This window comes from Dermacentor silvarum, chromosome 1 (genome assembly GCF_013339745.2).
Source record: "Dermacentor silvarum isolate Dsil-2018 chromosome 1, BIME_Dsil_1.4, whole genome shotgun sequence".
NCBI classification, from domain to species: Eukaryota; Metazoa; Arthropoda; class Arachnida; order Ixodida; family Ixodidae; genus Dermacentor; species Dermacentor silvarum.
The window spans coordinates 142,283,729-142,394,028 of NC_051154.1; the positions used below are offsets into that span (position 1 = coordinate 142,283,729).

The 110,300-nt window shown below is 46.8% G+C and overlaps 1 protein-coding gene and 1 pseudogene across 1 annotated transcript; both read left to right on the forward strand.

The window, feature by feature from the left end:
- The first annotated feature begins 28,529 nt into the window (after positions 1 to 28,529).
- Positions 28,530 to 89,869, forward strand: LOC119436159 (cyclic nucleotide-gated cation channel beta-3). Its single transcript, XM_037702924.2, has 19 exons — positions 28,530 to 28,690; positions 48,700 to 48,823; positions 50,965 to 51,057; positions 53,576 to 53,822; positions 69,585 to 69,712; positions 73,287 to 73,460; positions 74,072 to 74,280; positions 75,001 to 75,051; positions 76,621 to 76,707; positions 76,829 to 76,893; positions 77,353 to 77,478; positions 78,955 to 79,256; positions 82,020 to 82,117; positions 82,207 to 82,290; positions 82,400 to 82,518; positions 83,158 to 83,304; positions 83,865 to 84,000; positions 84,773 to 85,058; positions 88,791 to 89,869. The coding sequence occupies exons 1-19, from the start codon at positions 28,649 to 28,651 to the stop codon at positions 89,192 to 89,194; spliced, it is 2,922 nt and encodes a 973-aa protein (XP_037558852.1). The 5' UTR covers positions 28,530 to 28,648; the 3' UTR covers positions 89,195 to 89,869.
- Positions 60,081 to 60,250, forward strand: LOC119437853 (U2 spliceosomal RNA; annotated as a pseudogene).
- Positions 89,870 to 110,300: the final 20,431 nt, after the last annotated feature.

The window sequence follows — 110,300 nt, forward strand, 5'->3', positions numbered from 1 at the left end:
TTTCTTTCTTTTTTTTTTTTTTTTTTTTTTCTCGCTACTGGTTATTTGGGACTAAAGAACGCAGTGCTACTTCTGGGGAGAGCGGCTGTTGTGTACGTGGCAAGCAAAGCATTGTGATTTTATCTGATTTATCAGCAGATATCTTGCGGATCTCGGGTTGTTACGTTATATAGCTGATATTTTTTAGACGAATATATTTGTAGCGTGGTGCTCGTAAGCCGATGGTAATTCGTGCTCATTCCCGATCGTAATGGGTACTGTGACGGTCTTTAAATGCCTGTGCACGGTATGCCCAGGTGTAGTAGAGTTAAGGGGCATCATGGGACCAAAATGTTCCGGTGCTTTCTGGCATGGTGTCTGTTGTAGCCTGTGCATTCTTCTTCGAAACGTGTGAAGCGAGGTAATACAGCATTATACTTCTGCGAAAATTTATTTTTAAGCAATGTAATGGGTTCTCTGTATTTACAAGGCAACTTTTCATATCAATAATCACTTTTGTTGTTTTACTTGTACTTAGAAACACTTTGAAGAGGACCAGTACGAGGGAAATCGACAGGATGATCGCCGTCTGTTGAAGTCAACAGCCCTACATCATCATGGCCAACTATATTTTCGAAGTGAAAAACATTGCTAATCTGTATTTGACTGTCTTAGTTTCATTTACGGTTTTTGTACGCGATATGTATGCAGTGTTGTTTATTTTTTCAATGTAGTTATCAGTGTTCTAATGGTTATTTATAAAATGTTCTGTACTCGCCATCGATGTGTTTGGCTGATGCGACGTATTCGATGGTAGCTGATTATTCTGGCTGGATATCTTGATTAATATTACCCGCGGTTGCGTTTTCTTGTTTGTATTCTTGTTTTCGATTTATATTGTGTGTAATAAGGTTGATGTACTCACTTGAACCCCCCCCCCCCCCTCCATGTAATGAATAAATTTAAAAAAACTCTCCCTATCCCGAATTGTGTGTGTCGAGCCTACCTAGCGAATTTTTTTTTCTCTTGTCTTTCAACATAACCTTCAGGTGCCACACAGCACATATAATTTTTCATGTACATATCTCTTTCATGATTGACTGTACTAGACATTACTAAGTAAATGTATTTTGTGCATCGTTTGGTTTCTTGTGTGTACTACGCAAGATTGACACAGACAAGTTAGGTTACATTTTTCTCTACAGCACTAACTAAACCTTATTTTCACATCGCAGTTATTTTTACACCAGCTTAATCCTGTCAGCACACAGTTTTGTGGGCAAAAAAAAGCAATATTGCGCGTAGATATCGTCAAATAATTGCAACGAACGCGAAGAGCACGCGCAACGCAAGGGAAACTAACCGCCGTGCGCCAGTGGCTGGCTACGGTAAAGGAGGCGTGACGTGTAAACCAAAATACAACAGCGAAAAAGAAAAACTTCCACACGCAGGGGGTCGCAAACCTTATATACCAAGCATCGAAGCGCAAAAAAAAAAACAAAAAAAAAACAGTGCGTATTTCGAACATACACACGGCATAATAAATGTGATTGAATTAGGCAACTTGGGGCATGTTTCCGGCGCCATACATTTACGTCTTTGACCTTCGACGAGTTAAAGACTATTGGTTATAAAGATGTGCAGATGCGATACCGATAAAAAAATCCTCATCAAGGCAAAGCACTTGGAAGTGCGCCGCGAGTTAACTATTTATGAACGCAAGCGTAGCTGAGTCTGAGCTAGAGTGTACTAGAATATGGTCTAGTACACTCTAGTCTGAGCTCGTGTGATTCAATATGGCGGCGCCAGCGTGGTTGTCTCCACCCTGAACGGCGGCGCTGGCATCGAGGCCCCTACCTAGGGTTCCTCGATGCGTGCGCCCCCCTGAGGGGGGCGCACGCATTGAGGAACCCTACCCCTACCATGGAGGTAAAAAATACCGCTTTAGGCTATGGGACCAAGTATCTTTGTACGCATTTTTTATATTGTCTAATAAAATTCACCTTTGATTTGATTTAATTAACTAAAACCGTTTTCGGCGCTCGAGGTCCGACTGCAATAAATGACCTCGTACCAATTACTCCGCATTCTGTTACGCGAGAAAGGCAGAAATTTGAATGAAATGTTGCGCTGCAGCTTTTTTTTTTTTCTATAACAATACTTCCCGTAAATCTGACGACAAGGCGCCGGATGGGGCAGCTATGTTTTATTTGTTTGAAGCGGCAAGCAGGAAGGTTGCATATGTTTCTCCTATTGCGTTTCGCAGGACCTACTGATGAAAAACTTTATGCGCACCAATACACACGAGAGATACATGCTGCTTGAAGAACGAGAAAAATATTTTTTCTCCGAAGGGAACCGTGCAATAACATAGAATGAAAGCCGACACTGCGGCCGCAATGCACGCGCAGTGACCGAGCGGTATTAAAAAATAATAAAACATAAATAAAGAAGAGAAAGAAAGTAGTTTATTCTTAAGGCATAAATACATGTCATATGCAATTGTGAACCCCATTTGAGCGGTCTAAACGCAAATACCAGCGCGCGAAGTAGTACGAATGGCCCTGCCGAGCAGTATCGTCAGCAGTTTCCAACGGCGCGACCTTGATGCGGCCCAATCCACTTCGACCGCAGCACCGCCCCAGTATTTTTCCACGTCGGGCGCCTCACTGCAAAGCATGCGCCGCCCCAGCCGCTCGTCCCACTCGACCATATTCTAGCCCACTCTACCTGCAACAGAGGTGCACTCAAGGAGGTTATAAAAAAACTTCCGGAGTGGAGATCCCCTATGCGCGCCCATTCGACCGGCTGAAGCCTGGAAAACCGGTTGGCGGCCATCTTGCTCCAGGCAAGAACGAGCGCTGCTGGCGCGCTGGTAGCGTAACCAGTGCGATTTCGTGGTGGCGTTTTATGATGAAAGCGGGAGAATTACTATGATTTATTTAGCGCAGATGTTTTTTTTTTTTTTTTTTTTTTTTTTTTTTTTAATGCGACAGCCTTTTATGCATACCTCATGGTGGGGTGTCCGTCTCAAGGCCGTTTCAAAACCGTGCTGTTGACACGAAATGATCCTCTTAGGATAAGGGGATCATTAGGCTACGTTCACACTTGGTCTCGGAGCTGTCGGAAGCGGCAAAATCTTGCAAAAATCCACCCGCCTAGGCGGCAAAACAGGCAGAAACACAAGCGGCGAGCCAAATCGGTCTCGGACCGATTTTTTCGCTATGGCGAAGCGGAAACGCGGCGGAAAGTCGTTCTGCTCGACCGGAAGCTACACTAGCATGTAAACAACCGGTCGTAAAATTGAACATGGCACCAGAAGTGTAGGCTGCAATGCTGATCGACGCGATCAAGAACCACCCCTTGCTCTACGACAAGAGTGGTACTAAAACGTACTGTCAGTAATACTCGCGACAGTATTCAATGTCGCGCGACCGGAGGTGCGGCAACGAAGCCTTGGCGTGACCCAACTTCTCACTCTTTTGCAAAGCCAGGCGAACCCACCACCACCGTTTCCAAGGTGTCCGCGTCTTCCGTTTATTCATTGTCCATTTCTAGAAAACAAGCAGGTAGAAGTATAAAAGCCATTTCTTCTTCCACTTCCATGGCAGACAATAGTTGGGCAGATTCCTCGTTGGCGCTCCATAATTCGTGCACGTGCACGGTATGTTGCAGAAGTCGCGGGGTGCTTTTCTCGTCGCGACGATAGATTGGGAGCGTAGGTCTCACGTAGGACTCGTGAACGTAGCCTAATGATCCCCTTATCCTAAGAGGATCATTTCGTGTCAACAGCACGGTTTTGAAACGGCCTTGAGACGGACACCCCACCATGAGGTATGCATAAAAGGCTGTCGCATTAAAAAAAAACATCTGCGCTAAATAAATCATAGTAATTCCCGCTTTCATCATAAAACGCCACCACGAAATCGCACTGGTTACGCTACCAGCGCGCCAGCAGCGCTCGTTCTTGCCTGGAGCAAGATGGCCGCCAACCGGTTTTCCAGGCTTCAGCCGGTCGAATGGGCGCGCATAGGGGATCTCCACTCCGGAAGTTTTTTTATAACCTCCTTGGGTGCACTCTACCGGCGTTCCTAATCACCCCAGTGTTATGAAACACACTAGCCGTATTTGCCAGGGCGCCGTTTCTGCTGCTCAGCACCAGTTAATTGCCTCGCGTGCTGCATCGCCCTGACGTGTCGGCCCCATTGTTTGAACGATATCCGAGAAGCTCGAACTCAATATGTTAAACCTTGCTATCACTTTCAATGCTTCACGTACCCTTCGCGCAGAACTGCCAAAATTATTTGTGAAAAAACACTGTCCGCAGTTGGGATACGAACCCACGTCTTCGCATTACGCATGCTATTCTCTTACCAATTGAGCTACCGCGGCACCGTTTTCCCATCCACTTTCTGGGGTACTTATGTTTATCTTCTAGAACTAACCCTCCACTCCTAACACTGCAAGGGTTAGTTGCTCAGTTGTTGCTCAGAAAAAAACATGCATAAATTTATTTTTTCATCCACTTGCATTTCCATTTATTTCTCGTTTCTTTAATTCCAATAAGAACTCTAATAGATAATTTCCCCTATGCTGACTTTGGTGTCATTGTTTGCTGGCTTCGCATGACGTGCGCACACACACACACACACACACACACACACACACACACACACACACACACACACACACACACACACACACACACACACACACACACACACACACACACACACACACGCACGCACACGCACACGCGCACGCGCACACACACACACACACACACACACACACACACACACACACACACACACACACACACACACACACGCACGCACACGCGCACGCACGCACACACACACACACACACACACACACACACACGCACACGCACCTACGCGCGCACACACACACACACACACATATATATATATATATATATATATATATATATATATATATATAGTGTATAAGGAAATCACGCTGGCCCCGGCTAGTCCGCCTAGCTTTGACTGGTCAAAGCGAAGGTCAAAGCTAGGAAGGAAAGAAGGCTGGTGCGCCTTTGACCAGCCTTTGACGAAGGCTGGTCAAAGGTCCACCAGCCGAAACGTTAGCGAAATATACTGTGCAAATACAACGTACGTCGTACTCTCTCTTCTTCATGGTGGTATCTTGGTGCATGATAGTTCGGACAGGGTGTCCGAACTATCATGCACCAAGATTTAGAAATATGCAAATGCCACGTAGTTGAACAGACCCAAGGTAATGTTGTTTGCCGTCGCTTGGAGGTACTCAGAATATTTATTGCACTCCGCCTAATTACATAATTAGTCTTAATTAATGAACTTCTCAAATATTATAATTAGATGAAAAGTGTCAATGATAAAATTGTAGAACAACATGAACTACCGATACAGCTTTCTGTTGTTCAATACGTGCTACATGAAAGTGTTTTTCCGAGCGTGAAAGAAAGCCGCGAATACACGCAAAGTGCCTCGAGCGGCCAGTACCGCGGCCATTTTGCATGTATTCGCAGGCTTCGTCATCAAGCCGTGATGACGTCGCCAAAGTTGAAACAGCTCATAGGCGGAAAGTTTTCAATTTTCCGGGGGGGGGGGGGGGGGGGGACTGACCAGCTTTCCGAACCCTATCCATGTATGCATATATATACAGGGTGTCCCAGCTATCACGCAGCACGATTTAAAAACAGAGGAACGGCGTTACGCGAAGCAAACCTAGTGCGCATTGTTTCCAGTACAGTGGAGTAGCCGCCAGTACTTTTTCGTTACTGAGAGTTAATTAATTAACTTGTAATCATTTATCTAACTCGAGCAGTACTGTCCTAATTATGAAAGTATCAATGAGAAAGTTGTAGAGCAACATGAAAAACTAGATCCCGATACAGCTTTCTGTTGCTCAATACGTGCTACATAAAGTGTTTTTCCGAGCGTGAAAGAAGCCTGCGAATATATATTCGCACCTCTGTATACATGTAGAACTGGATTTTTCAATGAGCCAAGCATATTTAGTAAAATGAGAAGCACAACTTCGCGATTATCTTAGGTTTATTTACCCAACAGTTCCGGCCGGTGGACCGGCCTTTTTCAAGGGATACTTGAAAATATCGGTCCACTGGCTGAAACTGTTGGGTAAATAAACTTACTTAACCGCGAAGTTGTGCTTCTCATATATATATATATATATATATATATATATAACCTTTAATAAATATTACACTGGAAACTTCGTGTGGCCTCGAAAGATTGTTCATTGAAGTGACGAGCTTATATGAGTATTTGCAGGACCTCAGATTAGGAGACAATTCAGTTTTACAGCCCGAGTCCCCTCGTACCACCAAGAGAGTGGCATCTCTCTGATGAGCCATGCGACTAGCGGATTCAGTTAAACACGTTAAGGAGTTATATTTGTTTTGTGCGAATTACGTCGCACAAATACACATTAATGAAAAAAGCCATGTAATGCCTTGTAAATGTTTTAATACAAAAGATACAATCAAGAAATATTTTCCTGACGAAAGGTCAGTTATTGAGAAGGTAAGACATAACATATAGAAAAATTAAACGATATATAACAATTTCTGAACACAGGTTATGACAAATTATTAGCATAAGTATAATGTGATTCCGTAACGCAATAGTTTCATTACTTGTCAGAGCATGCCTTATACCACTGGTTTCGTTTATTTTCCGGAGGCAGAATAAAGGATTATAGAGTAAAAATCATCAGGTGCCCAAATAAATAAACATATTAACAAATAAATAAGAAAGCGATATCTCAAAAGCGCGAAAGGACTCGATAGCAAATATAGGAACAGCGTGTATTGTGTTATTGAGCGGCACATGCATCATATGACGAATAAAAATTAATAAGGAAAATGCACAGCATGGACTCGGGAGTTTTACAAATAGCGCAACCACGCGTCTTTTCTTACCCAATTGGCCTCACTCTGCTTGCGCTGTTATGTACCCCATTTTCGTTCTTTTGTATAACTTTTTTGCGTTGTTTTCTAAGCCAGGTGGTTTGCTTTGACTTGTAAGTGGGTGCCTTTCTCTCTCCTATTAAATACCTCAGTTCGTTGTCTGATGCGATGATTTCACCATCATTGAAAAAGTGTTCGTTCGGTCACTTGATCTGGAAATGAAGTCGTCAGAAATCTTATTCAAATTGATTTTGCGGGAGAGTTCTTTGTGGGCGTGCAAAATTGCCAGATGGTTCAAACGGTCTCGTCCAGTCGTCGACCGCAAGTACATTTTCAGTCGCCGAAGGCAAGAAAGGGACCTCTCGGATGTGGTTGACGAGACCGGTATGGCCAACGCAATTTTTTTAGCTTGGCCATTTCCGGCAAAAGGTTTCGCAGGTGTTCGCCCTGTTCGTCACCGTAGAACTTCCCTATGGCAAGCTGCTCAATGTGGGACTTATGCTGCCACATATCAGGGCACATATCAAGTATGTTATGTGGCACATAACATACCTATTGTTAAACGAAGACAGCACTGTGTCAAGTACTTCATAGAACCTCTGGTGGTACATGTCACTCGCTGATGGAAACACGTGAGCTGAGGAACCTTCTTGATAGCGGCGTGGAGTCTTTCGCCTAGCGGCTAGAACACACGGGTCCTCAACTTCTCCTTTTCCTGCCTCTGCCAAACGTATGTGGGTCACGCTCTTTATTTTGGAGTTAATCTGCGCCGAGTTCAAGCTTGGGCCATCCGAGATGGTTGGTCCCTTCGCGTGCGCTGTCTCCCCGCGCGCCTAGTGCTATGTTTCCGCTGGTGCTTATACGGTGGAAAATACGATTCCTTTTCAGCGTCAGACGGGTTCTGGCGAAGTACCGATAAGCGAGGTGACTACAGTTGGTTTTGTCGTTGGTGCTCATGCTGTGTTTGTAGCCTGTGCGCATTGCAACGTCCGCAGCCACGGTAGAAGCGAGCTCGCCGCCCGTTTTCTATTTCTCCTTTTCTATTTCTATTTCTCCACTGAGCCGAAAAGGATGGTGGCTTGATCGACATTATCTTCCTACGCGGTCAATATTCGGGTTAGTTGGAGGTCACGTGATCAAATGCGCGCATGGGGAGGAGAGCACGCGTCTTCTCATCTAGCCCTGCCGCAGCTGCGATTGACTGTGCGCGGTTGACGCTTACGCGGCCCGCGTGCCGTATCCAATTGTTGGTAATCATTGGGGATGCAATGATCAAGCGTGAGCAGGGGTAGCTGCTAACTTCATGCGCGCTGGCTTCCTTCTTAGGCTGTTTTTCCGCTCCCCAAGTGTTGCAGATCGCATAGCCTAAGTTAAGAGACAGGGGTAATTGGAGATCGCTGACAGAGGCCGTCCTGTAGTGGACATAAAAGTGTGCAGATAATGATGGTCAGTCTAATTTTCGGAGTCGCGGTGAATCGCATGGCTGTACGAACCGTTCGTCACCGCTGCCGACGTTCTTCATAATGCCAGCGTTGTGATAGCGACTGCTCGTAGTCATCCAGCGAGATATTTACAGGCTTACATGGTCGGTGCATTGCGCGATGTTTGTTATCTAATATGAATACAGGACAAGAGAACAGCAGGAAGCGTGTCTCAACCAGAGCAGCTCAGGCAATCTCGAGCTCGCGCCTCCCGGACGACTGGCGATCTGGCTGCAGCGCCGGTCATTCCTCTTGACTACAATCGCGCCCCATCGAAAAAGGAGCCATCCTGGCGACTCATGGTGAACATAGAATCATTGGGTCGTAGTACGGCTTCAGGCGTTGTACGTGGACGGTTTCACGCCCACGACAGCGTTGGTCCGTAGGTGGCGTGACAGGCTCGACAATATAGTTCACAGGCGATGTCTGCGCGACAATACGGTAGCGTCCTTGATATTTGGAAACAAGCTTGGATGAGAGTCCAGTAGGAACGGCAGGAACCAAAAGCCACACAAGGGAGTCCGTAAGAAAGTGACAATGCGGGTGATCATCGTCACGTCGAGATTTTTGTTGCCATTGGTCGACGGCGCCTGTAAAGGAACGGGCGAGCTGACGGCATTCCTCGGCACGGCGGGCAGCTTCAGAGATGGGCGTACATTCGGATGAGTCGGGTCTGTACGGAAGAATGGTGTCGAGGATAGTCGAAGGTTCGCGGCCATACAAGAGGAAGAATGGGGAGAAGTTTGTGGTCGCCTGTGGTGCAGTGTTGTAGGCGAACGTGATAAATGGCAAAATGAGGTCCCAATCAGTGTGATCAGAGGCGACGTATTTGGAGAGCATGCCGCCAAGTGTGCGGTTAAATCTTTCCGTCAGACCATTAGTTTGAGGATGGTAGGCGGTGGTGGTGCGATGAACGATGCGACATTCAGCAAGGAGCGCGTTTACGACTTCGGAGAGGAAGACACGTCCTCTATCACTCAAAAGTTCGCGAGGTGCACCATGACGGAGAATAAAGTTTTTCAGGAGGAAGGATGCTATATCACGAGTGGTGGCAGCAGGCAGAGCGGCTGTTTCTGCGTATCGCGTCAAATGGTCGATGGCGACGACTATCCAGCGGTTTCCGGAAGCCGTGCTCGGCAGGGGTCCATACAGGTCAATGCCAATGCGATCGAAGGGCCTGGCCGGACATGGGATTGGCGGGAGTGGACCAGAGACATGCTGAGCAGGAATCTTGCAGCGTTGGCACTGAGGGCACGACCGAATGTACTTGCACACAAAGGTGTACATGCCACGCCAATAAAACCTGGAGCGAAGCCGGGTGTACGTCTTGAAGACACCCGCATGTGCACACTGCGGGTCAGTATGGAAGGCAGAACATATTTCACCACGAAGATGTCGAGGTATGACCAGCAATCACTTGCCGACGTCAGAGACGTAATTCCGGCTTTAGAGAAGTCCATCCGGAATTTCGAAGTGAGATGCTTGGCGGCGCAAAGCTCGAGAAGGTGGCGGAACAGTCGAAGGGTTTGAAAGGAAGCGGATAAGAGCACTAATCCAGGCATCCTTGCGTTGCTCCGAAGCCATGTCGCAGCCTGCTGGGAACGAAAGTACCTGGTCAACGGCAGAGAGGCAAGCAGCGCTTTCCGTTGACATGGGCGAACGGGAAAGCGCGTCGGCATCGGTGTGGCGGCGGCCAGACCTGTAGACAACGCGCACGTCGAAATCTTGCAACCCCAAAGCACAGCGAGCTAATCGACCTGAGGGGTCCTTCGACGTGGACAGCCAACAAAGTGCATGGTGATCTGTAATGACGTCGAAGGGGCGGCCATAGAGGTAGGGTCGAAATTTACCAAGTGCCCAGATTATGGCCAAACATTCCTTCTCCGTAACGGAATAATTCTTCTCGGCTTTGGTGAGGGTGCGGCTTGCGTATGCAACGACGTACTCGTCGAATCCAAATTTGCGCTGCGCGAGCACAGCGCCGAGTCCGACACCGCTGGCGTCGGTGTGTACTTCGGTCGGAGCTGTCGGGTCGAAGTGACGCAGTATAGGCGGCGAGGTCAGTAGACGACGCAACTCTTGGAAGGCATCGTCACAAGCGGACGACCAGGCGTAATCGTTCAAGTCGCTCCGTAGAAGCTGATTCAAGGGAGCGGTGATGGACGCAAAATTCCGAATGAAGTGGCGAAAGTAAGAACACAGGCAAAGGAAGCTGCGAAGTTCTCTTACGGAAGAAGGTTTTGGAAAATCAGCAACCGCACAGAGCTTGGCGGCGTCAGGAAGAATACCGTGTTTAGATACTACATGGCCAAGGATGGTGAGCTGACTTGCGCCAAAGTGGCATTTCTTCAGGTTGAGCTGAAGACCGGCGGCAGTTAGGCACTGTGACACTTCCTCCAGCCTACAGAGATGGGTGGGGAAATCGGGCGAAAAAAATAACCACATCATCTAAGTAGCACAGACACGTTTTCCACTTGAGACCACGCAAAAGGTTGTCCATCATACGCTCAAATGTTGCTGGGGCGCTGCAAAGCCCGAAAGGCGTGACACGAAATTCATATAGGCCATCTGGTGTTACAAAGGTCGTTTTAGGTTGGTCTTCGGGTGCCATGGGGACTTGCCAATAGCCGCTACGTAAGTCGATAGAAGAGAAGAACTCCGCGCCTTGGAGACAGTCAAGGGCGTCGTCAATTCTCGGATGAGGGTAAACACCTTTGCGAGTTATTTTGTTAAGACGACGGTAATCGACACAGATCGAATCGAATCGATCCGTCCTTCTTCTTAACAACAACAACGGGAGATGCCCAGGGGCTATCCGAAGGCTGAATGACGCCGCGCTTGAGCATGTCAGCTACTTGATCATCGATAACACGGCGCTCTGTCGCGGATACACGATATGGTCTTTGTCGTAGTGGCGCACTGGTACCCGTGTCGATGCGATGACAAACAGTTGACGTGCGGCCCAAGGGAACATGCTGGCAGTCGAAAGATGAACGGAACTTGTCGAGAAGGCGTAGAAGCTGGGCGCGTTGGGAAACAGTCAACGTGTTGGCGATGGAGCCATGTAAAACATCGGGCGAAGTCGGCTCCTGCGCGGTGTTACAGGTCACTCCGGCGACCTCATGAGTGGTGATGGAACCAGTTGGCATGTCAATGATGGCAGCAGGGTCGACACACTGGACGCGGCCAACGCACTTCCCATGAAGTAAAGTGAGAGGACAGGACAATCGGTTGGCGACTAGCAGTCTGCTGACACCGGCATGAACGGCCAAAATAGCGAAAGGCAGCGGGGAACATTTGCGACGAGCGAAAATTGCAGATGGCGTAAGAAGGGCGCTGGCACCATCAACAATGTTGCACGACACCGTGGCAAGGGCAGATGAGTGCGGTGGAACTGTAACGTCTTCGGCAACAAATACTTTATCTTCAGGTTCACGAGCGTCAAGGAGTGGGGCAGGACACAGCGTTTGAAAAGCTCGCGCCTCCCGGACGAGTGCGATGTGGCTGCAGCGCCGGTCATTCCTCTTCACTAGTTATTTTAATTAGTAAGTAAATGTTACAACAATTCATGTAGGCGATATAACCAACGTACATACTCGTGTGAGGGCCGCACTTTTTTGCCACAATTTTGACAAGCCTTACATGGGACCAGGCCATTTTATCTATTTTTTCCAACTATATATATGAGTATGAAATCCGCCGTAAACCTCCGCGATCGCCTCCTCTCGCCATCTATAGTCGCGTACAACTTTAGAAGGCAGCGACATTTGCCCCTCAAAGGCGGATGCACACGAGCATCTACCAATGGGCGTGCACTTTAGACTGACATCATTAGCCGGACGGCCGGTGACCCCCCCAACAGAGGACATGGCAGCCCGCGCTTCGAGCTGGGCCGAGTCGCGTCAGCGGGACTATTTCTTTAGTCGCGGTGGCAATCGGCTGCTGCGCTTCAGTGATCAGGGCGGGGCGCCTCTCCTGTCTTCTCAAGTTGTAACCGACTGTTTACAGCGAAAGCTGTATATGGCTAGGCGAAACGAAAAACCGTTCGTCCCATGTTTCTTTAAACGTCTCCATTGGCTGTGCCGTCAGTTACGTCGTTCTCTACGTCACACCCAAGTGCGCGTGCCATTGGCAGCGCCGTTAGTGACGCCGTTCTCTGCGTCAGTAAGGTCTTGATGAGGGCTAGTTGGTTCATGATATTAAACTGAGGTTTGAACAGCGCGAATAAAACAAGGACACGAAGAAACAAATACCACAAACAAGCGCTGTTTGTGGTATTTGTTTCTTCGTGTCCTTGTTTTATTCGCGCTGTTCAAACCTCAGTTCAAGTTCTCTGCGTCGTACCTGCTCTGTCCGCAACGCCGGCTCCTCGGTTCGCCGTTGTCGCATGCGTTCGATATCTCGAGTTAGCTCGGCGTCGTGATTCGCAGCGTCCGCCCGCCATTGGCGCTTGCGTTCCACTTCGCGATTTCAACGTGGACGTTTCGTCGGAGCCGAAGCCAAAGTGCCGCTCGAGAAACTCCCGCCGAAAGCGGGCGTTGGCCCCGGCGAACGCGAATTCCCGCCATTGCCACGTTGACGCTGCTCTGCCCGCAACGCCTCCTCCTCGGCTCGCCGTTGTCGCATGCGTTCGATATCTCTAGTTAGCTCGGCGTCATGGTTAGCAGCATTCGCCCGCCATTGGCGCTTGCGTTCCACTAGAAACACAAACATCTAACCAATATTTTAACCGCCAAGAAGCCGACGGTTCAAGGGAAGGGGGAGAAGGAAAAAAAAAAACTAGACGAAAAAGTAAATCAGGGTAACGTTTATGTTAATTTGGAAAGAGATTTACAGGGAACAGACAAAATTACAATAAAAGCGGGTGCACACCAGAAAGCCACACCGTCGTCGTCATCGTCCAAGCACCGACCACAGGATCGCCGCTCGTGACATTATATATATATATATATATATATATATATATATATATATATATATATATAGTGCGATTTCGAGGATACAATGGGCTCAGCGTTACGTCCATCATGTGTCTTCGATGAACTATGCTGTCTAAGAAAAACGTACAAAGGTACGACATCTTCATTGAGCGAAATCAAATATCAAACACCATGTGATATCGAATCAAAGTCGGTCGTAGAACTCATTTACTGTATGCCCCAAAACAATATCGCATCTTTGCGACCGACGGAACGTTCTGTGCTCTATCGGTTTTCCTAAATATCGAGGACGACAGTTCACAAAAAACACAAGCCCTTGTAATGCCGCCAAGTTTCAACGGGCAACTTTTCAAGGCGTAAGTTGTAGAAAAAGTCGCAGTTTCGCCCGAAAGGCGAACATCTCGTCTCATCTCGTCATTGATAGTGATGACAAAGTATTAGACAATTACACGAAGTAAGGTTGGTAGTTTAACGGCCGTATAAACTTCAGTAAACATTCACTTACTAACTAAAGAAGCACGATGTCACGTGCGCACAGAAAAACATGAACAGATATCGCTCGATGAGTGCGAGCACTCAATACCACAACGCTGGCGTGATGAGGAGTGGCGGGGAGTGAACGCTTCGTGCTGCCCACTCGCTTCACCGCGTCTCGGAAACTTACACGACCTCCAACAGTGGGTGCGTAGGAAGACGGCACGCATCAAGCCACCAGCCATCTTGGCTCGCCCTCGCACCAGCAGCATACAGCGCGTGGGCTGCACTTTCTTATGGCACTTGGGCTTCATACGTAACATCCCGACGACTGCGAAAATTGGTCTGGAAGGTTCATATTATTGCTACCGCAATAAAATGCCTTAAAGGACAAGAAGCATCTTGCGGGCCCACTGCACTACGCCACGCCCTGATAAACGAGAAAAAGCAGCGTGGTAAAGGGGATGGAGCGGGGGCAAGAGAGGAAGTGCGGCAACAGCTCGGATATTAAATCTTTGTGCAGTCGTTTTCTCGACGATGTGTAAAGGTGTTTGGCAAAAAAGGCGAACCAAAAGAAAATAAATAGCAAAATATACTTCATACATAAAACGCCACAAGCGAGGATGTTCAGAACAGTGACGAAACTGCTAGACAGGGCAGACCATCGAATAAATAAACTTGCACGAATGATAGCATTATTGTGTGAAAATTATCGAAGACACATAAGGAACGACAAAATATTTGTCCAACATGAAGATACAACAAGCCAATGCCGTTAGCATGTATACCGACATAAAAAAGGACACCTCGTCTCATCTCGTCTGATTTAGGACCACACAAAAGTAGCAAATATTATGCGAAAACCTTGTATATGTGTCTTTGTACAGTGAAGAATATGCAGTGTGTACATAAGTATCTTAGCACGTAAGAAACGAGGTATACAGGCCGCTGCCCTATCAAGTATATCTATATAGAAAGACGCCACGAAATTATTGGCAAAGCGCGACCGCTGAAAGCATCAATAACTAACAGAGCACCCGCTGTAGCACGCCCCACAGTGCACGAGGGTCTTAAAGCAGCTAGCAGCATGGTAAAAGGGAAGTGTAGCCGGGAAGTGTAGGGAAGTGTAGAAGTAGCCGCGGTTCGCAAGGCCCTCGCCGTCTGTATTGAAACGAAGAGCCCTGCAGAAACTGACACAATCCATTTCCCGATGACTGTCGGCGTTAATACGATTAGCATTTAAGCAGTGTAGTGACAAACCGTATAGCTGAAAAAAACTTTTATTTACAATTTGTAGCGGATGAAGTGGGCTAAGAATGTTAATTGCATTAATACATCCATGCACCATATATAGCGCCTACACCTTCGGACGCTACAAAGAAAACTTCACTAAACGCGGCCTCCCAACCGCAGCCAGTTCTGTTACGCTGGCACTCTAGAACAGCGGGCGTTTTCACTTTTATCAGTCGGACATGCACTTGTACATTTGGAGTGCGCTCTGAGTAATTGAAGAGCACCGTGAAAGAAGTTAAACACTGGCAGACCGAAAAGTGCCTAATTTATCCAAATATTGCTAATCGCATTAAAAAGAAGACTGGTCGCGCCGCACCACTATGCAAGAGACATTCGGAAAGAGCTGGTAGAAGCAGCGCCGTTTATTGCCTGTAATGCATAGCTGCCGAAAGTTGCGCAGATATCCTAAATTCTTTAGTGGCGTTGCCACGTTAGTGGAGTTACTCGGCATCTTAGCGAGAACCTTTAAAAAATGTGGTTGATCCCTCTTATATAGGAATCGGTATAGAACACGAAAGTGAAACGTGTCTTCACAGAAGTAGTGTAATGTTTATTGCACATTGATATATAATGTCTATTGGTGTTTTGTGGCTAAAGCGCCCTTAGGCGTTGATGCACCCACGCTGACGCCTGGTGGCACGTCTCCTCCATCACGACTACCAACGTCGATGACCATGAGCAACCGTCGTGCATATGGAAGCTGCACTACGCTGCACACGCTAGCACAACGCGAAAGACGAAGCACGTAACTGACACACTAATACAACGCGCAAGACAAAGCACGTAACTGAATCGTCACCGAGTCAAATCAGCGCGTACAGCGCGTCGTAATTGCAGCCTCCGCGATCAACTTCAGAAACATTTTCAGAGCTAATTGCGGAGGCCACGCTCCGCTGTGCTGAGTACGGTGAACGCCACCTAGGTGGCGTTGGTAGTGCTTCTTGATGCCAGCGTCCCTTCGAATGCTGGCATCGAGGCGTCGTAGTGCTGAGACCACCGAAGCGTTCACTGTCGGTGCGCGTTAGTGTCATAATGCAGTACTTCTCTTTTCTGCTCGTAGGCAGCGGCACCGCCCCGAGCAAGAGCGCGGGTACACGGAGGAGTGTTAGATATATAAGGCGCGTCTGTGTAGCTCTCTGCAAATGCGTTTGTGGCGCAATGGGTTAAACGCTCGGCGATCTATCGTCGCGGACCGAGAGGTCGTGGGTTCGATTTCCAAATTTTGCATGTTTGTGGAACTTTTTCTTCTGGTTTCTTTGTATTATGTTCTATGACGTATTTCCGTGACGGAAATACGTCAGTGAAGTCTTGGTGGACCCCGGCATAAAACACTTTCGTGTTAAAAAGGAAAAAAAACTTAATTGCATCGTTGAATAAGCACACCCAATAGCACGGGCAATGCTACAAGATAATAAACATGGTCAGCCGTGCAAAAATGCGCTGCCACTAAAGGGTTTTCATACTCGCTTAGTGGATAAAAAGCTGACAGCGACAACGAGTTTCAGCGTTGCTCCTCAACTCCTCGGACGGTGTTCTAACCAAACGCAGGGGCGACATGGTGGCGCGACGCAGCACACGAGACAACGTCTGCTGCAACGTTGGTCTGCTGGGCATAAGGAACGGTACCCTGGCGACCAGGCGTCTCAGAACTCTAGCGTGTTGAGCGGCGCCAGGGAAGTTGCAGGTGTCTCATCTCGACGCAGCACTACATGAGACCGACGGAAAACTGTTTGCATTAGTCAGCGCTTAGTGAAATATTACATAACGCTAGCTTGAAATTTACTGCTCAGCAGAGCATATACACACAGTAGCTCAGCAGGAACGCGAATGTGCTTATATTGTGCGTGCGCTCATCCCTGCAGCAGAAGGCAGAACGAAGCACTTGCTCTGCCACCGAGGCGACTGAGCGCAGCGTTTTTGCGGTGAAAGGCACCACGCGTATCAACGCGCAAGCTACGGTGGCAGCGACTTCGATGTGTGCCCGGCTAACATGTTTGGACAGAGCCAACTATTGGTCAACGAACCTTGGGTGGATGAAGGCCGTGTCTACGATGTACAAAAGGCGGACTGGATCAGTGCATCAACGGGGCGTGAGGCCGGCACCAGCATGATTGTGCCACTCACGCATTTTCTTCTGCTAACGCAGGTTATCTACTGCACCGACGCACAGCCTCCTCATCGCAATGGCAGCGCAGACGCAGAGTGTCGCACATCAATGGCTACGGCATCCAGGGTAGAGCACGCAAGCTACGGTGGCAGCGACTTCGATGTGTGCCCGGCTAACATGTTTGGACAGAGCCAACTATTGGTCAACGAACCTTGGGTGGATGAAGGCCGTGTCTACGATGTACAAAAGGCGGACTGGATCAGTGCATCAACGGGGCGTGAGGCCGGCACCAGCATGATTGTGCCACTCACGCATTTTCTTCTGCTAACGCAGGTTATCTACTGCACCGACGCACAGCCTCCTCATCGCAATGGCAGCGCAGACGCAGAGTGTCGCACATCAATGGCTACGGCATCCAGGGTAGAGCACGCAAGCTACGGTGGCAGCGACTTCGATGTGTGCCCGGCTAACATGTTTGGACAGAGCCAACTATTGGTCAACGAACCTTGGGTGGATGAAGGCCGTGTCTACGATGTACAAAAGGCGGACTGGATCAGTGCATCAACGGGGCGTGAGGCCGGCACCAGCATGATTGTGCCACTCACGCATTTTCTTCTGCTAACGCAGGTTGGTGATCATTCGAATGAGACTTTCACCTTTCACGTATTCATGGTGCCGGTTACGCCCCGTAGTTCAAGTTTGCATTCAGAGTACCGTGCTGTGCGTTGTCATGCCAAACGTCGTTTCTTTTTACTGCGAAGATATGCATTCTATTTTTTGCTTTTATTCCTGTGCGGTGACGTAGAGCTAAATCCTGGCCCAACTACTGCTGAAACACTGAATCTAATTTTGGATGGCCAAAAAGAAATAAAGGCCAAATTACAGGCTATCGAAACATCGCAGAACCAAGGTCAAATAGCTATAGAAGAGCTGAAGTCGCGAATAGATTCTGTGGAAAGTGCAATAACACAGCTCGCAAACCTAAGAGGAGCCGTTACTGAATGTAGGAAGAAAACTGAAGATACTCACAGCACGGTGAAGGACTTATCCCGTAAAATAGACGACTTGGAAAACCGCAGCAGGCGATGTAACCTGATATTTTATGGTGTCCCTGACAGCGAAAGTCGTGAACTGCCCGCTGTCTCCGAGAAAAAAGTACAAGAAATCGTGTCACGTTTAGGACTAACGCCAGTGCAGATTGAAAGGGCACACAGACTTGGCCGGTCCCAGGCCAATAAACCTCGGCCGCTCATTGCAATGTTTTCGATGTTTAAAGATAAACAGGCAATTCTAGCCAACGCAAGGAAACTAAAAGGATCCAATATTAGTATATCAGAAGATTTTTCAGAGGCAGTGCGCAGAAAAAGAAAGTTTCTTTGGGAATTCGGCAAAAGGAATGCTCTTGATGGTGCTCGCGTGAACCTAAAATATGATAAGCTGTTTTTAAACGGGCAAGCATATGTATATGACGAAGGTAGTGGCCAAGTTGTGCAAACGACATGACGCATGCGCAGCTCTGTAGCAGATGTAACTTTGCTTGTTGTCAACTGCCGTAGTATCAAGAACAAAGTAGATGATTTCGACAACCTACTACGCATGACCAAACCAAGTGTAGTGCTTGGAACGGAGTCATGGCTAGATGATGAAATAACAAGCAATGAAGTCTTTCCAAACGGCTACACATGCTTTAGGAACGATAGAAACCGTCATGGCGGTGGAGTCTTTATACTTGTTGACACTTTGCTATCTTGTTCCGCCCTCGATATCGGCAGCGGAAATTGCGAGGATATATGGTGTAAGATTCGATTACCAAACGGGAAAACATTATCAGTATGTTCATTTTATAGGGCTCCTTCAAGTTCTCTTACTGTCTTGTCTGATTTTTCAAAGACAATAGAAACGGTCAATACAGATTACCTTGTCATTGGCGGGGACTTTAACATTCCAGAGCTTTCTTGGAATAAGCAAACTTCAAATATTAGGGCTACGTCTACAGTGGCAAAGGAATTGTTGACGATACTAAGCAGTTTTTCCTTAACCCAGGTTGTAACAGAAGGTACGAGACAAAATAACGTCTTAGACCTAATTTTAACTAATCAGCCAAATTGTGTTAGGACAGTTTTGGTGGTGCCAGGTATTAGCGACCATAAAGCTGTGGTTTGTGAAATGAATCTGACGTATGAAAAGACGCAAAGCTCGACAGCCAGAAGGATGTATAATTACAGCCAAGCCAACGTGAATGAAATAGGACTTGCATTACAGGAATTCCTTCCGGAATTCGAAATACTTTCTGAGACAGTCGGCGTTCATGAGTTATGGGTCCTTTTTAAAACAAGAATGCTTGAGATACAAGAAAAATATGTGCCGTCGTGGGTGCAGACGAAACAGCGTACTAAATCTAAGCCATGGTTTAATGGTGAGCTACGACGCCTTACTAGTAAAAGGAATAGGATATACAGGAAATATAAAAGAAACTCCATTTCCAGAACTTGCGATCAACTTGCGACTATAACCAAAATCATGCAAACAAAAATCCGCCAGACAAAAAAAGAATTCTTTGACGCTTTACCTTCTAGGCTTCAAACAACGAAAAAGCTGTTCTGGAACCTTGTCAAATGTAATAGAAAAGACAAAGTATGTATTCCATCACTTCAGCATGACGGAGTGGAAATAGAAAATAGCTTAGAAAAAGCCAACTGCTTCAATAAGTTTTTCGCTTCCATTTTCGTGCACAGTGCCTCGAGCGCAATTCCGCATCCGTCTGCTAATGAGGTTATTGAAAACATGGATGATATAGTTATTGATGAAGGTGGAATACGGTCTCTTCTTGAACGTTTAGATTCCAGCAAAGCCGGGGGGCCGGATGGATTGACGGGCGCTTTTCTCAAATTGTGTGCGTCGTTCATCCCACCCTTTCTAAAGGTACTGTACTCGAAGTCATTGAGCACCGGGGTCCTACCACACGAATGGAAGATGGCGTGCGTTGTGCCAGTGTATAAATCGGGGCCTCGCGAGCTAGTCAACAATTACAGACCGATATCTCTAACAAGTATTGTCTGCAAGGTATTAGAGCACGTCTTGTGCAGTCACATAATGGCACACATTACCAATCATAACCTCCTAAATCCAAAACAGCATGGTTTCAGGCAAGGGCTTTCCTGTACAACTCAATTAACAGAATTCGTTCATGAAGTTTGTGGTGCACTGGATGCTCGTTCTTGTGTTGATTCGGTGTTTGTAGATTTTAGAAAAGCTTTCGACCTGGTGGATCACACATTACTTGTATGTAAACTACGTTGGTTTAATATCAATGAACAAGTAATTGCATGGATTCAGGAATACCTTTCTTTGCGGTTTCAGCATGTATTGGTAAATGGCGCGAAATCTAGTGCGGCCCGCGTAACGTCTGGCGTCCCCCAGGGCTCGGTATTGGGCCCATTACTTTTCTTAATATTTATAAATGATCTTCCCAACACTATTGTTTCTTCGGTAAGATTGTTTGCTGATGATCTGATAATATATAGAGAAATTACAAGCATTGCCGATACTGTTATTTTGCAAAATGATTTAGTTAAAATACAAAACTGGTGCAGAGAGTCACACATGCAAATAAACACACAGAAAACTGTCCACATGCGCTTTACTAAAAAGTGTATGCCAGAAGCAGTATATTATCTATCCGGTTACCCATTGCAGACTGTTTCCGAGTACAAGTACTTGGGTGTATTTCTCACACCGTCCATATGTTGGCACAGGCACGTTGATTTCATTACAGCAAAGGCATGCAAAGTGTTAGGATTTCTACGGCGTAATACGAAACTCTTTCCCCAGCAGGCTCGTGATCTTCTGTACAAAAGCTATATTAGACCAATTTTAGAATATGGATGCACCGTATGGGACCCTCCTACGCGTACCGACCGAGATAAACTTGAGAGAGTTCAGAATATAGCAGCACGGTATGTAATGGGCAACTATGAGAGAAACTTTAGCGTTACTACTGCAAAACAAACATTAAAATGGGACACTTTAGAAAAAAGAAGGCAGACATTACGCTTGAAACTTTTTCACAATATATTTTATGGCCAAATCGGAATAGACCGCAATAAATATATTCTACCGCCACATTATATATCCAGACGAACAGATCACGAGCTCAAGGTTAGGGAATACAGTTGTAGAACTAAGCTTTTCAAGAGCACTTTTTTCCCCAAAACCATTTTAGAATGGAATCGACTGCCTGCTGCCGTGGTTGGTATACTTAATAATGAACTTTTTGCAAATGCTCTTTGAAATTTTGTTCATTATTTTACAGTATATAGTTAATGTATAGTTTGCTATCATTACATAGTGCTTTATTATTTAGCTGTATGATGCCCTTTCTTGCCTTTTTTGTATTGTATAGTATAGTGCTGTTTGTTGTATGCCATAAACTGTTTACATTGTTGTATGTAACCCCCCCACTGTAATGCCTAAATAAAGGCGCTGTGGGTATGAGAGTAAATAAATAAATAAATAAATAAAGAAGACGCTGTAATCCTCCGCGCACAATCTGCGCATGTGCCCTCAGCGGGACAGCGCTACACAACGCCGGCGGGGGCAACGACTGTTTGATTGCACCTCCAGCGTCTGTATTGTTGCTATTGCATTCAATCGGGTAATGTGCCAATTTCTACTGGCATAAAGAGTTGAAGCGCCAAAATTTGTGGCACCCTTCAAAGGTTCAGCACGCCGTGTAGGGTCTGTAATGGCATCGCGCAAGCTTCTCCGCGTTTGCCGTAATGATCACTGGCGCCGGTGCTAGTGAAATTACATTCCTTTTAGATTGCGAGCCAATATAGCTTTGTAATTTTTGCCTCAGAATATTTAAGATAAAAGGCATGCGCTGTGAATGAAATGTTTCATGACTGTTCTTTGCTGATGCACTTTTAAAAGTTCTGAGGAAAAATTCACTCAAGAACATGAAACTGGTCAGAGCAACTTTGGCATTTGAATAATATAGCATCTATTCTAGCATACCGAATCGTTCATACGGACCACCACGGCGACGACGACGGCAAAAATTTGCTTGGAGTGCCCATATAATTTCTATCGCAATAAAAAGGCGCAAACCCAGGTCCAGACAAACTAGCCGTTCCGATAGGCTGCATGGTCCTGTTTTCTCCAGAACCGTCCGTGCGTGCGTACGTGTTACAAGCATCAATAGGCAAAAAAAAAAAAACATTTCGGAATTCAGTTCAAAGTTCTGAGACCAGCAAATGTCACCCGAAGGCGAAGCATTGAAAAAGATCACAAGGTTTAACGTTGCGCTGAAGGCGTCTCAGAACGCTGGCGTGATCAGGAGCATGACGCAGTGGCGTTGCAGACGTCGCACCTCGATGATACTCGATATGGCATCGAAAGAAAAAACAGTAGGCGTTTGTCAGCGTCTAACCAAAGCATTACATAAATTCTGCTCAGGCCGGTGTATGCACCACCGTGTGCATGGTAAGCACGCAGCTGCTCAGCAGGAACGCTAGTGCGTGTGCGCCCAACTCTCATGCCAGCAGTGGAAGCCAGAACGCAGTCCTGGTTCCAGCAGAGCCAACTGAATGGAGCGTGACGGTGCGTCCACTCCGTTTCGTCGCTTTTAGAGTCAAACGCACTGCGCCTCTCTGATGAAGGCCTTCTATTTCTCCACGCGCGGGCAGCGCATGCGCCGTTGATAGCAGGACAGCACGACAACGCCAATGGTAGCGCCGTCGACGGCGCAAATTCGCCTCGAGCGTCTGTATAAATGCTATCACAATAAAACAAAATTTACACTACCCGGTTATACGTGATGGGACAAAATCAAAACACGTAATACAGGAAGCAATGAGAAAAACACTCAGAACACTGGGAAGATGATTGAATTTGATATGATAGACAGGCTTGCCGAACAATGTGCGAGCTTCCGCTACAACCCTGTGCTTGACAATGGAAAAATATTTTCGTCACATGGCGTGAACTCTTGCCACACCAATTTTTTTAGAACTGTTTATGCCGCAAGCATTCTATTTCTGTAGTTTCTATTACCCTCCTGCAGCAGTGGGTTTTTTCCATGTCGGTATATCGACCCTATTGCTCTGGCAAGCTGCATTAGAAAAGTGATGTAAACGATGGTTCTCGCATGTCTAGAATGGTTCTTCGAACGCTACGACGCCTACCCAGCCTCTATAGCAGGCTTTCGTAGAGGCCGTTCCTCTATCGACAGTGTTATTGACCTCGCAACATTTGTTCAAAAAGAGAAAAGTTGCAAGAGCATATCAGTTGCGCGCTTTCTCGGCGTTGCAGCACGCATCTCGGCGTGCTGCTATACAACACGTCCTACCAGAGCGGCATCGCACATGGGTCATTTGTTGCGATTCGAAGGCAGCCCTTCCGAGTTTGCAGTTTGCCCTGCGACACAGGACTCACGAGCAATTGGTACATAAGATAAGAAATGATCACCATCAAGCTCTTGAGAAAGGACACGACATCATATTTCAGGGGCTACCAGAATATACCGATGCAACTGGTAATGACTTCGCCGACGAGGTGGCCTGCTCCACCCGTGAAGTAACCCGAGTGGTTCCGGTTCCGCTATCAAGAACTGACGCTGCAAGGAAGGTTTATATCCTGGCTCGGACTATCACGCACACTTATTGGTCATCTCCTAGTTCCTCGAAGTGTCGGCTACATAAACTCGATCCTTCTTTAAAGCTGCAACTGCCATCACGAATTTCCCGCTCCAATGCAACACAAATACCGCCTTTGGATCGGGATGGCATTCACGAAAGCTTACTCGTTCTGCATTGGAATGGCTGCCATGCCTGCGTGCGACTGCTGTGGGACCGAAGATACTGAACACGTCTCGGGCTTTTGTTCTTGTTACGACATCTAGCGCTGCCCTCTCCAGACAGCATTAAACCGGCTGGACTCAATACCGTTTACAGAAGCCAAGATTCTTGGACTATAGTCGTGCGTGTCGCTGGCACAGGAAGCAACTAGGTCGTTACTACAGTACTTGGAGTCGACAGGTCTCCGCGACCGTTTAAACGTATAGACTTGGTGAGCACCTTGAAGGGTGCGCGCAACTATTGCTCCCTCTATTCCCGTCTTACTCTCTTTTCGCCCCTTAATTCCCTTGCCCCAGTGCAGGGTAGCAAACCGGAGGTGCGTCTGGTTAACCTCCCTGCCTTTCCTTAATTCTCTCTCTCTCCTATGAAACTCAACCAAATGGAAGTCAGCTAATGTCTCTCTTATCTCCGTTATTTCCTTTCTATTTATTATAATTTCTTGCTCGTTTTTTTAAACACAAATGGTCAACGTGGCTCCATCCACTGATGAAATCTAACAGTTTGTATACGCATGTGCGTTTACCCTTAAAACGGAAATAGGGCGGGGCTTTGTTATTTGTGAAGCAGGTCACTGACCAAGGTCAAAATGAAAATAAAATGACGTTTCGGGATCCGTACGGATCCCTTGTTCACAATGGAATGGCGGCTGAGCAAAAGGTTCTTAAGTAGTGTTGAGCGCATGACGCAAAGTCCGGGAGTACACGTGATTTAAAGTGCCAGATGATCTGTTAATAGTATTACTTGTCGTTTGAATTATTAGCGATTCAAGATTGAGCCTTGTTGTCACGTTCTTCTCTGTGGCCACGATGCGCGCGTTGTCCCAGTTTACCTCGTGGCCCGTCTTCTCTGCGAGGGCATTTGTCACTGTGTGGCCTTTGGCGACATCATTCTTGTGCTGCTTGAGGCGCCTGCAGAAATTTCCGCTTTCACCGATATACACAGATTCACAATCGGCGCACGGAATCTTGTAAACCATGCCAGGGAAACGTTCCCGAGGGAGAGGATCCTTCACGTTCATCAAGTCACCTTTGAGTTTGCTCGCTGGCACATGCGCGATCTGTACACCATGTTTTCGAAAGACACGCGCTAGAGCTTCGCTCACCCCTCGAATGTACGGGACAGCGGCGCGCTTTTTTCTTGATGCTTCAGCATCCATGGCTTGCGTTTCTGTAGGCTTCAGGGATTTCGCCGTCTTCCGAATAAAATGCCTGAGGTACCCATTCCTCGTTAGTTCGGCTTCAATGATCTCAAGCTCTTCTTGCAGGCTACTTGTATCGGAACAGGTGCGACAGGCCCGTTCAACTAAAGAACGGACCACTGAGCGTTTGTGGACCATCGGATGAACCGACTCGAAGCCGAGGTATCTGCCAGAGTGAGTTGGCTTTCGGTACACGCTGAAGCTGAGGCCGGTGGGAGCACGTTTTACCAGTGCGTCCAAGAAAGGCAGGCAACCGTCTTTTTCTTCTTCCACCGTAAACTTGATGGACGGCTCGATGCCATTTAGGCAGTCAAGGAAACGTTGCATGTCCTTCTTGTCTATGACGCAGAAGCAATCATCAACGTATTTCAAGAGGAGGAGGAGGAGGAGGAGGAGGAGGAAAAACATTTATTAAGAAAAATAAAAAAAAAACAAGCAGGCGATTTCAAGAAGACTTTTGGTCTGGGCTGAAATGACTCCAAGGGCGGGGCTGTAAGACGACGTAACCGTCAAATGCGCTTCTGCCAAGACGCAGTGATGATGATGATTATGATGATGATTTAATGGCCTCCCCTTTGAAACGGGGCGGTGACAAATAGTCACCTAGCCTGCTTGATTTAATCAGGTACGCTATACAAGTTTTTCATCTAGCATTTTTGTATACATTTCGTTAATCTTTTTTTTTTCTTCTTCAATATCTACCTTGTACCTCTACCTATGACTAAGCGATCAAATCAGGTCGTATCAATCTCTTCCCTACTTTTTTTTCCACCAATACTCTAAACGTCTCTTGCTTATCTCGACTGCTGACCGGTTGATGTTTCCGTCCACTTTAAACCCAAGCCGCCAAGCGCTTCTGGAAGGTGTACGTTACCTACTGTTCTCACTGGGTGAATCCCTTCACATTCCATCAGGATTTGTTGAGTGATCTCTTGATCTTTGCTGCAGTGTACACATGCCTCAGGTAGTTCTGAATATTTGCTCCGGTATGTTTTGGTCCTTAGGCAACCGGCTCGAGCCTCAAATAGCAAGGCACTGCCCTTTGTGTTATCGTACAGATTTTCCTTTCAAATTTCTTTCTTCTCATACTTGTAGATATCCATTGTCCTTTTTGTTTCCATTCTTTGCATCCAATTCACTGTCTCTATTTATCGCACTTTCTTTCTGATGGCTCCTGGTTTTCTATTCACAGTTTGAAGTAGCGTGTACTTGGTTGCCAACTTCCTTGACCTCTTCCTCCTTTGTGTGTCCACGCTTTTCAGGTACAGATACTTGTGCACTTTAGCCGCCCATTTATTTTCATCCATGTTCCTGAGCCTTTCTTCAAAACTAATTTTGCTCTGAGCTTCTTTGACTTCAAAAGAGGCCCAACCCATGCCACCTTGCACTGCCTCATTTGTGGTTTTACCGAGGACTCCCAAAGCCAACCGGCCTGCTGATCTTTGGTTAACTTCCAACCCCGACAAGATATCCATATTTAAGCATAGAATGACATTTGCGAACGTTAGCGCTGGCACCGTTACTCCTTTCCAGATTCCACGCACCACCTCATACACTCTAAAAACAGTTGCACCCTTTGGGGCGTATTTTTGCCACAGAACAATAATCGTCATCTGACTTGCGTGGCTTTCCTTTCTTTAACGCTGTGCGCCCGGCACTTCTCGGTCACGAACGACAAGAGCGTTATCAGCGTGACACAGCGTTCTCGACAGGAAAGTAGCAAGTGCAGAGTTTTCAAGATAGGAAACGCAAGCAAGACAGATGACGATTATTGTTGTGTGGCAAAAATGCACCCCAAAGGGTGCAACTGTTTTTAGAGTGTACTTATTGTGGCCCCACAGTGCTCTGTGCTTCATTATTGCTGCATTCCGCTTCCCCTTTATTTTCAGATTATCTTGGTGAGTGCTTGAGTAAGTCTTTCCTTCGTTTATGTATGCGCCGAGGTATTTATATTGCTTGACTATGGGTAGGACTTGTTGAATTGACATCACGTAATTACTCGTCTCCTCATTAAAGATCATAATTCCTGTTTTCTCTTTGCTAAACTGAAGGCCTAGGTTTGTCGCTGCGTTGCCGCAGATATTCGCAAGTGCCTGTAAATCTCTTGGATTCTCCACTAGTATCACTATGTCGTCTGCATACATCAATCTAGGAACCTTCTGTTGCACCATTTGTCCATTACACATGTAGGATAAATCAAACTCTAATTCGCTGTTTTCCAGTCATCTTTCTATGCCCTTAACATAAAGCATGAACAACAAGGAGACAGAGGACATCCTTGCTTCAGTCCTTGGTGAATTCCCACCACTTCATTACCTTTTCGACCTTCCCATACAACTTCCTCAGCAACTCCACGAAATCGTCGTATATGCCTTCGTGCTTAAGAATATCCCGTAACAATTCCCTGTCTACGTTGTCATAGGCTCCTTTAATATCTAGAAATGCTATCGATAAAGCTTTATTCTGAGCCACTGAAATCTCTATGCACTGAGTTAGTACAAGCATATTATCCTCTAAGCGCCTGCCCGGCCTGAACACATTCTGTAGTTCCCCCAGTACATCATTTTTCTCCACCCACTTCGACAGTTCTAATTTTATGGATTGATTGCCATTCTATATATCACCGACGTTACTGTAACTGGCCTGTACGAACTCGTCTTATCCCTATCTCCTTTGCCTTTGCAGATGAGGTTCATCTTGCTTTCGCGCCATCCAACTTCTTCGTTCTAATCACTTGCTCTATGGCATCAGTGAGAAGTGCCTTGCTCTTTGGAGCGAGGTTTTTGATTAGCTGTATTGGGATTTTATTGGGCCCTGCTGCCGTGTTATTCGGGACATTTTCTGCTGCATTTTTCCAATAAAAGCTTTCTATGCTAAATTTTTATTTCTCAGGCTTCTCTGTTGTTGCTGGATCTGTTGTCTGAGCTACACTTTCTTTCGTGCCGAAGTTATCCCTAATAACGTCTGTGATGTACCGCAGCGCATCGTCTCCTTCGTAGATGTTACCGTCTTCATCCCTTATAGGCGTTTGAGAGTTTTTAGTTGGAGCTCCGAGTGTTTTTATATGGTTCCGGAATCTTTTTTCGGCGCCCCTGTTTCTTTTGAGAATGTTATGTACCCAACGTTCACTTGCGCATTTAATTTTCTCTTGCACCAGCTCACTCTCTGTGCCAGCGCTCACGCGCGCCCTCTTTAAAACTTGGCGCCACGCCGGGCACGCTGCAACGGCTCCTGCAAGATGGCTCCACCGGTCGCGGGTCGGGAACGCACCTATTGTCTAGCGCGCACTCGTCGGGCACGGGTCAGCTGTGGCCGGGAAAGCACTTATGAAAATCGACCATGATTACGTGATAACGGCCGGCCAGCGCTCAGTCCAGCCATGCTGGACTACATACTGCCGGACTTCTTCGTCGAAGAAAAGGTGCGTACACGGGCTTCGCGTTCGCCAACGGAGAACGCATGCGGAGGCGACAGGGTGACGTTCCAAGCTCCGTCCTCGGTAGTCTGCTCGCTTTCTCTGCGACGCGGTCTCTGCTGGAGGAACTAGCTGCACCCATCTGCGGCTGCGCTTGCCTCCGGCGCGAATTTCCCTGCGAGCGAACAATAAGAGTCGTGTGGTTGTACTGCGACGTGGCACCGCGAAAAAGCGTCTGCTTTCGCCAAAGCAGTGTACGAAGACTCGCGAGGTGCATTATGCGGCTAGGCCTAATAAGCGAATGATTCGCGGAGGCGGACGTGCAAATTGTGATCCATGAGCGCAGCTCCTTTTGAAAGCGCTGGCGCGGCAGTCCTTTCGGCGGCAACTGCTGACAATGACTGTTGACGACTACAAAGCGTCCCTCGCGACGGCCGTTTAGCTTTCCCGCCGTACCGCAGTGCAAATAATAAAGTGTGCTTTACGGGTGGAGAACTGTGTTAGTTCTTCACGTGCATCTCGAGTGAGAGTGCAGAGACTGAGCAGGGTTTATTGGTACGTAGTAATCGCGTCTGTGATTCCAGAACTTGCCCGTGCTTCTGGGGCGGATGTTACCACGTACTCGTATTTTGGCTCAAGGTCCTTCTGGTGAGAGTTCTTTCGGGTCGACAACACGAAAGCCATCCTTGTGATTTCACCACACTTGTTTCCGTCAGTGGCGCAACGCACACAAGAGAACGAAACTTAAAGTTTTGCGAAACTAAAGGTTTTGTTTGCTAGAAGTGACACTATACACGATTTGCCGCAACGCAAGATTGCAGTTCACTGCCGATTACATTGTATCTATGCAATTCGTCACATACACTGTTCTTCTCATTGATGCGTGCCCATTTAGATACTGTGTATGTGTGTGCACGAGGGTGCGTACGTGTGCGCGTGCGTGTGTGTTATGCAGCTGTTATCTGCAAGAGCTTGAGCTCCATTTATGCTTGCGTCGTCAACAAAAGATGTAGAGGAGCATTTGTCCACTATAATATTTTTATGTTACACCTGCGAGCAAATTAAATATGTTTCGAAAGGACCTGTGTAGCAATTTCTGTAAGAGCTAGCGTTGTTTCATCTGCAGTTCTGTAAATAATATGCATCCTTGCTTTTAGGTGTTAAAAAGGTAGTATTTCTTAGCATATTTTTGTTCCTATTGTTTTTGAATTTGGGTGAGAAATATCTGGAACATAATTATTCGACACGAAATCAATCTTCTCATAAATACTGACGATATAATGAGCGCGAAATAGTATTTGATGTACCCCCTTACGAAGGACAGTGAATCGGGACCCGGGCACACCTTGACAACAATGCTGATAAATGTCAGTGGTTTCGTTTTTTTTTAAATTGTTGCTACATTAGTGCGACTTGCACTCAGTTGAATGCGAATCTAGCAACAATATTTACTTGAGACTTACCGATGATAACGGTAGGGTTGTCTGAAGCGGGTTATAGTCTAGCAAGCTGGTTTTCCAACTGCTCCGCCTGAGCTCTCTCTCTCTCTGACGGGCATAGAGGTGACTCACAAAAGTATCCAGCAAAACGGTGCTACGCAAGAATGAAAACAGAAGGCGTAGCTTTTCATCCTCTGGCCACTTTGATTCCTCCCGGCAATATTGCGTGGCTTTCGAGAGCAGGTGTGGAGAAAGCCTTTTCTTCACTAGCTGCCAAGCAAAGTCTTTCTCTCCGTTTGATAACTGAATAAAGTTCTCCACGTCACTCGACCCATCGCATGGGCTACAGAAGGGAGAATCGAGCTACCGATTTTACAACGCCTTCACATGAGTCCTGTGGCAATTGGGGCTATAGTTGTCAAGATGGAGGCGCGCTTCTTTATAGCACCAGAAGTGCAAGAAACGGATCTCATTATACGTGGATGCGTGGTTGTTGAAAGCAGAGTCGCTAGATCAGCGCCCTGTCCTATGTAGTTCTCCGGCACTGAGTGCGTGTGTGTGTGTGTGTGTGTGTGTGTGTGTGTGTGTGTGTGTGTGTGTGTGTGTGTGTGTGTGTGTGTGTGTGTGTGTGTGTGTGTGTGTGTGTGTGTGTGTGTGTGTGTGTGTGTGTGTGTGTGTGTGTGTGCGTGCGTGCGTGTGCGTGCGTGCGTGCGTGCGTGTGTGCGAGCGTGTTTTAAGGTGTTTTTTTTCTTTTCCTTTGCGATGTCTACGTGTTCCTCACAATGAAGTTCAACAAACTTCCCTAATTCATCATCTTGAAATGTGATTATTATGGAATCACGCAGCAAAGTGTACTGATTATTCAATAGATCTATTGAATTTTGGCCGCAGTATACTGAATCACTCAAAAATATCAATTGGGGGGGGGGGGAAGCGTACACAGTATACTGTGTACGCTCCCCCCCCCCCCCCATCAATGCTTTAATATGCAAGTGTGTAAGCACTATGCATGCTAAAAGGCTTGAACCTACATTGTTCTGTAAGTAAAACAAAATATGTGACAGATGGTTCAAGAAGTGCTCTTTTTTTCACCTGTGCTCACCTAATTGTACTTCATGTACTTCATTCATCTGCTCATGCGTCCGAAGTCTACGATTTTCATGGCGACACAGGCACTACCACACGCTATGTAATTAATTTGTTAATTAGGCCAGCGTGTAGGATTTTTTTTCCTTACAGGCACAAAAACACGGTTTTATTTGGATTGGCCTTGTTTGACCTACACACAGAAATGAGGTCGGGTGATGCAGGTAGCGAAGGCGCCAGTTCTTCGCCAGTCAGTGTAGGCGCCACACAACCGGTTTCTATTGTCTGGGGCATTATGGCAATGACAGTAATGAAACAAGGGAGCAGCACGTTACTAGATCCAAGTACAGTGTTGTGTTCGCTGTAGTGGGATACTATACCGGGTGTTCAAAATGAATCTTTACGAAATTTTTAGAAATCGCCTGTGGCAGGTAGCATAGTTCTTATCATTGAGCTGCGTTATTCGATGAGGCGGACATTAGTAGCACAAGAAATCGAAACACATATTCAAGTAATTACCAAAAATTCACTAATTAACTTCTTAGTTAATTACTTTACGAGACATATTACAATTTATGAATTGTAGCCGGTGAGCTTGTCAGGCGTATGTACTTGGAATGAATTTCCAGGATGACACCAGTTTGGAGATACTCGCCGTTAAAATGCACTGTTACCCGCCGGGGTGGCTCAGTTAGCTAAGGCGTTGCGCTGCTGAGCACCAGATCGCGCGATCGAATCCCGGCCGCGGCGGCCGCATTTCGATGGAGGCGAAATGCAAAAACGCCCCTGTGTTTGCGTTCTAGTGCACGTTAAAGAACCCCAGGTGGTCAAAATTAATCCGGAGCCCCCACTACGGCGTGCCTCATAATCAGAACTGGTTTTGGCACGTAAAACCCCAGAAAGAAGAAACTGCACTGTTGTTCCACTTAATGTTTTACCAGAATGCTGTTTTATACATTGAAGCGCAAAAGTAGCTAGAACGCCCAAGTATTTCGTCCCACACTTTGGGAAATAATATCTCGAAACTGGTGTCATCCTTGAACTTCCTTTCAAGTGCATGCGTCTTGCAAAGCTCACCGGCTACAATGCATAAATTTCAATATATGTCGTAAAATAATTAACTAAGAAGTTAATTAGTGCATTTTGTTAATTAGTTGAATATGTGTTTCGATTTCTCGTGCTACTAATGTCTGCCACATCGAATAACACAGCTCAATAATAAGAATTGTGCTACCTGCCACGGGCGATTTCTAAAAATTCCGTAAAGCTTAATTTTGAACACCTGATATACAGGGTGTCTCAGCTATCACGAAGCACGATTTAAAAAAAGAGGAACGGCGTTACGCGAAGCAAACCTAGTGCGTACTGTTTCCAGTACAGTCGAGGAGCCACCAGTAATTTCTTTGTTACTGATATTTATTTAGGTAATTGTAATAATCTAACTGAGGAAGTACTGTCCTAATTATCAAAGTGTGAATGAGAAAATTGTAGAGCAACATGAAAAACTCCAGATACAGCTTTCTGCTGCTCAATATGTGCTACGTAAAAGTGTTTTACCGAGCGTGAAAGCAGCCCGCGAATACACTCAAAGTGCCTCGAGCGGCCAGTCGCGTGGCAATTCTGCGTGTATGCGCGGGCTTCTTTTACACTCGGAAAAACACATTTATGTAGCACGTATTGAACAACAGAAAGCTGTATCGGGAGTTTTTCATGTTGCTCTCCATTTTTCTCATTGACACTTTGATAATTAGGACAGTACTTCTCGAGTTAGATAAATAATTACTATTAGCTAATTAAATCTCAGTAACGAAAAAAATACTGGCGACTCCTCTGCTGTACTGGAAACAATACGCAATAGGTTTGCTTCGCGTAACGCCGTTCCTCTTTTTTTTTTTTTTTAATCGTGCGGCGTGATAGCTGGGACACCCTGTATAGTGAAGACTGCAGAAGTGTGATACTACACCACCGCACATTGTTTCAAAGGGATGCAAACGTGGTGAGACTGGCCAAATAACATATCGGAACAAATTCGTATAGCGGCCGCCTAAAAGCTGGCCATTATTATTGACTTACTGGAAAGTATTGGACAGAGGTTATGTGCTCCGTGCGTTCGCTCAAAAAGTGATGCCTCTGGGCGAGAACCGCAGCTATCCAGCAGCAGAATCATTCGGAACATGTCCTCACCAGCATTATCATGTCTCCCTCGAGACTGCAATAAGTGTTTTTATCCCTCATATATTCGAAATAAACAAATGTTCGACAACTTCAAAAAGTTAATTCTCTAATCGAATACGAATAAAATAGTGCGGACTACTAAATTCGTATTCGTCATTTCGAATATTCACAAACACGTACTGATTAGGCAACCATGTATTATGGCTATATGAGTACCACAAAAGTAAAAATGCTGAACCTTTATCCGGACTAAAATAATATTGCATCTGTAAATATAAGTTAATTTACATACTGATAGTTTTGAAGATATTCTGATGTTTAGAATCAGTCCACCGACATTTAGATTTCCTCGTTTGAAGCTTATTTCCCAATTTTATCGGTTCACCAGTCATTCGATAGTTTTAACACGTATATAGTGCAGTTAGACTGATGAGAAATTGTTCAACTGACTAGTTCATTTGGCTAGCTATTTTAAACCTAGAAGTATTCTCTGACATGCACTTCTAGCTAGGTTGCAACGCTTGGCATACCCTTACCTAACAGTATACTCATTGTCACATACCCAGATGCCAGGTGCTACAGCTGCGTCCAAGTTTGCAATATAGAAAGTGCATGTGAAGTCAGTGCCTCTGAGCAACGATAGCTGTATTAGCTGCGGATGTGATATCATGTTGTCGCTTGCGCCCACTTCGGTCCGTATTTACGAAACTTAGCAAAGCGCTGATTCGGACTTTTTAGATTTCCTTGCTGGTCACTGTGGGATTGCCATCTTTTCCAGTAATGCGCAGCCTCTTCGTCAGACGTAGTATTAAACGAGGAAGAACTGCACAATACTTATGCGATTGACTTGCGTGATACTCAGAACAGCCCAAAGGTTTTGTTTTGGTTGCGGTTAAGGCAGCTATTGAAAATGCATTCAGCGCCCTAACTCGTCGCAATATCACTGAAGGCAAGGTTTCTCGATTAAACTCCTGGCGATGAATAAAGGATCCGCATTGGAGAAAATGCTTTCAAAAGATAACAACACGAGTCCAAGGGCGCCCACAAAGATTGCGTGCAGTGGAGGCGAAGAAAAAGAAAGTAACATACAGGAAGGTAAGCCTGTGTAAAACCGGCTGACTATACTCTGTACCGGGATAAGAGATGTAGGGGATTAAAGATGATAGAAGTACAATCGAAATCAACTAACAGAGCGAGAGGGAGGGAGAACTGCGCACATGCGATGCACCTAGCGAACAATCGAAGTATGTCACAAAGTCCGCATGTCCTCAAAAAGCGGGGCAACACGTTCATTGCTTTCGGTGCTTAAGACGGCCTGGGCCAGTGTCCCAGGATTCTCTCCTCCGGCAAGGGGCGGTCGTCCATAGCATGGGTAGCGTAGATGTGCACGTATATATATATATATATATATATATATATATATATATATATATATATATATATATATATATTATATATATATGTGTGTGTGTGTGTGTGTGTGTGTGTGTGTGTGTGTGTGTGTGTGTGTGTGTGTGTGTGTGTGTGTGTGTGTGTGTGTGTGTGTGTGTTCAGTATATATAGTTGTGACCAGTTTAGCCGTACGTTGTAGATATGTACGGTAGAACCCATGGATGCGTTCTATTATATCTCGGCAGGGGCGAAGCCTGAAGGTATCGGTCTCTCGTGGCGTAATACATCCGATGAGAAACTGCACTCAGGATTGTCGTTAGCGACGACGAGGAATAGTGAGAGTGTTGGGTGAGCGTTCGTAGGTAGACGCGATGAGGTCCACATGACAGATAATCTATTGATTTTCGTACCGTTGGTTGCCGCGCTGCGTGGCAAGCATCTACGCAGTGCTCTTGCGTGAAGACTTTCATGTGTACGCAGGCAAGAACGACGCATACTTGTGAGCCCCGGCAAGCAGTAGCTGATGCATACAACAGACAAAGAGCACCTGCTTCAAATGCAGGAGTGACTATTCAGAGGGCCTCCATCTAGTGCCTGCAATGACACACAATTATGTACAGTAACGATATGAGCGAAACAGCTTTTATTGTTACACGTTGTGTTCATTTCGTACTTAGCACGGATGTAAGAAATTGCCGGAAGAATTCATCAAACGCATTGCGCGATGCGGACGTGACTTTCATCGTGCCTGCGTGCCCACACAGGAGGAACGCGGTGCGAGTGGACGCCCTGCAGTAGTGTGTGCTTGCTTATAGTGCTCGCACTCTGCGCATCGTCCGCGTCATAAATACCGGGCTCCTTACGCCCGCGAGCTCGCGCAATTTCCTGATTTGCTGTGCGTTGTACGGGCGCAAAGCGACGCCGAATCTTCCCTCCCGGCGACAAGAAGAGAACGATGAGTTGCGCTGGGCGGCGGGAAACGTTTCCCCGCGCCAGCCACTCTATAGAGGCATCGACGAGGTTCACGGCCTTTCCTTGGCGACAGCCTCTTTGGTGACGTACTCCACTGTAAGACTTGCCTTGCGTCGTTAAGTTGAAACATGTCAATGACATTCCCTCACCCTGCTTCCTCCCGTCACACAACCCTCCCCCATGAATACTGGCTGGAGTAACGAAACGAGCGCGGGAAAGCGGCATACTGATGGAAGGGACAACTTACGTGTGCCCACTGGTGTATGTATACTTTCTTTAGTCCGTGCACGCCAACGCCCATGATGATTCAAAGAGCACGACCACATATAGCTGTGTCGAGTACGTTCTGTCTGTTCGCTTTCCCTCACAAATGTCGTGCGTGCATGAAATGTTAATTGCAGGCGGTGTTGTCATAAGTAAAGTGGGTAAAGCGCGCTATTGAGGAGTGCTGTAAAACGGCCGGCCGCCGCCGTCGTTACTAAATCATCAACTGCGTTGAACGACTTCAGGTGTTAGCAGATGACGGGCTTGATCATAGTGCCATTAGAGAAGTTCTTACATGGCAGTCATGTCGAATTTGGGCATGGATTTGCGTCATATATGCGTAGCAGCCCGTCGTAAAGGTGTTGACCACTGGTGGTGACATCCTTCAAAAGTTATCAGAACGGGCAGCACGTAGACGCTAAAGCGACACAATCCAATGCACATACTTCTCCTCCATTCGAAATTAAATGTAATGGCACTTTTTTTTCTGTGGTGGTTGTTCTTGTTTTTTTTTGTTTTTTTTAGGCCACTGACCTCTTCTTAAGACACGAGGGCACGCCTGGAGTATAGTTTGTTGGTACTGCAATGCGTCCTCGCCTTCTAATTAACTATGCCCTGCTGCGGCCTGTAGTATATATCGTACTTCCTTACGGTCTGTCGTCTTCTGAAGTGTCGATGGACGCAAACACCCGAAAAGAAGAGGAGATATAATTTATTAGAAAGGCAGAGAGGTCGGCCTGAGCAAGCATGCTCGGGCTTGCTACTTTGCACAGGGGAAAAAGGAAAGGGGACAAAAAAAGAGTGATGAAAGATGATGATGAGGACAGGAAGAAGGGATACACTAACACAGTGGTTTCCTTAACCCTTGAACTGGCAGCTCAACAATATTGTTGACCTAACAAAAGTATCTGCAAAAACTAGACAAATCCAATTATTAGTCTGTGCCTTTCAATTTACCTTTATTTATGTACTTACTCAACAGCGGTACTCAATAAAATGCCGATTGTGTATCAGCAGATGTATTGGTCACAAAACCTGAAGGCTTCGTCGTTATCTTCTTAGCGCTCGTGGGGGTCATATTCTCGCCAGTGAGATTTTTTTTTCCTTTTTTAAGCACGCTCCTATTTATTAACTTCAGAAAGGTACATCTCAAGAACACACATTAACCTTGCCAAAGCCAGTGTCAGAGACCAATTTTGGGCTATATATTTACCTGTCACCACCTGGTCAACAATAATTTTGACCTACTGTATCTCGCTTAGTATTTAGAGAAATCGTTTAATATTTCCATTGTTATGTATTTGAGCACAGTAAAGAACTTAATCAATAAAACCATTCTGGGTCAAGTCTTTCTTATCTTGCCAGTTAAAGTCTTGCGTCTAGTCCGGTGATCTTCAAATAGTCCAGAGCAGCCCTTGTAGCTATTGATGTTACTGTACGGTCACACATCGCGGACAAATATTACTTTCGGACAATGTTATCCTGCCAATGCCTGCACCCGAAAAAGCTCATGAGTCATGCATAATTTTCTTATGCATTCAGCGCTAATGTCGATGCCACATTGCTCTTGCTCCAGGCCATGACGTCATACAGATAGCTGCCTACCATTGCTTACCGCGAACCTACTGGTTCTGGTAGGCGCACCTGATTACATGAAGTCACAGATTATTGTGGCCACGAATTGAAGTGGTTCAACAAGAAATAGCGAAAAGTGTTTCTTTTTTATTCTGTCGATGCGACTCCGCGCTAGCGATGTCATAGGTTTCTTGTTTACAAACATTTTACAAACTAAATACTAACAAGTTTGCAAACTAAATACTAACAAATGTAAAGTGCCGCGTGTTTCCCGCGTTTTTCGCCAACAAGCCACTTACCAATTAAACAACGTTCCTTTAGAAACGGTCAACTCTTACAAGTACTTAGGTGTCCATATAACTACAAACCTGTCATGGGCAATTCACACCGAATACGTTATTAACAACGCTAACCGCATGTTAGGCTACTTGCGCCGTAACTTCTCTAGCTCACCATCTAACCTAAAACATCTACTCTATAAAACTCTAATACGTCTTAAATTAGAATATGCTACTTCTGTATGGGATCCCTGCCAGGATAACCTGAAAACTCGCTTAGAACTTGTCCAAAATAACTCAGTTCGATTTATCTTTTGTAATTATAATAGAACTGCAAGCATTTCTTCTATGAAATCTAATCTTAATCTTCCCTTGTTGTCTGTTCGACGTAGAATGGCACGTCTAGCGCTCTTTTATAGGCTTTATCATCGTACACTGCACACGCAATTCTTTACAAGACCCCATTATGTATCACACCGTGTTGATCATTGTCATAAAGTCGGGACCCATCTATGCACCACAAAGCATTTTTTCCAGACTTTTTCCCTCGAACATGCATAGATTGGAACCACCTTCCCGCTGATATTGTAAATATTACTGATAACAGCCTTTTTAGTGAAACTTTAGCTAACATTGGATAACCAGGAATTTCTTCCTTTTTTGTGACACAGCTAACACTATATTGAAAAAAACCTTTTGTATTCTAGCATTGTGTTTGTTCATATTAATCACTGCGTTTTGTTTACTTCCGATGTACCACATTTGCTTTTGTATCACTCCCCTTTATAATGTCTCTGGCCCTGAGGGTATTATAAATAAATAAATAAATAAATAAATAAATAAATAAATAAATAAATAAATAAATAAATAAATAAATAAATAAATAAATAAATAAAGCTTGTCTATACTGTCACCTGACAGCGCACTGCTCGTCGACTTCACAGTAAAGCAATTGGTTGGTAGTGACACTATTCACGATGTGATAGCCAATTGTCGTTGTCACAACGGGATATCAAAATTTGATTTATTGTGGATCAACCAGTTCACAAAGTAAAGCAAAGGTACGTGTCTAAGGCGAATTTAAGGTCACTGTGGTGAGCAGGTGGGCATCATGTTGTCCTGTGTAGCTATGGTAGAGCCATCACGACGGTGGCGAAGCCATCACTCTTACACATACCGGGCTAACGTTAGCCAAGCCATTCAACGAAAAAAAAAATTATTTAAAAACACGATGCAACATGCAAGATACGATTTTAAAACCTACGGGGTTCGGTTGCCAGAACGCTAACGGTCGAACACCGTCAGAATTCTGACAACCGAACACCGTTGGCCTTAAAATCGTATCTTGCACTGTGGTTTTTAAGTATTTTGTTTTCGTTGAGCAGCACGGCTAACGTTATCTGGGACATCCTATATAAGATATAGGAATTGTTATGATACTTCACGCACTTACCGGTGTCTGTCTGTCTGTCTGTCTGTCTGTCTGTCTGTCTGTCTGTCTGTCTGTCTGTCTGTCTGTCTGTCTGTCTGTCTGTCTGTCTGTCTGTCTGTCTGTCTGTCTGTCTGTCTGTCTGTCTGTCTGTCTGTCTGTCTGTCTGTCTGTCTGTCTGTCTGTCTGTCTGTCTGTCTGTCTGTCTGTCTGTCTGTCTGTCTGTCTGTCTGTCTGTCTGTCTGTCTGTCTGTCTGTCTGTCTGTCTGTCTGTCTGTCTGTCTGTCTGTCTGTCTGTCTGTCTGTCTGTCTGTCTGTCTGTCTGTCTGTCTGTCTGTCTGTCTGTCTGTCTGTCTGTCTGTCTGTCTGTCTGTCTGTCTGTCTGTCTGTCTGTCTGTCTGTCTGTCTGTCTGTCTGTCTGTCTGTCTGTCTGTCTGTCTGTCTGTCTGTCTGTCTGTCTGTCTGTCTGTCTGTCTGTCTGTCTGTCTGTCTGTCTGTCTGTCTGTCTGTCTGTCTGTCTGTCTGTCTGTCTGTCTGTCTGTCTGTCTGTCTGTCTGTCTGTCTGTCTGTCTGTCTGTCTGTCTGTCTGTCTGTCTGTCTGTCTGTCTGTCTGTCTGTCTGTCTGTCTGTCTGTCTGTCTGTCTGTCTGTCTGTCTGTCTGTCTGTCTGTCTGTGTATGTGCCGCTCTTCAGTGACAAAAATAAATCCTTTAAAATTTCTCCGTTGTTGTGCGGAATCGAACCCCCGTCATATATATTCAGACAATCTTGTCTGAATATATATTAACACATGCGGCACGCACGGGATTCGCGGCGACGCTGCTAAATGGCGGAGCGTGTCCAGGGGGAAGCGCGAGAGAGGAGCCTGGATGAGCGCACGCCTCATGCACGACGCGTTTCGGCGGTGGCAATACGGTGTGTCGCTACATTGCTTCAATGCTAATCGCATTACCGTCGACCTTCATCGTGGGATGCTTTTTGTCCTCAGTCATTGGCTCGCACGAACCCGCGCTCCCGCTATCACTGGAACTTCAAAAACTCCAGAATTTAGTTTCTGTAAACTCTAGAATCCAGTTCTGCAAAGTTCGGGCTCATTTGGATTGAAGACCTCAAGATCGTCTTTGAAATCACACTGGTCCAAAACTCGTTCGTGTTCAAACCACCCTTGAAGGCTCAAAATCACAACTTTCTTCGGACTGGTAGTCTTAGTACTAGCAGGTACAATTGCGACACAATTCAATGAATCTAAATGAGTGGGCCTTCATATGTGGCAAGCTCAATGTTCGCCGAAGTGCGTGGCGCTGTATTTAACACGCGAGTGTATAATGTCAGATAGAGAAGGTTCACGTCGCTTCGCGTCATTCTTTCCTCGCGACGCGTCAGGAATGTTGTAAGGGGAAATGGCGCTTAGCAACACAGAGCGAACACAGTGCCGACCGATCAATAGGGGTCTGTCATGTACCAATCTTAGCAGCGTACCCAGAGAAGCGGCAAAACGGCAAAGAGAAAATAAATCCGACGGGTCACGACAACTCGTCTGTCTGAAGCGCCGCCCTTGAGACGAGAGCCTGCAGGTACCACCAGGTCGTGTCCGTCCGCCGAACTAATGAGCCCTCACCGACAAAAGGAAGCGCGCGGAGTGGAGTGCAGCTGGTTCGAGGCAGAACAGTTTCAGTAGCTAAGGCGTTTGTTGCGTCGTTTAGAACTGGACACAGTCTTGCGCTGCAGTTTTCCATCGGCGGATTGCCCTTTGAGGTGAGAAGGCATTGGTTATGTCTTCGGAGGAGGACACGGGCGGGTGCCGCGTGTTTATTGAAAGCAGCAGATGTGTCTTGAATGTGACTTTTGAACGATAAGCAAAGCTGCTGCTTGTTTTGGATGTTACCGCGCATTTGCGCCTAAATTCGCGCTGTTAATACGAGGTGAATGCACGCGACGATGCATCGGGCACTTGGGGATTTTTTTTTCTTCCTCGCTCATGTTCTTTGTACGCCCAGGGCTCTGAAAAGGAAACTTTTGGTTGTTATTTTGTCTACAGGCTGATTGTCATTCATGGTAGCCTTGTTGTAATGGTACTCAGTAGCGCACCCCCCAGGATCTCTGCCAGGGGGGGGGGGGGGGGGTTGTGGTGCGGGGGGAGGGAAGGAAGCACTTTGCATAAAATGCAATTTCCTAGCTTTAGCCAGAGGAATCCAACAGCAAATAAAAGGCCTATTAATTATAATGATAATGACACCAAGAATGTTGACTATGTTTATTTCTTCAGCGTTTTACTCAAAGTAACTTAAGAGTGATTGATGAAATACAAGACAATGATAGAGAGTGTTGGTTAATCAGGAAAATTCGACCTCAAGCCACCTCCTGAGTTGTAATGACAATGTGAACAGAGCACTGAAGGTAGACGTTGGATTGGTGGGGCTGGACGCGTGGAGCGGGAGGGGGTTAACTCGGCCTCAGGGGGGGGGGGGGGGTTACACCCCCCCCCCCCCTGTCGGTGCGCCACTGATGGTACTTGAGTCAGTACCTTCGTCATGCGATTATCGTGTGTGGAATGACTTCTGTCGATTTGAAATTGAGAAAACCTGCCTCTATTCCATGTACAATGGTCTGGCATCTTAACTCATTATCATATGTCGAGCATAACTGCATATTATCAGAAAATGACTTGTCATTGTAAAGTATACTGCTGCATGTAAAGCAATCAGTATACTTTCACACTTGTAAGCTTGCTGGTATTTATAAGTTATCAATAGCTGCGAGCCTACATTATTACGGTCATTATTATCTGTATATCGATGGCTAAATAGCAGGCACTACACGGTAATGCAAGAGAATTTACAAAAAAAAGATATGTTTTCAGCGAAAACTTTCGATCATATGTTTCGGGGAGAATACAGAACATATTAGTTATCCCGGTAGTGCCAATTGGAATCGATCAGTGTGTGCCAGTTTGACCATCAGTGTTTATGGCAGTAAGACAGTCGTACTGAATTTAAAGGCAAAATTTGTATAACGTGATAATGCCGAGTGCATCGGTAGTATCCTGCTAACTTTTAAATGTAAAACGGTCTCTTTTCCACGCATGTACCCCGCTATGTCAACATTCTTGCTTCCCTTAGGCATTTAAAGATTATTTCAAATCAATGCCCATTTCGCCAAATTTTTTTTCTTCTACCTCTACAAAAACGGCTGAGCTATGCAACGAAATGCAATAGATTTGATTGTAATACTTGCTTAGGTGAACCTCGTAAATATTCTGCGTATCTTCTATGCCTGTTTAACGCTAAAGAATAATCGCAGTGTGTACGTGCAGTTCGCAATATGTCTCTTGATGTTTGTCGGCTCCTCAGTGCTACATTAACTTTGTTGTACCTTGGTTGTATGGCTAAGTGTAAAATGAAACAAACACACACACCCACACCCACACATGCGCGCGCGCGCGCGCGAAAATGTTTTCGCGCGAACGTTGACCGAGCCAGTAACTGCGCGCCATCAGAGCCCCCCCCCCCCCCCCCCCCCCTCGCCCCCATTACTCGTCCTGCTTTTTCTGCGTTTGTTGCTTGGAGCGATCGCAACTTCCGATGGCGCACTGAGCCCCTTCATTTACGCATTATGATTTTGTCAATTGTCGTCGTCTTATTTGTGTTTCGTTCACAACTGTGTATTCATGAATTGTATTGGGAGGTGTACCATTTCCGAGTAATGGTGTCATCGTCATAGGAAACAATCGCGAATGGAACATATGAGCAGCAAGAACAAAGAAAAGAAACACGCACGGGGACATGATAAATGCTTCGCTGTGGTAGCGACGATTGCAATACATGAAAGCAAACACTGGAAAGAAGAGTCAATAATCTTGGTCTCGGCCACGTCGAAAGTGCCTTTCTACGGAGCCATAACTGTTTCGCTCGACGCTCGAGAGTCGACCTTCATATCGCATACACTGTACGTGTCATTGGGCGATGGGTGACGTCACCCAAGGTGTAAAAGGAATCGTGCGCACTCATAACTCTTTTGAATACAGGCACGGCAAATAGTTCTTTATTTTAATTATTTTGGAGAGTGCTGCATTATGGCTGAGTAAAAAAGAAATATTGCGATGTTTCTTGAGCAATGTAAGCGAATGCTGTGGAAGGTAGTCTTCGCGGTCACCTAAGCGCATTTATATTCGAGCTAACAGACAAAGAAACACTGCTGTGCTGGGAGCAACTGAAAAGCCTCTCATCTTTGCTTCAAACATTTGAATCGTTTCGTGCACATTCATACAGTCAGAAAAGAGGGGTAGCCGGCACCACCTACAGGAGGCATCACCTCCATACACATAGATAAATAAAAATATAAAAACAGACTCAGAAGTCAATGGAGCTGCTTAGCTCAGTTGTTGAGTCGGGGCTGTCTATGTGATGGAAACTTAGCGAGTAATTGGCCAAGAAGCCGGTGACTAAAAGTAGTTGAGTAGGTAAAAGCTTAAGAGAGCAAGTAAGCGAAAAAGTGAGAACTGTACAAATAATAATAAAAGCAAGAAAATTATAAAAAAGACTGATATTTGTGATGAAGTTGTGTGGTTTACTAGAGAAAAAACAATTTGCTGGTATCAAACGATTTCGAATACAATAAGCAAGTTTGAGAGGTCCGGATCTAATTTCATGTGTGGTGCGCCTTTCTTAATCTGCCTCGCTGATCTGGTGGTCACGCAACCTTGGGCTCTAGAGATTACCGGACGGGAGGAGAAGACGAGGCTCACAGTTCATTGTTTAATCTGCTCTTGTGTACTTTTAAAATACAATGTATATATATATAAAAGCGGCACTTCATATTTATGCGCTAACTTTAATGTGACCCGTTAAAAACATTTTGTAGAGCGCATTAAATTTATGAAGCAACTTCCTTTGAGAGATGGGCGAAGACGACGATGAGTACGCTTGCTCGGTTGGCCATTGGGTGCGTTTAAGGCTTAGTTTCAACCACGCAAGAAGAAATTTTATATTTTCAAATGCTGTCTTTAATGTGACCGTTGAAAACCATTTTGTGAACTCGGCAAGTAAATTTGTAACATGATTTCTTTTTCATTTAAATGCAATGCAGTTGTTAATAACGTAAAATCAAGAAAAGACCTGCCGATCACGTCGTATAGTGTCCGGTTCTTCCCATCGGAGAAGAATAGCAATAGCGTGCCTCACGATTTGTTTACGCTATTATTCGTAATGGAGGAGCCGTATGATCGACAGACACGCTGAGCCACCTCGGCCAACAAGACCAGGGGCCAGATTCACAAAGCTTTTCTTTCGTAAGTGCTCATTGCCATTGGCAGGCCGCCTTAGATAATATGTCTTGCATCCGGATTGGCTGAAATTCTTTCTTACTTTTACAACGCTGGGAACAAGGTGGAAGAAGGAGGGCACGAGCTGGTGCCGGAAGACAACGGCGTTTGGGACTTGCCTGCGCTGCCTGTATTTTGTATATAAGCTGTAAATAGACTTCACTGTTACTTTAATCCCTGTGTCGCATTTTGGTGGAGGTGCGGAGTATACATCCCAGTACCTCTTTACCAGCTACCTTACCCGACGTTCCCAAGATGATTTCTCCTGATCGCGCGCCTCAGCACGCCGACCAGTTACGTCGTTTGCTCGCCTCATTCAGCGACATTTTTTACTTGAATGGTTGCCCTTTAGGTCAGACTTCCATTGTGAAACACATCATTGACACTGGCGACGCCCATCCGATTCACCGGAGAACATATCGGGTGTCCTTGCATGAGCGACAAGTTATTCAAACGGAAGTCGAAAAGATTCTTTCTAGGGGAACAATTGAGCCGTCTTCCAAGCCTGTGGGCGTCCCCTGTAGTACTAGTTAAAAAGAAGGACAACACCTGGCGTTTCTGTGTGGACTACCGGCACCTGAACAAGATAACTAAAAAAGATGTTTACCCTCTCCCACGCATCGATGACGCGCTGGACTGCCTTCACGGTGCGAAATATTTTTCTTCCATCGACCTTCGGTCCGGCTACTGGCAGATTGCTGTAGACGACATGGCCCGCGAGAAGGCAGCCTCTGTAACAACGAATGGCCTGTACCAGTTCAAAGTTATGCCTTTCGGCTTGTGTAATGCCTCAGCCACGTTCTAACGTATGATGGACGCACTTCATGGACTCAAGTGGTCTGTTTTGTTACCTAGATGACGTCATCGTTTTCGCTCCTACGTTTGCCACACACCTCGAGCGCCTTTCATTAGTTCTTTCTGTATTTCGAAATGCCGGCCTCCAGCTTAATTCGTCTAAGTGTCACTTCGGTCACCGCCAAATCACTATCCTCGGCCATCTTGTTGACTCATCCGGTGTGCGCCCAGACTCAGATAAAGTGCGGGCTGTGCAGAATTTTCCCGTACCGACCAGCGCCAAGGATGTACGGAGCTTTGTGGGCCTGTGTTCTTACTTCCGCCGCTTTTTAGGGGCGAAGCTCCTTAGGGTGTGGGTCGTTCCCTCCTCTGTAGTAGTAGTAGTAGTAGTAGTAGTAGTAGTAGGATGTAGCCACCTGTAGTTTTCATGAAGTGTTCACTAGATGGCGTTCCGGTTACGCTTCCACTTGCGGTTCCACTTGCGGTTCCACTTGCGGTTCCGGTTCCACTTTGCGCGCGTTCGGTGCGAACGCGGGCAAAACGCCGACGGCGTCGACAACAGTTCTGCGCTTTGCTGGTGCTGCTGCATGACCAAGTTTATAAAGCTGATAAAACAACCTTGAGTCGACCCCATGGCTGCTTCGCATACTACTCAGGGTTCCCCTACGGGAAGATGGTGTAATTTTCTCTCTCGTTCCCGACGCGCGCTCTCTTTATCTCTCGTCCGTAGCTGTGGTTTACCCGAATGATCCCCCGGTGCTTTGCCCACTCATCATCATTCACTTCGTGGATATGCTGTGATTTTTTTCTTACTGCGCTTCTGAAAGCTGATGCTTCATTTTCCTGGGGCCTAGAGCAAGCAACCACCTTCTCGAAGCTTATCTCCCTGTTGACATCTCCACCTATTTTGGCGCACTTCGACCCGTCTGCGCCTACTGAAGTCCGCACTGACGCCAGTGGTCATGGAATCGGCGCCGGCAACAAGTGGATTGCTGTCGCTACCGACTATGCAACTCGGTACGTTATCACCAAAGCTCTTCCGACATCCTGCGCAACCGACGTCGCCGAGTTTCTTTTGCACGACATCATCCTTCATCACGGCGCTCCTCGTCAACTTCTTACAGACCGCGGCCGGTATTTCCTCTCCCGAGTTGTGGACGACCTACTCCGTTCCTGCGCCACCAAGCACAAGCTCGCTACTTCCTACCATCCGCAGACGAACGGCCTTACTGAGCGCCTTAATCGCACCATCACAAGACATGCTATCAATGTACGCTTCCGATGACCACCGTGACTGGGACAATGCTCTCCCCTTCGTCACATTCGCGCACATTCCTCGAGTCACGACACAGCGGGTTACTCACCATTTTATCTATTGTACGGCCACGACCCCGTAGTTGCATTTCGACACCGTCCTGCCCATCGCTCAGGATTCTACGTCGGATTACGCCCGAGACGTCATTGCCACAGCCGAACAGGCACGTCAAGTTGCTCATCGTCGCCTTTCTATTTCCCAGAACAAGCAGAAGAGCACATATGACAGTCGCCACCGGGACGCATATTTCCTTCCCGGGGACCTTGTCCTTCTATGGTCTCCTAGCCGCCGCGTTAGAAAAGCTAATGTCGCGCTACGCTGGTCCTTACCGGGTCCTCCGCCAGGTGACAGCTGTAACATACGACTCCCGCTTGCTACGCCCAGCCTCCCCGTGACGTCATGCATGTTGGCCGCCTTAAACGCTACCAGTCTTCGTCCACATAAGACTCACCGGGACGGTGCTTCCACGCCGGAGGGCCATATGTTACAACGCTGGGAACAAGGTGGAAGAAGGAGGGCACGAGCTGGTGTCGGAAGACAACGACGTTAGGGACTTGCCTGCGCTGCCTGTCTTTTGTATATCAGCTGTATATAGATTTCACTGTTACTTTAATCCCTTTGTCACATTACGAACAATTCTAGCGTAAGAAGTTTTTGTGAATTCGGGCCCTGTTTTCCGAGAAGAGGCTAATCAAATCCATTCCTGAACGGTTTCCGCTGCTAAGTGCTTGCGTGCGTTTGCTGGAATTTTCATTTTCCTCTCGGCTATTCAGTATAGTGTGTGTCTAGCATGTCATTTTTTACTCAAGTGCTATTGTAGGTAACATTCGCCCTACGTTTATGGCAATATTTCCACTCAATAAAATAAGATGCGGTTGGGGTGTAGCGGTAAAGCACCCGCTTCAAGTGCGTAGCACACTTGGTTCGAACCCACGTAAATTCATTATTGTTTCTTATATTCGTTTCTGAGTCTTCGAGGATCCCCCGTTATACGAATATTCAGGGCCCGAATTCAAAAAAAAAAAAAAACTTCTTACGCAAGAATTTTTCGTAAGAAAGAATTTTAACCGTTCCGCATGCCAGACATATCAATTAGCGAAGGCGGCCAGCCAATGGCAAAGCGAACTTACGAAAGAAAAGCTTTGTGAATCTGGCCCCAGATACCTAGCTCTTAGCTGCTGAGCGCAAGAAAACACGCACGCACGCACGCACGCACGCACGCACACACGCACGCGCACGCACACACACACACACACGCACGCACGCACACACACACACACACCACGCACGCACACACACACACACACACAAAGAGCGGGCTGCTGGCGAAACACGAATTAGTAATTGTTCTGCAGAATTAACTATATATAAGCACCTTATTTCCCCTAAGCATTGCGTTACTCTTTGATAGAATGAAAAAATAATAGAAAACGCCTGGTCATGTCACCGTTCGTGTAAAGTGGCCACAGTCTGCCAATGGAGATTCGATGATTATTCAGACCCCAGTCACAGATGGCTTTGATTTTTAATCGTAGGCCGGAAAACATGCATTCTTGAAGAAATGCATTTTCTGTGACCAATGATGAGGATCAAATGGTGATGAAAAACACAAGGCGGTAAAGTAGACGTTGGCCTTCAAGGTTATAATCAGTGCATGCGCCAAGAAATTTCAGGAGACCAATATGGCAGTTTAGAAAGAGAAGAGCCAATGAATCGCAGTGCGATTAACCAGAGGACTATTCCAGCCGGCTCTATTCCTTGGTACAAGAGAAGGGTGTGTGGAATTACTCAGGGCCAAAGGGCCAAAGTGCGTGTACTTTGGGATAGACGATACAGCCAGCTTCCATCCCACGTATTTCATTTAGAACTGGCAGAATTCTATAACGCACACACGCGCAGACGTGTGGCGTAGTTCTAGCACAAGAAAAGGTTATGTTTGCCTTTTTATTAATTCGCTGTTTCGCTTTTGTGTGCAGGCTCGAATGTCCTTAGAGCCTTTGGTTCAGGAAGGAGCCCAGAACGGAGCCCTATGCCACAGCCGGAGCTGCAGCCCTACGACGGGTTTCCAGAACCCAGCATTCCGAACGGACGTCGTGCGAGGTAAAATATACCTAGGGTCCTTTGTTTTCGCGTTTTATATTTTTTGACATTCGGGCGTTAAAATCGAGTGTTGTTTTTAAAGCGGAAAACCGGGGAAGAAATGGCGATTTTTGTTGGCTGGTAGCCCAAAGTTTGGGATTTTTCTGGTGACTATCAGAAACTATTAACACAGGCAATGATCTCCTTATGGACACAAACATTTTATTTAAACAAGCGAGATCACTCGCATGAACATATACTGACAAAGAGGGCTGCTCTTAAGTCATGTGACGAACTTATGCAAACCTTCGTTGGCAGGCATTATTATCACTTTTTAAACAAACCGTATAAACAAAAATAAATGGAGGTGTGCTTGGCGATCCCAGGCTTAATTCTTTCTCCGCACTTTTTTTAACAAAGAAAAAAGATCAACCAAACGATTCCTTAATCCCCGAGCAAAATAACTACGCTTAGCTAGCTACGCAAATGCGACTTGTACAGATGTTTTATGCACCTTACAGCACACACTCTGAATTGGAAATTAAAAAAAATGTGTATAGTGATCTAAAATTCATTAATCAATATTTTTTATGTTTAAGTTTAGCACCTTCATTTGTATTGGAAACTTGAAGACTGTCGTAGTCTAAGGCAACTTCAATTAATTTTATTATTCTGCAATGCTCGTGTGGTTAAAGAGACTGGTTGTCGTGTAGTACAGATGTATCCAAAGCAGTTGGTTATTTTATACTTATCAGTTACTCCCGGCGTGAGAAGTCATACGCACCTCGGCTGTCACCACAGTATTTGACAGTAGAAGCACATGTGCGAAATTGCAGAAACAACGCGCGGTTGTTTTAGTGGTCAGGTTTATTAGGACGCTAGGCCAAGCTTGCATGTGATGCGAAAAAAAAAGGCAGAGGCGCAGCAAAAAAAGCTTTCCCTCTGTTTTACCACTTGCACATGTGACGATGTAGTCATGAGTGATCTAACTTATGTAATAAATTTAATTAAAATTAAAATTACGGCATATTACGTGCCAGAGCCACGATCTGATTATGAGGCACGCCGTAGTGGGGGATTCCGGAATAATTTGGACCAGCTGGGGTTCTTTAACGTGCACCTAAATCTAAGTACACGGGTGTTTTCGCATTTAGCCCCCATGGAAATGCAGCAGCCGTGACCAGGATTTGATCCCGCGACCTCGTCCTTAGCAGCCCAACACCATAGCCACTAAGCAACCAAGGCGGGCCCTAATGAATTTCATTGCGCAATATTTTTAAAGCAAAACTAAAGAAAACTACCCTCTGAGATTCTCCTTGTACTACACTCGTTCGTATTAACTGTGAATCAAGCGTGACAAATGTGTAATTGTGTCTCTACGCGAGCTAACTTCTACTCACAAAAGATGAGTATTCTACTAGCAAAAAAATAGTATCCGTCATCGTTAATACAAATTGCGTAAAATACGCAGATATGAATAAGCCCGAGCTTACCGCGTCCTTCTAACATTTTAGTAGTATACTTATAGCCTCGCACGTGCGCAAACACACACACACACACACACACACACACACACACACACACACACACACACACACACACACGCACACGCACACGCACACGCACACACACACGCACACACACACACACACACACACACACACACACACACCACACACACACACACACACACACACACACACACACACACACACACCACAACACACACACACACACACACACACACACACACACACACACACACACACACACACACACACACACACACACACACACACGCACAGCACGCACACCACACACACACACACGCACGCACGCACGCACGCACGCACGCACGCACGCCACGCACGCACGCACACACACACACACACACGCACGCACGCACGCACGCACGCACGCACGCACGCACGCACGCACGCACGCACGCACACACGCACACACACACACACACAGTTTATGCGTTCACAGTTCTTGCTAACGAGGCCTGAAAACGTGGTCCACTTAACAAGGTGACCCCAAGCTTGAACATTGGCTACGTTTACTCGTCATTAGCCATAGGATTACACCACGATAAAAGGAGGAGACGCGTCAAGACATATCCTCACCGATAATCCCGAACATTTCGCTGTGTCAATGCGCAGAGCCCTGCAAGGTGCCAGCCACTACACGGAATGCCGTTTCACAACAAGAACGGCCCCCTGTGCAAGTAGTAAACGACAACGCTTCAACAAAAGGTCAGCTTCAGTACACGTTGTCATGTACAGGGTCGTCCACTTTTAGGGAAACGGCTCCTCATTAGTATTCAAGCAGTATAACTTGAACATTTTTTTCTACTTCACGGGATAAATCTGCGTTATACACACATCATGTCGATAAATGAAAAAAGTAGTATTCTGGATTTTATGGTTAAACATTAGCCGATACTAGCGCTTAAATACTGATGAGGTGTTTGCCCTAAAAGTGACCGACCCTGTACGTTCAACAACTGCATATTACTTGTTACGGCAGTAACCGCGCTGCATCTGCACCATTTCTGGAATCTTGCAGCAATGAAAGCGAAAAGAGAAACTTAGTGGTTTGGAAATCGATGTACCCTACCTTTCGAACAGGCATCTATAAGGATGTCGTTTGACATCGGAATGGAGAGAAGGAAAACACATATCTAGAACACATTTTTTGACAGGGATAACAGAGCTGGCCTTCACTATAAGTATTGTTCGAATGACTGCAAGTTCAAATCCATCAGTGGTGTAGATGCTCATTGTGCGTGTGTTTTTAATGTTTTGTGCATTCGGTATCATGACATGTGCCCGTCACCTATATGTTGTCTGTTGCTTCTTGGTGAGACAAATTAATTCAGTTATCGTGGGTTCTTTCTCTGACAACTCAGAACAAAAGAGCAAACATAAAATTGTATGTAATGTTAAGTCTAACTAATGTATCTAACAATCTGCTCAATATGTTATGTATATCGATCATATGAATATGAATATCATATAAATATGTTATGTATATTGGTCAGAAGAGTTATAGGAAATGTTTCAAGTACTGGAGACATTACATATTACCCTGCCCCGTACGCCCTCGTCCGCTTTTGATTTAAAAAAAAATGATTTGTTTTGTTTTACTAGCCAGCAAACAAAGTAGTCATAGGCATTGCTGTCGTACCCTAGAGCTTAAGTACGGAAAAGGTCAATAAAAGCAAGATCGGTGGCTCCAGAATTTTAGCAGCCTCATAGTTGCCTACAACGCGGTGGCGTTCCACCGAGCCTTATCGAGCCGTTCGGTCAACCGGAAATCAGCACGCTGAAAATAAACTGCGGGTGGTTTCGTTCCAAAAATAAAAATGCTGTGCAGCAGTAAAGGCGAAGAAATTTACTTCGATGTATGAGCGCGATGACGACCTCTTCCGCGCTCAGTTTACCGCACAAAGAAAACGGGGCAGAGGGAGCGTAGTTTTCCACCGTAATATCAGAAAGTGGACGTGATGCTCTATGAACGAGGGACAGAAAAGAAAACAACGAATAGTTCGAGGCTTGCGCAGTCCCGCTGTCCCAAGGCGCACATCGCAGTGTGTCCGCTCTCATCACTTCATGCATCAGCCATGGGCAGCGCTCATTTCGTACCGGGACTTGTCAATGTTGCACGACGCGCGGCGACAGCGGCCGTGCAGCCGGGGCCCTGAAGAGCCCCGCGCCCGGCAACGCCCCGGCTGCAGCAGGCATGCGGGCGGACAGCTGCTCGACGCGGTCCCGCGCTTGCTGCGCAGTCTCGCCTGCATCGCGGTCACCCCCTCGTGCACTGCGGCTGGGTTTCACCGACCAACTCCGCCGTCGTTCACGTAGGCCGGCGACCTGGCAGTTGCTATCGCATCGTCCGGCAACGCTCTGAGTCAGCTGCGTGCCTTAGCGTTTTTCCGATGACTGTGCATTTATGAAGCTCCAGTCTGGACCTCTTCCTGTACTTGCTGTCACCTGAACAGTCGGATGCTTCGGAAGGACCTCGTGCGACTTCAGTCTGCCTCACGGATAACTAGCCCTAGGACGTGCATCAACGTGCTGGCGCTTTTCTTCGTAACGTCGTAAGCGGTGGAAAGACTGCCTTTTCACCTAAGCAAATTGTTTCCATTACTGAGCGCTAGGCTTCACAAAGGAAAAAAAAATAGCCATGCAGTTTCTACATAACCGATTTTCTCGCTATAGCTCGTCTGGGAAGTGGTAAAGGCTACAGCTTAAAGGTGACCCAAATAAGGAGGCAGATCAGTAACTTAAAATGACGCTCTCGGATTGATTGAACACTACGCTGGCACAATTGACTGCTGCGAGATTTGTACATACTGCAAAGAGTAGTGTTCCGGATGTGGAGCAAACGATAGAACATTATATATATATATATATATATATATATATATATATATTCTGGAAGTGATAATATTTCTCGAAGGTGAGGTGTCTCGAGGCTCAAAGCTTCGGGAACGTGACGTGTCTTGTCGGTGACCGCAGCGCTGTGTTCGTACGCTGACTAGACCTACTCGACACAATGGACGGTAACATAGCCGATGATGAGAGTGAACGCGAGCCATTCGCGTCCTACGTGAGTCGACGAGCAAGCAGACGTCTGCTGTTGGGTAAGACTTATAAATTATTTTAAAAAGATACATAAGAAAACTAAAGCACTGTTGCTTGCATTGAGAACGAGCGCGCAGTCGCGGAAAGCAGTAGAAAAGGCTGAGCAAGTGCGCGGCGCCCGCAGCTCGCAGGCGAGACGAGCGCTGCTGCTGCGTGGAGGCGGCCGACCAGCGCAGCGGCCTGTCGGCGCCAGCAGCGACGGCCGCAGGTTCTCCGGAGAAGCCCTCGACCAGGTCCAGCACGCCGTCACCTTCGACGTCGTCGGCCGTGGCGGCGTCCTCTTCTCGCAGGGCTGGCGGCGACGGCGGCGCCGACGGACGTACCCAGACACGCATTGGCGCCGACCTTACGCCCTTCCACACGGCCGTCATGTGAGCGACATGCGTTTTTCGAAGCGCGCTGTTTGCCCTGCTTGATGGCGGCAGAAAGGAAGAGCGCAGTTATAAGGCGCTGCATTTTTCCTTTCTACCTTACCCCCTGAAAAAAAAAAAAAAAAAAATCAGGGCCCGAATTCACAAAGGCTTGCGTTCGTAAGTGGTCTTTGCCATTGGCCGGTGGCCTTTTCTAATAATATGCCCAGCATCAAGATTGGCTAGGATTTGCTCTTACGAACATTTCTATCGTAAGAACATTTTGTGAATACGGGCCCAAATCCCACGCAGTGTAGAAATCAATGTTATGAGAAGCATCTTGCGCGTAGCTGGTTATCTAGCATTGTTTAGAGTTACGCAAAGTGTTCTCAGTGTAGGGCGAGCACACATATCCGTGTAGGGCGAGCAATTGTGTGTGTTGTGTGTGTGTGTGTGTGTGTGTGGTGTGTGTGTGTGTGTGTGTGTGTGTGTGGTGTGTGTGTGGGTGTGGTGTGTGGTGTGTGTGTGTGTGTGTGTGTGTGTGTGTGTGTGTGTGTGTGTGTGTGTGTGTGTGTGTGTGTGGTGTGCGTGTGCGTGTGCGTGTGCGTGTGTGTGTGTGTGCAACGACAAGGCGGCGGCACGACGACGACGATGGCACGATGACATATTTATTGTGCTCCCGCAAAGAAGCGTTACAGCTTGTTCCATTACGACTTGGGAGAATCCCGAATACGGTGCAAGGTCACATATAGCGTCTCCAAGTGGAAAACTGCCATGAAGGAAAATGGGGGAACTGGCGGGATCTCGCTTTTATAAACAAATTGTTGCTCTGTAACGTGATGCACGCGCCAACGGTTTGAAAGCGCGAGCTTACACGAGGGAAGGAGAGTAGTAGGGCTGTAATCTTACGTGTCATACATGCGCCCGTGGCCTAATGCGCCGAAAGTGGGGCTGCTGCGCTGAGGAACCCTGGTTAAATCTTAACATCGGACACGTAATGTTTCTTCTTTTTTTCCGTCTTGAGGACTGAAACGAGGAGAGAAATGAACCTACCTACCTATTTACCGCAAATTGTCTGGTAAGAGACGAAGAATGCTTCGCAATAAACGTGTTACACCACCTAGCCAACTTCGGGGCTTCCTGGTGCGTGCGCGCACGACTTCGCGCAAGGAAATTCGTGTCCCCAATAGCACGGCGGTGAAGACACGGGCTGAACATTGTCGTGGCTAAGTGAGTGCCGTATGCGCTAGTTTACAGCATGTGAGCGCTGTGACTGCGTGGAAGAGTGCGTGTTCTCACACATGCGATCGCGCAGAAGTCACTGCAGAGGGGCGCATGTGCGTCGCTCGTGCTCACGCAAACATGTCCTGAGATTAGCTGGTGCACGTCTGCAAATATGACCCTTGTCTTTTGGCCGGCTTCGTACTTGCAGGCATAGAACCTGACATTGAATTTTAAAAAAGGAAGTGTTTAAAATGCTGAAGTATTACTTGCCAAACCGCGATCTGATTATGAGAGACGCCGTAGTGGAACACGCCGTGACTTAATTTGGCTATTTACAATGTGCTCTCGCGCTTTGGCTTAAACATGGTGCGTAGGAAGGCATTCGAGTGTATACGTACGATTGTACGTATTCAAGTGTACGTTAGGTTCGTCTTAAATAAGCAGCTCGGCCTGGTTCGTGAATTGGGTACACATATATAGGCTGTTGTTGCCAGAGTTTGATAATGGGTACAATTGTGCTTAGGGTACTTAGCCGGCTGCATTTTGCGTAGCGCTGAATTGCTTGTAAAGTTGCTCGTTTATAATCATGTTAGTGTGACCTCGTAGAGGCGGTAGTTTTTGGTGGTGAAGCGTCGTGTTTCGTGGCTTCCTGTAAGGTATCTTTTAGTATTCGCCTTTTTCTATATGTGTGTGCATTTTTCCTATCTTTCTGTCTTCCCTTACCCCTTCCTCAGTACAGGGTATAGCCGGTTAACCTCCCTGCCTTTCGTATCTCATTTATCTCTCTCTTTCGCCTGCGCTGTGGGTTAGCTTTGCATGAACTGTCCCCAATACGCTAAAACTTGGAGGGATGCATGGGGGGAACGTCATCCTGTTTCCAACGCGTTTGTGATCATGGATGGCGGTACGGCAGGCAATAGCTGCTCGGTGTGTCTAAGAAACACGATCATCACGCATTGCCGACCTTACTGGCGAGCAGCTACGTCGCCGATGTGTGCGGAATCACCGCAGATATGCTCGAACATTGGTATGACAAGCGATAAAACCGAGAAGAGTAAAGAGAACCGAGGGACTCGGTTTTTACTATCAGCCCTACAGCGATAAAAGCGTTTCTGACAGCCGTTTGCTTTTTTTTTTTTTTTTTTTGGGCAACTGTTCAGCTGTAAGTAACAGCAGTTTCGTATTATAGGAAATATAAAAAAAAAATATTTTAAAAAGGCCGACAAGAAACTAAGGCGTGGTGCGTACGTTTACAGAAGTTCACAAGTTCATACGACCAGCGGCAGCGTGCTGCCAAAATCTCCATTACTCTCATTACTCTAAATTACCATTATTACCATTACTCTAAAGCAATAAAGCATTGCATACCCCTCTAAGCAGTTGTAGTGGTGGTTTTCAACTGCTTCGCTGGACATCCACTTTCTCAGGGCCGGGATGGCAAGCCATTTTTAATGACAGAAGTCCACTAGTCACCAATCGGTTTTCAGGTCAACGCGTTACGCCTACGTAACGGCATGTGTCTCATTAAAATATGTGAACGTTGACTGAAATGTATGGGGCGACATGTATAGGGTCGATAGCCTCATTATGTAAGTAGCAGAAGCAGAAAGTACGGAAGACAGGAGTAATAAAAATCAGTATTTTATTTGGAAACATAAGGCTCCAAATAGCCTTAGGGACAGTTGCAGAATCAACAGCGAAATTACAAGGATGGGAGTTGTAGATGTTCACGCGGGGTATACGTATATAACATGGCATGCTTCATTCTGATTGTATACAGATATCTCGAGATAAAGGCTGCAAGCAGTTCAAGAGATAAAGTGCTGCGATACAAGGCGCATAAAGACAGATTAAGCCTAGTGCGCTTTCTTAACGTTTCCTTCCATCCTTGATATTGGGTGCAAAGCACCGGTATTCGGACATTCTGTTACCACGACAGCTCGATAAAAACACACAAAGTCTGTTTTCACTGAGCGGTCGTGCTATTACATGTAAGTGAACATTGTTTAGATGTGTCGCCGCCGTGATATGCTGTAAATTTCATCAAGCATGTAGGTCGGCAGATTACGCGAATACTCACTCATGCTCACTGACCAATGTTGTTCCGGGCTATATACTCACTCATGTCTACTCACACTTAACGGCACCCATGCATACTCACCAACACTCGTTTATACTCCATTCCAGTCACACGTACTGGCACCTATTTATGCCCTTGCTCCAATCACACTCACCAGCTATTACCTACATACTCACGTCCGATCAAACTATCGCTGACTTTCTCTGAAGCTCTCATTAATAGGCACTCATTCCTCTTCATGCGCACGTCCACTCAAACTCACTGATATAATCAGCGGAACTCATTCTCATTCATACCGACGTCCAATCACACTCTTCGTCACTCACTCGCTCTCTACAGACCACGTCTGTGAAATCAGTGTGGAGCGAATATGAGTCAGTGTACTCATGAGTTATAGTATGCCGACATATGCGCCAAGCTGACCTTTAACTGTTATGGATTACTTAATGCCTAACTCCATGTGGCTGACTTGTTCGGCTGGCTGAATGACACTCTGAGAGTAGAACTTCTTGACGGCCTACTTGAAACGAGTTCCTCCTGAAAGAGTGGCACAAGTTTAATTTTGCTCCCCTGGACGCTGAAGCAGATTCAAAAGCAACGAAAGTTATTATGCGATCGGCACACCTCGTCCGCGTTCTCTTGCATCAAATAACTTTGATAGTGACAATGAGCACGATAAAGAACACCTCTCCTTGTGAAGATTATTGCGGTCAGTTATTCAGTGCACTGCAGGGCTCTAGAAAAGCACAGGCAGGCCTAACGTTCTCACGCTTACCCAGAGAGAGTCTAAGGTTGCGACGAAGAACACTGCTGTAGCATTTAAGCGATCACTCGACCAGTGCAACATGACCATGTCATCGCTACATCGATTGACCAGTGTGGCACTGCCGCATTATGTAAAGTGCTGCTTTTGTTAAAGTACGAAGCAGGGGGCGGGATAAACGAAGGGGAGGGGGGCAGGAATGCTATAAATGGCAGAGAGTGATGCGCCTGACAGGACGTTGTGGTGAAAACGTCCTTATTTAAACAGGGGTGATCGCAGGCTTATTAAAGGATGGGAGAAAGTATCGCACGTCTCGTATCATATCAAGGAGTGTAAGTTGACTTCCCGAATGCAGGAAAGGGGCCGGGGCGGCGTTGTCGACCCCAAGCAACGGTTGTTGCCTGGCATGAATACAGGGTGTTTCATTTTAGCTGCACCAATTATTTAAAAATTACCTGTGGCAGATAGCACAATTACAATCCTTGAACTACTCGATGAGGTGGCAATTACTTCCACGAGAAATCAAAACGCCTAATTGCATAATTAACATAATTATCCTAATGAATTTTAATTAATTATTTTACGGCACATCTTTAAATCTACGAATTATAGCCAGTGAATTCGCAATGCGTATCCACTTGGAACGAATTCTCAGGACTGAACCAGTTTCGAGATATTAATTTTCAAAGTGTCCGACGATATGCATGGGCGTTCCAGTTAACTTTTTGAAGAAAACGCTGTTTTATGCATTGAAGCAATAAGTTAACTGGAACGCCCATGCATTTCGTCGGACATTTTGAAAATTAGTATCTCGAAACTGGTTCAGTCCTGAGAATTCGTTCCATGTGGATACGACTTACGAACTCAGCGGCTATAATGTGTAGATTGCCGTAAAATAATTAATTAAAAGCTAATTAGCGTAATTATGTTAATTAATCAATTAGCGTTTTGATTTCTCGTGGATGTTATGACCGCCTCATCGAGTAGTCTAGATCAAGGATTACAATTGTGCTATCTGCCACAGGCAATTTTTTAAAATTTGGTGCAGCTAAAATAAAACACCCTGTATATATAGCAGGTGTAGTGCGTCCACCGGCTCATCAAACCGATGGCAAAAGGGACAAGTGCTGTTCGGTTGGTTTGGTTCATCGGGGTTTCTTCGGTGTCTCCAACTGTCCCTAATATGAGGCGTTAGTGCGATATCCAAATGCAGCCTGCGCAAAGTCACCTCCCCCTTTCTGATCAAGCCACTAAGCTTGGATGACCACAGATCGCGGGTGAATGAACAAACGTGTCTGAAGACGAAGGCGCTTTTAGCAGGCTAAAGGGCATAGCCTAGGGGTCGGCGTTATTGGTGAGATGCTCGGCGGTCTCAATTTCAGGTAGAGTCGAATGGCCAAGATCCCATTCGACAGTGACCCTGTGCTGGTGCGTCCTGTCGAGTGAAACTTTGTTTCTTTAGGCAAAGAAGTAACTTTCCTCCAATCCACAGTTGCGTGCGTGTATGCATGGGAGCGAGAGGATATAGCAAAAGCACACTGCAGGCATTTGCCTTGTGGGGCGGGTTTTTTAGGTTTCGCCGTTTAAGTTGCATTGTTTCCGCTTGCTTCACTGAAAATGAACCATGCAACTAGCCCTCGCTAAGGTATGGTGTGACACAAATCAGGTCAAAGCACCGTTACGCTGAAATCACAGTCCTTCCATGCTCACTGACGTACAACTCAACCTTTGTTTTTTGCTGTTTAGTATCAGAATACGATTTAGAGCGTGAAGGCCACATAAAAAATTCAGTGCCATTCCAGTCTGTGAAGGTGGATGACCAGCTATGCTCTGTATTTGGTGATTGACCGTTGCTCCGGTGAAACGTTCCAAGTTTGCGGGATCGGGGCCACATGGACGGTTCGCATTTCTTTCCGCCTCGCGGTCCTGGCGGGTAGCACGCTTATGCTTGTGTCCGTGGCCCGCTCATCGTCGGTCTCCTTCCGCCGCCGCCGCGCCCACTCCTTTTTCAGTTGACGCCGTCGCTCTTGCTAGGCACGCTGTTTTTCTTCAGATCGTACAACACGTGGCCTACCCCATTTCACACACGAGCTGAAGTGAGGAAAGGAGCCTACGTATAGCATGACGTCAGGAGACCGAAGACACTCAGATTGGTAGGCACTATAGTTTGAATTCGTGGTATGGCGTACACGTGTATGGTGCGAACGTAGACATGGCCGACGCGGGTCAAAGTGTAGTATCTGTTCTTATCAGCTTAATATCTGCTACGGGTTGTATTGGGACCCAAAATATTAAACTTATTTTTGCAAATTGGCGGAGTGCTTGAAGCCTGCTTCACCTCCGCCGCGGCTAATGCACTTTCTTCGGGATAGGCCCACTGTTTTTGGTCTACGGACATCGATCCGCTGGAAACTAGCCATATACAGCTTCTCTGTAAAACTCAGCTGACCTATGCGGCGTTGCACGATCATTCATCAAGACCAGCAAAGCTGCATGTCATACTTTCCCGCCGAAATGGATCGTGCTGCTGTAATTCACCGTGCCCTCTGGGCGTCATTTCGTCCCGGCGACACGCGTTGTTCACGTGATGTCTCAGCCTTGTTTCGGACCTCTTCAGTAAAAGGAAATGTGTGGCCGCCGGTGGGATCGAACAACTGGCTTCCAGCAAAGCAGCCCGGTGCAACAACCCTTAGGGCACGATCACAGGCGCACTTGTCTCGAACCAAAGCCAACCAGCTTTTTCAGACGTTTGTTTTTGAGACGTGCCAGTTTCTAGCGTATTTTTTCCCCGTGACAGCTAGCGATCTTACATGTCATCTTGTACTGCAACCCCACCTTCGGAATCGACCCACATTCCCCAGTCCTTTTCCACGTAGCAGCCAACGATACATAGGAGCCGTGCGACATTGTGCTGCCTTCATGATCGGCCCAGGTCGAGCAGGTTTTGACGTTTCTTCAACAGAGTACAAATGCCATCGTCGTTTTAACATATAAACCTTTTACAGCGAGCAGTCTGCGCACCGGGCACCAGGGGCCGCCATTGAACGCCGTCTGAACCGAGAGCAAGCAGGCATCAGCCACCGCCCGCCGGTATACAGCAACGTTTCACCGACAGAATCGCTTAGTACTATTTATTTAAAATGTGGAAGAGCAGAGGGAAGACGCGATCTGTCGTGAACTGCAAGAATTGCGACAAAGACTTGAAATTGTGAGACTGTGTGCGAGCTTCGTCCGCCTAACCTGCACAAGGAGTGCCCGGATTTACGACCGTTCGTCGTAAATCGGGGCACTTCGCTGCCAATTGCCGGCAATCAATGCCAGGATAACGCCATGTATGGCAACACAGCGTTACGCGTTACCGCCACCGCTGGCCCAAATACACGGAATGTGGAAATTCGAAAAGCATTGCAGCGAATTCAAACGGGGAATAACAGGCGGGCACCGCGAGTTTTCGTTCTGCGCCGGGAATCCAACAGCAGGCGAGCCATCACTCGGCCACTTGCAGCATGTTTGTCCACGCGTATGCGAGTACATTTTAATCTGCGCTGTAAGTAATCAGAATATCATTCCCAAGTTACCTGATCAGCGCTGGCGAAAAGAATGAGGCGGTTGAAATTCACCACCGTGGTCGGAGCAGAACGACAACAGGCATTTTCAGCACGCACACACACGCCTATTCCCGAACGAAGTTGTTGCACCGTATACATGCAGTAAACGACGAAAACAGGCGCGCGGCCGGAACAGCCCTACAAACGGTACTGCTGTAAAGACTAGATTATATTAAAATTAAATTCTGGTGTTTAACGTGCCAAACCCACGATATGAGATTACGAGGCACGCCGTAGTGGGGCACTCCGGATTAATTTCGACCACCTGGGGTTCTTCAACGTGCACTCAATGCACGGCATACACGGGCGCTATTTCGCCACCATCGAAATGCTGCCGCCGCCGCCGGGATTTTATCACGCGCCCTCGATGATGATGATTTATTGGCATCCCCTTTGAAACGGGGCGGCGACAAATAGTCACCTAGCCTGCTTGATTTAATCAGGTATACTATACATGTTCTTTATCTAGCATTTTTGTATACCTCTCATTATTTTTCTTTCTCAAAAATTTACCTTGTACCGCTGCCTATGATTTTAAGAGATCAGGTCGTATCCATCTTTTCCCTGCTTTTTTTCCCACCAGTACTCTAATCGTCTATTGTTGATCTCTACGGCTGATCTGTTTATGTTTCCTTCCACTTTAAACCCAAGCACTTCTGGGAGTTGCACGTTACCTACGGTTCTCGCTGGGTGGATCCCTTCGCATTCCATTAGGATGTGCTGAGTGGTATCTGGATCTTTACTGCAGCATGCAAATGTCTCATCTAGTTCCGAATATTTGTTCCGTCCTTAGGCAACCGGCTTAGGCCGGGGTACGCTTGTACCCTTTTGAACCAGTGGGTGCCCGGCGGCGGTGGGAATCGAACCCACAGCCTCCCGCAGCCGAGGCGGGCGTTCTACCACTAGGCCACGGCTGCGGTAGAACGGAATTTTCGTCCTTAGGCAACCGGCTCGAGCCTCAAATAGCAAGGCACTGCCCTTTGTGTTATCGTACAGATTTTCCCTTCTAATTTCTTTCTTCTCATTCTTGTAAATCTCCATTGTCCTTTTCGTTTCCATTCTTTGCAGCCAATTCACGGTCTCTATTTCTCTCACTTTCTTTCTGATGACCCCTGGTTGTCTATTTACAGTTTCGATTATCGTGTACTTGGTTGCCAACTTCCTTGACCTCTTCCTCCATTCTGTGTCCACGCTTTTCATGTAGAGATACTTGTGCACTTTAGCCGCCCATTTATTTTCATCTATGTTCCTGAGCCTTTCTTCAAAACTAATTTTGCTTTGTGCTTCTCTGACTTCAAAAGAGGCCCAACCCATGTCACCATGCACTGCCTCATTTGTCGTATTACCGTGTGCTCCCAAAGCCAACCGGCCTACTGATCTTTGGTTAACTTCCAAACCCGCCAATATATCCGATTTTAAGCATATAATGGCATTTGCGAATGTAAGCGCTGGCACCATTACTCCTTTCCAGATTCCACGCACCACCTCATACTTATTGTGGCCCCACAGTGCTCTGTGTTTCATTATTGCTGCATTCCGCTTCCCCTTTATTTTCAGATTATCTTAGTGGTTGCTTGAGTAATTCTTTCCTTCGTTTATGTGTACGCCGAGGTACTTATATTGCTTCACTATGGGTATTACTTGCTGTTGAATTAGCAGGGCTCGGTCTTAGCAGGGCCACGCCACAGCCACTACTCCACCACGGCGGTTACAAAGAGAACATAAAGGGTAAAAGCAAATATCAGGCTGCTACATTTGTCGCTTTCAGCCGGTAATATTGCACACTATTAAGTTTACAGCCCGGACACAATGTATAGCGGCTATTTGAGTCGTGTCTGCGGCCGCCGTGGTCATTGTAAACAGGCGAGCAAACGCCGATCAGACGGTGATCAATGGCGAGCGCTGTAACATGCGTAAATATGGCGGCGTCCATGGGTATGGTGCTGTAAGTGGTCTATATCGCATGTAATAGACATAGGCACGTACCAATGTATAATACTTAGTCACAGATGACGTCACAATCCGTGTATCGCTTACGTCCGTCCAGCAGTACCTAAGTAGAACCGAACAATCGGCATGTCGTAAACTCGCGTCGAACGTCCAGAGTAGAAATCATGCCGTCGCCTTCATACGATTGTCGTCTCCGTCGTTGTCGTCTTGCTGTTTTCGTCACACACACGTACAACCGCACGCCTTGCACAAACATGTTGGTCGACCTGGTAACGCTTCGTTAAACCGGATGCTGGACTGCGAAATGCTTCGCATATCATCGATTCCAGCCCACAGTGCATGGGATCTGAGGCTCTGTAACGTACAGCTATACCAATCTGTTTTATGGCGATAGCAATTATATGGACACTCCAAGCGGATTTCTGCCGTCGGCGTCGCCGTCGCCATAAGGTTCCGTATGAACTCCAACGGCGATGAAATCGTCGCCGCGCGCCGTATGCTGTATGTGCGAGTGAAGGCGCGCGAGAGACACGGGCTCCCCCCCCCCCCTCCCATCCCCCCACGGCCTTTCGTGCGACGGTCGCGTTTGCTCTCCGCCCTGCGTTCACTCTCCGTGAAAGCGCGCGTCTGTCGCGCGCTTTCACTCGCACATACAGCATACGGCGCGCGGCGACGATTTTATCGCCCTTGGACTTTATACGGAACCTCACTCGCGCGCTTTAACTCGCACATACAGCATACGGCGCGCGGCGACGAATTTATCGCTCTTGGACTTCATACGGAGCCTCACGGCGACGATGACGACGACGGCGATGGCGACGCCGACGGCAGAAATCCGCTTGAAGTGTCTATATAATTGCTATCGCAATAAAATCAAAATTTCGGCATAAAGGCAAAACAATGAATGTGATAGCAATGTGTTAGAATATTACATGCAGTAAGGCTCGTAGCTTTAGTGACAGTGTGAATTGCAGTAAATATAGGCTGGTTAAGTAAACACACGTGGCGTGACGTGCGCAGATACACAGGGACAGAAAGAACTCGATGACCGCGAGCATGCAGCTTCGGCTAGAACTTTAGCGTCTTGTCAGCGTTGTCGCCTTGCGTCGGCCTCGCGTTCTGTATACAGCGGCATGCTCACGGCGGGCACGATGTGTGCGTCCGCTTCGAGCATTCGAACTGCAGGTTTTTGATGGCGTTGTCTTCAGTCAACACTTGACTTCAGTCAACCAAGAGAACAGGCTGGCTTCAGGAAGGGATATTCTACGATGGATCATGTCCATGCCATCAATCAGGTAATCGAGAAATCTGCGGAGTACAATCAACCTCTCTATATGGCTTTCATAGATTATGAAAAGGCATTCGATTCAGTAGAGATATTAGCAGTCATAGAGGCATTGCGTAATCAAGGAGTGGAGGAGGCATACGTGAATATCTTGGCAAATATCTACAAGGATTCCACAGCTACCTTGGTTCTCCACAGGAAAAGTAGAAAGATACCTATCAAGAAAGGGGTCAGGCAAGGAGACACAATCTCTCCAATGCTATTCACTGCATGCTTAGAAGAAGTATTCAAGCTCTTAGACTGGGAAGAATTAGGAGTGAGGATCGATGGCGAATATCTCAGCAACCTTCGGTTTGCAGATGACATTGTCCTATTGAGCAACAATGGAGAGGAATTACAACAAATGATTGAGGACCTTCATCGAAAAAGTGCAAGAACTGGGTTGAAGATGAATATGCAGAAGACAAAGATAATGTTCAATAGCCTGGCAAGGGAACAAGAATTCAGGATCGCCAGTCAGCCTCTAGAATCTGTAAAGGAATATGTTTATCTAGGTCAATTACTCGCAGGGGACCCTGGTCATGAGAAAGAAATTTACAGAAGAATAAAATTAGGTTGGAGTGCATACGGCAGGCATTGCCAAATCCTGACTGGGAGCTTACCACTGTCGTTGAAAAGAAAAGTATACAATCATTGCATTCTACCGGTGCTAACATACGGGGCAGAAACTTGGAGGTTAACAAAGAAGCTCGAGAACAAGTTAAGGACCGCACAAAGAGCAATGGAACGAAAAATCTTAGGACTAACGTCAAGAGACAGGAAGAGAGCGGTGTGGATCAGAGAACAAACGGGGGTAGACGATATTCTAGTTGACATTAAACGGAAGAAATGGAGCTGGGCAGGCCATGTAATGCGTAGGATGGATAACCGGTGGACCATTAGGGTTACAGAATGGATACCAAGAGAAGAGAAGCGCAGTCGAGGACGGCAGAAAGTCAGGTGGGATGATGAGGTTAGGAAATTCGCAGGCGCAAGTTGGAATACGCTAGCGCAAGACAGGGGTAATTGGAGATCGCAGGGAGAGGCCTTCGTCCTGCAGTGGACATAAATATAGGCTGATGATGATGATGATGATGATGATGATGATGATGATGATGATGATGATGATGATGATGATGATGATGCATATCCTCTGCCTCCTGTTTCCGCAGCGCCGCACCTGGGCGCCCCGGCGTTGAGCTGCACGCAGCGTGCGCAGCACATGCAGCAGCATGTAGTTCCTTTGTCTGGACCATGTCCATGTTCCTTTGTCTTGGCGCGCATTCGGGACCTCCTTGCTTCAGTGCGCTTAGCGTTTCACAGCAGCTTCTCGGCTGGCGTTTTGACAATTAACATGCGGAGGCATGTTTGCGCAATGTGAGGGACGCGTTGCTTCGCTGCAGAAACCCCTCATCGACAGGTACTACCATGCTACTACGTGTGGGAAAGCGATGGCACAAGCTGGCCAGATCTGCATAGCTGTGATGTATAATTCGTTACTGCGAGCAAGGCTGCCTAACCTGAAGTCTTAAGCCCGTTTCACATGGTGCGATTTTGCCTGCGAATTCGCACGTGCGAATTCGCAGCTGCGTAAAACAGGCCGCCGGACCCTTCGTGCGTGCGTTTTTTCGATGTTCGGCGTGCTGAACTTCCCTGCGAAAAACGCAGATGCGGTGGTAGCCACTGCAGCGGTGGAAACAGACGACCAATAGGAGGCTCGCTCATATGTCTTCGCCAGTCCGAATGCTTAACGAGTATGCGAAAAACGCAGCTGCCGTAGATCCATGTGAAACGGGATTGTGAATTTCGCATCTGCGGAAATCGTAGCTGCGAAAAACGCACTGCAAAATCGCACCATGTGAAACGGGCTTTATACCACTATCACACGGGCAAATTTCAGCTGCTTCTGTGCACCAGTCTGCGATTGGAACACGAACACGCCAATACATATTTCACCACCTGGCGTTCAAATTCTGACGCAAATCGAAAGTGTACAGATAATGTGAGTGACGTTCTTCAGAAACCTTAATAAAACAAAAGAAATCAGTTTTTTATGAGTGATTATCGACTACGGCGAAAGATCGAATGGAGTGCTCACATAATTGATATTGCAATAAAACGTGCCAAGTGTCTGAACGCGCTGGCTTGCACGCTGGAAACGCTTAAGGAAGTTCTATTCCGCCTACTAGGGCACGCGCCCGTGGTCCAATGGTTAGAGCAGGCTAGGGGTCCTCTGTTTGAATCCGGCCGTCGGACAATTTTATTTATGTTTATTTATTAAACATAATGTATAGAGGAGAGGAGAAGAAGAGAAATAGAAGGCAGGGATGTTAACCAAAAATGCGTCTGGTTGGCTACCCTACTCTGGGGCACGGGAAAGAGGGAATAGAAAGATGAGATGGAGAGAGGAGAGGGGGGGGGGGAGGAAGGACACGGTGAGCTCGCGCACGCACGCGGAGGGCCTGAGCAATTCAAAGGCGTTCACATAGGCCAGTCGTCCCTCAAGAAAGCACAACAGTGCCTTCACAGCTTTGTGGGCCGACGAGCGATGGGGACGGTCTTCAGGAGCACCTGCACGGACAATGGTCGATCGTCAATTCGTCGCAATGCGTTCGATAAAGTTTGTCTTTCCGACTCAAATCGATCGCAGTGACACAATAAATGTTCTATGTTCTCTTCGCTGCCGCAGACGTCGCACGTAGCACTTTCGGTCATTCCAATCAAAGCACAGTACGCCTTCGTGAAAGCCACTCCCAACCACAGCCGGTATAGAAGCGATGCCTCACGTCGGTGAATCCCGGGTGGAGGTCGGAGTTGAAGCGAAGGGTTCAGTTCGCGTAGCCTGGTGCGCCTTATATTTGGGGTGTTCCACTCTGTTAAAGAGAGCTTGCGTGCCAGGTGACGAAGCTGCCTTACAGCGTCTGTCCTGGAAAGAGGAATGGGAACGCTGTATTGTTCTTGATGTGACTCTCGGGCAGCTTTGTCAGCGAGATCGTTTCCACTGATCCCGCAATGGCCAGGTTTAGATTCGTAACAATGTATAGATTCGTAACATCACGGCGACCAGTGGTCCCAGGGGCACATACCAAGTTGCACATAGCGGACCACATTTTTAGGCTGTACTATCGCTGGGATTGGCCCACGGTAAGAGGCTATACAGACATACCCCATACGGAAAAGTGATGGTTACTCGCTAAGAAAATCTTTGTCTTAAAAAATATTTGTCATTCTACGCCTTTTTCGCCATTAGCCCTCCGCTATAGGTAAATATTTTTCGGGCTACGCTCATTTCACCTGTCCGACACATGCTTGGCTGCTCCGACCTTCAGGCCCAAGAGGCCTTGGTCGGACGAGCCCAAGCAGCGGCCGACGCCAATGGGGTCCCGTACTAGGGATCCCCACCTAGTATCTGTAGGGGCCGGGCCGTCCCCTTAAGAGGCGGTCCCTGCACACCTCTATATGTATTCTCATTAATAGATCCACTAAATGTTTTTACCACCACCACCACGCGACCTCACAAAACAGCGATATCTCACCACGTCAAAGTGACGTGTACTCAGTAAAGATGCATTACTATGCCGAACAAAGCTGAATTTTCTTCGGAATAGCCAGATAATGCCCCGTTCAAAAATTAATAAAAGATGGCTGCCCACCGATCGCTCGGGCACTGGATACTAGGAGTTGCGGGGAGAATGGATTTCTCTGCTTATAATAAAAATATTTGGGTGGCAGTATAACATTGTCGAGCCCTTCGACACGTATGACATCACCCTGCCAACTCTTCTTCGCTGAGGATTCATTTTACCGAAATCTTTAACCTTCCGTTGCACGCCGCCGCAATTATCGACCATCCATCTCAAGCTAAACGAGGGGAAGCAGACCAATTGCAAACGCCGACACCGCCCTAACCATCCGGTTATCTACTTTCACTGCGTTAGCTCGGACTCGGCCACCGAAAACCTCTCCCCTTGTGCGCGGTCCTCGCCTCTTGTCAGCCAAATAGATATGAAAAACCTCTCGATGTAGGCAATGCTATTTGCTTTCAAAGAAAATAAACGTGAGCTCGTATAAGCGAGGAGTGTGTTTTATTGGGCTGTTGAAACAATGCGTTGGGTCACTTATTGGGACAAAAGTGGGATAAAATCAGAATGGAATAGTTTTTCCGTCATACGGTCCCTGCATAACTTTTTTGTTAAATTTTTCAGTGGACTCCCAGTTATCGTTTTTTTTATTATTATTATTTACTGGTGTCTCTCTTAACTTTCGCCATTTGTTCTGCCCAATGTCTGCCACATTGTTGCCAACTTTAATTTTGACCAGACTTTTAATTTGTACACCGCTATCATTTTAGCCTCCTCGTGATCTCTGCGTCGTCTTCAAACTCTAGTACGAATTTGATAGTTTTTTATGGCTTTTCTCAATACCACAATTTCTGTAACTTGTTCAGTACATTTTTAAAGGCATCTTCTCTATTCAAATTTCCACCCTGATCCGACTTTCAGTTTCCTTACAGCAATCGTTTCAAACATTCCGGTGCGAGATTTCGAACGACTTCTTTTCACTGCTGCATTGATTCCACTACTTTACCATTTCACCTGCATAATAAACACGATGCCTTTCTGTATTTTTGTAAAGTTTCTTTCCGATCCTACATTTAGTTTGCTTATACTTGCCGCGGTCGCTTCCTGTGCACACACTTTTTTGCGAATGCTTTTCTCTGCACGCTTATGAATGATTATAGTAGCATTAAGAGCGTGGCGGTAAAAGCAACCGGGGAACAGGGACAAAAATTACCAGCTACGCAGCTGACATAACTCTCTCTGACTCTGCGCAGCTCCGACTCTGAAAACACGACGGCCTCTGAGTTCGTGTCAGAGAGGATACAGACCCTGGTGCGTGCCTTTTCTCACCGATCACAGCGAGTCAAGGAACGCATCGCAGAACCTCCTACGCCCAGCCCAAGTAAGCTTTCCATGTGCCCTCTACAGCTTTTTTGAATGGCAAGGTGTGCAAATGGCGGCAAATAACGATGGATTGAGGGTACACCACTCGCACTAGCAATCTGTATTGTGTCGCTGTGTGCTGTATCGTTCAGTTTCTCGTTGAGCTCAATTAAATGTCGTATGTACCTGCATTGTACACTAGCCAGTTCAACTATATTTAACGCGATGAATCACTATTCGCGTTCTTCTTGTTCCGCACATACTCAAGCAAGAGCTTCGCTGTAATGTAAGCAGGGTCGATAACAATAGCCTGAGGAAATGGCAAAATATAAATTTGTAAATTAAAAAATTATGGGGTTTTACGTGCCAAAACCAGTTCTGATTATGAGGCCCGCCGTAGTGGGGGACTCCGGAAATTTGGACCACCTGGGGTTCTTTAACGTGCACCTAAATCTAAGCACACGGGTGTTTTTCGCATTTCGCCCCCATCGAAATGCGGCCGCCGTGGCCAGGATTCGATCCCGCGACCTCGTGCTCAGCAGCCCAAAAAATATAAATTTGTATCTTTGTGCCTGGTTATAGAGGAGTTTGGTTGAAGAGGTAGAAGATAGTCTACTCCAGCTTCTCCATATTACTTGTAGATACAAGCAGGTATCTAACGCACAATTATTGTCAATATGGCGTGGTTCAGACGAGTACTATACACACTGGCCACTTATGTCGCCACTTATGAGTACCTTTTAGCCGCGACATGGTTTAACTGTAGAGCGCTCGAAATTTTCCAGCTTTTACATGCCCTTTCTTTCTTTCTTTCTTTCTTTCTTTCGTTCTGTCTTCTTTATCCACCAATAGCAACTTGTGTCTCCTTATGCATAGGCGGAAAGTTTTATCATTTTTCCGGGGGGGGGGGGGGGGGGGGACTGGGGTCCGACCAGCTTTCCGAAACCTGCTCATATATATATATATATATATATATATATATATATATATATATATATATATATATATATACAGGGTGTTTCAGCGAACACTTTCTAAAATTCTTAAAGGTTGCCTCTGGCAGATAGCACAATTCTAGTACATGAGCTGGTCTACTCAAAGAGGCGGACATTACTTGCACAAGAAATTGAAATGCATAATTAATTAATATGAATTCACTAATTAAGTTTTTAACTAATTACCTGATGACCCATATGGCAATTTACAAATTGTAGCCGTGGAGTTTGCAAGACGGATCCACTCGGAACGAATTCTCCGGATGACACCAGTTTCGAGATATTAATTAGGCCCTAACTTTGCGGAGAAATGCCATTGGCGTTCCAGTTAGGTTCTTAAAACGTCGCTTTTTGCAATGAAGCACAAAATTAACTGGAACGCCAATGCATTTCTCCGCAATGTTCGGGAATTAATATCTAGAAACTGGTGTCATCCGGAGAATTAATTCCAAGTGGATCCGTCCTGCGAACTGCACGGCTGCAATTTGTAAATTGCAATATGGGCCATCAGGTAATTAGTTAAAAAACTAATTATTAATTTTTAAATTAGTCGATTATGCATTCCAATTTTTTGTGCAAGTAATGTCCGCCTCTTCGAGTAGACCAGCTCATTAGCGAGAATTGGGCTATCTACCACACGCAACCTTAAATAAATTTGAAAGTGTTCGCTGAAACACCCTGTATATATATATATATATATATATATATATATATATATATATATATATATATATATATATATATACCTTCTGCTAACAATTTTCTCTGTCTAGCTTTATGGCGAAAGCAATTATATTGACAATTCAGGCAAATTGTCGCGGTGGTCGTCGCCGTGCTGTTCCGCATTAAATCCAAAAGCCATATACATGAGCGACCCATACCCTGTGGGTGCGGGAAAAAGCACGTAACAGTGAGCCGAAAAGGATGGTGGCTTGATGGCATTATTTCCCACGCGCTCAATATTCGGGTTAGTTGTAGGTCACGTAATAAAACGCGAATTGGAAGGAAAGAACGCGTCTTCTCCTCTAGCCCTGCCGTAACTGTGAATGTCTGTGCGTGGCTGACGCTTATGGGGCCCGCGTGCCATATTTAATTGTTGGTAATCAATGGTGGGTGCAATGATAAAGGGCGACCAGGGATGGCTTCTAACTTCATGCGCGCTGCCTTCCTTGCCGGGCTGTCTTTCTGCACCCCTAGTGTTGCAGAGTTAAAAAACAGAGGTCATCGCAGATCACTCACAGAGGCCGTCAGTAGTGGACATTAAAATAGGCAGATAATGATGATGAATCTAATTTTCAGAGTTGTGGTGAATCGCGCGGCTGCACGAACCGTTCGCCTCCGCTGCCGGCCGGCGTTCTTCACAATGCTTGCGTTGTGAAAGCGAGTGCTCGAGGTCATCCAGTGAGGTATTTACAGGTTTACATGGTCCGTGCTTACTATGTCCACTATGTTCACTATGCTTACTATTTTAATTTTAGGTGAATGTTTACTACAATTCATATGGCCACTATAACTAACGTATAGACTCGTGTAAGGGCCACACTTTTCTGTCGCGATTTTTACGAGTCTTTCATGGGACCGGGCCATTTGACCTCCTTTTTCCAACTACGAGTATGAAATCTGCCGTAAACCTCCACGATCGCCTCCTCCCGACATCCAGTAGCGACGCGAGAAAGTATGTTGCGCGCGACAATTCGCTGTTGAGCCCGATCAGAATCAACGCACGGAACGCGATTGCTTCTCGGTTGGATGCCTTTTTTTTATATATTGGCTGTCAAGTTATGCATGGTGCGGTCCCTTACACGGGTGCGATCCTTACAGGGTTTCACACGGTAAGAATCTTCCTTCGTGTAATTGTCTTCTACTTCGCTATCACTAATACTGCTTCGCCTTCCCGGCCAAACTACACTCTTTTATTTTTTTAGTACTTTGAGTCCGAGTATAAGCGCTGCTGCGCATGATCTCTATACTTCTGTTTATTCCCCAGAGCACCCCCCCCCCCCCCCGTAGTCGGCGCCTATGTCCTTATGACTAGTTTTCAAATTAATTTGAACACTGTGCTTTCATCCCCTCGAGTCGCTTTAGAACTATGTAATTTCGAAAGCTTGCTGAAGACAAGCTGTTTGCTCTAGCATTAAATAAAAATATGTTGTAACTACCCAGCACATTTTGTAACGCGCAGACCGCTCCAGTTTTTTACTCTGGCAAGAAGTCACATGAAAATTGACTGCTCATCGCAAGTTTATGGTCGCGCAAAAATCATTTTCGCCATGCATAACCAACTCGCCCAAATCACCACTTCGAATGGGTAGTTCGCGCTAGAGCTACATTCTTGTAACAATTCTTGCGCTCAGGGCTGGAGTTTGTTGCAGTAAACAGTTTCCATGTCTTCAGTTTTTCGTGTCACCTCGTTCACTGTGTGCGTCTCATTTCGACGTAGCGTCTAACTTTCAGAATGGAGGAAACGTTACCGTGTTACATTCTGACCAATGCTACATTTTCCAAGTAACATCTACATACCTACCGCAGCGCCACGTGCTTAGTCACAAGCATGCTTGTTCCTCGCCGCATAGAACAAAGCTCGTCTTCGCCACGCAGCCCCGCCGCCGGAGAAGCGCGAGGACTACGAGAGCCGGCTGCGGTTGGATTCGTTCGCACTCGTCGAAGACGTGCCTGCCGAGAGCCAGGCCGATTCGGAACAGTTCATCAGGATAGGATGTTGCTCTTTCTCTAAGAAGGCCTGTACTTTTCCAAGGACCATCGACCCTCAAAGTAAGTAGGACAACTGTGCACCGCAGAGATCAGTGTTGTTAAGTGCCTTGAAATGTGCGATGTCAGAGAAGTTTAATTCACGAAGCTTGTTTGCGAGGAGAACTTGAAGTTAGTAGCATTTTGAAAAGATATTTTTTGTAAGGCCAAGTGTCCGACTGGCACAGCATTTGTTTGCTTCACATAAATGTACTGCATTGTTTTACCGCCACGCTTCTTGAAGCTCAGCTTTTGTTTTAAGAGGAGCTAAAGTTGGTATTGACTCGTTGAGCACTAACAGCTCGGAGAACAACGGTGGACACCGTGAACCACAGGACAGTGTGCGTAACCACGAGTTCGTCTTGAATCACTGTGAGCTCGTCAGCTCAAGAAGAGTCACGTTTCGTGGCTTACGCTTGTTTCTGTGTGCATGGTGGGTTTCACCGGCATAATACGAAACTATACCCGTCATCAATAATACGAGAGCCCAGGTTCATAAAGAATGCATAATTTAGCGGGTTTTGGCATACGGTATATATCTCAGGACATAAGCACCTGAACCTACTCCTAGACGTGTGCGTTCCAACGACGCAAGTGACCGAACGGAATGCAGAAGCAAATTCCTTGCATCGCAGGCAAGCTGTACGTGTCATGGCAACTGGCGGTGAGCGTGTGCTTCCTGTACAACTGCTGGGCCATCTTCCTGCGCGCCGTGTTCCTGGAAGGCTCGCACGCCGACGAGGCCGGTTTCTTCGCCTGCGACTACCTGTCCGACCTGGTGTACCTGCTCGATATACTTCTATTCAAGTCGCGCATCAGGTTCCACTCCGCCGGCATGTGGGTGGTAAGCCCAGTAATGACTCGCGTATTTTATGTCAGCTATTTCACATGCTGCCTCAATTCTTTGTTTTATACAATGGGGAAGTAAATGGTATCAATTTTCATTAAAAACGGGAGATATATGTTGGGGGCCAGAAGCCGTGTTGACGGCTTCGAGACCAATTTGTATCTTAAGAGAACGTCTTGCTGGGATAGTTGGCGTATGAGTGAACATATGAAGCCTGGCGCAAAAACAGAAGAAAGAAGAAATGGCGCAGGCCGAACGGGAGCTATGATCATTTGTATCGCCCGTCGGATGCATCCGTGAGTGTTTATTTAGTTCCCTAATTGCTTTTCTTCTTTCTTGTTACTTTCTGCGCTAGTGTTCTCCCATTTACGCAGTTTTCTCGTTTTTTTTTTTCTCTCTCAGCCTAATGAAACACGGGTGTATTTATTATATTTTATGTCACCCTAGGTTCTTACATGTCTTTGACCCCGTCATCAACAGGAATAACTTTGACAAACCGGTTCTGCGCATTTCCGCAAAGGAACAATTTCCATTGATTTGTTTTTCTACTGCGGAGCTTTTTTTTTTCTGATAAACCCGTATACGTTTTCTTTGTAGCTTCGTGCTACGGCAATTTTCCCGTTTGGGAAAACCTTTAGTGCGGCCTTCGCTCGATAGAGTTGCCGCTAAGCATTTTCTGTGCAAAATTCACTACACGCATGTTTTTGTCTCTTGCAGGAAGATCCCAAACTCACCCGACGGAACTACTTCCGCAAGCTTATATTTAAGGTAACGACGTAAATTTTAAGCTTCTGCAATGTGTACTCTTAGATTGATCGAAAACATAAGCGTAATTTTGCGAGGGATGGGAATGTGCTTGTTTGTAGCCTTCGGAACGTGTGCTCCTTTTAGTCTGCTAAGAAGGTGCGGTGGAGGGAAGGTTCTTCGATCTGCCCGGAGGGCTTCTAGAATTGCCGATCGCGTTCTGAGTTCGTGTCTCTTCCATGGGTCGCTAGGGCGTGCGTCGAACATCCAGACACAAGCTCAAATTCGCCGCCTCTCTCGAACCACTCCGGGACTTCACTTGCTGGATACACTTGGGATACCCTCCTGCCCCGGACTAAAGGACACCGTGAACCTACCGCGTGAGCTCCGCGAACAAATAAGGATCTACCCCATCCTGAAGCACATGCACCCCGTACACAACACCGAAAGACGGCAATCCCGAGCAGAAGCCCTTAGGAGGCCGTGGGACGTCCAGGAAGACACATTATTATCAGCGAGGTCATGACGGCGACAGTCGTCGACTTTCAAGGCAATCTCCGTAACTGCGCCTCCACCAGTCTACTCTTAGAGACCACTGTTTTGTTTCCTCGGCTGGCTGTTCCACGAAAATGCTGAGCAGTTTGCTAAATTGCCAGCCATGTAGCGCAGCTACCTCGCCTGGGATATGTTCGCTTTCGTTTACGGCTTGGGCACGGCAGTACATGCAGGATTCTCTGTACACATTTAATTAACGATGCGTGGTTTAACCACTAGCGATGTCTTCGTAACTGATTGTTGCTTCTGATAACTTGCTTTCATCATAGCGTACTGAAACGGAGCTTTTCTTTCTTTTCTTTTTTTTCAATACTCTATTGAAGCAGCCTTGTTTCGAGCAACAACTATACTATAGTAGCCAACCTCGTTACTAGTTCCTTCATGGGTTCGTTCAGCCTTTTTTGTTTCGTGCTTGTGGGAAGTATCGAGCAGCGACGCGAGCAGAGTGATGAAATCATAGGATTGTCCCAACTAGACGTTCGCGCGATTTAAAAATCATAAGTGAAAAGTTAATGCGAGTAGCGTGAAAAACTAGTTAGGTTACTGGTTTTGATTCATGTTCTACTTCAACGCCTAACACGGGACGAGGGACTATAGAAAGAGAAACGAAAATCAAGTGCGCTAACATTCAACTGACTTTGTTATAAAAAAATGGCTGGAAACTAAACAGTACTGCGTGGTTCCTATGCTCACACAACAAATTACAAGCACCCAAAAAAAGAATTGATACAAGATAACGGGAATATAAAAAGGCTAATAATAATACGAATGAAACCAACTCGAAACACTCAATCTAGCTTGTTTCTTTTATGGTCAGGTTTTTTTGCTGTGTGTAATGACTAATTAAGAGTATAGCTAACCAACCATTAAATATTCACACAATTATCACTTCACCTGTTAAAGTTGGTTCGTGGAAAACCGAAAGAAAGGAATGCTTATTATGGTCTAACATTTGCGTAGCCATCCGTTATTTTTTTTTAACCATTTGGTCATTTAGTTGAAACCGCCAGTATAATCTGTCGATGCAACATCTTGCAGATGGACGTAGCTTCCCTACTACCCTTGGACATCCTGTACTACTTTTACGGCGTCAACCCACTGCTCAGGTTGCCGCGTATGCTCAAGGCAAGTGCCCATGTTTTATGCACATGCTGTGAAGACGCCGCCGACATAATATGGCGGCTTTCCAGACCCTGATCTCACTTTCTAATATATAATCTTATGCGCATGTGCTTTTCCCACCCAGATACAGACATTCTGGGAATTTTTCGACCGCATTGATGCCCTCGCCAAGTCGCCTTATGTGATCAGGCAAGTGTTTAATTCAGTCAGACACATACGAAGTAAAGACACTGTTTCGTACGAGTTTATGACGCTCTGACTCTCGAAGGTGTAAAACAGCGACGTAATCTTTGGGCAGAAAAATAAATGCAAGTACAATATGAGTATTAGATTTGTCAACAAGGATATGTTGTTTTTTTTACTCCATATTGTAGACTTAATTATTATTGTGCGGAGAAACTTTCGGCACAGAACGACTCTAGTTGCAGTAAAATAGGTAGCTAGTGCACGAATATTTGAGAGTGTTAATAATATTTTTTCAAATAATTTGTTACATTTCTCGTCATATTGGCCAATGCTGAAGTGTCATAGAGTTGTTCCGTTTACGACTGTGAACAGAGCGTGAGCAAGGTTTTGCTAAACATGCAGGGTCATTTTAATGCTGGCAGTTGTTCTTGGGGTGTGATAGGGTTTCTAAAATCATTTCAGGGTGTTGCGAACGCTTCTTTACATGATGTACCTGATCCACCTCAACACTTGCGCCTACTATGCCATCTCCAAGTACGAAGGCATCGGCTCCAATCAATTCGTCTTTCAAGGCGGAAACAAGACCGCGTGAGTACATTTTACAAGAACTGCACCTTGCCTGTCCGTACGCGGTTACCGCCATTTTGAAGATATTCATTTTATTTTCCATTCTTCTTTACTGTTCGCTCATCATCCGTCGCGCCGAGTGGCCGATCCCGGCGATAACGGCGGTGCTACGCTGTCCGAGCCAATGACGAAGGGCTAGAGAACTGGAGAATGAAATGGATCGTTACAAAACACGACTGCCAAATGTGCAACACAGACGATGTTCAGGATACTTCTTGTTGAGCTAGTTTGTGAAACATAGCTATTATAGGAGGAGCGCAAATTAACACACGTATACAGACGAAGTAGAAGGAACGAACCCGAGGATGTTGGCGGCCATTTCAGCCCAAGATAACTTTGCACTGGCGGCACAAGTGGTGAAGTTTATGCGAAGTTTAGACAGAGCACAAGCAGGCATCATAATCTGGGACTGCTCACTTCGGTTGAATTCAATTTTATACGTACAAGCATAATGTGAGCATCGGCGTATCTACCACTTACTGCCAGAAGTGGGGGGTCAAAGTGGGCTATTTGCCCCTCCACTTTTTAAATCGGGCACTGTCGGCTGCGCTGTGGCAAATCCAACAAAACAACAGGTGACGCTAAGCTTTCTTTCAGAATAGCACCCACGTAATTTTTTTATATATATAGGTATACCCTGATTAGGCATCGAGGCTTTTCTTTCAGGCCTCGCCACCACGCGCTGTAGCAGATGACGCTCGGACGCGCCTTGCACGCCTGCATTTCTACATAAATTGGTTTTTCGGAGTGTGAAAGAAGCCCGCGAATACACGCAGAATTGCCGCGCGACCGGCCGCTCAAGGCACTTTGCCTGTATTCGTGAGCTTCCTTCACGCTCGGAAAAACACTTTTATGTAGCACGTATTGAGCAACAGAAAGCTGTATCGGGAGTTTTTCATGTTGCTCTACAACTTTCTCATTGACACTTTGATAATTAGGACGGTACTGCTAGTGTTCGATAATTAATTACAATTACATAATTAAATCTCAGTAACGAAAAAAATTACGTGCGGCTACTACACTGTACTGGAAACAATACGCACTAGGTTTGCTTCGCGTAACGCCGTTCCTGTTTTTTTTTTTTTTAATAGTGCTGCGTGGTAGCTGGGACACCCTGTATATAGTACATCATATAGTACTATACTGGAACAGGTCGCACAGAAAAAAAAAGAAAGAACTGAAAATTGAACATACATAAACAAAACTTAACGCGACAGAAATTTTAATGAGCAACAACTAGCTACAGAAAGCAGGCAGCATGCAAAACGAATTGCGTATTCGACTTTATAATGAATATAATGAACGCAAATTCCCTTCATGTGATTAGATTGACGATGCATTTATGCCTGCACGCAATGAATTCGATAACGAGGTCCAGTGTAAAATCTGCGACATGTAGCCGCTGGTGGTCCGAGCTTGCGCATCCTCCTTGCGCAGGTACGTGCGCTGCTTTTATTTCGCCTTCAAGACGGCCACGTCGATCGGGAAGAACGCGAAGCCGAGCAACGAGCTGGAGTACGCGTACATGACGCTCTCGTGGTTGCTGGGCGTCTTCCTGTTCGCCTTCCTGATCGGCCAGGTACGCGATATTGTGGCCACGGCCACGCAGGGCCGCACACAGTGCCGCCAGGCGGTCGACGCCTGCGTCCGACACCTGCGCCGCCTCGGCCTGCCTGATGACCTGCAGAGGCGCGTCCGCCTCTGGCTTAATCACACCTGGGCACAGAAGAAGACCCTCGGTGAGCAACGGTCGCGGACCCCACCTGTGGGGTGGTTTATCTGCTTCCATTGCCTCTCCGTTTTTACGATTCTCCATCCGTAAAGGCTGACTACGCTTCAGTTCTCCTATTCTTTGCTTGACCTCACATAGTTTTGGTTTCTTAGGTAGAAACGCAAAAATAGTTCATTACAGACATTTGCATAAGCATTTAAAAAAAGAAACGATAGGTGGGAGCAGGGGGGGGGGGGGGGGGGGGAGGATATCACAGGCGCAATATCATACCGTCAGGGGCCTACTATTTCGCAGAAGTAGGCATTGAGAAAGACGTGTTGCACGGCTCCACTTCCATGGCTCCGTCGCATGAAAGGTAGTGCGCACGTGTCCCAGAATGCTTCGCTACCTTAGAGACACCCGTTATTCGCCCCCTTAAATGTGAGCTTTCTAGTACACCAGATGAAGAATTCAACATACTATCCAGTTATTCACTGCCGAACTTCAAGGTCATTCCGTCCTACATTATTTGCGTAATTGAAAAATGTACATAACGGGATTTAAGTTGACGAATAATGTCTTTCTTTTTGTTATTGTTAACAGAATTTTTAAAATCACCCATGGCTTGTAGCACAACTGTACTTCTCGATCTAGATCACTCACAGAAGCGGATATTATTAGCACGAGAAAAATCAACATGAATATTTCACTAATTAACAAATTTTAGTAATTAGTTTTTAAGCTTTACGGCACATATTGCAATTTACGAATTGTAGTAGCTGCTGACTTCGAAAATCACATCCGCTTAGAATGAGTTCTGAGGATGACACCAGTTTCGAGATATTCATTCCCAATGCGAGCGACGAAATGCATTGATGTTCCAGTAACATTTGAGTTTCAGTGCATAAAAATACGTTTTCTTAAAGTAGTAACTGGAACAAAACTGCATTTTTTTACTGCAATTTGGACTGCGCTTATCTCAAAACTGGTGCTAGTTTCAACACTCTAAATGGATGTACCTTGTGAAATCACTGGTTTCAATTCGAGTATTGCAATATGTGTGCTCTAATATAATTAGTTCTAAAGTTAAGTTGTACAATTTTGTTAATTAGTCAGTTATTCATTTTGGTTTTCTGTGTGCGTGCGTGCGTGCGTGCGTGCGTGTGTGTGTGTGTGTGTGTGTGTGTGTGTGTGTGTGTGCGTGCGTGCGTGCGTGCGTGCGTGCGTGCGTGCGTGCGTGCGTGCGTGCGTGCGTGCGTGCGTGCGTGCGTGCGTGTGTGTGTGTGTGTGTGTGTGTGTGTGTGTGTGTGTGTGTGTGTGTGTGTGTGTGTGTGTGTGTGTGTGTGTGTGTGTGTGTGTGTGTGTGTGTGTGTGTGTGTGTGTGTGTGTGTGTGTGTGTGTGTGTGTGTGTGTGTGTGTGTGTGTGTGTGTGTGTGTGTGTGTGTGTGTGTGTGTGTGTGTAAGTAATGTCTGCCTCTTTGAAAAAAAGCTTAAGTTATGGGTTTATACGTGCCAAAACGACTATCTGATTATGAGGCACGCCGTAGTGGGGGACTCCGGATTAATTTGGACCACCTGGGGTTCTTTAACGTGCACCTAAATCTAAGTACGTGGGCGTTTTCTGCATTTTGCCCCCATCGAAATGCGGCCGCCGTGGCCACGATTCGATCCCGCGACCTCGTGTTCTGCCTCTGAGTAATCCAGCTAAATAAGTAGATTTGTGCTATATATCATAGACAATCTTTTTTTATTCTGTTAACGTGAAAATAAAACACTCGATCGGTAAGAAATATAATCGGAATTAAATCGTGAATGTAAACGGATATTTATAAAAAAGACAAGTACGCACAAACCCCCCCCCCCCCCCCCCTTTCAGATAAATACTAGAAAAACACTAAACAAGGCAAAGAACAACAATTTCTGCCTATCTAAAGCTGAAAAAGGAAACGAGTGTCATTGTTTAATAGTTCTGTTTTTCACAAGCTCCCCCTTCGTGCTAAGGTGCAACGTTTTTCTTTCTTTTTTTTTCTTTACTCCACGTATTACAAGGCAAGTGGAAATAAATTACAGTTAGGACTTAACAGAAACAGATGTCGGCATATGGTAAAGTGCTCCTGCCTCCAGATATACAAAGGAATTTCAGCTGTCAACTTCTTTTGGGAAGCATACCCTAGCTTGTTGGTTAAAGGAAACACGCACGCACATACCATTAAGCACCTCTCCCAACGTCAACTGTACGTGCAAAAAGGAGCGTGGCATGTTTCCACTTCCAGGCGTGCTAGCTGAACCAACTGTATCTTATGCGAATCTAGTCAACCAGTCAGCCTGAAATTTGCCCGCCGCGCTCGTGTAAAGGATAGCCGGCCGAGTTGAGTGAGTGTCGAGCGAGGCTTCCAGCGCCACACTGCATGGGGCAGCCTGGCATTCAGCTCGACCCATTTGAAACGTTCCTGTAAACGCGGGCGGGTCGGGTCACCGTTCGCCGTCAAAGAACAGGACGCAGTACTCGCGCGCTCTACGCTCTCGGCCCTGTGCAAGCTGGATTGCGGTCATGTAAACGCTGTCAGGTCAGGCTGCTCAAGGCCGATTTCTGACTCGAATTACTAAAGTCGGGCGTTGAATGCAGTATTTGTTTCCACGTTGAATTCCTGCTTACGTCGTTTCGTTTTACCTTACTTGACGTTGGGCAAACGGAAAAGTCGCTCGTTTCTAAATTCAGTGCTCTATGAACTTGTGATACCAAGCCAAGACGACATATAAATAACTTTGCACTGTTCTCTTTTGAGCGCAGACGAGAACTCCATCTTGGCCACGCTCCCTAGAAAAATGAAGACCGACATCGCCATAAGCGTCCACTACAACACACTGGCCAAGGTTCAATTTTTCCAGGTTAGTGCGGCCGGTCCAGTGAAGCAGTTCTGCTTTCGCCAGCTCAAACCGATAATATATCTCACATCTTTCTTTTCTAATTTGCGCAGGACTGCGAGCGGTCAATGCTGCGAGACTTAGTGCTAAAACTGCAGTCGGTTCTCTTCCTTCCTGGTGATTACATCTGCCGCAAGGTGTGCTCGCTTTTTGTGTTCGGGCCTCTACACGCGCTTCTTTCTTTGTATCTTTTCTCAGCTCTGTTTCAGTTACATGACATGTAACATTTTTTTAAATTATTCTCAGGGAGAAATCGGTGTGGAAATGTACATCGTCAATAAAGGGGTCATCCACGTCATCGGAGGAGAAAACAACAACGTTGTGCTCGCAACGCTCACCGAAGGCAGCGTGTTCGGGGAAGTGAGGTAGGAGCAGTGTAGAGTTCAATCGGCAGACTTAAGGGTCCTTAATATTGCTGTAGTGTACGCTTCACCGAAGAAAGGAGCTGGAAAAAAAAAAAACACTGGAGCCACATTGCGAAGTCCCGTATTGCCTTCTTGCAAAAGCCCAAAGTCAGTGTGAGAGACGCATTATATGCAGGCGAACTTCTGTACAGGAGGCTGCAATTTTCAATTACTGCTCATAGCTCTGCTGAAAGAATGCGTGAGTAATTCCCGGAAGAGTCAGCTCTTTCATGCAGTCGATATTTCGGCTGCTGCTGCTGTTCTGGCGGATACCTGGGCAGGCCCTATCAGCGAAAAACACAGCTGGTTGCTGATTTTAGTACTCTGCCAAAATAATAACAGTGCATCACTTAGCCTCCTATATGAAATTTTCAGCTCCTGTCCTGGTGATACTTAGTGGAAACATTACTTTTTGCGGTAATACTCGCACATGTAGTACATGGCCTCAGTGTTCTGTGAAATATACACGGACTCGACCAAAATAAGTCTGTTTCATGCAATAGTTGATTATGTGTAATTGTTCGAGGCGTGCTAAAGAGTGCTTTTTGGATGGCGGAATTGCAAGCACTCGTAACGCGGTGCCTTTCTTTCGTTTCCCAGCCTCCTCGGGCTACCCGGCTTCAATCGGCGCACTGCTGACGTGCTCTCGGTGGGCTTCTCGAACCTTTTCGTACTCAGCAAAGACGATCTAAACGACGTCCTGCACGACTACCCTGACGTCGAGGCCATGCTTCGCCGCAAAGCCAAGTGAGCTCACCGTAATCAATGCATTATCTGCGTCTGTTCGTGTTTCTCCCCCAGAGAAAACATCATGTGCATGAATGCACACGGCCGCTTAGCTGAAGCTACTACGGGTGTTTCTAAATGTAATACGCGTATATTTCTCCCCTGCAGAGTTGGCGTGCCTGTACGGATAGCTCGATAGCATTTTACATTGATTCTCCTCACGTTCTTGTAGCGTTCACAACACTACTAGTTGCGTGACACACCTGCCGGCTGAAAACACAAGAGGAGGCAATGTAAAAGAGACAAGGGAGATTAGAAGTCGTATACAAGATGTCGTAGCTCCACCAGTCTATTTAATGGAATTTTTATTTTCTCTCTCTCTCTCCTTTATCTTTCTATACCGCACGACATTTGTTGTTAGTGCATAAGCCCACGCTGCTCAGTACTTTTATTATGCAATGACTGGTACTCTCTGTCAACTTAACAAGAACGCACGATTCTGACGACTTTCACGGGATCTCATTCAGTCGGGTAATAGCAAACAAGCGCGAGCACCTGCAATGTCTACCATGTGTCCGCAGGAGTCAGATGATGAAGAACAAGGCGTCGAACGAGAAGACGCTGGAGAGAAAAGCGCGGCGCATCCAAGCCGAGCCAATTATTAAGACACCTCCGGCCAGGCCCAAGACGCCCAAACTGGTGCAGACAGTGTTGCAGGTGGGTTTCCGGGTCTCAAGAGTATCCGTCATCACTTCGTACATCAAAGTTTTTCACGCTCGCAAAAAAGTAAAACTACGACATAAAACTGTGATGACTAAATTATCACGCCGGACGTACGTTCAAATCGTCGAATGAAGAGAAACTTAGTGATACATGTTTATTCAGCATTCTCTATAATCTTCGCATTCGTAATTTGCCTTGCACTGCATCTTTATCTACCTCAGCTACCCGTACATAGTGGCGTTTTCTCGAGGATACGTTATATCTAGTTACTATAAAAGCCTTTCTTTTTTGCCGTGTAATGTCTACTGTGTGTGAAGATACGTGCTCAATTAAACGGAGAGGGAAGATAACGTAAGGTTGGCCTTGCTTAACAAAACATGTCCCAAAAGAAAAGCACGCAATTTAGGGATTAAGCATCATTTGTGCATTCGGCAACTAATAGTAATAACAATATCAGAGAAACGCTAACAGAAAATACCAAGTATATAGAATCGATGTAATTACTAAACCTTCAGAGCACAAGTCTGGCGTACTCAAATAACAGCAGCACTTACCATGCTGCAATAAAGCCGGTTTCCATCTTACTGCTCCTGTAAAGGGTGCACCGCTGCGTTGCCTCTTTTAGTGCGGACAAGCCACCCCGCAGGGTTTTTTTCTGGCGATGGCACGTAAAATTGCCATCTGGCTCAATCTATCACGCTCGCCGCTAGGCTGCAGGCTGCAGGCTGCCGAGCTTCACTTGGCGCGTTCTTGGCACGTTGCGCAGGTACTGCGGCCGGAGTCGAAAACCGGCTCAGCCCTTGCGAGGCGCGTTTTCGGCGGCCGCGCGAGCCAGCGGCCTACAAGCGGCAGCGAGTCGGACAGCAGCAGCAACTCGAGCGAGGCCATGGGGCGGCCCACGACACTGAGCTTTCGCGATGAAGACGGCGTGGAGATGCGCGTGGACACGTACCACGATGTGACGCAGAACGCGCTCACCCTGAGGGCAACCTCGGCGTCGGGACTTCGCGTCCCGCGCTCGGTGCCACCGCGCTGCAAGAGCTCGCCCGCAGGTGAGTGCGCGAGCTCGGAACAGTGCTCGTTCTCCTGATGCCCTCCTCAAGCCTCAACTCTTTTGTGGGAGCCACCCAGACTTCTGGGGAGGTCCCCCTGCCAAGGACTGAGCGAGCACGGTGCTGCTGCTTAGCTTGTGTAATGAGGGGAACCGTCGTATTTATCATACCACGGCCAATGGCTAGTGCTCATTTGTACCGATTCCTTGGCGGTTGTGGCGTTCAGCGACCGCACCTCAGTACTTGTTGTTCAGTTACTGTGCGCGCGTTCGGGGGTATTGTAGGTACCCCTGAACGAATTAGAAAACACCAATAATTGAAATGCCTTACTCAGGAATGGAGCCTCGACGTCTATACGTAAAGTGTTGGCTCTTCAGCTGTACGTAGACTCAAAATAGAAATCTAGCGAAAGCAGGACGCCACCACGAAAACATAGCAGCCATGCAAGGCGAACTTCGTACGCGCGTGTCAGTTCATGCGATCGAACTCTCAGTTGACGCATGACACAGCACGGTACCGAACATAATGAAACAACAAAGTTTGTTTATTTTCAAGTGGAGAGAAGTTGAGCTGCGACCGTACGCATTTGTGACGTTAGAATATAGCGCGAAGATTTAAGCACCTTATATATATATATATATATATATATATATATATATATATATATATATATATATATATATATATCAACAAAAATTTACTAATGAACTTCTTAGTTAATTACTGTACACGACACATATTGCAATTTCCGAATTTTATCTGCTTGAAATTAATTTCCAGGATGACACGAGTTTCGAGATGTTTCCCAAAGTGTGGGACGAAATACATGGGCGTTCCAGTTGCTTTTGTGCTTCAATGTATAAAACAGCATTTTGGTAAAAAAGTAATGGAACAACTGTGCATTTTTACGGCGAGTTTGATGGCGCATATCTCCAAACTGCCGTCATTCTGGAAATTCATTCCAAGTGGATACGCCTGACAAGCTCACCGGCTGCAATTCGTAATTGCAATATTGTCGCAAAGTAATTAACTAAGAAGTTAATTATAGATTTTTTGTTAATTAGTTGAATATGAGTTTCGATTGCTCGTGCTACTAATTTCCGCCTCTTCGAATAACCCAGTTGAACGAAAATAATTGTGCTACCTGCCACAGGCGATTTCTAAAAATTTCGTAAAACTTAAAAATGAACACCCTGTATATTGAATTGAATTCTGCGGTTTCCGTGCGAAAACCACGATTTGATTATGAGGCACGCTGTAGTGAGGCACTCCGGATTAATGTGCGCCTAATGCACGCGACACGGGCGTTTATTGCATTTTGCCCCCACCGAAATGCGGCCGCGCCGTGGCCGGGATTCGATCCGCGACCTCGCGCTTAAGGCGATCCACACGATGGACTAAGTCCGCGGGCGATCGGTCACGTGATGCGACGTCACGTTCCCCGCGTTCCGGTCCGGCGGACCACACGGCGAACCGCCATAGCAGACGACAGAGCGGACCAACCAGCTACACTCTCGGCCACAATGCTGTCGACTCACCAAACTCGCGAATCCATGCCAACCCCTCGCGACCACGCTAGCCACCGTACCCACGCCGCGCATGTATCGCGCATTGGAGTCGTCGAAATGGAGGCGGAACAGAAGCTTCGTTTGGCCGCGGAAGGGCGGATATGAAACGACTGGCTTTTGCTGAGCCGAAAACTTCGGATTTGGCTGAAGGCACTGTGTTGCCAGACAACATTCGTTGGCTACGCTAAAATCGCTGTGGTCTGCATGCGGTCCGCCGTCAAAACTGAAGAGGGAAATGACTCGGCGAATTGTTAGACCGCGAGGTTCCAGGTCTTGCGCGGACCAACGGTGGTCTGCACGAACTGGTGACGTCCTATCACGTGATACGCAGACCGCGGTTCAAAAGAGCAATTGGGTCCGTCGTGTGGATAGGCCTTTAGCAGCGCAACGCCATAGCCACTGTGGTCCTTATACACCGCTGAGGGTTCTTATACAGGGTGTCCCAACTACCATGCACCGAGATTTAAAAACATGCAAATGCCACGTAGCTGAACAGAACCAAGGTAATGTTTGCCGTCGCTTGGAGATACTCAGATAATTTTAAAGCGAAAGCTTTATTACGGACATCGAGCCGAGTTTCGCCGTCGCCAGCAATTTGACCTTCATTTGACCGCAGCTGCGCCGTAGCCTTGGCAAAGCATCATGTGACTCTCCGTGCCGAGCTCAGCCACCGCCGCCGGCTTGGCGCATGCGCTCTCCTAAACTGGGTCGCCGCCTGACCAAGTGACTCACCGCGCGCCTGGCTAAGCAAAATGCCGGAAGTGGGATCACAACCGCAGACAAAGGCAGGCTTTGGACGAAAAAAAAAAGGGGAAAAAAACAAGCTTTCGCTTTGCATATCTACTGTTAGCTGAGCTAAGCCGCAGCAATTTTTTTGCATTCCGCCTAATTACGTAATTTATCCTAATTAATTAATCAACTTCTCAAATATTATAATTAGATTAAAAGTGTCAATGAAAAAATTGTAGAGAAACATTAAAAACGCTTGATACAGCTTTCTGTTGCTCAACAAGTGCTACATAAAGGTGTTCTTCCGAGTGTGAAAGAAGCCCGCGAATACACGCAAAGTGCCTCGAGCGGTCGGTCGCGCGGCAATTTTACGTGTATTTGCGGCCTGTATCGTACAGCGATACAGCCCGCGTATCGATACAGCCAACTGTACCGATACAATTGTACAGCGCGAACAGAAAGCTGTATCGGGCGTTTTTCATGTTGCGCTGTACAATATTGTCATTGACACTTTTAATATAATTATAATATTTGAGAAGTTGATTAATTAATTAGGATAAATTACCTAATCAGGCGGAATGCAAAAATAATCTGAGTATCTCCAAGCGACGGCAAACATTACCTTGATTCTGTCCAGCTACGTGGCATTTGCATATGTTTAAATCTTGGTGCATGATAGTTGGGACACCTTGCATATCTGGCATCTTTGATGCCTTCAGGTAGCATTTGTGGATTTATTGACCAGTTGCCTTCATCCAAAAAGTTCACGTAGACGTGATGCCTGCAGCAGAAAGGATGTTCCACATCCGCCGCCAAGGCCGTGAGTGCTGGCGCTGGCTAACAATCCCAGCGTTAGTTCTAGTAGATAAACATGAATACCCTAGAAAGTGGATGGGAAAACGGCGCCGCATGCGTAATGGGAAGACGTGGGTTCGTATCCCATCTGCGGCCAGTTGTTTTTTCATTCACCTTCATTACCATTTTATTTATTATTTCTTTAATTCAATTCAGAACTACAAGTACTTTCCCCTACATGTGCTGTCCTTGCATGGTGTCATTGTTTGATGGCTTCTTATTATATATATATATATATATATATATATGTTTGATGGCTTCTTATTATATATATATATATATATATATATATATATATATATATATATATCAATGAGCAATGCAGGGGTATCTTGCCTTAATGCACTCTTTTTTTTTTCTAGCTGTCCCAACAGTAGTATTCCGACCAAGTTCTGTTTATAGTTAGAGCGTTTTGATCGACGACACATATGCACATGTGATTGTCATGTTACTCTTGTGAGCACAGGTGTCGTTCTAATTCTCGTCTTCGTTCTGGTGTGTTTGCGTTACGGATGCGCGCGAGCTTCCAGTCATGCTCTCACACGCATCAGCGGTCTCCCAATGTGCCTTCCTTGCGCAGTTATACGGCATCCGGAAGAGCGGCGACCAGAACGACCTACCCCACTGATGCGGCGGCCGCGGCCATCGCCGCTGGTGCTGCTCAGCCGCTGCCTAGGCACCGACAGTCCGGAGTCAGTGCGCCGCCACTGGCGACCGCTAACGGCACGAAGCCGCGTGACGCCGCTGACGCCGCCGTTGCCGCACGACCTCGCCGCCACAGACGGGCCCGTCAGCGCCGTCAACGACGAGGCCGCGGCGCCGCAGCGGCACAGTGGTGACTCGGCGCCATCATCTAGGGCGAGTCTCCGGTCCGCGTCGCTCTCGGGCAATGAGCTCTCCGACAAAGACGAGTTCCAGCTCGTGTCGCCCGGCTTCCCGTCCAGCTCATCGCCTAGCTGGACGTTCGAAGAGCCTCCGTGCTAGAGGGATGTCATGACAACACCACAGCTTGCTGTTGAGTTACTCGAGCAACCCGCGAATTAGAAGGTCCACTTCCACAAGGGAGCCGCAGTGTCGCGCCGAAAACATCGTCAATGCTGACGGCTTTCTCTGAGCAGAAGACGCATAGGCACAGCGGCCAAACTATCTGACTGGCAGAGACATTACCGCAGAATTTCGTCGTCCTTCCGGGCGCAGAAGGTTTGCCATGGCGCAGCGGGTTCGCCACGGATGTGCATACCCAACATCCTTCTTGTTTTCACTCACATTCTGCAAGAAAGATAACGCGCGGGTGACTTCGGTCTAAGCGACGAACCAATGGCGACGCAACTCTTTAAGGTCATAACGCCAGTTCTTCTCGTTGTAGCGCGGATACTAATTTATCGCGAAGCGCGCTGAATAGCATCAAATATCGAACATAAGATTCAGTCTCCGCCAGGCATACATTGGAGAGCGAGGCCACATAGGAAACAGCAGATCATGTTGACCGATGTACCTGAGCGTTGAAGCAGACACTTGCGACGGGACGTACTACTACGAGGAGACTGAGCGAGACAGGTAGATATATAGCCCTGTACATTTATTACTAGCCATGTATAATATTCCAATCGAAGCACAATGTGGGGCCATCATACCAGTGGCGTAGCCAGAATTTTTTTCTAGGGGGGGGGGGGGGGGGGTGCACCCACTAGGGGTGTTAGTATGCGGCCTGAGCAGGCCGCATACTAGCGTAGAAATTTCGGGAGGGGCACTTGCCCGGTGTGCCACCCCCTGGCTACGCCACTACATCATACCCGTGCAGCGGTGTCTTCACGAGCACGCTAAACCGTTGTGTCCATAAGTTTCTACACTGTACAGTTCATCCATTGAGGCGCCACAGCAGCTTTAGCTGCTTTTCAATGCAAAAGCCAAATACCTATATTAGCGCAGATACCCGTAATAGAGTACTTGCAGTGCAAGGCCAACGCCTTTCCCTTAAATGTAGCGTAAATAATAAAATAAACACCCTTTACGAATCGCGCCGAAAGTTCCCACTTTTGCGGTTGCCTTACTCATTTAGTAGTTACTTGCACCATCCATTTAACAGTTGCACTCAAGTCTGTTACCGATAAGTACCGGTGCATTATTTAAAAACACTTTTCCGCACGTAACTTGCGTATTGACAGCCCTTCCGTGCATCCATATTGCGTGACTGTTTCCAATATCTTTCCGCGCATGAAGGCAATACATGCAGCTGCACAGTACTTGCGTAGAGTTGCGTAGTCTGTGTTCTTGGTAGGCTCCCACCATGTGCCAAAATGCTTTACACGTGTTCTCGCAAGCTTCAGGGCGTACTGTACAAAAAAATTTGAGAGCTACGTGTAGAGGTAGATTTGTAACTTGACGAGGCCATGATCAGTCAACTGAGTCTGATGGCTGAAAGGCTGGAACCAGTTTGAGACTTCTGGCGGTGTCGGAGGTACCGCGATAAATGCAGTGCTTAAATGAAGTTACCAGTTCTAGAACCATGGAACGATGTTCAATCAATTACCGAAAGATGTCTTCGCAGTTACATAGCAGAAGTTAGAAAACCTGAGCGTTTATAAGCTGCAGCCAAGGAAGTTGCCTGCAAAACGCTTGGAAACGTCGCCACACGGCACGTAGCTATTTGTTTAATATTCACAAACGTGCGCTATAATAGTTAAACTGACTAATATCGTAAATGCGTGGTGAATATTTTGCAGAAATACCCAGTAAAACCCCACACATAAAAAGAAAACTGGAAGAAAAGGTAATTTCATTCAAGAGAATGCATGAATTTGAATTAGCACAGCACTGGGTTCGTTTTTGTGTTTTGCTTAGCAGAATTTTGACGAGTGTTCAAGCCGACATGCGATCGCTATCACGCAGCTCGGATGCGGTGGCAGCGAAAATTAACCAAGTGTTCCTTCAAGCACGTAACAATACTGCAGATGCACGAAATAACTCCAGAATGGAAGGGTGAACGCAGCTCTCTTTTCCTTTCCTTGTTCTGTTTATACAGTTTAACGTTGCAAGAGTCATACAAATTCAATATACGCATGCGTTTAGGTTGCTAGGTTGCATGAACGTATGCTAGCTTAAAGTCAACAGACATTCATTGCGTGCAAGACTACGCAAATATAAGCTACGTTTTCTCTACGAAAAGCTATTCGCTGCGTGCAAAAGAAAAAAAAAAAAAAAAAAAAAAAGCTTCGTTGCACCGGTGACATCTACTTTGAATACTAAAAACAATTAGGATAAACGCATAAAGTTCTTGAAGTGAAGTCATAGGAGGCAGAATGCGAGTGACGCCGTATAGCTGTTCTTGCAGTCATTAACAGTCCGACCACATCAAGCAACTTCTGTGGCGCTCTTGGTAAATGTCGAGACAGAAGGCTTCCTCAATTTGTCCCCAGGCTTTCGGCACGGCGTGTTCACTGCAATTGAGTGCTCGTCGTGCAGAACAATACTGACAACGTCGTTCTCTTGCATGAATGAAGAATCGCCTTTCCGCGATTTCAGTTTGCGCCACGAGCTGTAAAGCCACACAATTCCCTTTGCTCAGGCAAGGACTGCGGCGCGGTCAGCAAACCGGCGCAGAAAAAACAACCGAGTTTGAGGAGACACTTCCAGCTAACAAAGCGTCGCCACGATGACAGATTTCTCACAGTCAGAGTAAAAGCTGAACATGCTCAAGCAAATGTTACGTAATTCATTTGTCGCATTGGCAGCACGCCATTATCTTCTTCGAGATGTAACTGCCACCCAATGGCATTTAAGTTGCGAAGTGTCACATATGTCACAAAATGCACGAAAAGTGCAACATCTTCTTATATAAGCAATCCAGTTACATCTCTTACTGTAGAATGTCTCGCTGGCGCGCGTAAGGTCAATAAGCTTTCGTCAACTAGAGGCGCTTTCCTTCATGCACTCCAATGGTTAACTACCTCGACTGTTTCTCCGTGAAACTAGACATGCAACTTGTAGTCCATTCAGTAAGGTAACTTTTCCACGAGCACGTGAATGTGTCGTGGAGACAACACGTGTAGACAACATGCTAGCTTTATAATTACACACCCACTGCCCTGCATCATCCACGTGGCAGCATGACCGCATAGGAATACATACACTTCACAAGGTCGCATACGCCGCTCGACGCCGAATATCGCGCACTCGGTGACCACAGATTTGACTGCAATATAAAAAATCCTCATGCAATCTGTATGCCTTCAAGCGTTGTGTGCTGCTGTGTGCTCCACAATACGCTGAGCAGTGCTAGCTCCTCTGTGACAGGACTGCTTGCTGGTGAAATTATGCGTTAACCGCACCCGATATATAGTTGGCGTGCTGTATTACGCATGAGAGCTGACCACGAATGATGTCCAGCGCAAGACAGAGCTACCTCCTGATGTTCATACCCTCGTGATTCATCGAAAAATACCCGAATCGTCCAGCCACCTTCAACCAGCAGCCATTACCCAGCGTTCTTCACAGAGTTCATAAACGCAACTAGCGCTGTTCATTATCATACGTTACGAGCTCTCCAAATAAATTTTCTACGATTTGCAAAGTTTGTGTCCTTATTTATTTTATGCAACACACTTGCGACCACTCCGATGCTGTGCGCTTGGCCGCCAAAAAGCCAGACTTATTAGCAGGTAGGAGGGTTACTATACGGCGCTCTACTGCTCAGTGCAAGGTCGCAGGTTAATTTCCCATGTACGTCTCACCAAGTAGCCTAAGAGGGAGGAATGATACGAGAGGAAATATCTGGAGCTTAACGAGACGGGTGTACCTGGTTTGCTACCCTGCTTTTGGGCAAGGCAAAATGGAAAGGAGGATGAAATGGTTGTTTAGAATGGGAAGGAAATCTTCTGCCGCGGACTGCAAGGCGGACGAGAAAATTGACATTAGAAAGAGGAGGAGCCTGGCAAATTCACAAGAAAGGCCAGTCGATCAAACAAATCACAGCAATACTTGAATTTTTTTAGCAAGTATTGTGCAGGTGGCACACTCAGTAGAGTTTTAACAGAGTGAGGTAAAGACTACGAACGCAATAAATAATAGTAGCGCGATCGAGCACCACAGCAGGTGGTGGAGAGCCCCCCCTTCTCAGTTTCTACAATGGGCCTCACGTAAACAACTGAAGAATTGTTTTTTGAAGATTGCTGCATCAGGTAAAGGTTGCATTTGTAAATACTTGTGGGCCTTTAGGGGTTCGCTGTCAGCTGACGCTGGTATTTATTTATTTATTTATTTATTTATTTATTTATTTATTTATTTATTTATTTATTTATTTATTTATTTATTTATTTATTTATTTATTTATTTATTTATTTATTTATTTATTTATTTATTTATGCATACTGCAGCCAAACTTTGGCTATAGCAGGAGTAGGAAAAGAACAATGAATTATACATACATTACAACTGTGAAATAGCAGTGAGAAGAAATTCATCTAAAGGGCACTCGCGTCCATTTCCGGGCAAAGCATTCCAGCACTGAATTGTGTGAGGGAAAAAAACTGTACAAAAACAAGTCCGAACGAGAACCATAGGGAACAATATTTAGAGCATGATATTGTCGAGTATTCGAGGGGGCTGAAAATAAAATGTAATCTTGAGAAGAACAACGTGGTGAATTTACATAACTGTGGAAAAACTTTAAGCAATCAAAGTGGCGACGTTTCTGGAGTGTGATTAGATTAGTATTAATGTGCGATTACTAATATTCTGCATAGATCTATAGACTGGCTGCATTAGTCACGTATATCTCGCTTCACGCATTCGACAGTTTCACCCTAGCGAATGGCACATGTATATGTGCACTTTAAAATTTGCCACAAGACTTTGACGACCGATGAGCTTCTGTAGAAGCTACCGTGCTTTCTATACATAGTTTGCACGTGCGTCACTTCCGCACCGGTCCGCGAGCCTGTCCGCCATCTTTAGGCACCTGCGCGCCTGCGGAAGCGTGCTGGAGCAGGCTGCGCGCGCTGACGCTTTGTTGATCCGAAGTTCCTTCTCGCGTCGTGATCATGCCAATCTGCGCGATTTTCGGTTGCCGCACAAGAAGTACCACTGCCGCGAAGCCGAGCTACGCAGAACCTGCAGCGTAGGTCCGCACCAAAAGTAATAACATGGCAGTGCAAACGCACAAGAATGCTGTCGGAGAAACGTCGGTGCCTGTGGTTTTCCCGGATAAATCGGAAGGACCTGAACAACGTGCGTGTCGTCACTTTGTTTCGGGCGAGTATATAACACGCCAAAACACTGCACATCACGCATGATCGTAAAAGGGCGGCAGCGAAAGCCCCCGTACTGGTTGGTGACTGCCTGCTCGCACACGCATGGTCGCTTTTACCGCTCTGAAAAACGCCCGTGTATTTGTATTGTAGTGCGCGTTAAAGAACTCCGGGCGGTCAAATTATCCCGCAACCCTCCACTGCCGCGTGTTTCATAATTAGATCGTGATTTTAGCACGGAAAACCCCAATTTTTTATTTTAACGGCCTGCAAGCTGCTTCGCACAGTCATTTCTTGGTATGTGTGCTTCGCTTAGCGATATGCTAAGTAATATTTGAATGTTTGCATGCTTTCAATATAATGGGCTACTTCTATTTAACGCAACAAAATTCACATGCACGGACATGCGCCGAACTGTAAACCAAAACTCGCAGAAAGAAGCGAACACACGTTTTGAAGCTTGGGGAAAAAGTGAATATAGGTGAACCTTTGTGGCAAGAAAGCTGTCCCTGAATGGAGCAGCACAAAAAATACTGAGATAGTTTTCTCTGCCGCACGCCAAGGAACTTATGTTTTCATTGACTCACCTCGCCGAGGACGATGGTAAGACCCGACGACAGGCGCTTCGCTGCAACCTACCTCACCCAACCGCTCGTGAAGTAATTGTGCGCCTTCAGCGATTTGTTAGTCTTTATTTCGTTCAGCGTCACGTATCTCGTGGACGGGACAAGATAATTAATAACATCCACGTACGTCGTGGCCGGGAGAACCTCGGGGTCTGAACTGGTATCCACGCCAACGTGCAGCTAGTATGGGTCCACGCCGTCGCACATTCCGACCTTTTCTTTGTAGCGAGCCCGCGTCGGCCCTACAAGCTCGGAAGGGAAAAATTCAGGGCTCCTGACTTTTGTCATCGCAAAGCTTTCACGACAGCAAACATGCGGCGCTGACACGTAGAAGCGAACGCCGAACACGAGCGCAGCGGGCAAGCGGCTATAGTAGCGAGGTGCCTAGCGATGGCGGACGGTCGGGGCAGGCGGCGGATATGACGTCACGTGCAAACTATGTATTTCTGTGACAGTACGTAGAGCGAAATCTCTCCCAAATTTGCACGGAGAAACATTCTCACACGTCGTATAAAAGGTCAAAATGAAAACAAGGAAGAGCTGTTGCGCAAAACTACTGCAACCAACGGAAATTTCGCTACAGTACGACGAAAAACGAAGCATGCGACGGCGCTGACGCTCCGGCACGTGATCCATCTTTACACGTCATTTAGGCGCTGACAGCGCCACGGCATGTCCTCGGCCCCAATACAGAACTTACTTGCTGGTCGCGCTGGTCGCATAAATGGAGTAAGCGTGCGCTCGCGTTGAGCCAGAAACAGTGCTGCACGTAATTTACAATCAATTCATTATGGTGATTGAAAATAGAATTATTATTGTGATAGCAATTCAATTGACATTCTAGGCGAATTTCCGCAGTCGACGTCGATGTGATGTTCCCTATAAACTTCAAGTGCAATAAGCTCGCGGCCGCGCGCCGTATGCTTAAGTGGGAGGTAAAGCATGGGAGGGTGAGCCTAGAAGGACGGTGGCTTGGTGCGACGACAGATGCCAGTGCAACTCCTTCCCCTGGCGGAGAGCGGCATCACCATATATGAGGTCGTCGGCACCGTGAGGCGTTCGCGATGCCCGCTATAATTGCAAAATTGCTCCTCGCGTCGCCGTTGCTTCGCGATGGTTCAGCGGTTTGGTAGCCAAGGTGCCCGGTACTGTTGCGGGGCGAACTGCCACAACAGTGAAAAAAACACCCGGGGCCTGCAGCTGCCTGTCAAGTTCTACAGTTTCCCAGGTAAATAAATGTATGAAAAGGAACGCAGACAGGCATGGATAACCGGCCGTCCGCAGAATCAAGTAAGTCGGAATGCGAAAGTTTGCCGTTTTACATAATGCTTGCTATTATTCGCAGCAGCATTGTTGCTTCGCCTTGCAGCTCAGTCATGACAGTTTGCTCGTGACGACGAGAATATCACTGCAGCTGTACTTCGACGTGATTTAAGTGACGCATTGAGCATCGGGTGATTTGCGCGTGCCACGCACATTGTGCTTTCTCGTGTATGACAGCGTGCGCTTGATCGGTAACATTTTTGTAGCAGCAAGTTGCCAGCAGTTGAGCGCTTTAGCACGGACCGTATTGTGTGGCATCGACTCCGCGAGTTTTGTTGTGAAAGGAGGACAGTGGCGGTTAGAATCACTTTGGCTCTCGGTCGTCCTTTAATATGTCGGTGCAACCCCCTAGGGCCACTTTCGATCGCGATCAAGACCGACAGGGATAACATTTTTCGGTCGCGATCAAGAATGGTAGCTGTTTGACGGTCCAACAGTCCGGATCAAAATGGTGGAGCTCACTCAGAATTATGGTGCAGACGACCGCCTACGATAGCGATATACTGGATCGGGATCGTGCAAAATCGAGGTCGAAAGTGCCTGTGTAGGAGCACCGGATCCGGATTGAACTCGACAGTGCTCCAAAATGCCCGAGTGGCAGGGGTAAAAATTCATCATGGGTTTCTACCCCTGAGGGACGTCACGGTCGTTGTTGCGCGACGCGATCGTAAAATTGTCTGTCTTGGTACTAGAGTCTATTCACGCTTTTTTTATATTTAACGAATTCTTTGCATCTTTCTTCGTTTTCGTTTTTAACATGCAGTGATATCGAATCACATCACGCCACTCGCTGCACCTGCGTGAAGCTGCGGCTCCTGCCGACGCGCAGCGGTTGTACCCAGCAGAGGCTATAGATATGAACCCCAGTGTCCCCTTTAATAATGAATTCCAGTTCCATGCGAGAGGTGGGAGCAGGTTACATGGATATGGGTGCAGGTTAGCGCGCATCTCTTAGGCCCGACCACACGGAGCACGGAATACGCGTCTTGCTAAGCATATGCGTGGGCGTACGCGTCTCCCGAGTCCGTGGGCGCATGACGAAGGTAGAGTGTACACTCTAACGAAGGGAAGGGCCAGCAGCCACACGATACGCGCACAAGTGAGCGCTTCATTGCGCGTTGCACAGTGCTGCAAAATCACCTTCGAGAGAAACGTTCCTGTTTGGGTTCGAGAAAAGTTTATTCTTAGCTTGCTCAAAAGAACATAGGCAATCGCGATCGAGAAATCTGATCTCAATTAGACTCGATCGCGATTGAAAGAGCCCCGTATGACACCCGTATAAAATTCTGGGCACTTGCCTGTTACGGCAGCGTTTTGGGCATCACATTTCTCGTCACCTAGACCCACAAGCACCTCATCAGGTGCTTATGCTTGTGCTTCGTCGGACTAAGTGCAGGGCGAGCTTAACGCAGGCGACCAGCGCTTCGCTATTGCTAGCGTCCATCATCTTTGTGCTACACGGAACCAGCGGTGACTCCCGGCGTCTCAGCACGATTCCGAAATAACCACCACCTGTTTCAAAACCTGCGCCAGAAGTTTACATGCCGGCCACGTGATGTCGGTGCGCAATCGGCCACTTCCGTCGTGTATACGCTCAAAATCAAGCACTATACGCCCGCGCGGCCCGCACGTCTCCCCTCTAGACGTGTAGGGCAAGCGCGCACGGCTTCGCAGACTCATAGCCACTGGCTACTAGCCAGGCGCCTACGATTATTCGTATGTGGTAGAGCTACTGTGTTGTAGAGCCTTCTAGCTAGTACACTGTAGTTGAGCCTGCACTTCTGCTGCAGCAAATAAACAGTGTGCTATTGTTATTTTACTTCATTTACTTTCTCTTTTCGTCTTCGAAACTACATAATTTCACTATGCTGAGCTTTGCAAATCTTGAAGCACAAATTTTTTTCACGGTTCAGCGCTGCAAACCTTCGGAGAAGGACTCATAGGGGGACTGGCGCACTGAGTTTCTATTGCGGAGTCAGCGGTGCGTGATGATGATGATGATGATGATGATGATGATGATGATGATGATGATGATGATGATCTATTGGCATCCCATTTGAAACGGGGCGGCGACAAATAGTCACCTAGCCTGCTTGATTTAATCAGGTATACTATACATGTTCTTTATCTAGCCTTTTTGTATACCTCTCATTATTTTTATTTTTCAGAAATTTACCTTGTACCGCTGCCTATGATTTTAAGAGATCAGGTCGTATTCATCTTTTCCCTTCTTTTTTTCCACCAGTACTCTAATCGTCTCTTGCTGATCTCTACGGCTGATCTGTTTATGTTTCCTTCCACTTTAAACCCAAGCGCTTCTGGGAGTTGCACGTTACCTACGGTTCTCGCTGGGTGGATCCCGTCGCATTCAATCAGGATGTGCTGAGTGGTTTCTGGATCTTTACTGCAGCATACACATGTCTCATCTAGTTCTGAATATTTGTTCCGATATGTTTTCTTCCTTAGGCAACCGGCTCGAGCCTCAAATAGCAAGGCACTGCCCTTTGTGTTATCGTACAGATTTTCCCTTCTAATTTCTTTCTTCTCATTCTTGTAAATATCCATTGTCCTTTTTGTTTCCATTCTTTGCATCCAATTCACGGTCTCTATTTCTCTCACTTTCTTTCTGATGACTCCTGGTTGTCTATTTACCGTTTCGATTATCCTGTACTTGGTTGTCAACTTCCTTGTCCTCTTCCTCCATTCTGTGTCCACGCTTTTCATGTAGAGATACTTGTGCACTTTAGCCGCCCATTTCTTTTCATCCATGTTCCTGAGCCTTTCTTCAAAACTAATTTTGCTCTGTGCTTCTCTGACTTCAAAAGAGGCCCAACCCATGTCACCCTGCACTGCCTCATTTGTGGTATTACCGTGGGCTCCCAAAGCCAACCGGCCTACTGATCTTTGGTTAACTTCCAAACCCGCCAATATATCCGATTTTAAGCATATAATGGCATTTTCGAATGTTAGCGCTGGCACCATTACTCCTTTCCAGATTCCACGCACCACCTCATATTATTGTGGCCCCACAGTGCTCTGTGTTTCATTATTGCTGCATTCCGCTTCCCCTTTATTTTCAGATTATCTTGGTGGTTGCTTGAGGAATTCTTTCCTTCGTTTATGTGTACGCCGAGGTACTTATATTGCTTCACTATGGGTATTACTTGCTGTTGAATTGACACCACGAAGTTACTCGTGTGTTCATTAAAGATCATAATTCCTGATTTCTCTGTGCTAAACTTAAGGCCTAGATTTGTCGCTGCATTCCCACAGATATTCGCAAGTATCTGTAAATCTTTTTTATTGCCCGATAGTAGCACAATGTCGTCTGCGTACATCAGTCCAGGGGCCTTCTGTTGCACCATTTGTCCATTACGCATGTAGGATCAATCAAAACCTAATTCGCTGTTTTCCAGTCGTCTTTCTATACCCTTGACGTCGTGAACAACAATGGAGGCAGAGGACATCCTTGCTTCAGTCCTTGGTGAATTCCCACCATTTCATTACCTTTTCGACCTTCCCATACAACTTGTACTCGGTTGTCTCTATACATCTCCCTCAGAAACTTCACGAAATCATCATCTATGCCTTCGTGCTTAAGAATATCCCATACCAATTCTCTTTCTACATTGTCATAGGCCCCTTTAATATCTAAAAATGCTATCGATAAAGGTCTATTCTGAGCTACTGAAATGTCTATGCACTGAGTTAATACACACATATCCTCTAAGCGTATGCCTGGCCTGAACCCATTCTGTAGTTCCTTAATACATCGTTTTTAAATGCGAAGCATTTCTTGGCGAACATTTGCCACTTTGACAGTACCTATCTATCTATCTAGCCGCCTACGTCTTGGGGCTCTCATGGTCATTTCGTTAACTTGGTGTTTACCAAAATTGGCACAGCATGACAAGAGTGCATTATGAACATAAATTGTAGGTGATGAGATGAAAATGTCGCAGTTTTACTCAAAAGGCGAAGCATCAATTGCGACAGCAAATTAGTAGAGAGCTATACGGAGTAAGGATAGTAGTTTTATCAGCTGTATAAACTTGGACATGTAGCAGCACCGGGAACACGCAGAACTGTTGTCGACGCCGTCAGCGTTTTGCCCGCGTTCGCACCGAACGCGCGCGGCATTGGTGACTGTTGCCGGTGCCTCTGGCGGCGGCTCGGAGGTTTTCGACGAGATCAGAACGGGACACTCGTCGAGCAGCGTCGGAAGTTTTCACCACCTTCTCGCCTCGCAAAGTTTCTATATAAATACGCATTTGGTGCTGCAGCTAAACGTCGCCTCCCTCCCTCCCGTCCCTCCACGGCCTTTCCCGCAACGGAAGAAGTCGCGCTTGCTCTCCGCCGTGCATTCGCTCCCCGTGAAAGCGCGCGTCCCTCGCGCTCTTTCACTCGCACATACAGTATACGGCGTGCGGCGACGATTTCATCGCCGTTGGACTTCATACGGAACCTCACCGCGACGGCGACGCCGACGGTAGAAATGCGCTTGGAGTGTGCATATAATTGCTATCGCAATAATATCATGACGTGTGTCATATAGGTCATGAAACAGCTCCCTACGTCTTGGTGCCCTCATGGTCGTTTCGTTAACTTGGTAGGTATTGAAATTGGCATAGTAAGACAACAGTGTATGACGAACATAATGATAGGTCATGACATGAATGTCATGTAGGTCATGAAACAGCCGCCTAAATTGAGAATGGCCCAGCAAAAAAGCATTAACACTCAAAAAACACTGAAATGGGTTCTGACGTGGGTATTAAGTGACGGAAACACTAAAGGATGATGGTAGAAGTCATAGTCATGAGCATGACTCTGCAAAAACGACAATGGCTCTGCAAAAAAAGATGAACCCTCAAAAAACATTGAAATGAGTTCTGACGTGGGTACTAAGTGATGGAAACACTAAAGGATGATGGTAGAAGTCAATAGTCATGAGCATGACTCAGCAAAAATGACAATGACCCATGAAAAAAATCAACACTCCAAAACCACTGAAATGTGCTCTGACGTGGGTACTAAATGACTCAGGGAAAGAAGATTAACACTAAAAAAACCAATGGAATGGGTTCGGATATGTGAGTGAAGGAAATTTAAAGGCTAAAGGTTGATGGTCGAAGTCGTGCACAGTCATGAGCATGGCTAAGGCTTTCGCCTTAAGCTCTATTAGGCCTAGCTAAAGGGACTCTTGAGGACTCATGACATGAGTGTCACGTAGGTCATGAAACAACCGCCTACGTCTTGGTCGTCTCATGGTCGTTTCGTCGTTAACTTGGTAGGCTCCCCACATACTGCTTCGCATAACATCGATTCCCACAGGGCGTGGGATCTGCCGGCTTTTTTCTGCGCCCGCTTCGACAGTTCTAATTTTATGGCTTGCATTGCCATTCTATATATCACCGACGTTACTGTAACTGGCCTGTACGAGCTTGTTTTGTCCTTATCTCCTTTGCTTTTGTAGATGAGGTTTATCTTGCTTTCGCACCATCCAACGGGAATTTTTTTTTTCTAATCACTTGGCTCTATGGCATTAGTCAGCAGTGCCTTGCTCTTTGGACCGAAGTTTTTGATTAGCTGTATTGGGATTTCATCGGGTGCTGCTGCCGTGCTTTTAGGGACATTTTCTGCTGCCTTTCTCCAATAAAAGCTTTCTATGCTGAATTTTGATCTCTCAGGTCTCTCTGCTGTTGCTGGATCTGTTGTCGGAACTACGCTTTTTCTCGTGCCAAAGTTATCCCTAATAATGTCTGTGATGTACCGCAGCGCATCATCTCCTTCGTAGATGTTACCGTCTTCATCCCTTATAGCTGCTTGCGAGTTTTTAGTTGGAGCTCCGAGTGCTTTTATATGGTTCCAGAATCTTTCTGGGGCACCTTTCTCTCTTTTGTGAATGTTATGCACCCAACGTTCACTTGCGCATTTAATTTTCTCTTGCACGAGCTCACTCGCCACCTTTTCCTTTTCTCGGTAAGTCTTCCATCTAAGGAGCACTTCTTCGTGTAATCCCAACTTTTCGGCTTCTTGATGAGCCCTAGATGCCTTCTTACGGTCTTCTATAGCTTGCTTTATTTCCTTGTTTCACCACTTACGTGGTTTCCTCTTTCCAATCCAACAATTGTTTTGCCGTGTCTGCCTTATTTCCTGCTGCATAACGTCTACCAGTTCCTTATATTCCCAGACTGCTGTAGGAAAAGCCTCAATTCTCAGTTTTTTGCGATCTGTTATTTGCTCTTCATTCGTTTTTAAAGATTCTGAGCCTGTTTGTTCGTGTTCTGCGTTGGTATCTCCCCCAAACTTCAATGCTAAACGTCTGTGATGGCTACCCAGGCTATTTTTTCCATTTTCGTCTATTATCATTTGGTCTAGTTGTTCGTAGACCATTTCTGAGACTAAGGCGTAGTCGATACATGACTGCCTGTTTCCGCATTGCTACGTTACCTGTCCATGACACTTATTCTCCCTGTTAACTACTGTAAGGTTCTGTTCATCACACAGATCATTATAGGCTCCTCTTAATGGAATCTTCCGCTTGTGGGTCAGTGGCGCCCTCCCTTGACTGATATCGGTACTGCACACGGAGCAGCAGAGTGAGCACGTGAAACCTACAATCAGGCGGGGTCCTAAAGTACTCCGCACTTAAAAAACTTTATTCAGCACAGCCCACAGTTTCGTCTCGAGGCAACCAAACGCTCACCTAAGAAATTTAAGATCTGATGTCGCCGCTCCCCTGCGTCTTGTTTTTATCGTAACCTTAAAGGCCTGGGCACCGTGTTGCAAGATCTAAAAAAAAAAAAAAAATCAACAGCAGATACGCAGCATGTACGGAGCAAATGCAACTCACCTTCCCATTTGAAAAAAAAAAAAAAAACAGAAAAAAGAATCGGAGCGCCAACATGGAAATGTTGATGCGCCAGGTGCGAAAGAAGACTCTATTTTGTACACACTTCATTTCGATATGTGGCGAATGCGAATTGCCAATGATCCAGCGACAATGCAAATCAATAATGCTAGCATAACAGGGCAAAATACACACCAGCAAGGCCTCGGTCAAAAATATGACGGATATTACATCGCTTATTATCTCTCACAACGGTCTGTTGTGAGCAAAAAATAAGCTCGAATTTACTTCCACCAGCGACTTCCTCCATGACCACTGAGCAAAGGGACTGGCTTCACTGCGCCACCAAAGCTTCACGACGAGACTAGCTTCACGGAGCGTTCGCTTGCCAAGGCTGGTTGCCTGACGTAATGCTCTCTCCTAACTTTTTCCTTCCTCCATGCCCTCTGGCCAGAAAAGTGTGGAGGAAGTGACGTAGTATTTCTTTTGTTGTAGCGGCAATGTTCTCGGGCCACAATGGCAGCTTTGTTATGGTCATCGAGGAAGGAAAATCTGAGGGGCCCTGACGTCACTCTGTGAAGCTAAGTGACGCTGGAAGTCGGCATTACTCCGCCATCGTGTCGGGCCAGATTCTCCTCTCTCGTTTACATTTCTCGCGAAACCACGCCGCGCTGCGCACAACCGGCCTGCCGGCGTATCCGCAAAAGATATCCCACGCAGAACCGGGCGGCGTGCTCGGACGCGCACACTCCGCAGCGATCCGAGATCGAAAGATGTAATCGCCATGTGTCATCACATTACCGTTGCCGAAGTAATTGAAAGAAGTTCATTATGAACTTCGCAAATTAGACCGTGAAGTCGAATCCGCTGCTTTTGCATACTTTTATGAAAATAAAGATGCTTTATCAGCCCAGCTGATTAAAATGTTCTCATCAACCGCACGTACCGGCCGCCGCCCAGTTCTTACGTCTTAAAAGAAAAAAAAATCTCCTTTATCACCTTTTTGGGCCTAAGAATCGCACGGGCTAAAGCCATCCTTCAAAGAGTTAATCCGTACGGTGCAGATGCACTCTTCGTTGACGCGGCCAAATACGGAAGCGAAAACAGGTTTGCAATCTCGGTCGTAGACGCGCGAGGAACGCTGATTAGCGCTGCGTCCGTTTGCACTAAGCACGCAAACGAGGCGGAGGAAATCGCGATAGCTTTGGCCCTTTACGCTGCCAAAGGCCCAACGACTGTTTTCTCCGACTCGCGCACTGCCGTCAGGGCCTTCTCGTCAGCCCTAGTGTCTAAGCACACGGCTAGACTAGTAAACAAATCTCTCCAAAATACTGCAGACAACGAGACAGCAGGTCACCACATCGCCTGGCAGTAGCGTACCCCGGGACGCTACCCGGGATCTCTGCCATGGGGGGGTTGACAGTTTGCCAATACCATCTAAATAGCACTAATTTCAATTTCTTCACGGGAAATTGTCAAAAAATGCGCTTTTTGTGAGTGTGCAGACGATTGCGCGTCTTACATCTTAGTTGCAGTACTCAAATGCGCAAGGAAAGAAAAGGGGTTAAACAAAAGAGGGGGGTTAAGTCGGCCTCAGGGGGGGGGGGGGGGGGTTACAACCCCCGAAACCCCCCCGTCGGTGCGCCACTGTCGCCTGGTTCCCGGCCCACGTTAAAGAAGTATAGGTAATCAAGCGGGTTGCAACCCCAACGAGCAGGCCCACTGCCTAGCGCGTGAATTCACGAACCGCGCCCGGCTAACGGTCCAGCTCTTTCACAAGATTGCTCCCCTAAAGACCCTCTTACCACCTTTAACAAGATCACATCCCACTACAGACTGAGCAGGAGGAAATTCCCTCCCCCTCACCAAAAATTAAACAGGGCTCATTCTGTCACGTTCAGGCTCTTACAGACGAGATCGTACCTCACCCCCAGAGCGCTCAATTTGAGATTCCAACTTCCTGCAATCGTGCTCCAAATGTGGGCACGAATACTGTTCTTTCGACCATATGCTCTGGCAGTGCCCGTTCAACGCGGGCTCTGATCTTCCCGACAAGTCCAAGTGGGACGCCCTACTGCAAAGCGCGGACTTTACACAACAACGACAGGCCGTCCAGAGGGCCCGCGACGTCGCCGAGAACCACCAGCTCCAGGTTCCGTAATGGGCGGAGCCACCAACTTGATTGGAGTGCCTTCGGCTCCTCCAATCTTTTTCCATAAAGTTCTTGTCAACTGTCAACCTTTATTGCACGCTTCAATACTTGCTTTTCCCTGCTGGGACTTCCTGGGGCTCTCAGACTTGCGAGCTAGACATCCGGGGATACGAAACAATTCTACGCACTCTCGCTGCATTGCAAGAATTCACTGGAGACATGTACGACACACCCACCCATTTGCAAACCATCTGCAGTTCATGAACACAAACACGTGCTTGCTGTGGCTTGAGGAATCGTCGTGCTTTATCGCACAAATTTCAGGTGGCCGCGCATCACTATCGCAGCGTGCCGGCGAGGAGGCAGAGAACGTCATTTCTGACTTCGCGTTTAGATACACTGCCTGTGACATGAGGTGCATTCTTCCTACAGTAAGTAAATTGAGCTTCACGGAACCAGTTTTGTGGTGGCCGGCGCACGGTGCCGAACAGCGCGTACGTAAACCCGGCCTACGTGCGACCATTCGTCTACTGCGAGAAAAAAGCAACAGTTGAGCACCCTGTTTTAATATGCACAAAAGCAAGTTGTTACTAAACACGAAGTTCTAAAGCCAGAATTATGCATTCTTGAATAACGTTCTACGTGCCGCAAATGCATCACCTGCTATCAAAAGCAGGAATACTGCACGATTGTCACTGACCTACAAGGCATTCATTGTACTATCGCCCAAAAGTTTACGGACGAAGGGATCTGACAAAAAGCTGAAGATCTCCGCAGCCTCAAAACGCCCCCAGCCTGGTATTCCCATTTCCAACCCTATACTGGTATATGCAAACAACATTGTGATGTACGGTTTTACTGGCTACATTTAAGGGGGGACGCGGCTTTTGCATCGCGAAAAATGGCTAAAAAAGCGATTTTTTGAAAATCAAATTTTCAGTTTCTGTAACTCTTATTCTATCTGATTCCGAAATATCATCTCTGAAAACCAAGTAGAAGTGCTCTAAAAAAATGTTGTATCAGCCAAGGTGCCGAAAAATTGCGCGGAAATCGCGAAAGAACGGCGTTTTTCAAGCCACGATATCTCCGGAACGGCGCAGCCGAGCGCCGCCATCTTGGTCTCGTTGGAAAGCGCATTTCTCCGTCTTCAAATCTGCCGCTTCAGCTATCTCCTCCATACAGAAACAAGCACACAAAAAGCAAATGATTGAAGGTCGTGCTGGAGCCACCGATTGGCCGCGCCCGCCACGTGACTCCAGCGCGGTTCGCCATTGGTCCGGTGCTCGCTCCGTGATGGCGTCGTCTGCTCCGCTTGTTGCGGTCTCCTCGCGAGCTCCGGACAGTTTCCGTAATCTCGACGAGTGTTAAAGCGGGCGCTACGCGGACATCGCAGTAGCGTGGCCGATCCCGCTTTTTGTGGACGTCTCAGACCCGTGGCTAAGCATTTCGAGCATCGCCGACGCGGCCAAGCCTCTCGCGCGTAGGCGTCTCCGACTCGGCGATGAAGCACAACGCGCGCGGACTTCTCGGATCCTTGCCTAAGCATTTCGTGCGTTGGTGCCTCCGACTGCGCGACTAAGCAAATCGAGCGTCGACTCCTCGAGCCCGCGGCTACGCAATTCGCGCGTCGGCACATCGCTCATCGAGTGTCGATTCCTCGGACCCGCGGCTACGCACTTCGCGCGTCGGCACCGCGAGCGTCGACTCCTCGAGCCCGCGGCTAGGCATTTCGTGCGTCGGCACCTCGGACTGTGCTACTAAGCTAATCGAGGATCGACTCCTCGAGCCCGCGGCTAGGCATTTCGCGCGTCGGCACATCGCTCATCGAGTGTCGATTCCTCGGACCCGCGACTAGGCACTTCGCGCGTCGGCACCGCGAGCGTCGACTCCTCGAGTCCGTGGCTAGGCATTTCGCGTGTCGGCACATCGCTCATGGAGTGTCGACACCTCGAGCGTCTATCCTCGGACCCGCGGCTAGGCATTTCGCGCGTCGGCACCTCGGACTGCGCGATTGAGCTTACCGAGCGTTTGGACCCGCGACCAGGCATTTCGCGCATCGGCACCTCGGACTGCGCGACTAAGCTCGTCGCGCGTCAATTCCGCGGACCCGCGATCAGGCATTTCGCATATGGGCACCTCGGACCCGCGACTTAGCACATCGCGCGCCGACTCTGTTATCGTAACGCCACGATATCTCGTACCAATACCTATCATACCACCCCTTCATAAAGAGAACCTCATCATGAGCTCTGTTCACTAGGTCACTTGGGCTGGCACAGACACCTGGCTGCAGAAGTGAGGCATGATACAAAAGTACAGGCTGGAAAGCACCTAGCAGCTGCATTGCTGCCTATCTATCAGTGGCCCTCCTAACCTCCATAGCCATTGTCAATGGAAGATGATTAAGAAGGCTGCTGAGAGCCTTCATTCAGTAACATGGTCAATTCTACCAAAGGAAAACAATGCCTCACTGACTGCACTAGAGACTGCTATAAATGAGACAGTCTGCAGATACAACGCTAGAACTACTGTATATTTATGCCCACATAGTTCTGCACCTCACTTGGTTTGAAACCCAAGCACCATGCTCTTTGAAGAGTAGCAGTAAAGAATGCCATACAAACATGAAAAAGGCAGAACGAAGGCTCAGCAGACCAGAGGCCACATGTCCAAGAAGCCCCACGTCACAAAACACATCAAAGATTACAACTTCGGTGCGTTTTAGAGAACTGAAGAGAAGGTGCAACTTTGAGAGCCGTTTTCTCAAAACTGTTTTTTCGTCTTTCTGCTCAGTTTCTGGAGCTGATTTCTTCGTTACCGTTTAGCCTATTTTGATTCTGGTTTTTTTGTCACGTTCCTTGGATTACAGTGCAGGTCGAGACAGTCTCACATTTCTATCTTGACTTTTTATAAATTTATGGCGTGGCTATTCGTTCACCCCGAAAGTGTGCTTGGTACGAAGGTAACTTGAAAAATGACTATCTAAAAAATTTGTGTTGCGAAAAAAAAAAAAGTAAGACTGTCACGACCTTCAGCACGCATTGAGCTATGCATTCAATACTCAAAGAGCCTTCCATCATGTTTTTTAAGCTCCCCAGGCCCTCCAGAAAGTTCAAGAGAGAAAAATTCTGCTCAATAAAATGTTCTCAAGGTATCACTCTGAAACTTTTATGGAAGTATCAGGGAGACATTCTAAACATTTGTGCCAATTTTCATCAAAATCCGTGAAGAAATCAGGAAGTTGATTTTCAAAGCCACGTCCCCCCGTGGCCATAAATTTACAAAAAGTCAAGATAAAAATGCGAGACTGTCTCGACCTGCACTATAGTCCAAGGAACGTGACAAAAAAAAAAAAAAAAAAAAAAAAAAAGAATTTAAAATAGGCTAAACGGTAACGAAGAAATCAGCTCCAGAAACTGAGCAGAAAGGCGAAAAAACAGTTTTGAGAAAACGGCTCTCAAAGTTTCACCTTCTCTTCAGTTCTCTAAAACGCACCAAATTTGTAATCTTTGATGTGTTTTGTGATGTGGGGCTTCTTGGACATGTTGCCTCTGGTCTGCTGTGCCTTTGTTCTGCGTTTTTCATGTTTGTATGGCATTCTTTACTGCTGCTCTACAAAGAGCATGGTGCCTGGTTTTCAAACCAAGTGAGGTGCAGAACTATGTGGGCGTAAATATACAGTAGTTCTAGCGTTGTACCTGCAGACTGCCTCATTGATAGCAGTCTCTAGTACAGTCAGTGAGGCATTGTTTTCTTTTGGTAGAATCGACCATGTTACTGAATGAACGCTCTCAGCACCGTTCTGGATCATCTTCCATTGACAATGGCTATGGATGTTAGGAGAGCCACTGATAGATGGGCAGCAATGCAGGTGCTAGGTGCTTTCCAGCCTGTACTTTTGTATGATGCCTCACTTCTGCAGCCAGGTGTCTGTGCCAGCCCAAGTGGCCGAGTGCACAAAGCTCATGATGAGTTTTTTTTTTTTTTTTTTTTTTTTTTTTTTTTTTTTTTTTAATGACAGGGTGGTATGATAGGTATTGGTACGAGATATCGTGGCAGTAGGATAATAGAGTGGGCGCGCGATGTGCTAAGTCGCGGGTCTGAGGTGCCGATGTGCGAAATGCCTGGTCGCGGGTCCACAGAATAGACGCTCGGTGAGCTCAGTCGCGCAGTCCGAGGTGCCGACGCGCGAAATGTCTAGCCGCGGGCTCGAGTCGACACTCGATGAGCGATGTGCCGACGCGCGAAATGCCTAGCCGCGGGCTCGAGGAGTCGACGCTCGATTAGCTTAGCCGCGCAGTCCGAGGTGCCGACGCGCGAAATGCCTAGCCGCGGGCTCAGGGAGTCGACGCTCGCGATGCCGACGCGCGAAGTGCCTAGCCGCGGGTCCGAGGAGTCGACACTCGATGAGCGATGTGCCGACGCGTGAAATGCGTAGCCGCGGGCTGGAGGAGTCGACGCTCGATGTGCTTAGTTGCGCAGTCGGAGGTGCCGATGCACGAAATGCTTAGGCAAGGATCCGAGAAGTCCGCGCGCGATGTGCTTGATCGCCGAGTCGGAGGCGCCTACGCGCGAAAGGCTTAGCCTCGTGTCCGAGGATTCCGTGCCCGAAGCTTGGTCGCGAAGTCCGCGTCGCCGATGCTCGGAATGCCTAGCCGCGGGTCTGAGACGTCCACAAAAAGCGGGATCGGCCACGCTACTGCGATGTCCGCATAGCGCCCGTTTAACACGCGTCGAGATTACGGAACGCGAGGAGACCGCAACAAGCGGTGCAGACGACGCCATCACGGAGCGATCACCGGACCAATGGCGAACCGCGCTGAAGTCACGTGGCGGGCGCGGCCAACCGGTGGCTCCGGCACGACCTTCAATCATTTGCTTTTTGTGTGCT

Bases quoted from the DNA above. Each gene is read 5' to 3' on its own strand.
- LOC119436159 (XM_037702924.2), top strand. From the start codon at position 28,649: ATGCTGGACTACATACTGCCGGACTTCTTCGTCGAAGAAAAG. The intron at 74,281-75,000 runs GTAAGCCCAGTA...TGTCTCTTGCAG, and splicing joins ACTCCGCCGGCATGTGGGTG to GAAGATCCCAAACTCACCCG. The intron at 82,519-83,157 runs GTAGGAGCAGTG...TTCGTTTCCCAG, and splicing joins AGCGTGTTCGGGGAAGTGAG to CCTCCTCGGGCTACCCGGCT.